Genomic DNA, 121,896 nt, shown 5'->3' on the forward strand with positions numbered 1-121,896 from the left:
GGATGTATGTATTGTAACTGGTGGCTTAACTCAGTGTATTACAAGGCCACCTATGTAAACACACTTTTAAAATATTGAATGATCTGTTCTACTAATGTAAAATATTGCCGTGTGTGTCAATTTGTTAGTTAAAAAAAAAGAAACACAGAGTCTTGGTACGGGAGTTAGTTCTGGAACCTACCTGATAGTGATACTAACATTATATGAGAACTTGAGCAAGTCAGTCTGACCTGAGTCTTATTTTCCTCTCTGTAACAAGAGAATACTACAAGTTCCACAGAGACCTCCTAGGTGTACGGCTCTGTGTCTCCAGCAAGTCACTAGGAGTCAATCTGTTAACAAACTTCACTAAAGAAGTTATCTAGGGGCTGTAGGTACTGGGATTCTCAGTCTTCTAGTTCATTCTGACTTTTTAAAGATGTATTCATTTTTATTGGGAAGGTACGTTTACAGAGAGAAAGAGATACAGAGCGAAAGAAGGAGATACAGAGAGAAAGAAAGAGATAGAGAAAGGAGATACAGAGAGAAAGATTCTTCATCCTTTGGATCACTCCAAAGCGGCCACAAAAGCCAGAGCCAAGCTGATTCAGAGCCTCCTCTTGGTCTCCCATGTGGATGCAGGATTCCAAGGCTTTGGGCCGTTCTGGACTGCTTTCCCAGGCCACAGGGAGGGAGTTGGATGGGAAGTGGGGCCACTGGGACACAAACCAGTGCCTGCATGGGATCCCAGCATATGCAAGGTGAAGATTTTAGCCACTAGGCTACCATGCCGCACCCTCATTCTGATTCTTAAAGTCTGTGTCTATTTCTACTGCTAGACATACATATATATTTTTTAAATGATGTATCCTAGCCTGCAACAGGAAGATTCCGGTCAAGGCTACTTTTCATGTTAATAGTATGACTAATATTAGTAATTGTTTTCTTCCTAAAATTGAGGACTACTGATTAACAATCATTAACTATTTTAGAATAAAAAACATAAAAAGACCTACCCAAGTGGATCACACACAGATACACACGCATGCACACACAGACACAGGCACACACATGCATGCGCACACATACATTCTTCCCACTGATGATGCTTAATGCCTGAGATTCATACTACTCTGCTACATATTTTTTTTCACGGCAGTACATCTTCAGTTCTTTGTTTATTATTTCTCTAACAAAAAGCCTACTGTAGTGATATATTTTGTTATTAGGAGATGGTATATCTGATGGTGTTTCGGAAAACATTTTCCACTCCATTTCAGATGTATCTCATTGTCACATAATTACATTAAAATTTGAATTCTAATGTTGTTCTGCTATATTTTTACATGAAAATTTTCCTGAAAATATTCAAAAAGAAAGACAAACCTACAAAAAGAGTAAAAGGTCAAAGCCCAACTCTGGTTTTACATCTATATAAAAATAATTTTGGGGTGGAGTGTTCCTTGGGGCTTGAGGATGGTATTTTTCCAGATTTTGAAGATGGTGATGGCTTATATTTATGCTTATATGAATATAAAAATCCACATGATAATTCTAGTATTTTTTCCTGATTTTGTATATGGCTTTATTCACTTAAATATCCATTTCTATTAGAATTGATATCTGTTATATATGGCGGGGCTATTCAGAGCAATGTGAGGGAGCGCAGTAAAGGGGTTCACTTACAACTACTGTTTTACTCATACTTTTTGGTGAGATATTCTTTTTTTTCTCTCTCTCAAGATTTTTTTTTTCTAAAAGGCAGGTTTACAGAGGGAGGGAGGGAGGGAGAGAGAGAGAGATCTTCTAACCTCTTGTTCACTCCTCAAATGGCTGCAATACCCAGAGGCTGGTTGATCCACAGCCAGGTGCCTGGAGCTTAATCTGGGTTTCCTATATGGGTGCAGGGGCCCAAGGAACTGGACCATCCTTCACTGCTTTTCCAGTCCAAAGCAGGAAGCTGCATCCAAGGTGGAGCAGCAGGGACATGAACCAGCTCGTATGTGTGATGCTGGCACCAGAAAGTGGAGGATCCGAGGAAGTGGAGGAGTCACAGTGCTAGCCCCATTGATGAGATATTCTTCACATTCACTTTCATTGCATCTTTCTGCTTGTGGAACTCTTTGGTGACACATTTTCTCCACATCTACTAGTTAGTTACAAATTCAATCAACTGGTGGGGAGGGCATTGCAGTAGTGTAGTAGCCTAAGCCTTCACCTGTGGTCCCGGCATCCCATAGGTGCTGGTTCAGCTCCCCTCTAATGCTCCACTTCCAATCCAGGCCTGGGAGGGCAACAGAAGGTGGTGGCTCAAGTCCTTGGGCTGCTGTGCCCAGTGGAAGACCCAGTGAGGCTCCTGGCTTTGGCCTGGCCCAGTTCTGGCACTAGTGGCCATTCGGGCAGTGAAACGGATGGGGGCATCTCTCCATGGCTGTACCTCTCTCTGTAACTCTGATTTTCAAGTAAAATAAATGGATCTTTTAAAAGATTTGTTTGTTTTTATTAGAAAGGCAGATCAGATTTACAGAGGGAAGGAGAGACAGAAAGATCGTCCATCTGCTGGTTCACTCCCAAGATGGCCACAATGGCCAGAACTGAGCTGTTTTGAAGCCAGGAGCCAGGAGCTTCTTCCAGGTCTACCACACTGGTGCAGGGTCCCAAGGCTTTGGGCCATTCTCTACTGCTTTCCCAGGGCACAAGCAGGGAGCTGGATGGAAAGTGGGGCAGCCAATCAGGACACAAACGGGTGCCCAAATGGGATCCCGATGCTTGCAAAGTGAGGATTTAGCCATTGAGCCGTTGTGCCAGGCTTAAATGGATCTTTTTAAAAATATAAATCAAGGGACCAGCACGATAACGTAATGGTTAAGGTCCTTGCCTTGAAGGCACCTGGGATCCCATATGGGCGCCGGTTCTAATCCTGGCAGCTCCACTTCCCATTCAGCTCCCTGCTTGTGGCCTGGGGGAGCAGTTGAGGACAGCCCAAAACCTTGGGACCTTGCATCCACGTGGGAGATCTGGAAAGAAGTTCCTGGCTCCTCGCTTCAGATTGGCGCAGCACTTGGAGAGTGAATCATCAGACGGAAGATCTTCCTCTCTGTACATCTGTCTTTTCAATAAAAATAATAAATAAATCTTTAAGAAAAATAGAAATCAAGCAGCAAGCACCAATAGTGAGTGGTTTCTTGTTTAAAACTATGCACTAATAATAGAGTAGATAATATTCACTAATACAACATTGCAGGAATGGTGACAGAACTTCATACTAAATTTACTACTCTTAGATGTTTGTTTATATGCCTATTTTCATTAATATCTATATGAGGGAAATTTGAAAGTTCATAAATGTGTAATGAAAAGGTAACTTTGTCTTCATGTGATAATTTTAAATCCATTCATGTTTTTTTAAATACCCATTTTCAATGAACTTATGAAGACAACTTTGTGCATTAATTTTCAAAATATTTTGGACCCAGCATGGTAGCCTAGTGACTAAAGTCCTCATATTGCATGTACTGGGATCACATATAGGCACCCATTTGTGTTCCAGCTGCTCCACTTTTCATCCAGCTCCCTGCTTGTGGCCTGGGAAAGCAGTAGAGAATGGCCCAAAGCCCTGGGATCCTGCACCAGTGTTGTAGACCTGGAAGAGACTCCTGGCTTTGGATCAGCTCGGCTCTGGCCATTGTGGCTGCTTGGGAAGTGAACCAACAGATGGGAGATCTTTCTCTCTGTATCTCCTTCTCTGTAAATATGACTTTCTAGTACAAATAAATAATAAATCTTTAAAAACAATTTCAAAATATTTTGCACCAAAGTATTCATATTTTTAAATCAAGTTTTCCATGAATTGTTTGAAGCACCCTTTAATTCTTCTGATTTCTGTGATACTATGTTTTTTCATCATTTTTTTGTCTGACTTTCCAGAACTTAGTATATATTCTCCCATGTAAGCCACATGAAAAAAAGCCACTTTTATTCATATATGAATTGTCACTGTTCAGATATTAACAACTCTTATAAAATATCTTGTCACTTTGGGATCAGAAGCCAGGTTTCAAGAGGATAGAGAACAGCCCTTTGATCACCAGTTGAACTAGGTTATATATAAACTGGGCAGTGGAATATAGCCTTCACCAACAAAATCAGACACGAAAGATGATAATGGTCATTGCTATATTGTCAAAGGTGACACTTTTTAAAGAACAAAAAGTGCCCATATTCACAATTGTACCCTTCTAGTCTCTGGTGTCCTGGGAAGGAGAGTTGCTGCTGTAAACTGGTAGTGATCCTAATGTGATGCAAGAACTTCAGTCATCTTGAGTCTCTTAGCTTCATATTCCTCTTTGTAACTGAGTGTTAGAGCTTATGTAGACACCTCCTAGTTCAACACTGCTTCTCTCTAGAGCCTCGATATGTGTCAATATTGGTACAGTGTTTTGGGAAAATCAAGACAAAGAGAAAGTTGTTTCCAGTCTAGGCAACAAGGTAGGAATTGAAATTCTTGCACATTGATGCAAAAGTCAAGACCAGACAGAGTTCATCCGAAGGACACCACTTTCTAGAGCATTTATAACCAACCACAAACTGTATGGTTCTTGGGGACTGAGAGAGTACTAGTGTTAAACTCTTTCTGATTACAACAATATTAAGATAATGGTAAGAATTCCTCAAGCTCATTGAAATTCGCATCTACCTCTTGTTTCCTACAGAGAATTTCCTAAATCCACCTTTACTTGGGACTGCAAATGCTCTGCAGCTCTCTAATCCTGTGGTGAGCAGTGCAGCTTCCCCAACAGGAAGCATCACCAACTTCTCTGGAGTGTCTGCCCCAACTGTTGGCTCGACATGGCAACTGCCATCAGCTCCCGGTACCTCTTTCCAGCCACTCCTGGGCAGTGCCTACCTTTGCCAACATTCTAGCACAATGATGCTGTCTGGAGTTAGTGACCAGAGCAGATCTCCACATCTGCTCCCTCCTACCCACATGTTCTAGTCTGGGACATCACAGGAAGCACTGAAAAGTCCTCATGCCTTGAGCGCTTCACTCGGGTAACTCTCACCAACCAGCACGCAGGTGTTTCTTCTACACCTATGGCAGCCCAATGTGACCAAACTGCAGATGCCAATGCCATGGTCGCTCTCTTTCCATCACTCACTCAGGGGATGACTTCTCAAATTCCAAATCAGGGATGTGGCCTGTCACTTTCATACCAGCAAGCAAACCAGCTCTATTACTCTAATCCAGGCACAGTAGGGCCTCCAGTGACTGGAGAACTTGGCACTTGCCTGCAGTCCTATGGCTCTGTGACACACACAGGAAGTGTGGCCTCTGTTGCTTACTCAGAAATGGTGATGGTGCTAAGAGAGATTCAGCCCACACAAGTCCTACCACCAGCCTTGACCTCTGAAATCTACATCCCTGTGTATGCACATCCTGTCACAAGAACAAGTTTTCAAGGTAAGTGCAAACAAAGAACTTCAAAGAAATAAGATCAAAAGAAGATCTTCAGTCCCTTGAAAGATCTGGACTAACCTTCCCAAGAGTGACCCCAACAGCTGGAGTTGAGCCAACTCCAAGCCAGGAGCCAGGAGCCCCCTCCAGGTCTCCCACCCGCGTACAGAGTCCCAAAGCTTTGGGCAGTCTTCGATTGCTTTCTCAGGCACAAGCAGGGAGCCAGATTGGAGGCGGGGCCACCAGGATTAGAAACGGTGCCCATATGGGATCCCAGTGTGTGCAAGGTGAGGACTTTAGCCACTAGGCTACTGTACCGGGTCCAAAAATAAATAGAAACCAGTTATAAGACACTTGCTTCTCATATCAGAGCATGCAAGTTCTATGCTTGGCTCCACCTTCTGACTCCATCATCCTGCTGATGCAGACCCTGGGAGGTAGCCAGGCTGATTCAAATAATTAGGTGCTTGCATGTATGGGAGAACTAGATTGAGTTCCCAAATTCTAACTTTGGCCCAGCCCAGACCTGGCCATCTATTGTGGACATTTCAGGAGTGAACAAGTGGGTGGGAGGTCTTCTGCCTGTTCAACTTAACTTCTCTCACTCCCCCCATTCTCTCTATTTGCTTACAAGGACACAAACTATCAAAGTATAAAATCTAGAATCATGGCTTATATAAGGTGTTTGTTGCAGTGTTTGATATGTTTAAATGCCTCCTTTGTTCTCCTTGTTCACAGTTTTGAAGAGTCAGTATTTGAGGTTTGCAGAGCTGAGGTGGTGATGGAGTATGGAATGTTCTTCCTAATCTCTGCCCCATGGAGTGAAGATGCCAGAGTTCTGACATCTTTTCAGAGAACTGCTTGTTTTAAAGGAGCTGGTTCTCCTCCATCTAGACCTGGTTTCTGTTGTGCTTGGGAAAGCCAGACAGGCAAGTAATAGACCTCCCTAGAACAAACTGATTAGATAAGCCCATGAGAACCTCTGAAGGCCACCATTAGATTGAAAAACAAAACAAGTGTTACTTTTACAGTGTCTGTGAATAAACAAGGACTTTTTGGTTTGAAATGGTTGGTGAGGCTGTAGAGGAGGAGTTATGCTAATAGCAGAGGGGGTGGGGGAAAGGACAGGTGGCTGAGTCCCAAACACCAGGCTCACCCGAAAGAGACTGGATTCAAGGGCCTAGGATCCACAGGTCACTGTGCTGGAGGTGAGTACAGCAGGGTTTTCATATATGGAGTTGCAGGTTAGTTGCTACTTCTGGCTTGGGGATGTGTGTGAGAAGGTTGAGTAGGACAGGCAAGAATCTCTAGCCCTAGAGGTTTCGAAAGAGAATGGTATAACTGCTAAAAACTTGTGCAAGACCGAGAAAGCAAAGATGGAGGACAATCTGATGGTGTAAATTAACCTGTAATTGTAAAGGATGGCATCAAAAGGGGTGACAAGGCCACCCTGTTGTAGTGTTGTCGTTTTATGTGCCCTCCCCACCCCTAGTCTAGTGCCCTTATTTTTTGGTGTATGCACATCTGTGCAGTGTCAGGCTTTGGACGTGAGGGGCTGAGACCTTTACTTAGTTCTGCTCTTTGCACAGAGGTTTAACTACCCCCTCTTCAATGCATGATCTTGAGTTAAAGAAGTTACGTCATTTGGTCTTGTGCTTATTTCCTGATTTCTCTAATTCAGGATGGGTTATTAAGACTCTCCTCCAAGTCTCTGGAAGTCCAGAAAAGAGAAGACTCACAAAACAATCCCCATTTCAAGTAAGAGTTCTGACCCAAAGAAGCCATATATTCACCATATATTAGGAATTAGAGGGAGGTAAGAGGTGAGGGGCCAGCAAGCTAACCCCAGCTCTGCACCTGAAAGTAACAGGCTATGAGGGTCTTCTGTGTTGGGAGCCTGTAGCCTACTTGGCTTTCCCGAGAGTCACCAAGCCTTCATAAAAATCTGGTGTAGAAACCCGCTGTCCTTAGCTTTGTGGGTATCTGTCCCTGAGAAAGAGTGTTTTACCCTGACTCCAAGCAGGCATGCTGGGATCTGGAATTCCATTCTGAGCTCGTAAGTTGAGGAACATTCCCTGGGGTACCTGGAAGGTCACCAGTCATACCCTTCCCAGCCCCCACCCCAATTTAGTTTGGAGGAAGGGGCCAGTCTGAGGTGGGACGTCTTTTACTGAGGTGCTCTGTGAGTGGTTATTGCTTGACTCACTGCACCTCCCCTCCCATCAAGTCTGTCTTCCTGGAGAGACAGCAGTGAAGCAGTCAGTAAGAGACACTCACCCGTCTCTCCTGCTTCTGCCGCACTAGGAAAGAGGTGGCGGCCATGCCAGCAAAGCTGATTTGGCAGCACAGACGGGGCTGCTGCAGAGCCTATTCTCCAGTGTTACCAGTCAGTGAACCTGAATTAGCTGGCCGTGTGTTCCCATTTGGCAGCTTTCATTTGTAGGGAAGTGTATTTCTTGAGCTACTTCAGATAATGCTCCCTACCAGGAGCATTAGTCTTTGAGCAGCTTCTGCTAATTTACTCTCAGGAATACACAGCTTGGATGAAGGGAAGAGGCAGGCTCTTTCAGGTGTCTGTCACTGTCAAAGGTATGCAGCCTGGGGTGTGGCCTCATAGGTCTTTGCATTGCTCTTGGTATCATAGGGCACGTTGTGTCATGTCTTAGTCTTCCTCTTCTTGCTCAAGAAGGAGGACAGCTTACCAGAGCAGTGTAAAATGGCCATCGACATCTACTTCATTTCTGCCCCTCTTGCCCTAAGCCTTGGCAATCTTCAACATCATATTTCTGTCAGATTTCCCAAACGCAGGCTCTGCTTTTAGGACAAATCAGTTTATCGTAGCCAGGACTTACTACATGCTTGTGTAGGGCATGGTATGAGCACGGCCACGAAGCCATGTTGCCCACATTGTTGCCCTTGGTCAGTAATTCAGCAGGCAGCCATTTTAGTGTCTGCTCTGCACAGTCATGCACAAATTTCACCAGCCTTGGGCAGCCATGCAGGATCCATGGTCAAAGCTTGCGGGTTGATGTGAGCTCAAAGATATGTGCATGTTAATTAGCAATTGAGCATAATGTTATGTACCTGTTCCATTGAACACACAAGGGTTGGGGCAAAATCAGAGCCACTCAAGATGGTGGGCAGATCTTGCTCTGTCTCTGTGTGAAATTTAAGGCTTATCCTCTGATTGTTGTGGTCACCCTTGGTCTAAGTCTGACTGCAATAATGATGATGTCCAGTGCCAGGTAATCCACCTGACTTCAATTCTGCTTTATAGTTGAGGCTCCTCCCCATCCCCTAGGTTGGTGCCATTGAAGGAAGGAAGCCTATGTCAGACAGTGGACTGGCTGGGAGGGTCATGGGGCAGCTTAAGGGGTCTCCTGATTTCTGCCCACACCCTCTACTTGTTTATTAGCTAATAAGAATTCCAGCCTCTTCAGAGTTTGAGCCTAGGAGGCAGGAGAGGAGAGCTTTTGTACATATTTATGGTCTCCAGTGCCATTAGGATCCTCAGTGGAACATGGTGATTATTTCATAGGACTGCGGTCTGGCCCCTCTGTTATGCCCGACAAAGGCCAACCTGTCTCATCCCCCTAACTCTCCCCTTGTGCGGAAACTAGGTGTTCAGATAGGAATGTTTCTGCTTCTGTCCCTGCCCTCAACCTGTTATCCCTCTCTTCCTTTGACTCCCCAGTTTTGGGAGGAGCTGCCTTCCTCTCCTGCTTTTCACCACCACCCCACTTTGTACCTCAGTGCCTCCCAAAGCCAGCCACTACAGCAGAGCAGATTCCTCAGAAGGAAATTTAACTGTCTTTGAATAGGGAATGCATGCATCATTATGATGGACAATAGCAAAAGTATACAAGAACCTACAGGGAGCCCTGAACTCCTCCCTCCTGTTCTCTCCCCGCACCGCCCTAGCCACACCCGCCCCCCAGCAGATTTTGTGACTTTCTGCTGAGAGAGACCATAAAGTTTTAAGCACGCCCACACACAAGCCATGGCAAGTCTCTACATCCTTTTTTGCTATGGTTTTTTCCCATTCAACCATGCTTTTTTTTTTCTTAAGACATTTATTTTGCTTGAAAGTCAGAATTATAGAGGAAGGAGAGACAGATATAAAGATCTTCCATCTGTTGGTTCACTCCCCAGGTGACCACCATGGTCAGAGCTGGGCCAGTCTGAAGCTGGAAGCCAGGAACTTCCTCTGAGTTTCCCATGTGGGTGCAGGGGCCCAAAGCCTAGCATCATCCTCTACTTCTTTCCCAGGCCATTAGCAGGGAGCTGGATCAGACATGAAATAGCTGGGACACAAACAGACACCCTTACGTAATGCTGGAGCTGCAGGCAGAGGATTAGCTTGCTATGTCACCACACCAGCACTTCAGCCATAATTTTTAAAGTATCCTCATTCTCTTTAAAAGTGTCATGATATTACAGACAAAATTCTTTTTTTGGTATTTAATCAGTTTTGCATTGATGGACATCCACAGGTTGTTTCTCATTATTTTCTTCCATGAACAATGTCATAACAGTGGTATCTGGCATTTACTGTGTGCCAGACTCTCATGAAAATTCTGAGTATTTTATCTTTTAATTCCAATGATGAGTATCTTATATAAGTTCAATAAAATGAGCAACTGGTCCAAACCATACATCTGTTTTTATTCGCAGGTGTTTTCATACAATAACTTTCTTGACAGAGCTGCTGCTGCCAAAAGGTATGTGTATTTTAAAGTTACATAAATGTTGCCAAAATGGCTCATTTCACAATAGTTGTGAAAAATGAAAATGGTTACCTCATTGTGTCTCTGTTATTTTTCCTTAAATGGGTGAGGTTGAGCTTTTATATTCAAATGTTTACAGGCTATTTCATTGTTTAAAAATGCTATTTATTTTTTATATAGGCCACTTCTATTACTAGTGAGGTTTTACAAAAATAATACGATGATGTCTTGGTTGATTTAGGAGAATTTGTACACACAATAGATAGACTGGATTCCTGTACAGTTTAGTTATATATACATACATACATATATATATATATGTTTCAGTCACAAGTTTCCAAAATGCGACAGGAGTAAGTGGCTGGAGACTATCCCCTTCCCATGTCTCCTTACAGCCACCTGTGTGGTCTCCACTCTCAATCCACCTTCATTTCTCCCACCTGTGCTCTAGCCTGGCCTTCGCTGTAATCTGAAGCTGCTGCATCTCTCAAATAGCATTCCACTGTGTCCTCTCAGCTCCACGCAGCGTCTTGATTCTCATCACACAGCGCCTACTCTTTTTCTTTGGCCTTGCCTGTCCACCGGGGGTTCTCTCCCTCTTCTGAGTCTCCACCTGCTCACCCACTGGCCTCCCATCATACCTGCCTGGAAAAAACTGCTGTTTTCAAGGTACCTGGCTCCAAGCTGGTGCATCCATGGGACACTCTCTGCTTTTGTGTCTTCAGCAGGTAAACAATGGGCAAGGAGCCTGGCAAATGGCATGTTGCGTTTGTCCGCTGCCCAGGCTTCACTTCTAAATTGATTATTCAGGTCATGCATTTCCTCAACACTATCTCAAGACACATATTGTTAAGAATATCAGCTTCACCCTCTGTTTATCTCTGAAGATCACCTTTGTTTTCATTTTGAGCCTGTCTTTAAAAAGGTGCTGCTGACGTGATCTATGGCTGGGAACAGGCCCAGTTGGGGAGCTAAGGGGACAACCCTAGCTGGGTTGAGGTTCCCACCAATGGGCACGTGGGCTGAAATGGGGGCTGCGTTCTGATCAGGATACAGTTGTAGTCTCCCTTGGCACAGTTGTGGACTGGGATTGGATGCACCGAGCCGGGTCAGACTCCAACACCTTCTGGTGTCCTGGAGGACCAGGGTAGATGTGGTATGGACTAGGCAAGGTCTCAATCCCTACTGAGCCATGTGTGAGCCATATGTGGGTATGGACGAGCCATGGCTGGGCTGAAACATCCAACAGCAAGAACCAGTTTGGGTTGAAGGCCAGTCAGGAAAAGTCACTGTTCCTGCTAGGACAGGAGGTGAACTGAGTAGGGCTGGCTCATGGACCCCGTGGTATGTGCGAAATCTGGCATTGGGAGAGGTTCTGATGGAGGAGCCTGGGCAGCTCCTCTGGCAGGATACAGACCCGGCAGGTAAGCGGAGGAAACATGGTGGGAAACAGCCCAGAACAGGCCATGGGAAGTTACCCACTAGCATACATTTGGCATGGGTTGGGGGCAGACCAGGCTGCATCAGTTCTCATCATCCACTGGCAAATCCAAGCACTAGAACAGTGTGGGTCGAGCCAGGTTCAGTCGCAACAAAAACCAGTGCACAATACGGAATGCCAAGGTGAGGTTGCCTGTACCAGATATGACCGCAGTGCTCAACCAGCACAAGTGAGAACCAGGAAGGGTGGGAGCAGAGCCGGCAGGGGAATAAGGGGTGGTTCCCTTGCTGGACAGCTACTCCCACTGGAGTGCATGGGCTGGGATGGGGGCAGACCAGACTAAGCAGGGCTGCAACACTTGTATGCAGACCAGATCAGGGAAAGGCTAGGCTGGGTTGATTATTCCTACTGGTGCAAACAAAATTAGAGTGGGTGAGGGTTGTTTGGGCTTAGCTGCAGCATCAGCTGGCAGAAGCTGGCACTGGGGGTCTAATTCTGTCAAGTCAAGCCACAGAACTACCTGGAGAGTGCATAATCCAGGAGTGGGAGAGGCCTGGGAGGGAAATAGTGGGCTCCTCCCTCTTGGGTTATCACTCCCATGGGAGGGCACAAAAACTAATACAGGGGCTGGGGTGGCTAGACAGATACCCAACAGCATCTGTGTGGACTGCATAGTGGAGCTGTTTAGATGGAACTAAGCTTAAATACCCATTGACATGTGCAAGAGCCGAATGGGGTGTGGAACAGACTGGACTACTGCTGCACATACTGGCAAACCAGGGCAGGAGGTAGGCCTGGTGGGGGTTATTATGGGTGGTTCCAACTAGGCTGCAGCTCCCACTGGTTTATGTGAGGGTCGAGTATGTGCTGGGCAGAACCAGGATGAACTGCAACACCTATTGGTTCCAGTGGAAGTTGGGGCTGAAAACAGAACCAACCCAGCAATGACAACCACCAACTGATCAGGGCGATGGACTGTGCCGGGCCCTGTATTTGCTAGTACATACAAGAATCTGGTCTGAGAACACCTCAGACAAAGTTTCTATTGGAGATCTCCCCAATCGAACTGCTGGACTCAGAACCCTAACCAAGAAAAGACAGAAGACAGAACAGGTCAATCAACCATCCCAGCTATATGTTGGCAACGAAATATGGGGCAAACGAAGACTCTATGATGGACTATGTCAATCAGTGGGTTCTTCAAAGACCTCATCGTGCTTGGAGTGGTGAGACTGGCAGCGATTCATAACTGGTGAACTATCAAAACCACTTGAGCAAGAACCTCGGAGCATGCCCTACATCCGGGACCTGGGGAGGGTGGAAAATTGGGTGGGCCTTCTCCCTTAATAGTCCCCTTTAAACATGAAGGAAACAATATGGAAAAAATAGTCTTACCCACTTTCCTATAGCCCTTGAACCTTTTTACCCTAATTAACTATGTAAAGATTGTCAAAAATATAATAAAAAAATTAATTAATTAGAAAAAGGTGCTGCTGACACACAATCCCAGTCAGTTCTGTTCCTCAACACTATCTCAAGACACATATTTAGAATATCAGCGTCACCCTCTGTTTATCTCTGAAGATCACCTTTGTTTTCATTTTGAGCCTCTGTCTTTAAGAAGGTACTGCTGACATACAATCCCAGTCAGTTTTGGGTTTTCTTCACAGTTTCTGGCTCGGAGCTGGGCTGGGGGAAAGTTGCAGGGTTCTAGACTCTTAGGGACCTACAAAGACACCTCTGATGCCATCTAGCCTTGTTCCATCTGGTCTGACATAGTTGATATCTGCAAGTCACCATGGAGATAAGTCTTTTTTCCATCTCTTCATGCTGCCTCAGCATGCTTGTCTAGGACACTCTTGGCCAACCATTCTCTGTTTCTCTGGGAGCAAGTGTGAGGTCCTCTTGGTCTCAGATGCCCATGAGAGGTGCTGCTTTCTCTCTGGTGTTCAGGGAGTAAGGATGACCTGTCTCCAGAAACAGCCTTTATGTATCTTGGCTTCCTTCTCATCCTTGTTCTTACCACAGGGAACACTTCTTGGATGGAGGGTAGGGGACAGCCTTAATCTTTCTCGTGAATCCTTTTTCTAGGTCTAGGTCCAGGAGTCTTTTCTATTCTCATAATGGAACAGGCTCCTAGTTCTCTCACTGTCTTTCATTTTTTTAAAAAAAATATTTATTTTTATAGGAAAGTCAGATTTACAAAGAGAAGCAGAGACAGAGAGAAAGATTTTCCATTCACTGGTTCACTCTCCAAGTAGCCACAATAGCTGGAGATAAGCAAATCAGAAATCAGGAGCCAGGAGCTTCTTCTGGATCTTCCAAGAGGGTGCAGCATTCCAAGGCTTTGAGCCATCCTCGACTGCTTTCCCAGGCCACAGCAGGGAGTTGAATAGAAAGTAGAACATCTGGGATATGAACCAGCACCCATATGGGATTGTGGTGCATGCAAGGCAAGGAGTTTAGCCACTAGGTTATTGCGCCAAGCCCTCTGTCTTTCACTTTTTTTTTAAAGATTTATTCATTTTATTACAGCCAGATATACACAGAGGAGGAGAGACAGAGAGGAAGATCTTCCGTCCGAGGATTCACTCCCCAAGTGAGCCGCAACGGGCCGATGCGCGCCGATCCGAAGCTGGGAACCTGGAACCTCTTCCAGTTCTCCCATGCGGGTGCAGGGTCTCAAGGCTTTGGGCCGTCCTCAACTGCTTTCCCAGGCCACAAGCAGGGAGCTGGATGGGAAGTGGAGCTGCCGGGATTAGAACCGGTGTCCCAGGGCTTTCAAGGCGAGGACTTTAGCCTCATTTTAACAATGTATGTATTTGGGCCTGGCACAATAGTGTAGTGGTTAAAAGTTCTTGCCTTGAACGCACTGGGATCCCATATGGTTACCAGTTCTAATACCAGCGGCCCTGCTTCCCATCCAGCTCCCTACTTGTGGCCTGGGAAAGCAGTGGAGGACGGCCCAAAGCCTTGAGACCCTGCACCCGCATGGGAGACCCAGAAGAGCTCCTGGCTCCTGGCTTTGGCCTCTCACAGCCCCAGCTGCTGCAGTCATTTGAAGAGTGAAATGGTAGGTGAAAGCTTTCTTGTTCTCTCTTTCTCTCTCTCTATTTAAAACACACACATATAAATATATATGATAAAGATTTATTTATTTTTATTGGAAAGGTGGATATACAAAGAAGAGGAGAGACAGAGAGGAAGATCTTCCGTCCGATGGTTCACTCCCCAAGTGACTGCAACAGCTGGAGCTGAGCCAATCCAAAGCCAGAAGCCTGGAACTTCTTCTAGTTCTCTCACTGTTGTTGGCAGAGGCCTAGGCACTTGGGCCATCTTCTGCTGCTTTCCTAAGTGCATTAGCAGGAAGCTGAATCAGTAATAGTGCAATAGGACTCATATGGAATGCTAGCTTTGCAGGTGTTTTAACCTGCTGGGCCCACAACACAGGTCTCATATTCTGCCAGAAGCAATGATCATGGAATAGTCTAGCTGTTTGAATGGACGAGAGAGTAGGTGAAGGAAATACCGGAGGTGTGGGGAGGCGCTGGCTGACATTCCAGATCATCACTGTGTGTGTCATATATAAATGTCTTATAGACCAGGTGCTTTCTGTGTTAACTTCTGTGATCTTACAAGTTTTAGAACTTGTAGGTAAATCTTTCTATTCCTGTTCCCAGGAATAGTTCAGGCATTTCCCATCTGTGTGGACTTGGACAAGTGACTTTATTCTCTTGAAGTTTTGTTTTCCTTATCTGTAAATGAGGATATAGACATTCATGTCCATTTACACTTGTCTGTGACAAGCACTGTTCTAAATGGTATATGCATTAGCTCTTTGAATCCAGACTATGGACCTATGAGGTAGTTCCTATTACTCCCATTTCACAGATGAGCAAACCAAGTCTCACAGTTATAAGTGACATGACCTCCTGCTCTTTACCACTGCCCATCTCTGCCCTTCATGGATATTCATAGTGACCTTAGAGGGCTGCTGGGAGGATTTATTGAGATAAAGTCTATAAAGCTCTTGGTCTAGCACCTAGCACACAAGAAAAGCTTAACATATTTTTTAAAAAGCTTTATTTATTTTCATTGGGAAGGCAGATATACAGAGAGAAGGGGAGACAGAGAAAGATCTTCCATTCACTGGCGCACTTCCCAAATGGCCACAATGGCTGAAGCTGAGATGATCTGAAGCTAGGAGCCAGGAACTTATTCTGTGCTTCCCATGTGAGTGCAGGGTCTCAAGGCTTTGAACCATCCTCCATTGCTTTCCCAAGCCACACCAGGGAGCTGGATGGGAAGGGGAGAAGCTGGAACATGAACTGGTTTTCATATGGGATCCCAGCACTCGGAGGTGAAAGATTAGCCAATTGAATCATTGTACTGGACCCAGCTCAATTCATTCTGAGATAATATTTTAGCCATAATTTTGTCCCGGGTCTTTCTCATCCAAAATGCCATTGGCATTGTATTTTAGACTGACCATGTGAAGATCACTGGGTGATCAAATGGTAACATATAGTGACAGTAAGTGACGTCCTGTGTGAAGCTTTCCAGGTTGGTGATCAGAGCACTGTTGCCTGGCAGAGAAAGTACAGCCTGGGAGAGGGGAAGAAGGGACCTGGACTGTAAGCCTGTTCTGGGTCCATTCTGGGACCTGAGGGATAAGTTCCCAAGTACCAATGGGTCTGATTCCCGATCACGTTTGCCAAACAATGGCTCCCATGGCAGCTTTACTGAGGACCGGCCTCGCCACCTTGCGGGTCTGGCTACCCAGAGGGTCTGTCATAAGGACAGTGTCACTGCCGGCCTCCAGGGGGCAGCAGAGAGCAAGCAAAAGAGGAGAGCAGGACCTGTTTCAGGGCCAGCCCAGGATAAGGGTTCCCAGACAAGCAACAAAGCCAGCTCCACCCCAGCCCTGTGCTGGGAGTGCCTGGCATCGCCCTCCACAGCTCCTCACAGCAGACAGCAGACAGTCTCCTGGGAGCGTAATGACTATAACCATAGTCTTAATTGGTATAAATTATTGCTTATGGGCTATTGACCTATTTCATGTACAATGGTTCACAAGATAATACCCCTGGTCTCTAGTGTCAAAAGACACAATCATCATTCCCATCTTTTCAGTTGAGTCAATAACAACAAAAAATGTAAATTACTTACAGTCTCACTGACAGTGGTGCTGGGATTCGAGCCTAACCATCTGCAAGCCAGGCTCTGTTCTAGATACCAGGGGACAAGACAAAGTCCACTGTCTAATGAAGAACAGAGGAAAAAATAGACAAATCATCACATAGAGTGATTTGGGATAGAAATGCCATATGGGCAAATGAAGCTAAGTTCAGAACTACATAGCAATATGTAAGACAGACTGGCCAGGGAAGGAGATCTCTGATAGAGAGTGTTTGGCCTCAGAGTTGAATACACAAGGGAGCAAGCTATGTTGCAGGTTGGAGAAACAGCAAGCGCAAGGCCCTGAGGTAGGAATGAGCTTTGAGTGTTAAGGAAGAGAGAGACACACTTTGTGTCTGGGGCCTAATGATGAGCCAGGGCCCCAGGCTGTAGCAGTGATCAGGGAGTTGATGGGGATGGGGCAGGAGGGCTCATCTACCATGTGGCCCGGGCTTTGCCTCTTTTTGTTGCTAGTTTTCTTTTTAAGCTCTCTCTCTGTTGTGTCATTTTTTTTTGGCCTTCCCATAGAGTTCTGACACCATCACGGTATGTTCTCTCCTTAGCCCTGGATATGGTTCAAGAGCAGCTAAAGCCCAGAAGAATCTGGAGCAGCCAGTTATTGTATCACCTGCCAAAGCTTGACACAAACAATCTGGGAGCCAGAAATTGCACTTTCTGGAGTGAATCTTGCCCAAGCTCAATGGGGGAACTTCTTGTGAGTGAAGTTTCTAGAAAAGCCTTCTCGGGCCTTCAAACAAATCCTAAGTCCCGCAAACAAGGCCTAAGCCCACAAGCCTATGCAGGATAGTGAGCATCTCTCTTTAGGGGAACTCTGCCCACAACTAGAGTCCAATGTCAAACCTGCCAGATGGCCTTAATGCTGGAGGCGGAAGAGACTCTTCCTGTGGACAGCCACCTGTCCACCAGGTGTCCCAGAAACAGGAAGGCACAGGGCAGATGCAGCTGCCCCTGCTGCTGGCGCCATGGCGAGTGAGGGGGACTTGATTGGAACCTAGGACCAAAGGAGTGTACATAGTCCAATCCAGGGTTCCATTTCTTCAACTCTATTGCAATGTTGGAGTTTGGGTGGAGGGAGCTTTTCTTAAGACTTCAGACAGGATAGAAACTTCCACTTTATAGCACAAGATCAAAGTGCTTGGAGGGGGTGGGGCTGGCATGATGGCTCAATGGCTAATCTTGTAACACCTACAAGTGCTGACTTCCCATACAGGTACCAGTTTGTGTCCTGGCTGCTCCACCTTCCATCCAGCTGCCTGCTTGTGGCCTGGGACCCTGCATCCATGTAGAAGACATGGAAGAAGCTCCTGGCTCCTGATTTCAGATGAACTCAGCTCTGGTTATTGTAGTCATTTGGGGAGTGAACCAGCAGATGGAAGATCTTTCCCTCTATCTCTCTTCTCTGTAAATCTGTCGTTTCAAAAAAATACCTTCAAAAGAATAAAGTGCTTGGAGGGAGAAAGGTTTTCCCCTAACAGCCATTATTTATTTATTTGTTTATTTGTCTATTTGAAAGATTTACTATTTTACTTGCGAAGGCAGAGTTAAACATGGGGGTGGGGAAGGCAGTTGGGAGAGATGGGTGTGTGTGTGTGTGAGAGAGAGAGAGAGAGAGAGAAAGAGAGAGAGAGAGAGAGATCTTCCAAATGGCTGCAACAAGAGCTGTGCTTGTCTGAAGCTGGGAGTCAGGAATTTCTTCCAGGTCTCCTATGTGGATACAGGTTCCTCACAACTTGAGCTGTCCCCTGCTGATTTTCCAGGTTGTAGATCAGCAGAGAGCTGAGTTGACAGTGGACCAACCAGGACTTGAACCGGCATTCATATGTGATGCTGGCACCAGTAGGCAGAGGATTGGCCTATTATGTCACCATAGCAGCCCCACAACCACTGTTTAATAAGTGCAAATTCCACTCAAAGAATACTGAGGTCAGTTGAGGTGAAGTGATTCCTTAAAAGCCACGCAGCTTTGGGAACAGGATAATGTTCAAACTCCTGATGCCAATAGTCACTGCAGATCAGGTCATCCAGGGATAGCAACAAGATAGTTCTAAGAATATCTACATATCTACTCCATCATTTAGGAAGACTTTTTTTTCTTTTTTTAATAACTTACTCATTTTTATTAGAAAGGCAGATTTACAGAGAGAAGGAGAGACAGACAGAAAGGTCCTCTGTCTGCTGGTTCACTTCCCAGGTGACTGCAACAGCCAGAGCTGAGTTGATCCAAAGCCAGGAACCAGGAGCCAAGAACTTCCTCCAGGTCTCCCATGCAGGTGCAGATTCCCAAGGCCTTGACCAGTCCTCTACTGCTTTCTCAGGCCACAAGCAGGGAGCCGGAAGGAGAGTGGAGCAGCAGGTGCCCGTATGGGATCCCAGCACATGCATGGCAAGGACTTTAACCACTAGGCTACTGCACTGGGCCCGAGGAAGATTTTTCTTAAGATTTGCTTTTAGTTATTTGAAAGGCAGAGTCGCAAAGAGAGACACAGAGAAAATTAGTTCACTTCCCAGATGGTTGCAATTTCGAGGGCAGGAACTCCATCCAGGTCCCCCATGTAGGTGAGGATTTGGGCCATCTTCTATTGCTTTCCCAGGCACATTAGCAGGGAGCTGGGTTGGAAGTGAAGCAACCAGGACTTGAATCAGTGCCTATATGGAATGATGTTGCACAGGTAACGGCTTCACCCACTATGCCACAGCCCTCAGGAGGACTTCTAACTCCTGTCCCCAACATTGCCTCTTCTCCCTGTGTCTATACCTCACCACTTCCATCTGCTCCTCACCACCTCCACCTATATTTCATCATCTTCACCCACACTCCACCCCACCCCACTGTTATGCTGCTACTCCTTCAGCCAACACTTCCAGCCCTGTCACCTCCTCCACTATCATCACTTCCTTTCCTGTTGTCAGCAGGAGGCCAGCAGCCACCCTATATGGGTATAGAGATACTTGAAAACTAGCAGATCACCCACATGGCTTTGCTCCAGACAGATCTCTAAGGTCTTGAGTTCAAAGGTGTCTCCAGTTTTTTGCTGTCTCTCAATCTGTCCGTGAAGATCCTCTGGGATCATTGGAGATTGAGATAGAGATCCCTGGACAGAAGGACACATATTTACAAAGACTCATTGACAACAAGTACAGATGGCCCCGTTTCTAAGCCATGCCCTGACTTGACCTGCAGCATGAGGAATTCCATCACCAGCATCCTACAATCTCCACAGCTCCACAGCCTGAAAGTGAAAGGCGTTCAGCCAACCTGTGACTTGGGCTGTAACAGCCAGTCTGGACCTCTGTAGGCTCCTGGAAATGCCATCAGCCCTCACTGGGCCTCAGGTTTTCCCTTGGGGCTAGGTCTGGATCAACTCTAAATGCTCTTCCAGCCCTGAGATCCCATCCAAGACAGCTCCAGGAAGGATCTGCAGTAAAAACCATGTAACAGGGCCCAACGCGGTAGCCTAGCAATTTAAGTCCTCACCTTGCATGCGCTGGAATCCCATATGGGCATCGATTCATGTCCCAGATGTGCTACTTCCCTTCCAGCTCCTTGCTTGTGACTTGGGAAAACAGTAGAGGACGTCGTAAAGCCTTGTGACACTGCACCTGCATGTGGGACCCAGAAGAAGCTCCTGGTTGCTGGTTGGTTCAGCTTTGGCCATTGTGACTACTTGAGGAATAAACCAGCAAACAGAAGATTCTTCTCTCTGTCTCTCGTTCTATCTGTAATTCTGACTTTCCAATAAAAATGAGTAAGTTTTTTTAAAAAAAGATAACACTTCAAAAATGAAAACTGAAACATAGTCCTGTCACTAAAAAAAAATACTGAGTAAAACTCAAGAAGAATTTTCAAGTACAGATACCTGTCTATTATCCTGGCGAGTTCTTGTCAGACCCTGCTCTGCCCCGGTCTGCCGGCCTACCAGGCATCTGTCCCTGACCTAGCAGGGGTGTCCCTTCCCCCACCCTGGTCACATGGCTGGCCACCACTGAGCCCCAGAAGTCAATCTCTCATGCCCCAAATACTGCCCAGCCTGGAAACCACAGCAAGTCTTTCTGACCACCCAACAGGAACAGAGTAAGTGGCTCTCGTCTCCCCTGGTTTTACAGCCAGTGCTAAGAACGCAGAGGTAAGTTTGCAGCCTGGAGCTTCAGGCAGATTAGGCAGAGCTGTGCAGACAAGGAGAGATACATTTCATTGCAGGAACACAGAATATTTTGAAGTGAGCTTCACACACAGCGAGAAGGAGAAAGCCAGGACGGTTAGATAAATCCTCCCAGCAAGGGATATTGGCCTTTCCTTTCAATGGGATAGTGTCTCCGTCACCCTGCTGCCTTGAGGTCTTGAGTTCTGGATACAAAACCTCACTCCAAACGAACAGAAATGACAGAATCCTGGTGAGTTCATTCTGTCTTCTTCTCATCCGATGGAACTGGGATGCTTGCTCATCTAGGCATCTGAATTTCTGTTGTCTTTACTCAACCTGTGAGTCTAACGTGGATGAAGTAAGCGAAATCTTGAGGCTCATCTCTTCCCCAGAGAACTGGGAAAATAGATGGCATGTGCTGGTGGGACACCTGGAAAATGGCTGGCCTTCTCTCATTACCTGCTTTTTCTTTTAGGTTTTAGATTCAGAACCTGCTTTTCTAGGGGGATTCTCTTGGCTTTTGGCCGTTTTCTGGGACAGGCATGAGTGTTCTGTCCGTGGGGCCTCAAGGCAGTGAGCTGATTAAGTCACCAGTTGGGAGGGTTGCATTTAGCTGGCTTCTACTTGAGTTCTCTCTTGCGCGTGCGTTTTCAAGATTGATTGGCTTGATTTGATTTGAAAGGCAGAGTTACAGATAGAGAATTGAGAAAGAGAAACACACAGAGAAACAAGAGATTACATGCGTTTTCATCTGCTGGTTCAATATGCAAATAGCTGCAACAGTCAGAGCTGGGCTGGTTGGAAGCTTGGAGCCAGGAGCTTCTTCCTGGTCTCCCACATGGGTGCAGGGGTCCAAGTCCTTGAGCCACTCCCTGCTGCTTTCCTGGGCACTTTAGCAGTGAGCTGGGATTGGAGCAGCTAGAACTAGAACCAGTGCCCATATGGGATGTCAGTACTCCAGACAGAGGCTTAACCTACTTAGCTACTAGTTGAGTTTTCTAAAAGCCCAGAATGACTCTGTGCTATTCTTGTCATTCAGATCACTACATAATCCCATATGTGACCTTGGGCAAGTTGTTCTATGAAATACTTCTGGCTTTCATGGGAGTTCACCAGACACTATGTGGTCTGATCTAGAGTTCTTTGAAATAAAGATCAAGTGGTTTAAAATATAAGGTAGGAAGAAATGCTCCCCAAGGCCAGTGAATGTGGCACAGTCTTTTTTTTTTCCCCCTGGGGACGTGATGTCAATGTCAATTCTTGAGGTTTTCTCACCATGTTTTACCTTTCTCCTCAAATAAGGGGCTGTTTTGTCCTGTTAGTTTCCAGTGTCTAGTGAAATATCTGCAACAAAGGGAATTCTCAGGAAGGATTTACTGGGTTGGGCTGAGGTACCCTTGCAGGTGGGCAGCGAGTGGGTGCCCATCTGGCAGGTGGCATTGCTGGAGGGTTGGTGGTTGGGCATTTGTAGGCCTGGTGGTGTCACTGCCTCCTTGCTGCTCTGCACAAGAAGGCTGCTTGGGCAGGGAGCTCTGTGTGTCTGCTCGCCGAAATGGCACCCTGGTCCTTAGCCTTTGTGGCTTAAGGTGTGGGTTTTGTCAGTAGGGTTTGGGATTCTCAGGCATTCCAAATGTGATCCCAGGAGAATGACAAGGGCAGTAAAATGGAAAGGGGCCATAGAGTAACACAGAACAGAGAAAAGTTTGGTTTGGTCACTCACCACAGAGCTGTGCTCCATGCCAAGATCATCTAGGGTATAACGATAGATGCAAGGAGCTTTGGAGCTGGTCAGGTGGTAGAGGGACTGCTGATGGGAGAAGCTGCTGTACGGGGTCTTCTGTCCACTGCATACATGCCAAGTGGGTATGTCACTAGCGTAACGGCTTTGGTGACATGTTGTAGTGGATGGTTGTTCTGGATAGTACTGATTGCATGCAAGTAACTCATACCAATTGAAGCCAGCTGAAGAGCAAAGGGGGATTTATTATAAGACCAATGTCAGAAGTCTTCGCAGGAATTCAGCTAGGTCCTAAAGAGCCTGTAGTCTACAAATGGAGGACTACACAAGACCCCCTCACCTCTTCACTTCTTACCTCCTCCCTCTCTTCCTCCCTTCATTCCTCCCTTCCTCCCTCATCTTCCTTCCTTCCTCCCTCCCTCTCTGCCTCCTCCTTCCCTCCCTCCTTCCCTTCCTTCCTTCCTTCCTTCTTTCCTTCTTTCCTTCCTTTCTGTCTTTCTCTTTCCACCCTTCCTTCAGTTTGACAGGAAGAATGCACTCTGAATCCCTACTCTGTTATGTTTGGCTCTGTGATCCAGAACAAATTTTTATTCTTTTAATCTTCAGGGGTGAAAATCATGTACCTCATTGAATGGTAGTGAGAATGAAATGAGATGTTGAAAGCAAAATATCTGACATTCAGTTGTAGGCGTTCTATGAAATGCTGAAAATAGGAATTCTGCTTTCTGGGTTAGGTCAAGGATCCTTGTAGTGGGCAGTGTCTAATGCAAACACTCCCTGTGAGGCCAGCCCTCCGTTTCAGATGCCTGACTTCTTTCGAAGGTGATCTGGGATGGCTTGCTTGCCCTCCCCCACAACTTCTGCATACTCCTGGAGGGCATTGCCTCTGACATTATGAGAAATTTGGATCCAGCACAGAGCAAGCGATGGGGGCTGATCTTAGCTGGTTCAGCAGCAGGGGTGTGTTCTAGCTCCTTGCTTCAGTAGTTTTGTAGAGCTCTCATTTCTATGAATTTCTATAGTACCATTTTGTATTCATTTGTATTTTCCATTCTGAGTGTCCACATTACTCCAAACAGGAAAGGACACATTTTTAAAACACACTGCAAAACTGTTTTATTTGTATCAGTTGGAAATTCTTGATTGTAAACATTAACAATCCAACTCAAACAGGAAAAAAAAAGACTAACAATTCTATCCAACTGATAAGGCCATTTTAGAGTCAGCTGACTTCAGGGTTCACAGATTTTCATTCCTTCCTTTCTTTCTTCCTTCTTTTCTTTTTTTCTCTCTCTCTGTTTCAATATTTGTTTTTGCTGAAGATTCAACAGGCTTACCTTCTGCCTGCAGCACCAGCATCTCATATGAGCATTGATTCTGGTCCTGTTTGCTCCACTTCTCATACAGCTCCCTGCTGGTGGCCTGGGAAAGCAGTGGAAAATAGCCCAAGTCCTTGAAACCCTGCACTCATGTGGTAGACCCTGAGGAAGCTCCTGACTCTTAGCTTTGGATCAGCTCAGCCCCAGCCGCTCTGGCCATTGTAGTGGTTTAGGGACTGAACCAGCAGATGGACGATCTCTCTTTCTCTCTCTGTCTCTCCTCCTCTCTGTATCTCTGTCTTTCAAATTAAAAATAAATCAATCTTGGCCCTGCGTGGTAGCCTAGCAGCTAAAGTCCTCACCTTGAACATGCCAGGATCCCATGTAGGCACCAGTTCTAATCCTGGCAGCCCTGCTTCCCATCCAGCTCCCCGCTTGTGGCCTGGGAAAGCAGTGGAGGATGGCCCAAAGCCTTGGGACCCTGTACCCACATGGCAATCCAGAGGAGGATCCTTTTTCCTGGGTTCTGATTGGCTCAGTTCTGGGCCTTTGCAGCTATTTGTGGAGTGAACCAAGGGATGCAAGATCTTTCTCTGTGTCTCTTGTTTTCTCTGTACATTTGCCTTTCCAATAATAAATTAAAAAAAAAAAAAGACTTATTGGTAAACCGGAATGATGGGAGGTGTGGGGGGGAAATACATATATATATATATATATATATAGAGAGAGAGAGAGAGAGAGAGAGAGAGAGAGAGATTCTATCTGTTGGTTCAGCACCAAATGGTTGTAACATCTAGGGCTGAGCTGGGCCAGACTGAAGCCAGGAGCCAGGAACTCCAGTCTCATCTCCCACATAGGTAACAGGGACCCAAGTACTTGGTTTGAATTCTGCTGCCTTCTCAGACACACTAGCAAGGAACAGGATCAGAGGCATAATGACCAGGATTTGAACCAGCACTCTGATATGGAGAATGGTATGCTGGCTTCACAATCAGAGGTTTAACCTTTTGTGTCACAATGCCGTTCTCTCACCATTGGTTTCTGATCTCTTTGGGAAGTTCTTTTCCCTTGATGTTTGGTCCTCCAGAATTGGTCTCTTTCTGGTTTCTTGGTTCCTTTGTCTTGCCTTAGTGTTTGTTTTTTTTTTAAGATTTATTCATTTTTACTGAAAAGGCAGATATACAGAGAGGAGGAGAGACAGAGAGGAAGATCTTCCATCCGATGGTTCACTCCCCAAGTGACCATGACGGCTGGAGCTGAGGCAATCTGAAGCCAGGAGCCAGGAACCTCCTCCAGGTCTCCCACGCGGGTGCAGGATCCCAAGGCTTTGGGTCATCCTCAACTGCTTTCCCAGGCCACAAGCAGGGAGCTGGATGGGAAGTGCGGACGCCGGGATTAGAACCAGCATCCATATGGGATCCCAGCGGGTTCAAGGTGAGGACTTTAGCCACTAGGCTATTGCGCTGGGCCTTTGCCCTAGTGTTTTTTAAATGTCTCTGTGCTTGTGTTCTATTTCTTAAGTTTTCTTTAAACTCTATATTCCAGCTCATTCATTAAAAATTTTCCTTCTAACATTTTCATTTTTGAAACTTGTATTTTCTCATTTTTATTTAATTTGCAGGTGACAACAGTCATTAACGAACACATTCATTGATTAGTTGTTTTAGTTGCTATCTTTCTAGGTGCCAGGCAGTCTCGTGCTAAGTGAACCACCCCTCATCAACACAAGCCTGTGATGCCCTAGCTCCATGGTCTGTATGGCAACCAGGCCAAGATGCCAGCATCTCAAACATCTATCCTGGCTCAGGGTAGGGGCCTTACCAGGGGGAAGCATGCCTCCACCCTGATCCTGCTCCCAGTGGTAATCTTGAGTTAAGGACCTGGTCTCTTAATAAATTGAGGTCACCTATGGGGTACACCTCAACTCCTCACATTTTAACTTTCCATGAGTTCCTTCCTATTTGAAACTTGCCAAGTTTATAGCGGTCTGATTTATTGTCTTTATTGTCTTGGTCCTATTCCCTGGAAAATATGAGACAGCTGTTCAGTGGCTTTTCTGGCTGCCTTCATTGTTCCAGTGTCTGAGTGGAGCTGTCTCTGTGGACAGCTGGATTCATTGAATGATGTTTGCAATGAACAATTAGATGGGGACATCTCAGACTTCAGCTTAACTTTCCTGTACCACAACACTACACAGTAATTTACTTCCTTAGATTGTTGAGAGGACTCAAATAGGGTCCGGTGCAATGGCTCAGTGGCTAAATCCTTGCCTTGCACATGCCAGAATCCCATATGGGTGCTTGTTTGTGTTCCAGCTGTTCCACTTCCCTTCCAGCTCCCTGCTTGTGGCCTGGGAAAGCAGTAGAGGACAGCCCAAGACCTTGAGACCCTATGCCCATGTGAGAGATGAAGAAGCTCCTGACTCCAGGCTTCAGATAGGCTCAGCTCAGGCCATTGCAGCCACTTGGGGAATGAACCAGTGGATGGAAGATCTTTCTGAATCTCCTTCTCACTGTAGATCTGCCTTTCCAATAAAAACAAATAAATCTAAAAAAAGAAAGAAAGAAAGAAAGAATATTTTTGAAAAAGGAAGAAAAGGCCCGGCGGCGTGGCCTAGCGGCTAAAGTCCTCGCCTTGAACGCGCTGGGATCCCATATGGGTGCCAGTTCTAATTCCGGCAGCTCCACTTCCCATCCAGCTCCCTGCTTGTGGCCTGGGAAAGTGGTCGAGGACGGCCCAAAGCTTTGGGACCCTGCACCAGTGAATCACTGGACGGAGGATCTTCCTCTCTGTCTCTCCTCCTCTGTATATCTGACTTTCAAATAAAAAAAGAAGGAAAATATTCAATTAAGTCAATATGCAAAGCAGTTAAAATTGAGCCTGGATAGAAGTCATGGTAACCATCATTATCTATAGCTTTTAAAAATATTTATTCATTTCTATTGGAAAGTCAGATTTTTCAGAGAAAGATCTTCCATCCACTGGTTCACTCACCATATGGCTTCAGCAGTCAAGGCTGATCCTATCTGAAGCCAGGTGCTTCTTCCAGGTCTCCTACTTGGGTTCAGGATCCCAAAGATCTGGGCCATTCTCCGCTGTTCTCCCAGGCGATAAACAGTATGCTGGATGGGAAGTGGAGCAGTCAGGACTCAAACTGGCACCTGTAGGGATGCTGGTGCTTCCAGGTGGAGGATTAGCCAATTAGCCAATCCCTATTATCTAATTTTAAAAGCTGTTGGGATATAGTTCTCTCGTGGGATTCTCTTACAATCTTTTAATTCTCTGCTATATTTTTAATAATCTCTCCTTTTTTATTATTTAGCTTTAAATACTCTTCTTCTTGATTAGTCTTTTTAAAGATTTATTTATTTTAAATTTTTCGTTGGAAAGTCAGAATTACAGAGAGGACAGACAGACAGAAAGATCTTCCATCCACTGTTTCATTCCTTAAGTCGTCGCCACAACAGCAGAGCTAGGCTGATTTGAAGCTAGGAACCAGGAGCTTCTTCCAGGTCTCCCACATGGGTGCAAGGTCCCAAGGCTTTGGGCCATCCTTTACTGCCCTCCCAGGCCACAAGCAGGGAGCTGGAAAGGAAGTAGAGCAGCTGGGACATGAAACGGTGCCCATATGGGATTCTGGCATGTGCAAGGCAAGGACCTCAGCCACTATGCTATCATGTCAGGCCCATTGATGAGTCTTATATAGCTTGCATAGTAATACTGTTTTCATACAGTTCCTTTGCTTTATTAATGCTCTTTGTGCTGGTGTTTTCTATTTCATCATTTTTTGCTTTTATCTTTTATGCTTTCTTATGTCTTATACTTTCTTTGAATTTCCTCTCCAGTTTTTCTGATGTCTTCAGTTGAGTGTTTCTCACATGTATTTCCATTCGGCTTTTCCATTCCTCCTTTTCTTTTTTCTTTCCTCTGCATGTTGCACCCCCTGTTTCATGTGTAGTAGTTGTAAACATTGAATTCTATGCATTCCATAATTTCTTTTGTGGTTTCTATAAAAGCTGTGATTAGAAAATATGTATCAGAAGTATGATAAATTTATTGGCCTAAATTTATCTGGGTTTTTCTAGGACCTAGCCTGTGTGCTCTTTTGGTAAATGCTGCATTTATCCTGGATAAGGAGGTCTGTTCCTAATTGGAGATATAGGAGATTCTTTTGCTTTAATTTTCTTTTATCTGTACTCAGCCTTCCACTTTGTACATTTGACCATTTCTCTTTCCATTCCTTGTTTGCCACATACATTTTAAGGCCATGCTCATGTTTTGCTTTATAGTCAAGAAGGTAAAGGAGGAGAAGGCTAGGTAAGAAAGCTGGACCCCAAAAGCCACAAGACTAGATGGTGGGAGCATAGTAAGATCACATTGAAAGCTTGCCGCAAGTCCTTGGAGGCACTCAGTATTCCTTAGTGACCTTAGCAACAGCTCTTCCAGCTGGAGCGTCTGGAGGGTCCAAACCCTTTTCCTGACTCACTCACAGTGTCTCCTGGACGCTGGTGTGATCAGCGTTTGTCATGTCCTAAAGAACCCTGTGGACAGGCTGGAGACAAGACACTGCCCTTTTGCCTGTAGGGATTGGGGCATAGCTCCCTTCAACACAAAATTAAATTCATCAAATTTCTTAAGATCTGCAAACCATAATAACTGCCAAATGTGACTATTTTATATATTCTGAATGTGGCCTCTCCATTGATAGCAGTGTAAGGTGGTGTTGAGAAGGGTATGTCTCTTGCTCCTGACTTGCTGACTACAAGGCTCCACGTCCCCTTCACTTGACAGAGAGGCAGCCAGAGTGGCTGCTGCCCCCACCGTAGCTGGGAGACAGACACTAACCTAGCTGTTCAGCTTGATGCTTGGTGAATTGTGGAGTTGGGCAGACCATTGTGGAACTATTCACTGAGAGAAATGCCATGAGGGTTTCCCAGGAGAGCTTGTTACATATCCTGAGCCAATCTTTGCAGATGTTCAAAAGTGAGAGGTGGGGTCTTGTCAACCCAGAAAGGACTGTGGTCTTGGGTGAAGGCAAATCAATACCGCAGGTTCATTAGCTCAATGCAGTGCTTTGATGATCAGCCTCAGAGCCAGCAAGAGGTATACAATTCAGATGCAGAGCGGAAAGCAAATATGTCCCTGACTGATGTCTCCCCAGATAACACATCTGGCTCCTAGCTTTAGCCTGGCCCAGCCCTGTCTATTGTAGCAAGATAGCAGCAGATACAAAATCTCTGGCTCTTTGTCTCTCTTTCTGTAACTTTGCCTTTTAAATAAATAAATAAATAAATAAATCCTTCGTATTAAAAAAAAGTTTTTCTAGTGGCTGCCTTGCAGTTTACAGTATAATTTTTTAAAGATTTTTTTTTAAATTGGACAGTCAGATATACAGAGAGGAGGAGAGGGGAAGATCCATCCGCTGATTCACTCCTCAAGTGGCTGCAGTGGCTGGAGCTGAGCCAATCTGAAGCCAGGAGCCTGGAACCTCTATCACACTGGGCCCAGTTTACAGTATAAATTTATAGCTAATCTAAGTCTACTTTCTGTTTCTCGGGAAGTACAGGTGCCTTGTAGCAGAATGTTCTCAATCTCTCCCTCTCACCTCTTATAAAATGACTTCCACTTATCTCAGTTATCCATATGCATAATCACTCAATACATTGTTTCCTGTGGTGTTAAGGTTAAGATACTGCTGCCCTCATCCCCCAGCCCCAGCCATGGTAGATGCATGCCATTGTGTATTTGTCCAAGCTCATAGAAATGTCTACACAATAACAGAAATGAACTTTCATGTAAATTGTTGATATGGCTAATGTTATATCAGTAATGACTCATTGGTTGTTAATACACGAACCACACTCACACAAGATGTTAATAATAGAGGAAAATCCTAGGGGTGGAGGTGAGGGTAGGTACATGGACTTCTGTGTACTGTCTGCTCAATTTTGTAAATATAAAACTGTACTAAGAATACTCAACTATTTTACAAGTTGTTGGCTGACTCAAGATAACACCGATGTTAACCTGGTGAAAGCAGGTCCTCCTGACAGCCTCTGTATGCACCTACGGGGATCTGCAAATATTACCCAATGTGGCATGGAAAACTGGCTTAATTTTAAAAAAATATGTATTGGTTCTCATTTTATTTGAAAGACAGAATTTTCCACCCACTAGTTCATTCCCCATGTACCCACAACAACTAGGATGTGGTTAGACTGAAGCCAAGAGTTCAGAGATCCAGCTAGGTCTGCCACACAGGTGGCAGAGATCCAAGTACTTGAGCCAACATGTGGTGCTACTCAGGGTGCATATCAGCAGGAAGCTGGGTCAGAAGCCAAGACCTCTATCTTACACTCCATCACGGGCACCCCAAATGGCATCTTTCATTTTTGAAAGATTTATTTATTGCAAAGTCAGATACACAGAGAAGAGCAGAGAAAGAAAGAAAGATCTTCCATCCGATGATTCACTCCCCAAGTGACCACAACAGCTGGAGCTGAGCTAATCCAAAGCCAGGAGCCAGGAGCTCTTCCGGGTCTCCCATGTGGGCGCAGGGTCCCATGGCCTTGGCCGTCCTCGACTGCTTTCCCAGGCCACAAGCAGGGAGCTGGATGGGAAGCAGGACCACCGGGATTAGAACCAGCGTGCATATGGGATCTCGGTGTGTTCAAGGTGAAGACTTTAGCTGCTGGCCACCACGCCGGGCCCAAGTGGCATCTTTTTAATGCAGATGCTTTTCAAAATTTTTACTCCACATCAAAGGTGCTTTATTAGCTTTCTTGGAACTCCCTGTTTACATACAAGACATGAGCTGTTAATTAAACCTGGTAGTTATAACCTAAGTGGTATGAGAATCATCGCTGTAAGAGTGAGCCAAGGTGGGTCTGGTGCAATAGCGTAGTGGTTAAGGTCCTCGCCTTGACCGCGCGGGGATCCCATATGGGTGCAGGTTTTAATCCTGGCGGCTGTTTCCCATCCAGCTCCCTGCCTGTGTGTGGCCTTGAAAAACAGTCGAGGATGGCCCAAAGCTTTGGGACCCTGCACCCGCGTGGGAGACCTGGAAGAGGCTCCTGGCTTCAGATTGGCTCAGCTCCAGCCATTGCAGTCACTTGGGGAGTGAATCATCGGATGGAAGATCTTCCCCTGCGTTTCTCCTCTCTGTATATCCGCCTTTCCAATAAAAATAAATCAATCTTAAGAAAAAAAAAAAGAATGAGCCAAGGTTCAGTACAAGAGGAAGAGCAGTTCAAGGACATATCGCTAGTAGGTGGCAGGGTTAGGAACCTGCCTGACCACTAATCCATTACATAGCACTGTTTAGATCTCTATTTGATTGATTTTAATTTTATTTTTGATGATATTTACATAGTTGATTAGGGTACAAAGGGTCAACGGCTACAGGAAAGTGGGTAAGAACATTATTTCCTCATACACTTTTTTCCTGTATCAGGGGAAAGGAGGGAGATAAGCGGAAAAATTACACCCCGCCCCTCCCAACCATCCCAGGGTCCCTGATGTGGGGCATGCTCCAAGGGCACTGCTCAAGTGGGTTTGAGAGTTCAACTATTCTGAATTGCTGCCAATCTTCCCATTCCAAGCATGATAAAATTTCTCCAGACTCTACTGGCTGACATAGTCCACCTTAGAGTCTTCGATTGCCCAGATTTTCACTGTCAACATTTGGCTGCGGTAGTTGACCAACTTGTTCTGTCCTCCATCCTCAGTTATGGTACCAATTGTCCTCTGCAGGTTCTAGTGTGTTGCCATATCCTCCATGTGCAACTGGCTGTGCTGTCCATTGCTCCATCTAAGCCAAAGAGGAGGCCCAACTCTGATACATGTACTCCACAGTCAGACCATAGAACCTGCAGTTCTCGCCATGGTTGGGGTTCTGAGTCCAGCAGTTCAGTTGGGAGATCCCCAGAGAAACCTCGTATGAGGTGATCCCAGACCTAATTCTTGTGTGTACTTGCCAATACAGGGTCTGGCATAGCCCTTTGCACTAATCAGCCTACCCGTTCACTGGTGGTTGCAATTGCTGGGTAAATTGGTTCTCCAACCCTGTCTTCTACGCAAACCAAAGGATGTTGCAGCCCAGCCCAACCCTACCCACCACATACTCGGCCTTCACATACACTAGTGGGAACTGCAGCATAGTTGAAGTGACTTATAATAACCCCCACCAGGCCTACCTCCTGCCCTGGTTCCCGTGCTTGTCAATATGTACAACAGACTGACCCAGTCTGTCCCACATCCCATTCAGCTCTCATACATGTCAATGGGTATTAAAGCTTAGTTCCATCTAACCAGGTCAACTATCCAGGCCCCATGGATGTTGTTGGATGCCTCTCTGTCTATCCACCCCAGCGCCATGTCCTAGTTTTTGTGCCCTCCCATGGGAGTGGTAACCCAAGAGGGAGGTGCCCACTATTTCCCTCCCAGGCCTCTCCCACTCCTGGATTATGCACTCTCCAGGTAGTTCTGTGGCTTGACTTGACAGAATTTGCCCCCAGTGCCAGCTTCTGCCAGCTGATGCTGCAGCTAAGCCCAAACAATCTTCACCCACTCTAATTTTGTTTGCACCAGTAGGAATAATCAGCCCAGCCAGGCTTTTCCCTGATCTGGTCCACATGCGGCCCACAGATGTTGTAGCCCTGCCTGGTCTGCCCCCATCCCAGCCCATGCTTTCCAGTGGGAGTAGCTGTCCAGCAAGGGAACCACCCCCCATATTCCCCCTGCCAGCTCCGCTCCCTCCCTTCCTGGTTCTCACGCGTGCTGGTTGGGCGCTGCAGTCACATCCGGTACAGGCAACCTCACCTTGGCACTCTGTATCACCCTAGTTCTCATGAGCTCCTCTGGGTGCTTGGGTCCACATCCATGCCGAGGGAGACCAGATCACAGCCCCCACTCTGGCCCTCAAGCTTTTTGATAGAGAACCACAACCTAGCCAGGGCATCCCCTTAGCTCCCTGGCAAGGCCTGTTCTCAGTCACAGATCTCGCATGTGCCAGTGGTGGCTCTGACCTAGTATGGCATATCCCCTTTCCTGTCATGGTCCTGCCTTTGGATGCCTGGCCCCTCCTTCCTGATCTTTGTATGAGCAGGTGAATGTTGCATTCTGGCCCACCACACACCCTGTTTTAGGGTACACATGCAGCTGCTGCAGCTTGGACCTGCCCAGCCCCAAACCAATCCCTATACCTGTGAAAGTTAGATTCCATGGTCATGCCTAGCTCATAGCTTTACCACCCCAACTTTTAAGCTAACCAGTGAGGCTTGTATTTCCACGGGGTTAGGTCCACATACCCCCATAGAATCTACCCCCGAACCTGCTTCTCTTGCATGCTGGTTCTCTTGCATCCCTCGCGTGACCTGTCCACTGTTCTGACACTCACTGTCAGGATCTAACCCTGCAGACAGGCCCCCAGCCCTAGCTTCCTGTGGGCTGGAGTATGGTGATCAGCAGTGTTCCATGTTAACAAGCCCAGCTCAGAACTCCCACGTGGGCTTATGCATTGCACTGACCCGTAAGGTCTTCTGGTCTCTCTCCTCCAAACCACCAAGTCTCAGTCTTCTCACTTACCTGCAAGTACAGTGGCCTTGTTGTTGGGAGTCCTTCTGGAGTCATTCCTCACCTACATGTATGGTGGTCCTATCTAAGGATGTCACTCAGTAATGATTCCTCACTGGGGCATGAATCCACAGGTCATCACTCACCCTCACCTGTGTGATCCCTGCAAATACATCACCCCAACCACCCAGAGTGGGCCACCAGACCCAGGTGGGGGAGGATGCCTCCTGCCCCTACCCTTGATGGTGGCCTGGGGCTGCCCGAGCAGCCACTGGACCCGGGTACTTTATTGCCTTTTATTTAAAAAGATTTATTATTTGTTTTTATTGGAAAGTCAGATATACAGAGAGAAGGAGACACAGAGAGTAAGATCTTCCATCCATTGAGTCACTTCCCAAGTGGCTGCCAACAGCCAGTGCTGGACCTATCTGAAGCAAGGAGCCAGGAGCTTCCTCCAGGTCCCCTATGTGAGTGCAGGGTCCCAAGGCCTTGGGCCATTCTCTGTTGCCTTCCCAGTCCACAAGCAGGGAGCTGAAAGGGAAGTGGAGCAGCCAGGACATGAACCGGCATCTCAATGGGATTGCAAGCATCACTGCTCTGAGAAAGCAGCAGCAGAGATGGTAGTTATGCTCACACCAACAGAATTCTAATCATGGCACTAAGGCTATCCCTGCCAACAAATTTTGAGTTGATCTAGAAATGGAATTCTTGGGACTGGTGCTATGTCACTGGGAGTGAAGTTCCCACCTTCAGTGCTGGCATCTCAAATGGGTGGGGGTTCAAGTGCAAGATGCTCTGCCGGAGACCTGCTACGGCTGACTAGATAGCTTACAAAGGATGAGTGGATCGGCGAGACAATATGAAGAAGAGATAAGATGTGGACCACTATGGCATGATGCTCATAATGGACAACTCAGAAAAGTTGCCTTCTTTATTTATACACAAATTATCACAAGCTTTTGCACAATATCCAATTGTTTCATTTTTACTTCATGGTTAAGAGAATACAAAAACAATCCTAAAAAATATTATTTTACTTCAAAGAAAACATTTTCAACAAACCATTACTCATTCAAACCTGCAGTCACCTAGCTTAAGCCAGGAACTCCACGGTTGGCAGAACATGCAGTTACATAATGACAAGTGGTTTACCTATACTCAAAATCAATTTTTACTAAACACAAACTAACTAATATTGCTTAAAATATTAAGAGTACAGAATTAAAAGTTCATAAATGAAAGGATTTTATAAAAGCATATAACATAGATTCTTTGCTAAATCTTATAATCAAATCAAGCATAAATTACTGTCACCTTCACCTAGTGCTGATTCAATTGTTTTTTGTTTTTAGTGCTGATTTAATTGTTTTTTGTTCTTTTGTTAAAGGGCAGTGAAAGGGATCAAGGCAACTCAGCCAATCTACAGAGGGCCTTGACAAGAAACTTCCTTTTTTCTTTATAAACTGTTTTCTTTCCCTAAGTATGAGTGCCAATATAAGATAGAAGTTTTTATAAACTGTTTTCTTTCCCTAAATATAAGTGCCAATATAAGGTTGAGATTTTAAGCCATTTTTGGGGGGTTCACATTTTTTCCCTTTAGAAGATGCCCCATATACTTTCTGCTTTCCGTGGTGAGAAACCAAAATGCGTCATAATAGTTCGAGGCACATGGTAAACAAACTCTTTGTACCTCCATGATTGCCATCTGTTCCAAGACATTATAAAGCCATTTCTTAAGGAAAACTTTACTTATATTAGGGCAAATTTCAGGACAAAAGTGGGCACATAACAGGATGTTTGGAGACATTGTGGGCTCAATTGTACTATTGTATACTTTTAGCTGTGTGTCATAGCCTTATGTCACCAAAGATGTTTTTATCATAATACGATTGATCAATTTGAGGTGTCATACCAGTTACAGGAATCACTTCACATTAGCAGAAAAACAACAACAACCCCCTCAGGAGAATTCTATGAAACATCAGAGAGGTGACTGACTGAGTGTCCATACAGTGGGGTAAGGCAGCAATGAGGTGACCAGAGACATTCTGCCGGGCCCTGCGACGCAGCCAGAAACTCCTCATAGCCCTGCTAACCAAGGAGCGGTGCTCATCACACACCCATGCCATCTGACCCAACTGCATGGCTTCCCACAATGCTCCTCTTCCAATCCAGCTCCCTGCTAATGCCCTTAGGAAAGCAGCAGAGAACGACCCAAGTGCTTGGGCCCCTACACCCACATGGGAGACCTGGAAGAAGCTCCACACTCCTGGCCGTGACCTAATAGATCTCCCCATCTTTGCCTCTCTCTCTCTCTCTCTCTCTCTCTAACTCTGCTTTACAAGTAAATGAATGAATGAATGAATGAATAAATAAATCTAGAAAGAAATGAAGGAAGGAAGAAACAAAGAAAGTGGAATTCTGTCAAACCCACGCATTGGGGCAGTGACCCACCCAGTCCCTCCAGGCCTTCCGTTTCTGCCACTGATGGATGTTTTAGAGAAATGCTAGTTTTTACTGATTCTGCCTCCCATCCCTTTTGTGCTGTGCCAACAGGCTGCCCTTCCATCTGCCTTGGGCTTCCATTCCCCAGTTACTCCAGAAGAAAAAGCAACAAGAAGGGGCATCTTTCAGGCCTGCAGCCAGACAAGCCGCCGCAGCAACTGATCAGCCCTGGGAGTGAGGTGGGCACCAGGACAGCAGCGTGGATCTTACCAGCAGGACCCGTAAGTTCCTTGAAGCACGTTTGGGGGAGCCATGCCTTAGCTGGGGCGTGGGGGGGTGGTCCTGCCAGCACAGTAAGGCAGAGAAGATTCCCTGGAGAATGTGTTCAATGCACCACATGTCTCTGACCTACCTCACTTCTCTGCTCTACTCACGCTGTTCATGGACAGTTTCTGTCAGCTTGATTCCCTGTCTGGTGAGTTTGAAATCCCCACTCAGACCCATTCCACATTGACTTCATGGTCTAATCCTCAGAATTGTTTCCCTCATTCCCAAACTCCTAGGAGCCCCACGACCCATTGTCCTAAGACACAGTTAACAAGCATGACTATTGAGCACCTGGTGTGCTTGGCGTATTGAACTCCTTGTTTCAGTCCTGCTTTCTCCTGATCTGAGCCTAAAGCAATGGGGTGGCTGTTTGTAGTCACTTTTTGAGACTATTTGGAAGCTTCCCGCAGGACAACGGAGACCCCCAGGCCACCTTCTTCTCCTGCAGAAATTAGTTTGGAGCTTATTAAAAGACAACCTTTTGCTCTTCTCTGTGGAAAGAAAATGATCCATCTTCAGAGAACTAAAAAAGGACTGGACTCCCTAGAGCAGAACTGTGGCGTTATATTCGTTCTAAACTTTCCTGGTGTTTTTGAGGACATGATTTCACTTATGCCTATCCAAAATCTCCCCAGTAAATGATATCCATCAGGGCCCCATGCGATGGTCTAACCATAAATAAAAAGAGGGGCAATAAAAGAGTCACTTGTGTCATCTGCATAATTGCCCGAATCTCCCACTTTCCTTTTCCTTGTGGCACCAGACCACATGTGTCTCTCCTCTCCTGTGTCTTCTTTATTCACTTAATCCTTCTGTGTGGCCTAAGCAGAAATCTAGCCAATCTGGCCACATAGCACAAGTGGGAATTCCCATGTCAAAGAAAGGGGAAATAGGGAAATCCCACAGAACATGAGGTCTAGATGAGGCAAGGGCGCTGGGCATGCCTGGCCCTGAGCATCAGACAGGCCACATAGATGAAAAATGGAGAGGAGGCCATTCCAACCTCACAGAACCGTAGCTAGGATCCAGCAAGGTAATGTGTGTGTGATGGGCTTGGCTGCTGTGAAAGCCCTCCACCTATGCTAGTCCATGAGAGCAAACTAACCATGTGCTATTAGTGCTCATGACTCTGAAGCTGCAACAGATGCCAGGTGCCTTGCTGTTGTTTCTTTTAGAGAGATCTGTGAGAGTGCCTTTAATAAATACCCCCACAGTTCCTAGCAACTGCTCAACAGGTTAGGGACAGAAAAGAGGCCAGCCCAGGCCTCTGGATCCTTCTCCTGGCTCCCTGCTGTGCACATGGAGCCCTTTCTCACAGTTGCTCTCTGAGTCATCTCACAACCTCCCTAGAGAATACAGGTCCACACAGAGAAAAACTGTGGTGTGTGGTGCAGGGATGGGGGTCTCACAGTGAACCAGGGAAGCAACAACAGGAGGTACTTGGAGGCCATAGCTGAGTGCAGTGAGTGGAGGCAACACAGGTTTTCCAGAGCAGGTGACACCTAAGTGAAGTCTTAACTGTAAAAATTATCTAGAGAGGGCAACTGGAGGAATTAGATAAAGGAAAATTTACTTTTTTTTCGATCTTTATTGAGGTATAATTGACAAACAAAAGGATAAATTATGGGGCCTGGCACTGATGGCTGTTTGGCTCATCCTCCCCCTGCAAGTGCTGACATCCAATGTGGGTGCTGGTTCATGTCCTGGCTGCTCTACTTCCCATCCAGCTCCCTGCTTGTGGCCTGAGAGGGCAGTAGAGGATGGTCCAAAGCCTTGGGACTCTGCACCCATGTGGGTGGCCGAAGAAGAGGCTCCTGGCTCCTGGTTTTGTTTTGTTTTAAGGTTTATTTATTTATTTTTTTACAAAGTCAGATATACAGAGAGGAAGAGAGACAGAGAGGAAGATCTCCCGTCCAATGATTCACTCCCCATGTGACCTCAATGGCCGGTGCTACACTGATCCAAAGCCAGGAGCCAGGAACTTCCTTCAGGTCTCTCATGTGGGTGCAGGATCCCAAGACCTTGGGCCATCCTTGACTGCTTTCCCAAGTCACAGGCAGGGAGCTGGATGGGAAGTGGAGTTGCCGGGATTAGAACCGGTGCCCATATAGGATCCTGGCGCTTTGAAGGCAAGGACTTTAGCCACTAGGCCACGCCGCCAGGCCCCTGGCTCCTGGTTTTGGATTGGCTCAGCTCTGGCTGTTGCGGCCACTTGGGGAGTGAACCAGCAGATGGAAGATCTTCTCTCTGTGTCTTCCTCTCTCTGTAAATCTGCCTTTCCAATAAAAATAAATAATAAATCTGAAAAAAATTATATATTACTTGTCCTTTCCTTATCTGTGAAGGATACATCCCCAAATCCCCAGTGGATAGCTGAAACTGCAGAGAGCACAGGAAACTGTGTATGCTGTGTTGTTTCTATAATAAGACCTATGATAAAGTTTAATTTATAAATTGCCTTGTAAGGGGCCCGGTATTGTAGCCTAGTGGCAGGGGTCCTTGCCTTGTGCGCAACAGGATCCCTTGTAGACAGCAGTTCGTGTCCCGGCAGTGCCACTTCCCATCCAGCTCCCTGCTTGTGACATGTGAAAACAGTCGAGGATGGCCCAAGGCTTTGGGACCTTGCACCCGCATGGGAGACCCAAGGGAGGCTCCTGGCTCTGGGCTTTGGATCGGCTCAGCTCTAGCCATCACCGTCACTTGGGGAGTGAATCACTGGATGGACAATCTTCCTCTCTATCTCTTCTCTCTGTAAATCTGACTTTCCAATGAAAATGAATAAATCTTTAAATTGCCTTGTAAGAGGTAAGTAATAACATAATAAAATGGAACAATTATAATAATATATTCATATAAAAGTTGGGTGTACATGGTCTGTCTTTCGAAATATATTATGGTACCTTTATCACTCTTCTTGCCATAATGTGAGACAGTATAATGTTCTGGTATTGATTGGAAGTGAGGTGACTGACACAGGTGTACAGTGGTATTAGGCTATGTCTAAGAGTTGCCTGAACACAAAACTTCATGCTGAGGCAATCCATCTGGTAACCCAGATATATTGATTTCATTCTTTTGTAAATACCCAGACACGGGATTTATGAATCATATGGCAGTTCTATTTTTAATTTTTTTGAGAAATCATCCTTTTGTTTTACATAATGACAGTGCCAATTTTCATTCTTACTGGCACCACTGCAGGATTTTCTTTTGTCCTCATCAACACTTGTTACCTTTTGGATTTTTGGTAGCAACCTTCCTAAGAGAAAGGTTTGATTAGTGATGTTCAGCACTTTTTCACATCTTGTTGGCCATTTATATATTTTATCTGGAATATGTATTTAGATCCTCTGTGCATTTTTATGTTAGATTCTTTGTGTTGGTTGTTGAGTTGTAGTTAAGTTCCTCAGACATTTCAAATTTCTACCACTTATTGGATGTAAGATCTGCAAATATTTTATCCATTCTCAAGATTGGTTTTTCATTTTGTTGATCAGGTTCTTTGTTATGCAGAGCTATTCCATTTGCTGTAGTCCCACTTGCTTATTTTTGCATTTTGTTATCTATGCTTTTTGGCCTCATGCTCAAAAAGTTTGCCATGAATAATGTCAAGAAGATGTTACTTATATTAGTTTGGGACTTTTACAGTTTTCAAGTTTTTACTTTAGATCTTTTTAGAAAGACTTATTTATTTGAATGGAAGAGTCTCAAAGAAGGTGAGCCAGAGACAGAGCTGTCTTCCACCCACTGGTCTACTCCACAAATGGCTGCAGCCCTGGGGCTAGTCCAGCTAAGAGCCCAGAACTCCATCGTGGTCTGTCACGTGCATGGCAGGGATTCAGATTCATGGTCCATCTTGCTCTGCTTTCCCAGGTGCGTTAGCAGGGAGTTGGATCAGAAGTGAAACATTTGAGTTCAAACTAGTGCTCCAGTGTGGGATGCCAGCATCATAAGTGGCAGTTAAACCTGTTGAACTGCAACACTGGCCTCTATGTTTAAGTTTTAATCTATTTTCAGTTAATTTTTATAAGTAGTGTAAGATGGGTGTCCAATTTCATTCCTTTGCATGTGGGCATTCTGTTTTCCCCCTACACTAGTTATTAAAGAACCTATCCTTTTTTATTAAATATTCTTGTCACTTATGCCAAATATTAGGTGGCCATATGTACATGGGTCTATCTGGGGCTCTTTTCTGTTCCATTTGTCTATGTGTCTGTTTTTATGACAGTACCTCACTGTTTTGATTACCAGAGTTACAGAGAGAAGGTAGAGAAAGAGTTCATTCCCCATATGGCTGCCTCTTCTCCTGAGGCAGGCTGTTTCAGACATTGGAACTAAGATAAATGGATTTCTCTTTAGAGTTTGGAGCTTTAAAGTGGGGTGACTTCATCGTTTTTGTCTGTCTAAAAATTTGGATCCTAGAGGAAGGAGGAAAAGGGAGAAATGAGAAAAGGAGGAAGGAGAGGGAGGAAGTAAGAGGACCATTCTATGCTTTCTAGCCCCACCCCTGGGAAGAGAGACCAAGAAGGCAAATAGAAATCTTCCTAAATAAGCCTGTATTTACAATTTACTCTTCTTGTCCTTTGATGACTTAAAATCTAGATCTGGAATTACCGACATTTACAGTGTTCCCTCCCTAGACATGAAGGCAGTTCTCTTAAGCACACAAATAAAAACATGCAAGGAAGCCCTGGTGACTGCAAGGGGAAACTGAGGAGAGGGACCCGGTCCGCAAGTGCTTAGAGTCCCGATAGATACTAAATTTTAGAACTTTGTTCTAACATTGCCTGGCACAATGGTTCAGTGGTTAAATCCTAACATTGCAAGTACCAATGTCCCATATGGGCCCTGGTTTCTGTCCTGGTTGCTCCACTTCCCATCCAGCTCCCTGCTTGTGGCCTGGGAAAGTAGTCAAGGATGACTGAAAGGGTTGGGACCCTGCATGCATGTGGGAGATCCAGAAGAAGCTTCTGGCTTTGGATTGGCTCAGCTCTGGCTATTGCAGCTGTTTGGCGAGTGAATCAGTGTATTTTTTTTTCCTGTAAATCGGACCTGCGTTTCCAGTAAAACAAATCTTTATATAAAAACAAATAAACAAAAGCTTTGTTCCCAGAGAGTCAGCTAATACAGGTTTGAGTCCTCATTGCATTTTGGGGCAGACCCCAGCTTTGACTTCCTGAGGCTGCCAGTCTGTGTCGTGTTGTCCTGCCAGGCTGCTGGTGTCACCTCTCTGGCCTCCAGGTGGAGTTCTGTCCTTCCAGACAGTTCAGGGCTGCATGTCAGCACACCTGGTCTGGAATGGTGGAGGCATTTTCCATTGTAGACACAGCATGTGAAGTAGCAGACAGCCCTCCCTTCAACGTCTGCTGGAAGCTTACCTTCAGCCACCTTGGTCTCCAGTCTCAGGCTCCTGAGCTCCCTTTTAACCCTCAGTTTACTTCTGAGTCTCCCAGCGTTTCCTTGTTTCTTCTGTTTCTGAACTCCTTGTCCTCAGCTGCTCTCCTACCAACACCGGCACAAAGATATGTCCCCTAATTTTATCTGTCACGTCTATCCCTGCCAGGATCCACTTTTGAACTAGACACGTGATGTGTTGAGTCAAGTCAAGGACCAGCTTCTCCAGGTCTGGCCCTAAAGCAACCAAGAACTGACAGAGGTGTTGAAATCTCCTACAGATCTTACTGAAGGAGGTGGGATTAAGAGTCTGCTTGCTCCCCACAGGTGTGAATTGGGCTGCCCTCTTGGCTTGCAAGGGAGAAGCAGCAACTATTTGAGTTTAAGTGCCAGTTTCTTCACTCACTGCATTTCTATTGCCTGAAACAAAGCAATAAGGACAACATGAACGTGAAAGCCTTGCTGGTGTTTTGTACCTCTTAAACTGTGAGCAACCCACATGTTACAGCAGATAACCTTCAGCTCTTCTGGCAAGATTTACTTATTTTGGGGCCTGGCGGCGTGGCCTAGTGGCTAAAGTCCTCACCTTGAACATGCTAGGATCCCATGTGGGCGCCGGTTCTGGTCCCGGAAGCTCCACTTCCCATCCAGCTTCCTGCTTGTGGCCTGGGAAAGTGGTCGAGGACGGCCCAATGCATTGGGACCCTGCACCCGCGTGGGAGTCCTGGAAGAGGTTCCAGGTTCCCGGCTTTGGATCGGCACAGCACTGGCCGTTGCGGTCACTTGGGGAGTGAATGATTGGACGGAAGATCTTCCTCTCTGTCTCTCCTCCTCTCTGTATATCTGACTTTGTAATAAAAAATGAATAAATCTTTAAAAAAAAAAGATTTACTTGATTTTATTGGAAAATCAGATTTACAGAGAGGAGAGACAGAAAGAACTTCCATATGCTGTTTTGCTCCCCAAATGGGCACAGCAGCCAAAACTGAGCTGATCTGAAGCCAGGAGCCAGGAGCTTTTTCCAGGTCTCTCACATTAGTGCAGCGTCCCAAGGCTTTGGATCATCCCCTACTGCTTTCCAGGCTGTAAGCAGGAAGCTAGATGGGAAATGGAGCATCTAGGACACAAACTGCTGCCCATATGGGAAGCTGGTACTTGGAAGTGAAGGATTAGCCAGTTGAGCCATTGCATTGTTCCCTGTACTCAGAGTTTTCACATGCATGATCTTGCTCTGTGGTGTTGACCATCCCAGGCCCAGAGGAAGTGAGTGCCTTGAGGACCCCAAGAACAAAGAGGCTTGTCCCATTTGAATTTCTCATGGACTTTTTTTTAAATTTTAAATAATACATATTTATTAAAAATTCAAATACAGAAATAAAAGCACAATATCCCACCCAGTATACAGACAGCCACATAAATCCCCTTCCCTCTAATCCCATTCCCCAGAGGTTATCACTGTGAACAAGTTAAAGTATATCCTTTGAAACATTTTCCTTTGTATATACAAGTATATATAAACACACATAAATGCACTTTTGCCTTTTACAAAAATGAAATCATGTAAATGTACATATTAATCTTCAATTTCTATATTCATTCATTCAATATACAGAAAATTCACAACAAATCTGATTATCAGTCCTCTTGGGTTCGTTTTCCATTATATAAAATTCATATTCAAGCATCAATTACAAAATTCTTGATAATATACTTCCTGCCATCTTTGAGTCTCGTCTCTAACCACTCCAGTATGAAAAGACTGGAACATAAATTACCTTAAATTCTTCCTGAAACAAAGGCAGTACAATCAAACAAACAAACAAACTAGGAACACACTCTGTCATTCCTAGATTTTGGCCTTTTCACTTTGTGTTACATTCTGCCTGGACTTTTCCATCTGGCAAGTCCCTAATTCTTCCAACAATCAGCTTAAAAATGATCTCTAGAAGACAAGACTTCCCAACTTTTTTCAAGACATAATCACTTCTCTATTTACCCCTATACTTTATAGCTAGCTTCTTAATTGTACTTATCTCACAGTACTGCAGTAATTCATTTACATGTTTTGAGTTACCTTTCCATCCAAAGGATCTGATGGAGTGTTTATCTTGGAGCAGGTACTCAGTAATTTAACTGTTGAGGAACCAATGCTTTAGGAACATTTGCTGAGTACCTACTATGCACAGAACCATATCCCAAGCATGAAAAAAAAACTTACCATTTTGTCCTAAGGAACTTACCATTTTCCTATTATTTCCCCTGGGTGGATGGGGGAGGGACAGAACACATTTATTATAAGACCACATATTGCTTCTGACATATAGTTGGTTTCAAAAATCTATAGTCATTTGCCTCAAATTCATTTAGGAACAAGGCATTGCATAATCAAATAAATCACAAAATAACGGGTAGTTTGTCCAGCAGGTCTGTTAAATGTGGCACAGAGCCTCCCAGATCCCAATTCTCTGTCCCAAACCATGGGAAGCCTCCCCACCGTCTCCCTCATAGGACATCATGCTTTCTTCATTTTCTTCAGTTTCTCATGGACTCTTAGCCAAGTTTCCCCTAATCTCCCAACATCTTCTCCAGCTTCAATGAGCACTTCTTGGGAGCCAGCAACACACCCACAAGGCTCTGCCCATGACCCAGGGAAACTTCCTCTCTTCTCCTCCTTTTCCCTCTTTAGCCTGCTTTGCCTTAGTTCTGTGCCCCCCCCAACTTTTTAAGATATATTTATTTTTATTGGAAAGGCAGATCTACAGTGAGAAAGAGATGCAGAGAGAAAGACCTTCCATATACTGGTTCACTCCCAAAATGGCCACAATGGCCTGAGATGAACTGATCTGAACCCAGGAGCAAGGAGCTTCCTCCACATCTCCCACAAAGGTGCAGGATCCCAAGGCTTTGGACCATCCTCTGCTGCTTTCCCAGGCCACAGCAGAGAGCTGGATAGGAAGTGAAACAGTGAGGATATGAACTGGCGCCCATATAGAATGTCAGTGCTTGCAAAGTGAGGATTTAGCCACCAAGCTATCATGCCAGGTCCTGTGTCCCTGTCTTAACCATCACTGGTCCCTTCTGATTCTGTTCTCATTATAGGGACTTAACATTCTTTTATAACTCTTTATGTTTTCAACAAGATTCTGTTTATTTTAGAATTTCATCTAAGGGGGAACTCATGATTAAAAAGGCAATTTATCACAGTGTCAGAAACTTGGCTTGGGCAAGAGGGAGGGGGAGGGCAAGGGAAAGAAAGAGGACTAAGAGAAGGCAGAGAGGGGAGACTTCGTGTTGGCTCCTTTCTTGCTGAGTCTAATCCCAGCTGATGTGCTCAGGAGTGTTAAGCAGTCACATTCACTCACCCAGCAAATATTTATTGAGTGCTCATGCTGTGTGAGACCAGAGTCAGAGGCCAGCAGCTTCTGCACAGGACAGAGCCTGACCTTGCAAAGCTGACCACTGGCAATTACTGTGACGCTTAAGAGAGAGGGAGTCTCTCAATGGACTCAACCAGAGCTGAGTGGCACAGGCCTATGTCCTGCTGCTGACTTGCTGGCCATCAATGCTTTGGTGCCTCTGGACCTTTATTAGGAGTTAAGGCTACTCTGCTTACCCAGCTGCAGTGCCTTAGAGCAATCTGAGCTTGGCTCATCTGGTGACGGCTCAGTGTCTCCCAATGAAAGCATGATTCTTGCAGTATATTCCTGAAGCTTCTGCCTGTTCGAGTCGTGTTTCTCCCATCAGCCACCGGTGGGATGCATACCTCCATTTGGGCCACATGATGGAACTCTCACTGTTAGCTACAGTACAGAGAGGTTATTGCCTCATTACAAGGATTAACTTGTAACTGCATGCATGTGGGACCACATTAGAAAGACCCAGATCCATCACCCAGAGTATGGTGCGCTAAACCTGTGGGCAGAAGGGAGAGGCAGGAAGAAGCAGGAAGCCTGGGGATAGAGAGGCTGGGGCCAGCCTGGGAGTTTAAAAACTGAAAAGGATCAAATCTTGCTATGCTTAGTGGATGCACTAGTGGCTGGTGATACGGGGGAAGGATTTTTGTGCTGGCAAGGATGAGATGAGAATAGCAGTCTCATTACTGAGTGACTGATGCAAGCAAAACGCTGTGCCACCCACATCAGATCAATTGTCTAATTCCCTCCACAGTTCAGGGAGCTTCATGTGATTATCCCCATTTTGTGGGGATGGGAGGTAAGACTAGAGGCGTACTGCCTTGCCAAGACCCTACTGCTATGACCAAGGAGAATCAAGAGATGAACTGGCAGCAGGGCTCTTAGGGCGTCATGTAGAACCGTTCTGGCATCCTTGGCTGGCTATCGGTGTTCAGCTCATCTACAGCTTAGTGTAGCCTGAAGTGTCTGCTCAGTAGCACCAGGAGGCTAGGCCAACCTCAGCCACAGTGCAAGGTCATCCCTAGAGTCTCAGACAGGGTCACCCTACCCTTGACTGCTCAACAAGGCAGGAACTCCTGAGGTGCCCACTCCAGGGATCCACATGCTGGCTGCTTTGCTTGGAGTCAGCACGTGACTCTAACCCTCTGCTTCTCTCTTCTCAGCTTTAAAATGGATATGTTTGGTCCATAAGCCTTCAGGATGAAAATGTGATCATTGTAGCCATCAAGTGGGACAGTGTGGGTGGTGTGGGTGGAGGATGTCGGGGTCATCAGCCTTCCACAAGGCTCCGCCCACCAGGATGTGTCCTCCATGTGTAAACTGGGTCTTGCTTTTCTCATCAGTGAAACAAAGGGTTTCACTAACCTCCCTTGCAGCTCCGAAACTTGCTGTGGATTCAGAGTTCAGAACTCCCTGGAGTGGCCACTGTTCAGTGACCTCTAATCAACCTTGGCACATTCTAAGTACTCAGCAAGCACTTGCTGGACCAGACCCAGGAGATTAGACGTTTCCCTGAAGGGCAGAGTAAGTCCCGTGGGATTTGCCACATGCTCTGCAGTGACCAGTTCCCCCTGTCCCTGTGCCACCACCTGCCAGGTGATGACATTCAGTACTTTCTCATAGAGGTGCCCAAACAGAAGAGGATCAGAAGCTTGAGGTTAAAGTCGGGAAGGCTGTGAGGAGCATGAGGACCAAGCCTTGCTTACTGTGATCTTTGAGGCCCCACAGCAAACACTCACCTCCCCCCTGTGGCTGGATGGCATTGCCAAGCTGCTCTCCAGCCGGCTCACCTGCATCAAGGCTCTCAAGCTGGCCCCAGGGAGCCTCAAGGCAAATCCTGCCTGCACCTTTATAAAGAGGACTGAAGAGAGAGGCAGCTGGGTACTACCTGAGCTCCCAGCATGGTGGGAAGGGTTCCTGGGGGAGAGTCAAGAGGCAGTTCTGCCAGTCTGATCACACAGGTTCTAGCTGGCACCTCCTCTGCTGTGTGGACACCCAGTCTCTTGCCTGAGCAGTCACTGTGGCTACAAAGTCTTTCTCCCTCCAGTGCACCTGCTATCTCCCTCACTCTCCTCTCTCGCTCTTTATTTCACTCTTAGTATAGTTTTCCTCTTGCATATACACAATTTCACATCCTCTCTCCACTATCCCATCTTTGTTGTCCTCCCACATAGCCCCCTCTCTGTACCTCCCAGGCCTTTCACATTCCTTCTTCTCTCTCAATCTCCTCTCCTCCTCCTCCACCCCCCCGCCCCACCCCTCCTCTCTCCTGGTGCTTAACTGGAAACAAGAGTGAGTCTGTTGTGTGAGGAAGAGGACTCCGTGGAGGCAGCCACCAGGGTGGCAGGAGCAGAAACAGGCTGGGGCCGGAGGCAGTGCTGACCACCAGAGACCCCAGCGCTCATCTGTTGCAGGGAGCAGGTAATGACCTGGAGACGGGCCCCCAGAGCTAAGTGCATGCCCTCCTCTTCCAAGAACTCCATGTGTGAGCTGGGGTGGCTTGGGTTGGGGTGCTAGGTAAGGGATGCTGAGAACCTAGGAAGGCAAGCTGAGCCAGATTGCGGGAGACATGAGTCTGCTCTCTGAGGCCAGGTGTAAGAGACAGAACTGGCAGCTTTTCACTTGGAGAGCACAGTGAGCAAGTCTACATTGTAAGTAGTGATTCTTGAAACTTGAGCCGGGGGTTTAAGCTCCTCAAAATCTGCTCAATTCTGTCAAAGTGTTCTCCCTATTTGAAGCAGAATAGGGTTATTCTCGGTTTTCTTCTAAAAAACTGTCTTAAACCTTTGGTGTCTGCTAGCAAGTGTTGGCTCGATAAGCCAACAGAAAGAATGTTTTCTGTAATAGAAAAGTTTAGAGACAGGAGGGTACTGCAAAAATCTCATGGAAAAAGAAATTAAAAAATAGCTTTATTTTGGTGTGTATTTTTCTTGAAATCCATGCACCATTTTTTAAATTTTTGTTTGTTTGTTTTTTGCAACACACATTCTCCATGAATTGTTTGAATTGTTTGAAGACTCCTGGTGAAATTCATTGATCTACAGAGAGATAACCTAATAGTGCTTTCTGCTAAAAAAATTACTTCTAATTCATGTGCACACCAAGAATTCCAGGAGCCCACTACATGAATGTGTCTGAAATGTTTTACAAACAGTTGGGAATGTGAAAGGAGGAAAGACTCAGAGGCAGTGAGACTATGGCAACTAGTGCAGTGCCAGGAACAGAAGGGGAGAGCCCACACCAAGATTGCCATGGTGGGCTGGGGCAAAGAGAGGGCTAAAAACATATCAGAGGCAAACAAAAGAAGTTAGTGTTGAGTGGCACGGGGATGGTGTGGGAGAAGGCGTCTTCAGCAGTGAGCCCAGTGTTTCTTGTCTGGAGGGCTGGGAAGCTAATGGGGCTATTAGGCTATCAGAAAAGTAGGGTGTTGGGGTGTTGGAAGAAGGGGTGTACAGCTGTGTTGATTAGGTTGGGACCAGCTTCCAGATGGGACAAAGCAGGTAGCAATTGGAATGCTTAACATGGATGGGGCCTGGAGACATGGGTAACCCAGTTTATAAATGATTCCATAAGGAGCCAGGAATTTCCCCCATGGGTGCGGGGTCCCAAAGCTTTGGGCCGTCCTCAGCTGCTTTCCCAGGCCACAAGCAAGGAGCTGGATGGGAAGTGGAGCTGCTGGGATTAGAACCGGTGCCCATATGGGATCCAGGTGTGTTCAAGGCGAGGACTTTAGCCGCTAGGCCACCACGCCAGGGCCCAGCAAAAGAGGTTTAAAGGAAGGCAGCAGGAAGGGAGAGCTTGGAAGAGAAGCAGAGTCGGGGAGGAGGTTTGGGCTTGGAGGAGCTGCTTACAGGAAGGGAGATAAAGAGGCTGGAGAGGGCATAATTGAGAGTTTGGGTAGGGAAAGGCTTGGTGATGAGTGAAGGATCTGAAAGAGGGGAGGAGGTAGATGTAAACTGGAATTAGGCTAGAGGAAGGACCTTTACAAAGGTGGATGGGAATGGGGATGAAGGCACAAAGGATCACAAGAGGGCAATTTAGTGGATTTCATATCCGGGGGTCTTTGTTTTGCCTTGATGAAATGATGCAGGAGATGAGCTAAGAAGCCTAAAGAGTAGAGAAGGTTAGAAGTGACAGCTGGAAGACCAGGAGGGGTCTGACACAGCTGAGAGGAAGCTGCTGCCACTGAGATATGCGGAGGCTAGCAACTCTCGGCTTATGTGGTTGGATGTTTTCTACTGTGGGACTCTTGAGCCTGGGTGCTGGCGTTGATGGTGAGAGCAGTTAAGTACCTGTTAACATTCCAAACCTTGTGTCTTGTGTTTGATTCTCCTTCCTTGGTTTCTTTTACCCAGTAATTCTGTTTACTCAGGAGTAAGTGTTGACCTTGAGATTGACACACATATCTAGCTGGATGATAAGCCCATTGTGCTCTCTGACTCCACCAGGTAGCACTGCCTCACCTTGGAACCATTGGAATCACCTGTAGAACGAAGCCTAGACCTATGGCTTCTTGTTTAGCCATTGACTTCTAATTTTATTGGGAAGTCAGTGGAAAGAAAGTGGAGGGGGTGGCAAAAGAGTAGTTGCAATTAGAAACCATTGGAGGTACCAGGGAGCAATGCAGTGGGGACAGAGAGAATGATAAACTGAGGAAACATGTGGGTAGAAAGAAGGGGAAGGATTAATGGGACCCAGAGACAGTCAGTGATGGACAGATTGAACCAGGCAGGGCAGTGGGGTTGGTGAGGAGTGAGTGTATTCCTGAAAATTTTAATATGGAATTGGAGGTGAAAGAGGAAAAGAACAGTGAGGTGATGATGACCCCAGGGTGTCCAGGCTGTGCAGTGGGGCAGATAGGGATGCCTTTAGCAAAAGCATTGGTCATCCCTTCAACATCTTATCAGCCCTCTCTCCACCTGCTCAAGCTGTACTAACCTGCACAATCCCACCTCAGGCTGACTAGAGCCTTCAGTATCCCCCTGTTTGTGATGTACAGAGGCTGGCTCTTCTCATTCAACCCATGGTTCCAGTGTCCTCTCCTCTGAGAGGCCTTTTCTGATCACACTGTCTCCTGTGGGCTCTCTGCTTGGCTCTGCTTGGCTCAGCACACTTTTCCTCGCCTGAAACAGTCATTTATAGATTTGTTTGCTTGATTATCTGGGTGTGACAATGCTCAGGAGAGTAAAGACACATGGGTCTGCATCACAGTTTTATTTTCCAATGGCTAAAAGCCTGTTTGTCTCATAGCAGGTGTTGATGAAACATGGAGTAAAAGAACAGGGGTTAAGTGAATGAACATTGGAGAAGTGTGTTTGGGAAAGTGGGCATGCTCACTATTGGAATGCTGAGTTTTCAGTTGCTCCCAGGATATAATATCTGGTGGGCAACTACAAAAAGGCTGGACACCCAAGAATAAGGGAGACACACACGCACGGTGTCCTTTTCCATGGCTGACTTCCTATGAGAGGCCAACATTGAGAGTTGACTGGTTTGGGCACCAATGAGAACAAAGGATTTCTCCTGGTTTATTTGTGCTGAACTTGGACCAGAGTGTTTCTCCTCTGACTTTGCTGTTTTGCTCCTGGTTTGTTCATTCATTCATTCTCTCTCTCACACTCTCTAAGATTTATTTATCTGGCCAACATTGCAGTGTATCAGGTGAAGCCACCACCTGCAACACTGGCATCCCATATGGGTGCGGGTTCGAGACCTGACTGCTCCACTTCTAACTATAGCATATGTGCTGCCGAAGTGAGCACTGCTCCACTTCCAGTCCAGCTCCTGCTAATAACCTGGAAAAGCAGCAGAGGATGTCCCAAGTACTTGAGCTCCTACACTTATGTGGGAGCCCTGGATGAAGCTCCAGGATTCCTGGCCTAGGCCTGGCCTAGCACTGCCTGGTGCCCCCATCTGGGGAGTGATGCAACAGATGGGAGATTTTCTCTTATATCTTTGTCTCTTCTCTATGTGTCTCTGTGAAACTCTAACTTTCAAATATATAACTACATTAAAGATCTGTAAGCAAAACAAACAAACAAGCAAAAAACAAGCATTCAGGCCATCTTGTGCTGTTTTCCAAGGCAAATTAGCAGGCAACTGAATCAAAAGTGGAGCAACCAGGGTCTGGCACAGTAGCCTTATGCACATGCCGGGATCCCATGTGGGCACCGGTTCATGTCCTGGCTGCTCCACACTTCCAAACCAGTTCCTTGCTTGTGGCCTGGGAAAGCAGCTGAGGACCACCCAAAGCTTTGGGACCCTGCACTCATGTGAGAGACCTAGAAACAAGCTCCTGACTCCTGGCTTCACGTTGGCTTAGCTTTAGCTGTTGTATCCACTTGGGGAGTGAATCCAGCAGATAGAAGATCTTTCTCTCTGTATCTCCTTTTCTCCAAAAAAAAAATTTATATATATGTTATATATAATTATATGTTATATTTTATATATATAATTATATATTATATATGTGTGTATATATATATATGGAGCAACCAGTACTTGAACTGCCACTCATGGGGTGCCTGCATCACACAGGCAGTGGCTTAACTCACTGTGCCACAATGTCCTCTCCTGTTCCTTGTTCTTGCTGCTACCCTGGCTTTGGTCCTTTTTTTTTTTTCAACCAGTCTTCACTGTCAATTGAAAGACTGAATACAGACGAAATCCTCTCATCTCTTCCATCTCAAAGGATATCTTGTCCACTTCCAACCCGTTGCGACATGTGTATAATTTCACCCAGGGGCTTGATATGATTTTACTGGATTAGGAAATATTTTCCCTTGCACTTGACTCCCGCTGCATTTTTGTTGGCCTTGTGGCCCTCCTGTCTTCCACAGTATCCAGAAGACTGTCTTCCTTGTACAGGGTCTCCAGCTGCTGAGCAGCTCCAGGACATCCTGGGGGAGGAAGATGAGACTCCCAACCCCACCCTCTTCACAGAGATGGACACTCTGCAGCACGATGGAGACCAGATGGAATGGAAGGAGTCAGCCAGGTGAGCCGGGGGCCTTGGGGGGGGAGGTGGAGGGGCCTCCCACTGCACTCTCTCCCAGTGGGAGCCTGAGCCCTTATCTTATGCCGGGAAGCCCCTGGTCCACAAAGACCCACATGCTGCCTTGGAGTCCAGTGATTGAGCACTCAAGAACAAACAGAAATGCATGGCTTAGTCTTTATCCTCCAAGAAATTAAAATTCAAGTGGGAACGCAAAATAGTCCAGCTTGACACCCTTAGAAAATAATGCAAGGGCACATACTCTTCAATGTCACATGGTTCTAATTCAACGCTAAAGAAGAAGGCATATCAGGAGATTGGGAGTAGGCAGGGAGGCTTCCTGCTGGAGGAGGGATGTTTGCCAAGCACCCTGAGTCTGGTGCAGATGGAGAGGTCTAGTGGGCCGTGGAGGGCTTGGCAGAGTACAGGGCTGGATAAGCAGAGTCCATCCTGGAAGAAAGTGCAGTTAGCAGGAAGTGCTATACGTAGGGAGAGTAGAAGAATCGCCTGGAGCAGAGCCAGGAGAGTCGGGCTAAGGAGTGGTTGGTGCTGCCCAGAGCCCCAGGGCCCAGGGCAGAGTGGCCTCAGAACTGACCTAGGCGGGGCAGCAGTGCCACAAGGAACAGGACAGCAATGGTGAGAGCAACGGGAGGTTCCCCAGGAAGGACACCAGGTCTGGGAGCCAGATACCCCTTTTTGCATTTTCTTCTACTCTACCCTTGCCCCCAAGAAGAAAAATGAATTTGACTTAAATTAACTTATTAAATTAAGATTTAATATGTTTCTAATTAGAGAAATTAAATACTAAAGAATATGATTTGTCAGGTGGGATTGGGCTATGTATGTAGTGCCTCAAGCCATTGTGGTGGCTAAAACTGTTGTACTCCCCCAAGAATCAGTTTGGGCCCCCTTGGGGGCATTAGTGCCATGGAAGAAAATGCATGGACTAACTCCCAGCTGCTGGGCCCTGTCCCTGTGTGGAAGCTGAAGAGCCCCTTCCTGTCAGCCTGTTAGTTAAACCTTCCCATGTCAGCCGTTCACAGGCTCATCTTGTTCTAGCTGCATAGTAACCCAGAGCCGATGGAAGCTACTGTTTCCATTTCACAAACAGGATACTGAGGTGTAGACACCCATGGCCAAAGCGTGTAACCATCTAAGTCTGGGTTCCAGCCCAGGCCTGTCTACTTCTCTAGCCCAAGGGCTTACATGCTTTGTCATGCTCCTGTTCACTTTTCTCAACCACTTCCCTTAGCTTTCCAATTTATAGGGACTCATTTTAAACTTCTAGAAGGAGACAGATCTGGAGGCGATTTTGTTGGATTTCAAGATCAATAGGGGTAGCTTTGGAAACATCTATCTAGGGTTGAGGAGATATAGCAGGATGTTTTAAATAACCAGGGCCAGCCTGGGCTAACTGTGACTTAAAGTACTGAGAGGCTGGGGTCTGAAGCCACTGCCTGCCCAAGGGGTGAATAGAATGCTGGGAAAGGACTCTCAGAGGCCCAGAAGGAGGAGAAAGTGCCTCCCCATCCCAAACCCCATCAGGCAGGATGGGCACCAGAACCCTTGGCAAGAATTGCCAGGGCAGACCTGCAGAAAGAGCCTGTCGCAGGGCCTTGGGACCCTCCCTCACCACAGGCAAGTCACACCTGCTTCTTTCCTCTCACTGAATATACACAGGGGTCTCTGTAATACAGACTCAGAAATGAAACTGCTGAAGTGTAAATGAAGTTCTAGAAGGAAGTGCCAATTGAAAATAGGAAGTGGTCTGGCAGTTGCTAGGTACAAGGAATGGCATGTTTCCCTACAAGGCAGGCTTTCTGAGATCAGCATAGGAGACCTGGAAGGGCCTTGACATAACCTGGCTCGGATGGACCTTGAAAGGACAGTGGTGGCTGATTCCAGGCAGCCCGGAGAGGAGAAGCTGTGGGCCAGCTTGGGCACTGGAGGCAGTAGAGGAGGGAACTGAGGGCCTTTTGCTATGAGTTCCCTTACTCTGCTTCTGCCCTGTGTCCAGTAGGCTTTTCTCCAGCCAGCCCCACCTGGTTTCCTGCTAATTGTTCCAGGCATTACCAGCAGGCCTCCAGGGCAATCAGCAGAAGGGCTTGGCCAGGACCACCGTGGCCTTGAGAGTTCTGTCCGGCTCTCTCCCAGGGAGCTACAGGAGTACAGTTGCAAGGTCAGACTTGTTGGGGACCCATATCACTCCTCAAAGCAAGTGGGCAACCTTTCCTTCTGCCCAATCTGTGGCATCTACCCAAAGGTCTCAGAAGTTTCTAGTATCTGAGAATTAGTAAATCCTTGTGGGTTCTGAGTCTCCTTGGAGTGCCAGCAGAGAATGACAAGGAATGGGAGCAACCCCCTCACAGATACTCAGCCCCATGTGAGCTGCAGGTCCAGTGAGAGTCACATCAAAAGGAATGGGGCAGAGGACCCTTTAATAAAAGCATGTAATTGGCCACAGTGAGTGTTTGCTTTATTGAGTTAGGAGATTAACAGAGTGAAAATCTCAAATCCGCAAGGAATTTTCCCTGGCGGTGCTTTGTCGGGGGTTATTAGTTTGGGGGATGTTTCAGGCCCTTGGAGGAGTCACTCCTGGACGGATTTAAATGGCTTTTTGAGCTCTGCTGAGCCTTTACCCATGCACATAATGGGGACTGTGTGTACAGCACCATTTCTAATGTGATCAATGCTTGTAGGTCAGTCTGTTAGCAAGATAGATTTTTATTAACTCTGTCTCTGTAGCATTCCCATGAGGGAAGTGCAGCTGACTGGTTCCTCTTACTGACCTTGCCTGAAGGGAGGGCTAGGTCCAGTGGGATTCTGGGAGCCGTCCACCCAGAAGTCTGCCCTCCCTCAAACCCACTATTTCCTCAATCCAAAAGGGTGATGAAAAGAGTGAGCCAGGTTGGAACCCGCCCACATGTGGAGGGCCCTTTAGGGTTACTCAAAAATAACCAGAGCTTAGCGCCTTCCAAGAGCTCTGAAAGCAAAATCCAAATTCAAGCCACCTTTGGTCTCAGCTCAGAGTAGCTACAGGAAAGCATACACTTGCCAGAAGGTTCTTAGGAGATATGTATACTATGAGAACATTCCTGCAGTGACCAGGACAGGATAGAAAGAGGGCATGAGAAGTGGGTCAGCTTAGTTGGCTCAAGCCAGATCAATGTGTTTTCCCCACATGCAAGCAGCTATGCTTTCTCATTCTGAGAAGGGTAGAGGAGAAAGCATGAATCTTCTGGCTTAGCTTTGAAAAGGCTCCCAATTTAGATCCTGTACACACCCTCCCAGAGTTATTACCTCTCTTGGCAGAATGTACCCTGAGCCCGAAGGCTGGATCAGAGGCAACCAGGAGAGTGGAGGAAGAATCCCTTGGAACAGGCTGGACACAACGAAAAATCTGCAGAATTTCCCAAAGGCCTGGCTGTAGAGTGAGGAGGAGTGTCTAGGCCTGCCTTGCAGATCCTGGGCAGGCCATGTTGTAGAGATTGGTTGTGATGCTCAGAGCTTCAGAGAGCCACAGCAGGATTTGCTGTGGTAAAGGGATAGGGAAACTATTTGAGAGAGGTGATCTGATTTTAGTGTACAGAGTGGGCAAAGTTAGATCAGTTAGGCCAGCCTCGGTCCAGGTGGAGATTGGAAACCTGGATAAAGATGTTAGCCCTGGGGCTAGAAGGAAGCAGGGAATGGGTTTGAGAAGTATTTAACTGGTGATATTGACAGGACTTGATGACAGACAACATGTGGGGGAAACAGCTAACTGAGGGGATGCTCAGCTTTCCAGCCTGAGAAGTGGGTACCTCATGGGAGCAATTTGGGAAACAGAAGGGGTAGCATGGCTTTGTCGTAGCAGGCATATTTCATTTTATTTTGAGGGTAGTTGATGAAGAGTTCCATTTGAACACACTGTATTTGAGGTTTATAACTAGTGGACAAAGGGGTGTGGAGTTTAATAGGGAAGAATAAATCTGTGAGGCATCAACATTCAGACATAAATCACTCATGGCAAAGGACAAGTTTTCTCTTGAGAACTGTGAATTGAGAAGAGGGACCTCTAAAAACTGCAGCCCTTAAGAACCCAGACTGCCACTTCTTAGACATGGGAGTGGAAGGACATTCAAGCTGGAGGGAGGCACTCATGTCTTCCTAGGAGATGGAGCTCCCAGAGCAGTCTCAGGAGGAGTGAGTGGAGAAAAAAGTCAGAGAGAAGGTGGCTTTGGGTAGGACTCTTGCAAAATAATTTTCTACAAAGGACAGGACTTCAGGCTCTCAGGGGGTCTTGGGTTCAGGGAGGTATTTGGCCTTTGTTTCTGATTATGAGAAATCTGAGCATACTGAATGCTGGAGGGAAGGGACCAGAAGAGAGTGGGTCACAGAGTTAAGAAACAGAGGCACTGCTGGGTGGAGTGGAGCCCCCGAGCAGGTGGAGGGGCTCCTAGCAGGAAGCTGAGAGAGTTCCAGGCTAGTCTGCCATGTGGAGAGAGATGGAATGGGAGAGCAGCCTGGAGGAGCTGTAGGTTGCTGGTGTTCCCATGCCAGGTGCACAGCTCCAGGCCCCATGGCCATCCTGTTGTACTGCAGTAGGGCTATGCGTGGGTATTTATAGTCAGGTGAAGGTTTTTAGGGTTATTTGACTCTCTATGCCTGTGGATCTACCAGTCCTGGGCAATCTCACTATTTCTCATTATCAATCTGTTTTTACGTTCAGTATCTAACTTGGTCCTTCCTTCTCTCATCAAACACTGATACTTATGCTTGGAAAGCTTATGCTTGGAAAGCGGGAAAAGGGGATTTTTTTTAAAAAAAACACCTTTATTTGCTTTAAAAACATAAGACTTCTTGTACAATAAAGCATAAGCATGTTTCATCTACAAAGTCAGAATATCTTCCTCATGGAACACACAGGAAGAAAGGAAAAACACACACATGGCAAAGTAGTCACAGATTACCTCTAAAATAATCAAGACTTTCGGCCAGAAAAACTAATCTTTTGAAAACAAAAGTATAACAATAACAAAAAGCCATATTTCACACCTGGTACTAACAGTAAACATTCATAGTACAAATTTATCTGTTAAAATCAAATTCCTTATTGAAAGTATTAATATCATCAAAATACCCATCGTACTTAAAGCAATTTACAAGCTTATTGCAATCTCAAAATACCAAAGACATTTTTTTCTCATATCTAGAACATTTTTTTAACTATTTTTCGGATTGACATCATTTCATAACAGCCACATTAATCACAGCATGAATAACAACAGCAACAACGTCAACAACAAATTGTAGCACCTTGATTAAGTAATGTGCCACTGAGTAGGCAGCACATACTTAACTAAAAGGAAACACAGAAGTCTCTTAGGAACTATGTTGCCATTGCATACTCCATGGGCACTTGATGAACTCCACTAGAGAAAAGAAATTATTTGGAAGCAAACAAACCGACATAAAAACATCAGAACATCTGAGACACAGCCAAAACAGCCAACAGACTCTCAATGGACTATTGGAGTTACCCTTTCCATGTTGGCTTCCGAAAAGGGGATTTTTAAAAAATATTAATCAGAACCTGAATCAACTCTCAAGTAAGAGGACAAGGTTCTCCTGAGGTTGCAGGGGCTCTGGGCTTCACCCAGGCCTCTCATCTGGTAGCTGTTAAAACACAAAATGGGGGATGTGCTAGACACTTCCAGCTTCCAGTCACTGCTGGAATGTCACTGCTGCACGGCCTAAGACCTGTGCGTGTTGGGGAAGCAGCCGTCCCACTCATGGGGTCAGTCAGGCAGAAGCACAAATCTGCTACGTGACTGACCTAGGCTGATAAGAGTGGACGAGCTGGCAGTGAGTGCAGCAGCAAGGCCAATGAAGTGAGGAGAAATGACAGGGCCTTGTGCCTTCTGGCTCTTCTCCAAAGGCTGGAGTGAGGACAGCTGGAAGCTCCTGAGAAGCCTGGGAGGGTGGTCAGCAGGAGGTACCATCTCCCCAGTCAAAGGCCTTTTTGGAGAGTCCTCAGTCACATTTGCCAGGAGGGGAGTAACCCACCATTAGGCTGCCTTCATGCCAAGAGCCTTGCTTGATTTATCTATGAAGAAACTCAATACCGAAAAGTAGAGAAAAGTGTTGTGAACTCTCATATGCACATTGCTTGCTTCATCAATTATTAAGATTTTATCCTCTACATCTTTTCTTTTTTTTGGGGGGGGCTTACTTTCAGATATTTTCTTTTGTTGCTCACTTTTTCTGGATTATTTATTTATTTATTTATTTGAGAAGCAGAGAGGCAGAGACAAAGTTCCCATCAACCAGTTCGATGCCCTCAATAGCTGGGAATAAGCTAGGCCAAAGCCAGGAGCAAAGAACTCCATCTGACTCTACCATGTAGGTGACAGGGACCCAGCTGCTTGGCTGTCCCCTGCTGCCTCCCAGGGTAAATGTTAGCAGGTAGCTGGAATGTGGAGCGGAGAGCTAGGACCATACCCAGGCACTCCAGTATGGCACACAGGTGTCCCAAGCAGCATACCAAATACCAACCCCTAGAGTGTTTTAAAGACACTCCCAGATGCTACAAACATTTTAGTGCTCACCTCTATGAAATTAGATCTCACAACCACAGTATCTTTCTTTCTCCTAACAAAATTGAAAATAATTCCTTCATATGACTAGAAATTGAATATGGATTCACATTTCTCAAATGGCCTTTACAACATCATTTTGATATTACTTTGTGCAACCAAGAATTTGAAAAAAAAAAAAAAGTCTACACGTTGATTTTGATGACTTTTCTCCCAGCCTGTTAGGATCAGAGCCATCAGACTCTCACAATACCAAAGGAACAATCTCCCCTTTGAGAATCACTTGACACCAGTCACTTTGCACTAAAGTTAAGTCTCCCCATCTGCTTCATCCAGCTCCACCTCCCACACCCTGATCTCAAGTGAGCTGTAGGGGACTGTGCTTGAGGCCCAACGGAGAGGGAAACACTGCTGTCATTGTCAAAACATTTTAAGCTGCAAATAACAGAAGCCCATTGAAGCTACCTTATGCAAAAGGACTGTCAGCAGAATACCCGCAGGGGGCAGTGGGGACTTCATGAGGCACAGAGGCAGTCAGATCTCCAGGGCTGGTCCTGGGACACAGGCTTGTCCTCTCTCTGCTTTCTGTTCCCTGTTTCTCTCAAGGTGTGTTCTTCACTCTGCTGCAGTTGACTTCCTCTGTTTCTTCATAGGTTAAGTAATTTTGGTCATGGGGTTTAATAGATTAGCCTTTGTGAACTCAGCATTAGTCAGCATCCCCAGACCTAATCATCCCTAGGTCACTAAGAAGGCAAATTTCTGTGTCTGGGCTGGGGTGCTACCTCAAAGGGCCTCTGATGTTCATCCCACCCTCCCAGGAGCTTCTGAACTTACATGTAAATTGACCCTCAATCCATGCCTAACTATTCAGCTTTTTATGATTTACAAGCTTTTTAAAGAATTTATTTGGAAGGCAGGGATATGGAGAAACAGGGGATGAGACAAAGATCTTTCACTCCCCAAATGGCCAGAGTTGGGCCAGTGAGAAGCAAGGAACCAGCAGAGTTTTTCCAGTTCGGCCACATGGATGTAGGGGCCCGAGCGCTCAGGTCATCATCTGCTGCTTTCCCAGGTGCATTAGCAAGGAACTGGATTGGAAGTGGACCAGCAGAGCCTTGAATTGGCATCCATATAAGATGCTAGTGTCGCAGGTGGTGGTCCTACTAGCTATACCACCACACTGATCCCAGGTAATTTCTTGCTGCTTTTGTCATCTAAAGATTATCTGGGGATTTCTCAGATACTGTTAGGGAAGTTTTTCATTGGCCTATATGTAAGTTAACCCTGCTCATCTGTTTCTGATGGGAAATTCAGGGTCCTGATAGGACTTTAAACTACCTTTGCTTGCTAATGGAGAAAAATTCACTTTAAGAAATGAATCTGGGCCTGGCGCAATAGCGTAGTGGTTGAAGTCCTCTCCTTGCACTCACTGGGATCCCATATGAGCACTGGTTCTAATCCTGGCAGCCCTGCTTCCCATCCAGATCCCTACTTGTGGCCTGGAAAAGCAGTCGAGCTTGGCCTAAAGCCTTGGGACCCTGCACCCGCATGGGAGACCTGGAAAAACTCCTGGCTCCTGGCTTCAGATTGGCTCAGCTCCAGCCGTTGCAGCCGCTTGGGGAGTGAACCATCAGACGGAAGAGCTTCCTCTGTCTCTGCTCCTCTCTGAATATCTGCCTTTCCAATAAAAATAAATAAATCTTTTAAAAAAAGAAATGTATCTGTGGGACACAGGTTAAGCCAGCTCCTGCATCCCTGGCATCCCATATGGATGCTGGTTCCATCTTGAAACTGGCTACTCCATTTCTGATCCATCTCCCTGTTAATGCACCTGGGAAAACAGCAAAAGATACCCAAGTCCTTAGGCCCCTGAACCCGCATGGGAGAGCCAGAAGCTCCTGACTCCCAGTTTTAGCCTGGTTTTGTCCTGGATGTTGTGGTTGTTTGGAGAGTAAGCCAACAGATGGAAGATTTCTCCCTCTGTCTATAACTCCGCCTTTCAAATGAATAAAAGAGAGGAGGGCGGGGGGAGATTTTATTCTACAGAGGTTACATTTTAAATTTTTTTAAAATTAGAATGCCCTAAGGGAGATTTTTCAAAACAGTTATATGGGACAGGTGTTGTGGTATAGCAAGTAAAACTGCTGTCCATGACACCAGCATCTTATATGAATGCTAGCTCATGTCCTGACTGCTTCAGTTCAAATCCAGTCTCCTGCTAGAGGCCTGGGAAAAGCAGTAGAACATGACCCAAGTGTTTGGGACCCTGAAACCCACATGGAAGACATGGCAGAAGCTCCTGACTCCAGTGTGACCCAGCTCTGGCTGTTGTGTTGCCATCTGTGAATCAAACCAGTAGATTGATGATCTGTCTCTCCCTCTCTATGCAATTTCATTCTCAAATAAATAAATTTTGTTTTCTATTATAAATTTATTTTATTTTTGATAATGTTTATATAGTTGGGAAGGATGTATGGCCATATGGACCAGTGATTAGGGTGGGGAGGGTCAAGGTATGGGGGAAAGCAGATGAGACGATGTTATTTTTTTCTTCCTGTTTCAGGGTGAAGGGAAGAGAGGAGAGGGCTGCTCCCAGCAGCCCAACCACACCAGTACTTGGGGGTGGGGGATAGCCACTTGATGTCACCCTAAGATTCCCAATGTGGAGCATTTTATGAGGGTAGTGCTTAAGTAGCTTTGATAGTTGATTTTGTTGCTCCAAGGTCCATTGGCTGACATAGTCAACCTGAGAGTCTCCGATGCTTGGCTGGGAGAGTTGTCCAATTTGTTCTACCCTCCGTCCTCTGCCTTGGTACTAGACATCCTCTGCAGATGTCAATGAGCTGTCATGTCCCCCATGTGCATCTGGTCATGCCATCCACTATACAGGCTTCAGCAACCAAGGAGGCACAGTTCTGACACATGCATTCCACAGTCAGAACACAGATCTGTGATTTTCTCTGTGGTAGAAGTTTTGAGTCTAGTGGTTTAATTTTGGGAGGTCCCCAAAGAAGCCTTGCCTGAGGTGACCCCAGGCCTGACTTCTGTGTTTGCCAGTCAGTGCGGGGTCGGGCTCAGTCTATCACTGCCATCAGCCTACACACACACTGGTAGTTGCAGTCACCCAGTCAATTCTGTCCCATCCCCCCATCTCATACACCAGCCAATGGATGCTGCATAAATAAGTACAGAAAGAAAGGACATCCCCTGTGGTCAAAACGTCTGTATTCTCAAGATTTTGCTCTTATCTATTCTCACTCAGCAGCTGCCTCCTTGTTTCCTCTTCTCACATATCTGGGTCTTCCTTTTTTAATAATGCGGGTGTCTGATTCTCAGACCCCCTGAGGCTCTAATGTAATCATCTTGGGGTTCAGCCTGAGTTTGGGAATTTGTCAACAGCTCTCAGATGCTTCAAATGAGAACTGCTAATACTAAACCCTGGGTGGTGCATCATCCACAGAGGGTTAACACTGAAGCTCCTTGGGGAGGGCTTTAGCCCTGGTCAGATGCTTTCTGAAGAAGGAGTTGGAGTGTTAGACACCTGGGCTCTGTAACACTGTCTCCCTGTCGTGTCATTAATGGAATAGCAGTGACCTCTAATCATCTCTGTGACCAAGTTCCCCGGGCACAGAGGAGGCTTCAGTTCTGGGCTCCACTTTGCGTGACTGGGAGCTGCTTTCTGTGCCGTGTGACTTTGTAGAGGCCCCATTCCATCCCTCCTAGGAGAGAGGCAGCTGGCGCCCTTCCTTGGCACATACAATGTAGAAGCCTCTGCCACTACCCAGGCCTGAGCAAAATCCCTAAAAGTCTGTTTCTACAACCCAGAGATTTTCTTTCCACTTGACCTGCCTCTCCAACTCTAATTCCTTACTTTTTGAAACCAACTGTGATATAAAGGTCACTTTGCAATGAGTTGATTGGGATTATGTGTTAATCATTTCATCGGGCTTCCCAGCAGTTTCTAAGCCTGGCTTTGGTCTGAGTGTTGTTGTTATTGTTGTTTTAATATTTGTGTATGTATTTGAAAGAGAGTTGCAAAGAGAAACATAGAGGGAGATGCAAAGAAAGAGATGTCCTATTCATTCATTCGCTCTTCAACCCACAACATCCTGGGCTAGGCCAGGATGAAGCTAGGAGCCAGGAACTTCTTCCAGGTCTCCCACATAGGCAACAGGGGCCCAGGCACTTAGGCCATCATCTGCTGCTTTCCGAGGCACATTAGCAGGAAGCTGGATTGGAAGTGGAACAGCCAAGACTTGAAACAGTGCCCTTATGAGATGCCAGTGCTGTAGGCTGTGTCTTAACTTGCTTTTCCACAACCATAGGCCCCAGATGAGCTGTTTAGAAGAGCCAGTTTCTTTATCTAATCTGGAAAATTCAAATTGATAATAAAATGGTATGTGGTGGAATGAAGACCTAGCTTTAGCAAGTACTTAAGGAGAACTGATCTGGGCAAGAGACCATGAAAGAGCATCAAAGAAGAAATGGTGGCCTTGGCCTCGTGAATTGGAATGTCCATGTGAATGTGACATGTGTTATATACTACAACAACAAGAGAATAAGATTGATTATAGTTCATTGGTATTTTAGGCTCTGAGCCTGAAGTTAGGAACTTGACCAAGAACTGGCTATATGACAGAGTTACCTGGGTCCCAACCCAAATGTTGTTATGTGAATTGATCTAGGGCATGACCTATTCACTAAATTTTAAAGCATGTATGATGTTCTAACATGAAACTCAATGTAGGGGGCGTGGCGTGATGATTCAGTGGCTAAATCCTTACCTTGCAAGTGCCAGGATCCCATATGGTCACCAGTTTGTGTCCCAGATGCTCCACTTCCCATCCAGGTCCCAGCTTGTGGCCTGGGAAAGGAGTAGAGGATGGCCCAATGTTTTGGGACCCTGCACCCACATAGGAGATGTGGAAGAACCTCCTGGATCCTGACTCTTGGCTCATGGCTCTGACTGTTGTGATCATTTGGGGAGTGAACCAGTAGGAAGAGCCTCCCTCTGTCTATACTTCTCTCTATAAATCTTCCTTTTTAAAAAAAAGAAAGATGGGCCTGGCGCGGTGGCCTAGTGGCTCAAGTCCTCGCCTTGAACACGCCAGGATCCCATATGGGTACCGGTTCTAATCTCAGCAGCTCCACTTCCCATCCAGCTCCCTGCTTGTGGCCTGGGAAAGCAATGGAGGATGGCCCAAGGCCTTGGGACCCTACACCCGCGTGGGAGACCTGGAGGAAGTTCCTGACTCCTGGCTTCTGACCAGCGTAGCACCGGCTGTTGCGGTCACTTGGGGAGTGAATCATTGGATGGAAGATCTTCCTCTCTGTCTCTCCTCTGTGTATATCTGACTTTGAAATAAATAAATCTTTCAAAAAAAAGAAGAAGGAAAGAAATTAAGTGTAAGGATCATCATCCTAATATGGGATCTTTGTTTTTTAAGATTTATTTCATTAATTTGAAAGGCAGAGCTTCAGAGAGAGAGAGAGAGAGAAGATATTCCATTTTCTGATTCATTCCTCCAAATGGCTGCTGTAGCCAGGGCTAGGTCAGGCTGAAACCAGGAGCCAGGAACTCCTTCTAAATTTTCCACATTGGTGACAGGGATACAAGTCCTTGGACCATCTTCTTCTACTTTCCCAGGTGCATTAGCAGATTGCTGCCTTGGAAATGGAGCAGCCAGGAGTCCCAGCTAGCACTCAGAGGGATGCCTACATTGCAGGTGGCAGCTTAACTCATTGCACTAGAATGCTGCACTACCAGGGCAGTATCTTAAAGTGTGGTCCCTGGATCAACAGCCTCTGGGACTTGGTAGATATATTCAGTGTTGACAACCCTTCCCCTACCCCTGGACCTTCTGAGTCAGAGACTCCAGGGATGAGGACTGCACAGTTTGTATTAGCCAAGTCCTTCAGAGGAGTCTGATGTTTGACAATTGAGGTTCTAGCAGAAATAAGCAGAATACCTGGGAGGGACTTCATGCGGAAGTAGCTCCCTCACTGAACAATGGGAAACAGAGAAATCCCGGAGGTAGTCTGCTGACCAGCAGCGCTCACATCCCTGGGAGCATGTAAGTGTTGAAACTTGGAGCCTTGCAGAACCTGCTGCCACAGAATCTGCCTTTTGGCAGGATTCCCGTGTACTTTAAAGCTTGAGAAACTCTGTTATAGAGTGTGTACTGTGTCTGACTTGCAGCTACAAAATCAGGGAATGATCAGGCTAGGAAGGAGGCCCAGAGAGTCATCTTCCATCTTCAGCTGGTGTTTCCAGAGCCATTCTAAGGGAGAGACCCTGGCCCTTCTGTAATAAGGTCATGCCCCTTGTTATATAAGGACCCTGGGACACTGCTGCACAAAGTTGCACTTTCCCACACTGGGAGCCAGACATATCACATGGTTTTTTGGGGGAATCCATGGCCAGGCTGCCCTAGTGGGGTAACCATTCAGTCTCCATTGTTTTAAAAGATCTCTGCAGGTCATTCTAATGAAGTTTGAAAGTCACTATTGTCCATCTTTGGTTCCCCACGTTTCTTTGTTCATTCAGTGTGGAAGAAGCTACATTTCTAGCAGTAGCCATTAAAAACACATATGTTTAACAGTTCAACATTTAAGTTCCCCAAATAGTTGCAAAGAGGACAAGAGACTTGTCCCTTAATGAACCTGTCTAGTGCCTGGAAACTTTACTGAATTAAGTTCTCAGAGATCTGGTAGCAAATCTAGTCCTAGTATGGCCTTGAAACCAAAGGTACCTTTGGCTTTTCTGCACACTTCGCACAGGCAGGTTGGTGTCTCTGGCTGTGTGTGTATGCAGCTGACAGTGGGCATGAGTTTAAACACAGTACAAATAGTAGAAACCCTGAGAGGTGGAGAAAGCAGTTGTATTTGCTCTGTGGAGTTACTAAGCGGTGTTTAAAAAAGGAGGCACTGACCCCAGCGTGGTGGCCTAGTAGCTCAAGTCCTCACCTCGAACACACCAGAATCCCATATAGGCGCTGGTTCTAATCCCATATAGGCGCTGGTTCTAATCCCAGTGGCAGCACTTCTCATCTACCTCCCTGCTTGTGGCTTGGGAAAGCAGTCAAGGACGGCCCAAAACCTTGGGACCCTGCACCCGTGTGGGAGACCTGGAGAAAGTTCCTGACTCCTGCTTCTGATCGGCACAGCAGCAGCTGTTACGCTCACTTGGGGATGGAAGATCTTCCTCTCTGTCTCTCCTCTCTGTATATCTGACTTTCCAATAAAAATAAATAAATCTTTTTAAAAAATCAAAAATAAAGAGGAGGCACACACTCACTGACTTCTCCTGGAGAGAGCAGCATGTGTACAGAGAGCTGACAAATAGGATTTCAGGGCAGGGAGCCTCCTGGGAGTGTTCAACCCAGGACCTTGCCAAAGGGCCAACCCATATGGCCCCATGCACTAGGCTACCTTACACTTTCAGGTGAGTGAGGAAAGCTCATGGAGTACTAAGGAGTTTTAAGTAACAGAGTAAAAGTATAATTTATCCTGTCTGTTTTTCAGCAAAGAAAAGAACAATATGAAAATGAAAGAGACCCCCAGGGGAAAAGGTTATGCATTCTCTCACCTAAATCATTTGAATTTGTCCTTCAGTCTCTTCTTGGTAAAGCTTTTTGCTAATACAACCTTAATTATTTTAGAATTATTTATTTATTTGAAAAGCAGTGTTGCACAGAGAAAGAAAGAGGGAAAGAAAGAGCACTTCCATCTATTGGTTCATTCCCCAGTGACCGCAATGGTGAGAGCTGGGTCAGTCCAGAGTCAGGAGCTTCTTTTGGGTCTTCAGTATGGGTGGCAGGAGCCCAAGGACTTGAGCCATCTCCTGCTATTTTTCACAGGCCATCAGCAGGGAGCTGGATCAGAAGTGGAAAAGCCAGGATTTGAATTTGCACCTGTATGAGATGCTATCACTTTAGGCAGCAGCTATATGGCTTAGACCACAATATTCACCCCAGTAATGCTTTTAGAAAAACCTTACTCTTAATATCACACAGGCTTGGCTCTACCATAATTTAAATAATGCTCCCCTAAACAGATTTCCCCACAAAACTAGCCAACAGCAACTTAATGATTTTTCAAGGCCATCAAAAGGCAAAGTATACAATAATGTGAATGGGGAACTTGAAGGAAAAGATGTTCAACCTCACTAATGACCAAAAAAATGCAAATGTGATCTGACTTTCTAGTTACCAATTGCTGTTACTAAAGATGAAGAATAAACATACTAGCATTTGAGAGACTTTAGGGAAACATGAGGTTTCACGCGTACTGGTGGGGTGTGCCTTGCCATGGACTTTCTGGAGAAGAGCCTGGCAGCATGAGTGTGGCCACCCCCTCAGGTCTGCCCTGACACAGGAAGCTGTCTGTGCTTTGAATTTCTGCCAGTATGAGAACAGGAGAATATCATTTTACCTGTGGGTGCTGCTAGTACCACAGAGCCTTCTTTCCTATGTTGATTGCTGCCTTTTTTTTTCAGAAGTGTTGACTTTCTTTCTTGTTTGTTTTGTTTTTTGTTTGTTTGTTTTGAGAGAGAGAGAATCTTTTACCTGGTCTATTCTCGGAATGGCCACAACAGCCAGAATTAGGCCAGGTCGAAGCCAGGGACTTTTTTCGGGTCTTCCTTACAAGTGATAGCAGCCCAAGCACTTGCACTATCTCCTGCTGCTGTCTTGGCTCATTAGCAAGAAGCTGGGCCAGAACCAGAGTGGCCAGACTCCCAAGTAGTGGCTTAACCCACTGTGCCATCATGTCCATCCCAGAATTGTTTACTTACGATTGGTATAAATAGCCTTCTGGATTCTTCCAGATATTTTCCCAGGTATTTACTTTTGTTTGAACTTGACTTATGTCATATTTTATTACATAAAAAATTTAGGTACCAAGTGTTGTGGCATAGCGAGCTAAGCTTCCCCATGAGGCTGGCATCCCATGTGGATACCCGTCCAAGTCCTAGCTGTTCTACTTCTTATCCAACTCCGTGTTAGTATGCCTGGAAAAACAGTAAAGGATGGTCCAAGTGCTTGGGCCCTGCAACCATGTAGGAAACCCAAAGGAGGCTCTGGGCTTGTGCTTTTGGTCTTGCTGAACGAGGCCATTTGTGGCCATTTGGGGAGTAAACCAATGGATGGAAGATTTTCTCTCTCTGTGCCTTTCAAACAAATTTTTAAATTTTAATATTTTTAAAAGTTTGTATTTATTCTATTTTTGTATCATCTGTCCATTTTTTGCTTTTGTAGTTTTACATCTTGTCTAAGATGTATTTCTACACAATATTCTCATTTTTTTAATCTCATATATTTTTTTAAAGATTTATTTTTATTACAAAGTCAGATATACAGAGAGGAGGAGAGACAGAGAGGAAGATCTTCCGTCCAATGATTCACTCCCCAAGTGAGCCGCAACGGGGCCGGTGCGCGCCGATCCAATGCCAGGAACCAGGAACCTCTTCCAGGTCTCCCACGCGGGTGCAGGGTCCCAAATCTTTGGGCCGTCCTCAACTGCTTTCCCAGGCGACAAGCAGGGAGCTGGATGGGAAGTGGAGCTTCCGGGATTAGAACCGGCGCCCATATGGGATCCCGGGGCTTTCAAGGCGAGGACTTAAGCCACTAGGCCACGCCGCCAGGCCCTAATCTCATATTTTTTAAATATTTATTTATTTTATTGGAAAGGCAGATTTACAGAGGAGGAGAGAGAGAGAGAAATATTTTCCATCCACTGATTTATTCCTCAAGTGGCCACAACAGCCAAAGCTCAGCCAATCCGAAGACAGGATCGTGGAGCTCTTTCAGGTCTCCCACGTGGGTGCAGGGTCCCAAAGCTTTGGGCCGTCCTTGACTGCTTTCCCAGGCCACAAGCAGAAGGTAGATGGGAAGTGGAGCAGCCAGGACATGAATCGGGCCCATATGCGATGCTGGTGCTTGCAAACATCCTGGCCACTCCACTTTTGAATGAACTCTCTGCTAATGTGCCTGGAAAAGCAGCAAAAAATGACCCAAGTCCTTGTGCCCCTGCACCCATGTGGGAGACCCAGACTCTCCTGGCTTCAGCCCATCTATGGCCTCGACAGCCATTTGGGTAGTGAACCAGCAGATGGAAGATCTCACTCTGTCTCTCCTCTGTAATTTTATATCTGTTAGTGCAGGCCCTCTTCCCATTCTTCTTTTTAAGTTTCCCCTAATATTTGTCAGGTATTTTGCTTTCTTAGAGTACTATAGAATTAGTCACGATCCAAAAATAATCCCTTGGGGTTTTTACTGGAGTGGATGGAAGTCATCCTACTGATTTGAGGCTAATATTTTTGTTTGTTTGTTTCTTAAGCACTTACTTATTTGAAAGATAGACTTACAGAAAGAGAGAGAGACTTTCTCTCTTAGTTCACTTTCCAGATGGCTCTAATGGGCAGGGCTGAGCCAGGCAAACAACACAGGAACTTCTTCCAAGTCTACCACATGAGTGCAGGGGCTCAAGCCCTTGGGCCATCTTCTGTTGCTTTCTGAGGCATGTTAGGAAGAAGCTGGTTTGGAAGTGGACCAACCAGAACTCAAACCAGTGCCCACATAGGATGCCAGGCTTGTAGGCCTCAGCTTAACTTGCTGTTCCACAATGCCAGCCCCAAGGCTGCCATCTTGAGAAGGTGGTTTAGGGGTGTCCAGGCAGGATTCGTTGCTTCTCTGATCCTCAGTCCCTCAAGAGATCCTCTGCTTGTGAGTCTGGGACCAACATCTCAACTGCATCCCTGACAGGAGCCCAAAGCCATGCGCTTTCCCCAGATAAGGTGGGGTCTCCTCCCAAGGACACTGGCCATGCTAAGCCCCCATATCTGCCCCGCCCCCTTCCAGGTGGATAAAGTTTGAAGAAAAGGTAGAGGAAGGAGGTGAACGCTGGAGCAAGCCCCATGTGTCCACACTGTCCCTTCACAGCCTCTTCGAGCTTCGCACCTGCCTGCAGACAGGGACGGTGCTGTTGGATTTGGAGAGTGGCTCCCTGCCACAGATCATAGGTAAGATGGGGGCGCCTTTGGGCAGCATTCTTGCTGTTCTCTCAAAACCAGGCACAAGTCTTGCCCTCCAATTCCTGCCAATTTATGTGCCTTGTACTAACCCATTCAACTTTGCTTGAAGTATGTTGCCCAAGAATTCATTTTAGGATCAAAGGAAGTTGAAAAGCAGTGTTATTCATAGTACCCTGGGAATTTTCTTACTATTTTATTTGCTCTTCATGGTAATACTGGGTGATAGAGCAGAGAACTGCCTATGCACATGCACATCCTTCCTCGTACATGAAGAGACCAAGAGTTCATGATGTGCCCAGGTTTGCCATTAGTGACAAAGTCCTGGTGTTTCTACTTCACCTGCCACCTTTCGCTCAGTAACAGGATCCCACACCCTGGGTGCATTAAGGGCCATGTGGACCAGGTGTGTTTGTTTCTCACTCAGATGACGTCATTGAGAAGCAGATCGAGGATGGGCTGCTGCGGCCAGAGCTCCGAGACAGGGTGAGCTACGTGCTGCTGAGGAAGCACCGGCACCAGACCAAGAAGCCTATGCATCGCTCCCTGGTGGACATTGGGAAGTCTGTCTCCTCTACCACCAGTGAGTCTGCCTGTCTGCTGCTAGGCACCAGGCCAGCTCCCTGCGGTGACTGGGATGATCTGGCTTCATGACGCGGGAGAAGTTCTGGGGCTCCCCCAGGCCCCTTTGCAGTCAGGGATGTAGGACCCCAGCCATACTCCAACACTCTCCCCATCCCCAGAGCAGAATGATTGTTTGGAAGAGAGCTGTTTCTCAGGCAGGAATGCACACAGGCATCCCTCAGAGGACCTGGAACATGTCTTCCTTGTGGGCCCCTCCTGGACCAGTCAGAGGCGGCCAGCCTGGGAACAGAAGCAGGGTGGGACATGGCGGGTCTAGGGAGCTCTACATGAGAGCCTCAGGTGTCCACAGCAGGAAACTGCTGCCAGAGGAGACTTGGTTAGGAAAAAGCCTGAAAGATGCTCACCAACCTCCCCTCCCCACCAACAAAGCAAGAGCTTTGGCAGAAGCCACGTGGAGGTGGTAGAAGGGGATGAGTTTATGACAAGGGTGCCAAGGCTTGCAAGACTGATTGGCAGAGTCGGGGCCACTCAAGGGAACTATATGGTCCTGAGTATATATCTCAAGCCTTCCACCCTCTGTGCTCAGTATGTGAGTCAAGAAGCCTCATGATACGAGCCCTGCTAACCTTGGCAGACAAATGCTGTCACCAGAGCACAGTTAACAGTCACTAAGAAAACACTCTCCAGGGAGCTTTTCTTTTTTGCTGTATGTGCATCTATTGTGGTTACTAAAAAAACAGAGTGAGGGACCCGGCATGGTAGCCTAGTGACTAAAGTCCTTGCCTTGTACACACTGGGATCCCATATGGGCACCAGTTCTAATCCCAGCAGCCCCGTTTCTCATCCAGCTCCCTGCTTGTGGCCTGCGAAAGCAGTCGAGCTTGGCCCAAAGCCTTGTATCCTACACTTGTGTGGGAGACCCGGAAGAGGGTCTGGGCTCCTGGCTTTGGAACAGGGTAGTTCCAGCTGTTGCAGTCATTTAAAGAATAAATCTTCCACTGGCTGAAAGATCTTCCTCTCTGTCTCTTCTCCTCTCTGTATATCTGACTTTGCAATAAAAATAAAATAAATCTTTAAAAAAAAAGAGTGAACACCAATCCTACATTCTGTAGTTACATTTCTGCGTATCATGGGTCACTTAAAAAAAAAGATTTATTTAACTTTATTGGAAAGGCAGATTTACAGAGGATAGAGAAATATCTTTTATCTGCTGGTTCAATCCCCAAATGGCTGCAATAGCTGAAACTGAGCTGATTCGAAGTCAGAAGCCAGGAGCTTCTTTTGGGTCTCCCATGTGCGTGCAAGGTCCAAGGCTTTGGGCCGTCCTCTACTATTTTCCCAGGCTACAAGCAGGAAGCTGGATGGGAAGTAGGGCAGCCCGGACACAAACCGGTGCCCTTAGGGGATGATGGTGGAGGATTATTAGCCAGTTGAGCCAAAGCGCCAGCCCGCATGGGTCACTTTTATTAAAAGCATCATGACTACAGATGGCAGCAATTCACAGTTTCTCTTACACAATAGCAATTTTCAAAGAAAGAAGCAAAAGGACATCACAACCAAAAACAACATGCATACAAAGTCATGTCTGTCAACCTCAAGGCTAGTTCAGAGCTGAAGTAAATTTTTTTAAAGATTTATGTATTTTTGTTGGAAAAGCAGATATACAGCAAGAAGGAGAGACAGATGAACCCAGGTAGTATGCTGTATCTAGTGCCTATTTAATAAGTTGTGTATCTATCTCATTTTCAGCAGTTCAAATATTTCTGTAATCTTGTTGAGGTCTCTTTCTCTCTCTTCCTCTCTCTATCACACACACACACACACACACACACACACACACACACACACACACACACACTCCACATTTTTCCTGTAAAGGGAAGAGGCATGTCTTGCTGACCAGCTTTATTTAGCTGAATGACTGTGCTGTGCCATTGGGCTGGTTGCCAAGTCAGGTGCCCTGCTCCTGTTTCCAGGTCGCAGCCCCGCCCGGAGCCCTGCAGGTGGCTCGAGTCTGCACCGCTCCACCGAGGACCTGCGCATTCGGCAAAGTGCAAATTACGGACGTCTGCGTGAGTGCTGCTGGCCGCCCTGTGTCTGCTTCATCCTGGCTGTTTCCCTGGGAGAATGTCCACCTTTTCCTAGGCAGGGGATAAAGTCAAGGACTCGCTGAGAGTCATGCATGGGAGAAATCTAACTGCAGCTCAAAGCCTGGGCTGTTCTCAGGGCCCAACACACTGCCACAATATTCCAAGGACTCTCCTAAAGATGAAGCTTTAATTCAAATCCTGGCATGATCAGTACTCAAGCCTGTGTTGTCAGCATTTAAACTGGGGGAGGGGGGAGACCTCTGGTTCAGGAACCGTATTAGCCCTGTGGAATCATTTGGTTTGACCCTGCCAGAGCAACTGTTTATGTAGGACTCAAATTTCAAGCAATAGCATGATTTTTTTTTTTAATTCTTAATATGGGGATCAGATATTTAAAAGAAAGATTCTGGCTTACTTTTTAAGAAGATTTATTTATTTTTATTTGAAAGGCAGAGCTGCAGAGAGAGACAGAAAGAGGGGGTGGGCAGAGAAAGAGAATGAGAAAAAGAAAGAGATCCTCCATCTGCTGATTCACTCCCCACTGGTTGCAATAACTGGAGCTGGGCTTCCCAAAGCCAGAAGCCAAGAGCTTCTACTGGGTCTCCCATATGGGTGCGGGGGCCCAAGGCTTTGGACCATCTTCCCCTGATTTCCCAAACCATTAATGGGGAGCTGGATTGAAAGTGGAGCATTAGGATTTGAACTGGACCCTATATGGAATGCTGGCATTTCAGATAGCAGCTTTACATGCTGTGCCACAGTGTGAGTTTCAGCAGGCTAATTTTTAAGCTGAAAATTTTGTGTGACTCACCAATTATGTTATAAATATCCTAATGGTCTTAGGTTTCAGTAAACCAATTAGCCTCCCTTCATCTTTTTTTTTTTTTAATGTAATTTAAAGCAGGTGAGCCCCTTTCCCCAAGGAGGCACAGACAATGTCCCCATCTGTGGGTGACAGTCTCACACTACCATAAAGGAGGAATGTGGGCAGAGTCACAGCCACATTTGCTAGGCCTGGGTTGAGGGGCTTAAGTGAAAGGTTGTAAACATTTCAGGCAGGTCACCAGCGGTTGCCTGACAGATGAGCTGTGAGGAAAGAAGACAGACCTGGAAATGAAGAGAGAAACGGGAGTGTGAAGGAATAAATGCGGGGATGTGAACAAGGGCAGCCCAGACTGGGTTCCTGACCATGCTCAGGGAAGGACTTGGGGAGGTAGCAGCCACAGCCTCAGCCACAGTACGCATTTGCCCCAGGGTGTTCTCTTGGCCCTAATGACCCCAGTGACGTGTTCACCCCATGAAGAGCCCAGCTTCCTTAGAATCCCAGAGGAGAATAATAGAGGAGAGAGATACGATTCTGGCTCTCCCTCCACCTCTCCAACAAATCCCAAGCTGATGGACACATGGTCTCACATCGGATAAGGCGCTTCTCTGGGCCTGACACACCTGAAGGTGGAGCTGAAGGGTAGAGGCTAGAGCGCAGTAGATTGAGAGGTGAGAAGAAAGAAGTGGAGGTGAGAAGAAAGAAGTGGAGCATAGGGTCTAGTAGCTCTTTCAAGAAAGCAAAGTGAGAGGACCCCGATTTGATGGGGCCCCAGGATTAAGGGCAGGGAATCTTGCTTTGGTCACGGACACGGAGAGGCACATATGGGAGGTCCAAGAGAAAGAGAGCTGCAAGGGTCTGCCTTCCCCTGCTGACCTGCTGTTTCTTCTCTCCTAGGCCATGCCCAGAGCAGGAGCATGAATGACATCTCTCACACCCCAAACACAGACCAGGTAGGGAAGCCCCTGCCCCTGGCTATGGCGGGGGACCCGGGCAGAAAGAAACTTGGTTTCTGCAGGCAGAGCAACAAGGATTTCCTGTGTGTCGTGAAGGTCCTTTTTGTCATCCGCATTTCAGTGGAAAGAGGACATTGAGGCTTGAAGCAGCTACATACCACAGAAGACCACACTGCTGAAGGGTGGCAGAGCCATAATCCAACCCAGGCAGTCTGACTCTAGAAACATTAACTTGGAAAGAATTTAGGAACCAGTATTTTCTGGAATATTATTATTATGTTCATGTTTGCATGACAGTGGTGCCTTGATAAGAAGGCAGTGGCTGGTGAAGAAGGTCTTTTATAACCTGCTCTAACAAGCATGCAAGTGGTAATAATGCTGGCTGTCACCCTCACCAGGCAATGCGGCCTTGTTATGTCTGGGTCTCCTGACCAAAGCCCAAAGCTGCTCCTTAGTGTTGGCAGTTTCCATAGCTGATGGGCCAGCGGGTACTCCTTGGGTGCCAGCCTAGAGGGGTTTGCTTTGCAGGCCTCCTGGTTGGTGCATGCCAGGCTAAACTCCTGCCCACGCCCAGACTGCAAATGGGCTCAGCAGTGGGCTGCTTCATTCCCCAAATGACTGCAACAGCCAAATCTGGGCCAGGGCAATCCTAGAACAAACACCAGCCAAGTCTCCATGGATGGCAGGGACCCAAGTACTTGAGCCATCTTCTGTTGCTTTCCCAGTACATTGGCAGGGAGCTGGGTTAGAAGTAGAGCAGCCAGGGCTTGAACTGGCACTCTGACAACCTAAATTGCTGGCATGGCAAGCAGCAGCTTAATCTTATGTGCTGCAACCAGTAGCTTGGCTCTACGTCTTTGGCCTTCCTGTCCTAGGCAGACAGCAATCAAAGGGACCAGAGGGAGGCCACATTGAGTTGAGTCTTCTAGGTGGTCTCTTGAGGGGGCAACTTGGGGGCACGGAAGTTTCTTACAGGCTTGGAAAGGAATCTGTGGTTTGCTGTGAGTCAGGAAGCTGGTGGCTGAGAGCAAATAAAGCCCCCCAACCCCCACCAGGCCTCTTCCTCCCCTTAGCCACCACAGGGGCAGGCTGAGTGGGAGGGCTGGGCAGCTGGAGTGCGGATGCTGAGATGCTGGCATTCCAGGTGGCAGGAGCCCACAGATGTGGCTGAGCATCAAATCAGCCCACTGTGTGGTTGGGTGATCTTCAGGAATACCTTGGGGTCATCTACAAAGGATAACCAGCGTCTATGACTAGCCACTCCCAAGTCTCCTCATTTGTACATTCAGAAGTAGTTATTTCTTTCAGTCTCCTAAAAAACTGTGGCAGCATTTTTTAAAGTTAGACCCGCAGAACAATCAGAAGGAGAGGAAGGAAATGAGGGCATTGCAGGGTGCTCATGGGCATCTTTTTTTTTTTTGCCTTCCCTGATCAGCGGAAAAACAAATTCATGAAGAAGATCCCCAAGGACTCGGAAGCCTCTAATGTGTTGGTGGGTGAGGTGGACTTCCTGGACCAGCCGTTCATCGCGTTCGTGCGGCTGATCCAGTCTGCCATGTTGGGAGGAGTGACCGAGGTGCCCGTCCCCACCAGGTGAGAGCAGTGGTGGAAGCCCACCTGCACACCTGTGCTCCCGGAGCCGGCTGTCTGGCTAGGTGGACAGGCAGTGCTATGACAGGAGCCTCCTGAGCATGGAGATTTGCTGGGGAGAAGGAAGCCTCTGACAAAGGGAAAGTTGGTTAAGTTATTTAAGGTCATCCCAAAGGAGAAGGAAGTCAAGCTGAGAGAGAAGCTACTGGGCCTGCCTGGGAGCAAGACAAAGGCCAGGAAGCTGGGGGAGGAGGAGTTTTGGGGGAGTAAGAAGAAGGGAGAAGGCTGCCTCAGACAAGTCCCGGTTACAAAGGAGGGAAGTTAGAAAGCCAAGGCTGAATGCTACTTAGGGCCAAAGCGTTGCCCTCAGCTGCTTCTCCTTTTCCTTCTCATCGTAGCCCTCCTCCTTCTCTCCACTTGTTTGTAGATTTCTGTTCATACTGCTGGGACCTTTGGGGAGAGCAAAGTCCTACAATGAAATCGGCCGCGCCATTGCCACCCTCATGGTGGATGATGTAAGTGGTAACCGGAAGCTTGTCCTCCTGCCTGTGCCTTCATCTATTTATCTAATGGGCATATCCATGGACCTGCTGTATACCAGGCCCTGTGCAGGATGCTGAAAGTGTTGAGCTTAGGGAGTTGGTTACTGTCCTTCAGGAGCACCCATCAAGGCTGGTGGGGCTGGGAGGGAGGCAGTGCAGGTCTAGAGTCATAACACTCACCCGGTGCCAGCTGCCCAGGGCATCAGGCAGGACTCTCGGGGCCTACATGTGTGTGTGGAAAGGCATGGAGCTGAGGGAGTGCAGGATGGAGGCAGACCCAGCATGAGCCTGGGACCCAGCATTCCACACAAAGGGAGTGGGAGTCAGGGCTTGGGGAAGCTGGACGCAAGCGGGTTCATGCAGGGTCTGTTGAAGAGCTCTGAGGCAGGAGACAATGCCAGGGAGGTGAGCCCAAGACTGTACAGGCTGTAAGCAAAGCTGAGGTTTCTCATTCTATCCCTGTTGCGATGAGAAGCCCACCCCAGAAGCTTGAAATGCAGAAAGAGTCCAGTCAGCTCTGTAACTCTGAGAGCAAGCACTAAAGACAACAGCAGCCTGGTCTCCAGCAGTGAGGGGCTGGGCAGCAGTAGATGGACCAGACCTACCTGAGTTTCTCTAGCTGGACTGAACAGAAGTTTTCTAATATGCTTCCCCTGTGGAAAACTGAATCCAGGGAGGCTAAGTCACTCTGCTGAAGCCCCACAGAATATGGCAACCCGGCCTTTAAGTCCAACACAGGCTAGAGTGTTTGGCGCCCATGACACATTGTATCCTGCTTCATCTGCCCTGCTGTGCTCTCAAAGGGCACTGGCCGTGGGAGCAGTGGTTCAAAGTGTGACTAGACATGATATGCCCCTGAGAGTCGGGTGAGTAAGAGAGGGCAGGAAGCTGAGCCTCTACCCCCTGTCTGCTCATCAGCTTTTCAGCGATGTGGCCTACAAAGCCCGCAACCGGGAGGACCTGATCGCAGGAATCGACGAGTTCCTGGACGAGGTCATTGTCCTTCCCCCTGGAGAATGGGACCCAAATATCCGCATTGAGCCTCCCAAAAAAGTGCCCTCTGCTGACAAAAGGTGTGTTGTGCGTGTGTGGGTGTGTGCACGCATGCACGCGCGTGTATGTGTGTATATGTGTATGTTTGTACAGGATCAGGGAGGTGGGAGGGGAGTAGCTGGGACAGTCAGTATCTTTTGGTATCTTTTTCTCTATTGGTATCTTTTTCTCTCTTAAAGATGTATTTTATTTATTTGAAAGAATGATAGAGTGAGAAAGAGAAACAGAAAAATCTTTCATCTGCTGGAACATTCCCCAAGGCCAGGTAGAAACCAAGCCTCTGTAACTACATGTGGGTCTCCCAATGGGTGACAGTGCCACAAACACCTGGGCCACCTGCCTTCCCAAGGTGCACTAGCTGGCAGTGGGATCGGAAGTGGAGCAGCCAGGACTCAGACTGGCTCTCAGGTGTCACAGGAAGTGGCTTAACTTGCTGTGCCACAATGCCTCTCATTTTCTTTTTTTTGAAACGCTGGAAATCAATACAGCCCCATGTTAGCATTTGTAAACTCTGGGAGACCTGCCTTTTTCTCTGCCCTTGAAGATACTGTGTAACTTTTGTTGGAAAGGGGAGGTGCTCTCCAACAGTCCTGGAGGGACTGAGCCCTGACCAGTAGGACTGTCAGCCTCACTCTCACCACATCTCTTGTGTCACAGGAAATCCGTGTTCTCCCTGATGGAGCTGGGCCACATGAATGGCTCTGTGGGAGGAGGCGGTGGTGCAGCCGGAGGAGGAGGCGGTGGCGGTGGATCTGGTAGTGGAGGGGCAGCCGGACCGAGCAGTGGGGACGATGGAGAGATGCCAGCTGTGCATGAGATCGGGGAGGAGCTTATCTGGACTGGAAGGTGCCCACCCCCACTTTACAGTGATCTTGCTGCCATTTCCACTTGTCCTCACCTCACCCACTCTCTGGAAATCTTTGCCATCACTCTCTGTGGTGCCCACTCCATGCCACTAGGTCTAGCCTGCTTTCTTTCCTTCTCTGTGTCCTGAATGCCCCTTCTGAATTTTGTAATGCAGTTGTCTCAGGAGGCCCCACATGAGAGTAGAGGAACCCAGACTTTTCTCTGGACAGCCATTGGTGCCTTATTTGTTTCCTAGGAGTGCCAGAACAATGCACACAAACCAGGTAGCTTCTTCCACAGGTCTGGGAACCCTGAGTTATAAATTGAGGTTTCTGCAGAGCTGTGGTGCATCCCCTGCCCCAGCCCCTGGGCAGACTCCTCCCCTTCCTCCTTATAGCTTCTGGTGGTAGCACACTACCCTGGTGTTCCTTGGCTTGTAACTGCATCTCCAGGCTCTGCTGCCACAACCTCTCTCTGTGTGTCTCTCATATCATGTTGGGGTAGGCCCCTTGCTGATGACTTCATCTGGATTATCTCTGCAAAGACCCTATTTCCAATAGGCATACATTCACAGGGGTGGAGGTCAGGCCTTTAATATGGCTTTTGTGGGAAATATGGTTCAACAGTACCTTCTTCCCACTCAGCTCTACCTATTCAAAAAGTTTCCTCTTAGGAAAAGGCCAGAGCTCCTTTGCCAGCTCTTACAGCAGCTCGGGTTGCTGCAGCTATAGGAAGGGAGATGACGCTGCAAAGCCAAGTGTGAGCATAACTTTGAGGGTGTACTTGTGTTTCTTATGTGCTTGGTTCTAACCCTTATATTCTCAGCAAGAAGCAGCTTTACTCCCTGACTTCCTCACTGCCTCCTACCCTTCCCTCCTTGCCCAAGCACTTTGACAGTGTCAAGGAACTTATTCCTTTGTCACAACTGGGAAAGAAGTGGAGACCAAGGATGCTTTTACAGTGCCTAGGGCACTCTCCCCCAACAAAGGATGATCTGATCTGAAATACCAATAACACTAAGGTTGAGGAACCCTCCATGCCAGATACTTATACAATGTCAGGAGCTATACATACTAGCATCCCCACTGTCCCCAGACTTAAGCTTCCCCACCTGGGTGTTTCAGAGAGCAAAGTAACCATTACCATTCCAAACCTGCCCTTGATGAATCTGTGTTACAATCTGGAGTGTCTCTAGGTTCAGACACAGCCTGTTTGTAAGTACAGGCCCTGTGGATTGTTTTGGGATGTAAACAGGACAACTTCCCCTGAACCCAGGACTTCTCTCCCCTGTGGGCTGTGAGGTCCACCTCAGGCCCCGCTCCTGTCAGACCTTCTCTTCTGCAAACTCTTCCTGCTGTGGATGGTACCAATGAGGCACTTTGAGTCTCTGATCCTAAATGTTCTGATAGGGTCATCCTTGTCTCTGACTGCCCCTGGCTGAATTCCTTCCCTCTCCTCCATGGTGCCTGTAAATAGCCTTGCCTTTCCCTGGTGTTTGTGGGGCAGAAAGTAGCCCCCAGGGGCATGTCTTAAACAGGTTCTTTGGTGGTCTCTGTCTCGATGTCAAGAGGAAGCTGCCCTGGTTCCTAAGCGACTTCTATGATGGCTTCCACATCCAGTCTATCTCTGCCATCCTGTTCATCTACCTCGGCTGTATCACCAATGCCATCACCTTCGGTGGGCTTCTGGGGGATGCCACCGACAATTACCAGGTATGTGGGGGAAGTGAGCAGGAACTTCAGCAAAGTCTGCCTCCATCTAGTGGCAGTGAGGCGCTTCACCCCTCACCCCATCACCAAGGTTTCAGCCATCATCCACTTGATAATCCTTCGTCCTTAATAACTTTTTAAAAATGAAAACAGAAGAGGAGGAGAAAAAAGAGATAATCTGATAGTATTAAAAGATGTCTAACTGGGGTGGGCATGCAGCCTAGTAGTCAAGACATCAGCATCCAACATCGGCTTCTGTCTCCAGCTTGGCAACGATGCAAACCTGGAGGCAGAGCTGATGACTCCAAGTAACTGGGTTCCTGTGACCCATGTGGGAAACATGGATCTCAATCCTAGCTCCCTGACATTACAGGTATTCAAGGGAGTAAACCAACAATAAGCTCACTCTCTGCCTCTCAGATAAAAGACACCAAAAGCTAGATCACAGTACTACAGACAAACTGTAAGGATGCTATCAGGGTATGTCAGACTTTTAAGAGGAATCTTCTACTTTGTCATTTGGCACTTTTCCCATCGCCTCTCAGGGAGCTTAGAGTTCCAAGGAAAAGACCCAACTTTGTAGAGAGAGATGGCTGCCTACCACAGCCTCCACCTCTCTCCTGGCCTTCAAAGCGAACATCCCGCTGCCTCAGGGGTGGGGGGTGCCAGGCGTCCACATGGCTGCTCCTCAGGATCTCCCAGCTCATACAGTTGAGTCTGCATCTGTGACCTTCCCTCCCGACTTGCTGTTCCTGGGCCTTGCCTGGCACAGCACACAGCACCACCATTCCCCCAGTTCTCCACACCAGATACAAGCATCATTCTGCCCCACATGGCCCTCGTGGCATGACCCCACTAGCACACAGGCCTCATTTCCTGACATCCTCCCTCTGGGCATTTCTGCCCCACTCACCCGTTCTCCTTTCTGCTTCCTGCCAATCCTGATCCTCTTTTTGGTTCTCAACTTGAGCCTGTGTGGATTCACTGTTCCTTATTCTGAGATCATCCTACTTTTTCTCATCATGCCTATTTACCCTATCCTCCTGGCCTAGTCCCTGTTTGCATGTTGGGTCTCAGCATCCACGTGACACCTTCACTCCTGCTGTGTGTTCCTATGGCTCTTGGATCTTCCTAGATCATCATTTTCAGGCCGTGGCTCTGAGCCAAGAGCAATCTTGACCTCGGGAAACATTTGAGAATATCTAGAAACAATTTTAGATGCTATTAACTTGGGTGGGGGTACTACTGGCATCTCCCAGACAGCAGCCAGAACTGCTGCCCACCATCCGCCAAGGCACAGGACAGACTCACACAACAAAGAATTACATAGCCAGAAATATCAGCCGTGCCCAAGTGGGAAACCCTGCTTACTTACTTGTGTCTCCCACTAGAGGGTGCCCAATACCCTGCACAATTCCTGCTACAGAGCAGGCAACTAATGGATTTGAATGCATGAATCATAGATGGTTGTATAGTATGTTATGTGGGAGTAGAATGAACACAGAGGCAAAATGCTACTTTTTTCCAAGGTTCCAAAAGAAAATCACACAGGAATTAGAAACAGTGACATTGGCCATGGTTGCAAGTTGTGAAATAGGACATGACTAGCAGGATTTGGGGAGGGGAGGGCCCGGAACAAAGGATGGAACTAGCCAGGACCCTGGAAAGAGTTGGGTTGCAGCCCTGTGGAAAGGTGCCTGCTCCAGCCTCTACTAAGCGTCCTCCTCTTGTGCCCCCCAGGGAGTGATGGAGAGCTTCCTGGGCACTGCCATGGCTGGCGCATTGTTCTGCCTCTTCTCGGGACAGCCTCTAATCATCCTCAGCAGCACAGGGCCCATCCTCATCTTTGAGAAGCTCCTCTTCGATTTCAGCAAGTAGGTGCCATTTGGTGGCCCTCAAGACCTGCCCTTGTATGCAGGGAAAGGCAGGGAAATGGGCACACGTGGAAGGCAGGCAGGCAGTGCCCAAAACCTCAACTACAGGAAGGCAGCCAGGTGGTCCCCTGACTCCTGCCAGCTGCCAACCTTCAAGCTATTTTAGTGCATATCAGCACAGCCTACAGGAGGCACACAGTCAGAACAAGAGCACAAAATGTACTCCCCTGTGCTTCTGCACAGCTGTGACCTGAAGGTTAGTGTGATGCATGCAGTGACTTGATCCGGACACCAGGCTGCTCAGTACCCTGGAAGCTCCTGTTGCCATTCCAGGCTCAGTTGCCTCCTCTATCATATGACAGTTTAGACTGGACCATTTCTAAGACCTGTTCCAGTCCTATATTCCAGAATTCCCCTGTTGTCCACTCTCTATAGGTGTCTGTTTCCTATGTGGGAGCTCTGACATCTTTTCTAGAGTTCTTAGAGACCAGACATCCCAGCAATCATTCCCTTGCCCAGCACTCTCATTGTCCCTGGGAGGGCACCTGTGCCACAAGAGGCTGATGAGCTGCTTTAGGTGAGTCTGGGAGCTGAGCAACTGCCAAAGCTCTGGGCTGGAGGCCCCTGCCTTTGCTCTGCCTTCCAGAGGCAACGGCCTGGATTACATGGAGTTCCGCCTCTGGATTGGCCTGCACTCAGCCATCCAGTGCCTTATCCTGGTGGCCACGGATGCCAGCTTCATCATCAAGTATATCACCCGCTTTACTGAGGAGGGCTTCTCCACCCTCATCAGCTTCATTTTCATCTACGATGCCATCAAGAAGATGATTGGTGCCTTCAAGTATTACCCTATCAACATGGACTTCAAGCCTGACTCCATCACTACCTACAAATGCGAGTGTGTCGCCCCAGACACAGGTGACCGGTAACTCCAATAGTCCCTCGGGCCCCTATCCACCCACCACCAGAGATCTGTTCTCTAATGTGGGAGGGTAAGCCTGCTTGGAGGGACTTTTTATTCTAGGATTTACTGTTCGCGGGAGCAAATGCAGGATCTCGAACCATGTTTTAGAAGGAAACCAAGGGAATAGTAGCTGTAATTTGAGTCAAATATCAATGACCAGGGTGACAATCGGAAGGGCAGAGGGGTCCCTCAGGAGGAGTAAGATGGTGAGGTACAGGCCATATGTGAGAGGAGTGCTGCAGAGGTATTCCTGCTCCAGGCCTGAGGGAGACCTGAAAGTCCCCCAGTCCCTCCCAGCCCCATCAGTACATGGTACAGTAAACTTCCCCAACATTGTTGCCTTTGTGGCCACAAGCCTTGAGATCACAGCAGAAAGTGAGCCTTCCTACAAGAACATATCCGGGGCTATTTGAGGAGTGGTTGGAGAACCTACCGTTACTTACCCCTTGGGAACTCACACACTCTCTCACAGAGAGGTCCAGGGAAGCATCATCATGCTCACATGGGACCCACTTCATTCTCTCTAATCACTAGATGCAGAGTAGAGAATGAAGAGCAAAAACCCTAAGGAGGTTAGGGAAGCACTAAAAGTGATGAGGGTTCACCACAGGGGAGGCACTAGCCCCCTCTGGTCAGGAGTGAGCTCCTTGGCCACTTTCCAAATGTGCCTGCACTGTGGTTACCATAACAAGGATTCTTGCACTGGTGTGGGAGGCTCCTTCAGTCAGCTGGTCAACCTGCTGATAGGGGCATTCCTGTGAGGTCATGTCAGGAAGTGAGCACATCAACCTGGCACTGGTGACATTATCGAACCCTACAGAGTTTGGACATGTAATTTCCTTCACAGTCATAATCACATACCTAAGAGCCATCAGTGAGATGTACCTGGGGGTGCCTGGGAGATGTGTGATCTACCCACATTCCTCCAAGCACCATCACACTGGGTTCAGAGATAGCAAACTGAGGCCCAGAGACCACTCAAGACCACCCAAACCTCAGTTTCCCCCAACTGTAAGGAATGGCTGTCAGTACCAGCCCTGTGGATCTCATGGGACTTTTGTGAGATTTACAGATCTATAATCAGATTGAGGTGGAGGAAAGAAGTACATGCTGGGCTTAATACATTACTATGTATAAAAAGTAATCGCAAGTCCATCAAAAAGATTTGCTGCACAACAGTGTAAATTCTACTTTAGGCTTTATTCTAGGGAAGATGAAGATACTCTGCCTTCCAGCAGTTTGGTTTTAATTACTACCCCCTTCCCCCGTCACTGCACTGATTTTGTAAGAAAGTATTTTTTATTATTTTTTATTGGAAAGTCAGATTTACAGAGAGAAGGAAATACAGAGAGAAAGATCTTCCATCTGCTGGTTCACTCCCCAAGTGGTCACAACGGCTGGAGCTGAGCCGATCAGAAGCCAGGATCCAGGAACCTCCTCTAGATCCTCCACGAAGGTGCAGCATCCCAAGGCCTTGGGCTGTTCTCTACTGCTTTCCTAGGCCACAATCAGGGGAGCTGGAATGGAAGTGGAACAGCCAGAACACAAACCAGCACCCATATGGGATCCTGGTGCATGCAAGGCGAGGACTTTAACCACTAGGCTACCACATTGAGCCCTGTAAGAAAGCTTAGGTTTAATTCCTATTCTTTCATTTTTCTTCTCCTTTGATGTTAAGTTACCCCTTTAGAATCAGTGATAGGGAAAGCTTGCCAGAGCACCAAGGGATCCTTCCTGCAAGGCTTTTCATTTGCCCTAGAGTGAATCCCTCATCTGCAGGCCAGCCTCTCTAGGGCTCTCTGTACTCTGCTTGCACGTTCTGAACACTCTGGAGTTATTGCACTAAGCATAAACTTCCCATCAATGTGACTGTTAGAAGTCTGTGGCTCTGATCTCTTTTGGAAACAGTCCAGATTCTGTGGACTTGAGGGGCTTCACTAAGCCCCCATGCCTCAAAATCTCCCCACTGGCTCCCCTAGGTGTCCTAGTTCCAGCTCCTTTACTCACAAGGAAGAAACTGGGAATCTGACTAGCTCCTGGTGCGTAATGTCCCAGGATCACTAACACTCCAACAGAGCAGTAACTCTCAGACATGAAAGCATACCCTTGCCTGGTGTTACCATGTACTTTTGGGTCATGCTGTTGTCATGGTCCCTGGACCAGCAGCACCAGCAGGGCAGTTGTTAGAGATTCACATTCCCAGGCCCACTCTCTGTACCCTCCAGCCCGCTCATCAGACCCTCAGGGGCAGAGGTCAACTTTCTCTGGATCAGCAAGCCTTTCAGGTCACTCTGATGTAATTGACAACCACTGCCCTGTCAAAGTATTGAGTAGAATCCTAAGCCATTGTTATCTGCTGAACCTGGGAAGAGAAGTTTCTTCACAGAAAGTAAGAGCTGAAGTCTGGACAAGTCACTCTTGATTAGGAGAGCCTGGAAAGGAAAGTTCTAGGGAGGGAGAACTAACTGTTCCGTGTCCTTGGGTCACCTGCCCACCCCGCATTCTGTAGTCCTAGTTTCACTACAAATGCAGTCTGACACTGTCATGCTCATTCTATCCTCAAGATACAAGCTCATCTGGGGGAACTCTTTTTCTCTTTAATTTTGTTTCCATTGTAACTGATTTGTATTCTGTTTATGGCTGCTGCACATACTGATTTGGCTGCTTTCAATCCCAAGTGAGTACCACTTTGTAAACAGTAGTTTTAAATATTTTTACTATTTGGAGCTTTTCTGGAATTTGCTATGTTATGGTTCTTCCATCTTTATCTTAAGAGGCTTTCTTTGCAACATTGTTAGTATAAAAGTGTTGAGAGTTCTAAGCAGAAGCCAGTGTCTGGTTTGAAAACAGACCAGAAAAATCCCCACGTTCCCTAGGCTGGAGCGTTAGCAGGAACTCCCCTCTGAGTCAGCCAAGCTGCCAACTTCCCTCTGTTCTTGCAAATGTGTCACCTTGTCTTGGTCAGTGTCGTGAGAAAAGGCAGTGGGTGTCCCAGAGTTCTAGTAAGCAAAGCTTCCTTCGGACAATTCCAACAAGCTTGTGGGTCTGGAGATTGAGGGGAGGGAGGATATTCTGTCCAAGTCCTCAGCCACCAGCCTAGCTGCCCTGGAAGTGAGCCCCACCAAAGAGTCCCATAAACACACCTAGGCCTTTGGCAGCTTGTGGGAGACTGGGAGCAGCCTGGTGACGGACGTCTACCCTCGGGTGTCCAGGAGCCAAGAGGGTGTGCTCCCTGCCAACAGGCTGACAGATGGGCCTTGGCCCTCTGTCCCAGGCCTGCTGCAAAGGAGCTGCTTGGTGTGCCTACACTGCCTGGCCTTCACCTCAGCCCGTGCAGTTCAGGAAGAGGACAGCGCAAACCTCATCCTTCAAAGCCCACCCTCTGCATAATGAATGAGCGGCTGTGCCCACCATGCAGCCCGACCTGTGGAGCAAGGGAAGCAGGACACCATGGAACTGAGAGGAGGGGGTGACAGTACCTTTCCACAGTCCTGACCCCTGAAGGGATCCCCAATATATCCTCCTTCCAACTGGAGACATGGAGACTGGAAGAGAGGAGTGCCCAGCAAGAGAGCAGGACCTGTGTGTTCCTGATTCTCTAGATCTTTTTCCCTGGTTTGTATGCCAGGGGTAGATCTGAGAACATAGTATCGAACGCCATACATCCTTACAGGCCTGGGAAAGTGCTGCCTGAGAGGACAGGAGGGAAGGGGCATGTCTGCAGAGGGCCACAGAGCTGGGAGGCTTACCAGCTCTGGGCCAGCCTGTCTGGGATGGGATCATGGCTGCAAGTGAGGGCTGTGTGATGTTGGATGCTGGGCAAATTACTTAATCTCTCTGGGCCGCAGTTACCTCGTCTACAAATGGGAGTGTTTCATGGAGATATAGCAACTTAAATGAATAGGAGTGAAGGTTTGGAAGTGTGCTTAGCATAGAGGAAGTTCTTGGAAACTTTTTTTTTTTTTAAGTCTACCAGCACAGAAATGGGCCTGGCTGCCACTAGGCACATTATCTACCAACTTGTCTTAACACCAGACTTCTTATTTCCATTATTAAAACCAGCTGCTCATCATCAGGCGGGAGCTGCCCTGTCCTGGTCCAGCCAGTCAGACTGGGCTGTGGCCCAGGCTATGTCCCCCCAGCACTTCCCTCCCCAGAGCAAAATGAGGAAGGTGATGGGGTCGGGGTGTGGGGAGCAGCCCTCAGCATGGAAGCTGGTTCTCAGGGACCAGAGGGAGATGGGGGAGGGCTGGGGCTGTGTAGGGCTGCACGCTGCGGCCCAGCAGCTGCTGACCTTGCCCATGTCATGTGCTCCTCTGCAGTGAACACAACCACGTTCAATGCCTCAGCCCCACTGGCACCAAACACCAACACTTCTCTGGTAAGTCCTGTCCTCGCGGATCAGACATTCAAACCCTTTTGTCTTTGGAAGGGATTGGGAAAGAGAGTGGGGAGACTGACATTAGCTGTGGTGACTCCAGCCTCATCTCATGGTCCCCTGCAGAGTTTTAAATGCACATTTCAATGTTAAGTATGTATTGTAACCAGCCCATTAAAACCAGATTTCACTACAAACCGTGTGAGTAGATATGATACGCACACTTGTGAATGAAGGGGAGGCAGGAGTGAGGAGTGGTGAATAGGGTTGCACAAAGCGGTAAACAGGTTCCCACTCAGTGTCCAACTTCCTTTCCTTCCCTTTCTACCAGAAACCCCCAGTCCCCACCCAACAATGCCACTCTCAAGCCCTGGAGCATCTGTTAGTCACCCCCACTCAAGGAATCTGCCCTCCTTATCCCGGGAGACCCTTTAATAAAGATGAGCAGGGGCCTTCAGGAGCTGGCATACCAACTTAAGTGTTTGTGACAGGGAGAAGTTCAAATCCAGGTCAAGGGCAGAGCCTGGAATGCCTGGCTGGGCTTATGTGGTTTTCACTGTCCCTGAGGTGGCTGCTTAAGTTCAACCTACCCAGGCAGTGGGTCCAACTACACACACCCCAGCCAAGATCCAAGACCCAAAGGGGAATAACTAAATCAGTTTCTGAATATGTTAGGGGCAAAGTGCTGGGTGCACTGAAAACTAAAAGGTGTTGACAGAACCAAGGTGATCCCACCCCTGAAACTTGACCTTCTTGTGCTTGTAGAGAATGGATCTTACTTTGGATGCCCTGGATTTTAAGATCTGGGAGACCAAGGGTGAAAGTAGATGAATAACCCAATAGGAGATTGACAAGAGTGTGGCAGAGAGGAAGGAAGGAGGGAAATCCAGGAGACTTCAGGAAGGATATGATCACAGGACCTCTTTTTTTATGTGCTAAGAGCTTGCCACACTTGCCCTCATTGCTAGCAAAGCCATGTGTCGTGTGCAAGCTTCTAGCCTTCCCAGGAAGCCACCTGCCAGCCATTCTTTGAGCTGACTAAGGGACCACACAGAGTGTGCCACACACCAAGTACAGGCCAAATGTGTACTTTCTACCTTGAGTTAGCAAGGGAGGTGAGCCAGGGAGTGCCTCCTGAAGAAAGTGGGATGCCAGCTAGTCTCCATGGTGGGGAGACAGATGTGGTTTGGTGGGAAGAAACACACTCTAGGATGAGGGAACAGAGGGCATAAGAAGAAAAGGACAAAATCAGTGGCGAGGGCAGTAGGTGGAGAAGTCTACCAAGACAGATGAGAATGGAGGGCTGAACAGGGAGAGATGTGGGTCAGACCAGTGTGAGCAGTACAGGAATGTTACTCTGCCAGGGTGATTGTCCATTGCTTCAGGGATGAGGAATGCAACTGATACCCAGGACACAGGGGCCAGGAATGCAAGACAGTCTCGTGAGGGATGGCTGCACATTTGAAGAAAGCTCTCTGGTCTCCTTGCTTGTTGTATCTGTTATCTACTGCTGCATGACAAGCTGCCATCACAAAGGGGAGGTGAAAGTCTCGTATATCTAAAGCTTGGCTGTCAGGCTGTTCTCCCCTGGACATGGTTGTGGGACCAATCAGCTGCCGGGCCTGCTGGGTTTGGGCTCAGGTAGGACAGTGGGAACAGTATAGCATCTCTTCACATGAGTTTCCATCTTGAACGTTTTGCAGCTCGTGGTCTCAGGTGCCTGAGAACATGAGGGCAGGAGCTGTGAGGCCTCTTGAGGCCTGTGCTCAAGGACCTTTTCACAGTCCCTTGCCTCCCACTCTAGTGGTCCCTGATTTCACAGTGGTGGGGAAATGGTCTTCACCTTTGGTGTGTCAAAATCACAAAGGAGTGCCGACATGGGAATGCAGGACTCACTGGGTGTATACAGTCATTCCTTGGTATCCAAGAACCCCTGCAGACACCACAATCCACAGGTCCATTATCCACAATGGATAATTGTGGATATCCTCGAGTCCCTTCTATACATGTCGTAGTGTTTGCATATAACATACACATGTCCTTCAATATACTTTAAATCATCCCAGATTATTTATCATACCTAACACAATGCACATCATTGTATCATTTAGGGAATGGTGACAAGAGAAGTCTGTACATATTCAGTATAGATGCAGTGTTTTTCCTTTTTTTACATTTTTGTTGCTTGGTTGACTCTGCACATATAAAACCATAGATATGTAGGGATGACTCTACACACACAGGACTTCAAAAAGCTTGTGGAGAATACATTTTCTTTTTATTCCATTTTTCACAAACTTTTGGAAGCCATATGTGTTGTGTTCACATGTTATCTAACATTTTGTTTTGGGGGGAGGGTTTTGTTTGCTTTTTGGATGCCCTGGCTTTCAGGATTTGGGACACAAGGCAAGAAAGTGTGGCTAAATAATCCAATAGGAGGTTGATAAGAGTGTGGCAGAGAGGAAAGAGAGAGAGAGAACAAGGGGGAACCTTCAGGAAGGAGGTGATCACAAGGCCTGTGCTTGGTTGTGTAACAGGAGCCTACTGCACGCTCCTTCCTTGCTAACCAAATGGTTTATCCTGGAGCACCTTGAGGAACCCTCACGGGTGCCACCTGCCTGTCATCCCTTGAACCAGCTGGTCTGTGTCTTGCTGAAGGCACCATGGGGTACAGGAGGGCTGGGGCCCCTCTGAGGCTGACAGTGTATAATGGGTCACCAGAGGACTGCAGAGGGATGGATGCAACTGACCCAACAGAAAAGCCCTGATCCTTTATCTCCTGTGCTTTGTCTCCAAGTACAACCCCCTTAACCTCACAGCATTGGACTGGTCTCTGCTGAGCAAGAAGGAGTGTCTGAGCTATGGTGGGCGCCTGCTTGGGAATTCCTGTCAGTTTGTCCCAGACCTGGCACTCATGTCCTTCATCCTATTCTTTGGGACATATTCCATGACGCTAACCCTGAAGAAGTTCAAATTCAGCCGCTATTTCCCTACCAAGGTAAGTGTCCCCTGCAGAGAGGAGGCCCCACTAAGTGTCCCCAGGCACTTCCCTAGGACTGATGCCACAAGAACACTAGCCCATTTTTTCAAGCATAGTCAGAACTAGATCACCTTGTCAAATACCCCTGACAACATTTGGTATTGTCTGTAGTATTTATTGTTTTTGTTTTCCTAATGACTACTGCAGTTAAGAACTTGATCTTGTGTTTATTGGCTGTGTAGCCATTTCACTTCTTGTTGGAAGTATCTGTTTAAATATCACGCACATTTTCTATCAGGTTGTCTTTCTGGTCTGTAACAGTTCATCATATATTCCAGGTAGAAATTCTTGAACAATCATATGTGTTGCAGCTGTCTTCTCCCACTCTGGGCTAGCCCTTCTGTTTTCTTAATGGTATCTTTTATTTAACAGAAATTCCTAGCTTTTATTTATAATTGAGAATATCAAAATTCTCCTTACTTAAAATGTTAGACCGGGTAAGGGAGCAACAGCCTGACACACATTCTTAAGAGGTAGAGTTTCCCACTTCAATAACAGCATGATGGACTTACAACTGTCCATGCAGGACACTCATTGTAAAACTAGAGGGGAAATCAACGGTGGTAGGGGGAACTTGGGGAGGGGGACAGGTAATCCCAGAGCCTGTGGAACTATATCATTAAAAAAAAGAGGTAGGGTTTCCTTTAGAGTGCCACCCTGGCCCTCACCACACCTGCTGAGTGGCCTGGTTCAGTCTCTCACCCCTGAGCATGTCTTCAGCAAGGGCTGCTGTGGCTACAGGGGTCAGAACAGCTCTCACTCTCACTGCCACATGCCAAGCCCTCTGAATGGGTGGTAGCTCCCCTACTCCCCTAAGGTAGGTGCCATGCTATTTCCACCTTTCAGAGGAAGAAACAGGCTGGCAGAGAGGACGTGCTTCCCCAGGGTCACACAGCCAGCGGAGGACAGAGGCAGGTCTTAAGTCTGGGCCTGCTGACTTCAGAGCCCCAGCTTCAACCACACACCTTTTTGCAGCCCGGAAACAGGGACTGTGATTGCTTGGACTTGGCTGGGATCTTGGCTCACTTGCCACTCTCATTTCTGTAGGTCCGGGCCCTGGTGGCGGACTTCTCCATCATTTTCTCCATCCTGCTGTTCTGTGGAATTGATGCATGTTTTGGCCTGGCAACTCCCAAGCTGAATGTGCCCAGTGTCATCAAGGTTTGCTGTCCCCCTGCTCTAGGCGCTTGCTGTGCTGGACAGCAACTGCAGAGCCTTTCCTCTCTGTACAGAGATAACTTTTGCTCATCCAGGGGGCTGTGTTGGTTCTCTGAGTGTGTTCCACCCCTTTCCTCTTGCACACAGTCACAGAGCTGGTCCTTTGAGATAGCAGGTACGGACATAGTCACCCTCAAACCACTTGTGTGGCCTGCAGACTTCTACTTGAGGGCTTCCAGTTCCCTAGCCATCTACAAGCTAGGCCAACTGGGAAGGATCCCTTAGGACAGTATTTCCTAAAGTACAGTCCATGGAGCTGTGCCACATTGTCACCTGGGAGTGCATTGGAAATGTACATTCTCAGACCTGTGTAATCAGAAGCACAGGGCGGAGCCCAGATTTCCCATTCCAACAAGGCCTCAGGCTGATTCAGGACGTATTCAAGGTTGAGTATCACTGCTCAGAAAGTCTCAGACTAGGGTTGGCACCATTGCAGGTAGCTCTGAGCTCAAACCATGCTCCCTACTGTGGTAGAGAGTTCAGGCCCAAAAACTTACCCACTCTGCCTTGCAGCTCTTGATCTTCAAAATATTATCTAGGGTTCTCTTAGGAGGCTTGAATGCATACAGTACAATTCATGCTGTAATTAAAATTGTGCCTTCTCTTCAATAGAAGGTAAACTTCAGAACATCCCTTATTCCCGACACACAGGTCTGAAGTGACATTTTGGTTTTAGAGACAGGTCCATAAGCTCCCCAGACAGGAGCTTCGGGAGAAGAGGAGGTGGCAGACACTGGATCCATAAGTCCTCTGTGCTTACTGTTGGGCCTCATTGCTGCTTTCTGCTAGTTTGCACTGAGTAACCGCGCATGTCCCAATGCCCCCTCTGTTCCACTCCTCCCTGTCCCACTGGCAGTCCCTGGGCACTGGCAGCACATCCTGTCTTTGGTCTGCACCCCTCCCACCTCTGTCTGCCTCTGCAGCCTCTAATGCCTCAGGTGCCTAATGTTTAAAGTGAAAGATGGCTCAAAAAGCACTCTGAGCATGGAGGATGAGGAAGTGGGAGAATGGGCTGCCAATGGGTACCCTGAGCCAAGGGAGAGAGGAAAGGGCTGTCTCCCTTTGCTCCCGCTCAGCCCACACGGCCTGACCGAGGCTGGTTCGTGGTTCCCTTTGGGAAGAATCCGTGGTGGGTGTACCCGGCGAGCATCCTGCCCGCCCTGCTGGTGACCATCCTGATCTTCATGGATCAGCAGATCACAGCCGTCATTGTCAACCGGAAGGAGAACAAGCTGAGGGTAAGGCTGCTGCTGGGAGCAGAGTTGGGGGGATGTGCCTAAAGAGGGGGTGCTGTTGCCTGAGGCATTTTGGAGGAAGTCTGGAGGTCCCCTCGCCTGTTTCATTTTGGATTGGAAAGGAAATTTGTTACTTCCAGGTGGGGGAAGGTTTACAGGGCTGGGGTGACTTGCTGTGAGGAATAGGAACACTGGACATAGCATCTTGCCTGAGTCCCTCCTGATGGTGAACTTGAGGTTCTGAGCAGACTGTGCTGAGGGTTCAGCTTGGAACTCTGAGGCCAAGACATCCTTTGCCTCCCTCTTCCTGTCTCTGGGTCCAAGACGCTGCCCCCATCGCCATTCCCAACCCCAAGCCTAAGGCTGCCCCTACTGGGGCCCCCCCTTCAGAAACTACAGAAGTGCTGGGCTGCAAGGTGGGTGTCCTTCTCCCCTGGGACATTAGCCCATGCCCCTCTAAGCCTGGGCATTCCTCTCGTCACGTGTGACCTTTGCCTGGCTCACCTTTCTCCATAATGAGAGGACTTGGGCATACACCTCCGGGGCAGGGTGGTGGCCCCCTTGGGAGTCCCCAGGTCCATGAAATGAGATGGCCTCCTGGACAGCTCTCCCTCTGCCCCCTGCAGAAGGCTGCTGGCTACCACCTGGACCTGTTCTGGGTGGGCATCCTCATGGCCCTTTGCTCCTTCACGGGGCTGCCCTGGTATGTGGCTGCCACTGTCATCTCCATCGCCCACATCGACAGCCTCAAGATGGAGACAGAGACCAGCGCCCCCGGGGAGCAGCCGCAGTTCTTGGGGGTCAGGTAGGAGGGGCAGCACCCACATTGCCTGAGTGGAAGAGGCTGGTGTCTGGGGCAGGGGAAGCCCGCTTTGCATCAAGGAATGTTAGCCAGTGCTTGGCCATCATATGTGTAAGAAGGAAGAGAAGGAGAGATGGAAATTCAGCATCAAGATGTACTTTCTTCTTGATGGTATCCAAACAGTCCACATCCCCACCTGCAGCCAGGCACACCTAGGCTCTGCTCCTGCTGTGCCCCCTAGCCCCCCTTGCGTTCAGGTCCTATTTAATCTCCAGAAAGCTTTCCTGGGCCCTCTCCTTCCCCGGGCTGTGGTCCTGCACTGTTACTTTTATCCCTTCTCTTACTCTTCCTCTCATGTCTCATGGAAGGTTCCAGACTATTTGGAGTAAGAAGTACATCTTCTACCCTTTAGGGCCCATGAGAGCCTGTGTCAGATCCCTGGCAGGAGTTCTCTGCCTGACTGCAGGGCTTACAGCTGGTCAGGGCAACATCCCCTCCCAGGTCCCTGAGTCCTCTGCCTCCAAGCCCCTGACACCTGATGTGCCTTGCCACGGCCATACTACCTTCTCTGGCCCTGCACCATTGAAGATATATGACTCAGGGCCAGGGGAGTGGGCACTTCTCATCCTAAGTCCATGTAACTGAAGCATCCTAGCAATTAACCACTGCACAGACACCTCCTTAAAGCCGCTACCAGACACCCTCACTTCAGTCAGGGGCTCCCCATCTTCCCATGGCAGTTCCACTGGACCACAAGCAACAAGTCCTGGCCTTGGATAAACACAAGCCAGGCCACAGAGGCAGGAGGGCCTGGGGTGGTCCCTGAGTGTAGCCTGCTGTCCCTGACTGTTGCTCTTCTCCAGGGAACAGAGAGTGACTGGCATCATTGTCTTCATCCTGACGGGCATCTCTGTCTTCCTGGCTCCCATCCTGAAGGTGAGGCTCTGCACCCCACCCAGGCTCACCTCTGCCCCACCCCAAGACAGCTCAGAGCTCAGGCCTGAGAGGCAAGGAGGAGATGGGGCCCCACCAGTCCTTGGAATCTCTGGCCTATGTCCCCCACCCCCAAACACAGGATCCCATTAGGTCAAAGTAAAATTTCAGCATTATCATTTTCTGTAAGCCTGCATCATTTGTCACTGCCTCCAGTCCTCCCTGGTCCCTGCCACCCCTCCCAGAGCCTGGCTCACCTTTCTGGAGGACAGAGCTAGGTGTGTCCACACTGTTGGGTTTGGGTCTTGTTCAAGGCCTCCATGCTCTCCCGTCTCCTGCAGGGGAGGCTTCCCCCACCACCCTCCAAGCCTGTTCTCTGCTCCTCTGTTCTGCACATCTTGGACACAGAGGGACTCCTCCCACACAGGCGGAAGAAGCTCCACTTACTCATAACCCACCAGGCCAGCTGGCCAAGGAAACTCAGGGTGCTATCAAGACGGGTGTCCCCAGAGCAGTCTCTGACCAAGAACAGGTGTTCCCACCAGCTTTCTCCACTACTGCTGAAATCCTGATCTGCACCCATGAAACTTTACTTCTTGAACTGAGCTTGCCCAAAATTGCCCTAAATGTCTTCCAGTATTTCCCTCTTTGAACAGGTCATTCAGAGTGGCCTTGTATGAAACAAAGGCTAAAGAGCCATGACACTGATGTATTTACAGTGGTGACTATTTCTGGCTTGGAACTCGAGGCTGGGCAAACCTGGGCAGCAGGTCTGAGCTTGACCATTCTTTAAAGGCTGTTTCTATTGTACAGGAAACAGATTACACATAGGTAGGCAGTCACCTTGTTTATTTAAAATTGTATTTTAAATGCCCAAGGAATCTTCATTTCTGTGGAAAGAGGATTCTGAAGAACCAGTGTGTAGTCAGTCCTAATGACTATTTACTAGACAAGGATTTGCTTTGGAAGGCTCAAGTTTGGGCCCAGCATTGTGGCACAACTACTCAAGCCTCTACTTGTAACACCAGCATCCCATATCAGAGCACTGACTCCAGTCCTGGCTGCTCCACTTCCAATCCAGCATTCCTACTAGTATACCAGGGAAGCCAATGGAAGATGACCCAAGTGCCTGGGCCCCTGCTACCTGTGTGGGAGACCCGGATAGAGCTCCTGGCTCTGGGCTGCACCCTGGTCTACACCTCATTGCTGTGGTCATTTGGGGAGTGAACCTGCAGGTGGAGGCTCACTCTCTCTGTGTCACTTTGTCTTCCCAATAAAGAAAGAAAGAAGTCTTTTAAGACAGAAAAATAAAAGCTTTAGTCTAAGGACAACATCCTTGGGGGGCCAAAAGTTCCTGGAATCACTTTGCTGGCAGCCACGTCTGTGTCCTCACGATGAAGAAGCTGACCTCAGGTGAGGCAGGGCTGCCCTGGGAGCATGTTCTATGGCACAGTCACGTCACACCAGCTCTTATCTGTGTTTGACTAGAGCACAAACCAGTTAGAAAATTCCACGATGGTGTCATCAGTGTGTGATCAGTGTGATCAGCTGTCTTATGAATACACTGGTTATATTATGCATCACATCTTCTAGATTTTTACTCATGTTGTTTACACATCTGATCTTAATAAATTCGTAATTTTTCACTAATATTGTACACTGAATGTAGGTAGTAACTTCATGATACTTTAATTAAAATAATTGAGATGTACAGTTCTGCGCATCCTATGTGACCCAGGCAAAGCCTTAGGCTAGTGGTTCTTGAAGTGCAGCCCAACTCTGTTGCTTGTTCTCGGGTGAGATGGGCAACCTGCAGACTTTGAGCAGCCAGGGAACTCCTTCTGCAGGTTGCCCTGATGCTATGAATTTTAGACTGTAAATCAAAAGCTACTTGCTATTGTTCTTTGTTTAGTAGTGTTCTTGTATTATGTATTAACTGCCCCTGTTTTTAACGATGTTCTCTACTAGGATTTGTCCCAGAGTGTCTCCAATATTAATGTGTATAAAAATCACCCAGGAATCTTGTTTAAAAACAAGCACTGTGCCTGGTGCTGTAGCCTAGTGGCTGAGGTCCTTGCCTTGAACGCGCCGGGATCCCACATAGGTGCTGGATAGTGTCCTGGTGGCCCCAGGGTGAACTATGGCATAAACCCCAACAGTCTGCATTTTTAACAAGCTCACAGGTAATGCCAATGATGCTGGTGCAAGGACTATACTTTGAGTAGTGAGGAAATAAATATTCTCTCTTCATCCCCTCGTTTCTCTTCTCCTGGTGTTCCCTTCTTCTCGCCTCACCCCTACCTCCTAACCCCTACCATAGGCAACACTATTTGTGGTTAGAGAATCCGTTATCACCTTCAGTCCTTCCATCACCAATTTGCACACATTTGTTCATCTTGTCAAGCAAAGGTACTGGGGCTGGAAGGCGCATGTTTGATGGCCAGCATAAATGACTTGCACATTTGGCCCTGCTCAGTCAGGCTCTGAAGCTTGGTTTTGACTCATGTTTATTTTTTGCTCTTGTTTTTTAAGGTATAGAGACATTCAGAGATCTTCCATTTGCTAGTTTACTCCCCAAATCCATACAACAGCCAGAGCTCGGTCAGACCAAAGCCAGGAGTCAGGAACTCAATCCAGGTCTCTCGTGTGGATGGTAGGGGCTGAACATTGGAGCCATGGTTAGCTGTTGCCTCCAAGAGCACATATTAGCAGGAATCTGGAAGCTATGGAAGCTATGCCCCCATTTGAATGGAGACACTCAGATGTGGGATGTGGGTCTTCAGCCACTGCACCAAACACCTGTCCACAGTATGGTTTGGCCTTGTCTCTTGCTCACCCTTGGCCATGGCTCTTTGGATCGGTCAGAAGCCCCTCTCTGGGGCCCATGCTGCTGTCATGCTCCCGGTCTCCTGCAGGAAGGCCTTGACCTCCTACTGCTGGTGCTGTGGAGCTGCGGAGACTGCTGGGTCCTTCCACCCGTATGCTGAAGCTGGTGCAAAGGGGCACTTTTGTGCCCTTGTTTATTTCACTGCTATTTGGGAAGGGTCTTTCCCTGGGGACCCAAGGAAGATTGGTGCTGATGAGCAGAATGCTAGATCACAGCCCTGCTGCTGGTAGGAGGTGATGTCATGGCCTTTGTGATTGGCTGGGGGAGCTGCTTGAGCCTGCAAGTGGACAGTGTCATCCGTTGGATAAAGCAATGACTACATGATCAGTCACTGGTAATTAGATATCATGTAACCTGCCACCTACCTCTCTCCTTTGGTGTAGTTTTCACATCCATTGGGGCAAAAGAGAAGTTTTAAGCCATGTTAAATCATGTTACAGCTATGCTTTATCATTTTTGTTGTTTCCTCAATTGCTGCTACAATTGAGAGTTATTAGGACAGAATTATTGTTCCACAACCAGGCAAAAAGTCTCCTAAATCATTGACGGAAGGAAGCAATGAAACCTCTAATTCCTACTTTTTTTAAGATGTATTTATTTTTATTGCAAAGTCAGATATACAGAGAGGAGGAGAAACCGAGAGAAACATCTTCCATCTGATGATTCACTCCCCAAGAGACCCCAGTGGTCGGTGCTGCACCAATCTGAAGCCAGGAGCCCTGATCCTCTTCCGCGTCTCCCACACGGGTGCAGGGTTCCAAGGCTTTGGGCCGTCCTCAACTGCTTTCATAGGACACAAGCAGGGAGCTGGATGGAAAGTGGGGCTGCCGGGATTAGAACCGGCGCCCATATGGGATCCCAGCGTGTTAAAAGCAAGGATTTTAGCCACTAGGCCACGGTGCTGGGCTCCCCTACTTTACTTTAAGTTCAAGTGTCTTGAAGTCACAGCATATGGGTCCAAATCATGCTTTGTGTTCTGAAACGAACATAATTTATAAGAGAGGTTAGAATTTATCAATGTTCTCAGGTGGGATCTCTGACTCGGACAGCCTGTGTCTGCACAATGTTGTGTGCTTGCCAGAGCACTCCAACACAGCCACCCTGAGACCAAGGCAGGGCACCCTGGGGACTGTGGAGAACCACGGGAGCAGAAAAGGGGGAGAATAAAAGGGGCAGAAATTTAACTTAAACAGAGGGTGGAGAAATGCCCAGAACAGCTTTCAGAGATCTGCACTGATAATGGCAGAACAGTATGAATTCTAGGATTAGTTGATTGATTATTTAAAAGGCAGAGCTACATACAGAGAGGAGAGACAGAAAAATCTTCCATCTGCTGACCCACTCCCTCAAATGGCTGTAACGGCCAGAGCCAGGCTGCTCTGGAACCAGGAGCTTCCTCCTAGTCTTCCACATGGGAACACAGGTCCAAGGACCCAGGCCATCCTCTGCTGCTCTCAGGTACATTAGCAGGGAGCTGGATTGGAAGTGGTGCACCAGGGCTGTAAACAGTGCCCATATGGGATGCCAGGGCTGGAACCAGCAGGTGGAGGTTTAGCCTACTATACAACAGCTCTAACCCCTGATCCCATATTTTAAAGAGCAGCAAACCACCTGTGTGCGTGTTTGGACGGCAGGGTACCCACCAATCTACTCATGGTTCTTTGGTTACTGGAGGTTATTTCACACCATTCTGTATTTTCGTCTCTGATAGTAGATGATGCATGAGTTTTATTAAGTGGTCTGGTCCTGCCGATGTAGGTCAGCTCACCCAAGTCCACAGCCTCCAGCAGGTGAAGCAGCTTTGGGGGACCCTCCACTGAGGCTGGCCGTGAGAAAGCACTGTCAGGAGAGGGCAGAAGGCAGCCTATGGAGGCACTCGCACTTGCCACAAATCCACTCCCATCAGATCACATACATGGCTTCTGCAGGGCGAGCAGAGGAGCCACATGCTGGGCTCCTTGTCCTCTCTGACTCCAGATTTGCTGAACCCTCAGTACCGCCAAATCACACGGCTCCCCAGCTGCTGCAATCCTGTCCCCCAGTACTGGGTGACCAAGGCCCCCCACCCCACCTCAGGCAGAGCCCTGTCCAGAACTGTGCTCTCGTTTCAGTTCATCCCCCTGCCGGTGCTGTATGGCGTCTTCCTCTACATGGGCGTGGCCTCCCTCAACGGCATCCAGGTAAGGCTGTCCCAGCCCAGACTGGTACCACTTGCAGCCAATGTTGCCCATCTGGTCCTGTGTCACTGAACTCCCAAAATCCTGCTGTCCCAGTTCACTGAAAGAGTATAAGTAATGATACTGCCATTTATTTGCACCACGCACCAGGGCACATAGCTGTAGTGGGCATTTTACAGGTGCCATTCATTTACTCCCTATAATTAGGGGGTAAATGAGCTCCTCTGATCCCCATTTCACAAATGGGCAAACTGAGTCTCTGAAATCAAACCTAGGTCTTACTAACTCCAATGAGCATTTTACTGTTCCTCCTTTCTCTTCCCCAAGGCAACTCCACAGAGGGAAACATTTTCTTCTACTGTATTTATATGAAACCCCATCGCCCATCTTGGATAGTTTGTGTTGCGTTGAAGTTGCACTTTCCTTGGATAGGGGCGATGTTCGTCTTGTGACCAGCTACAGGGATCTCCCCCCTCTCTCCAGCCTCCCCCCCATGTGTCCCTAAGTTCCAGATAGGGTGTTCCTGCTCTAAGACCCACCCAGGCACCCCTGCACCTAGTCCAAGCCCTTCCAGGCTGAGCCTCACACTGTCTTCACCAGTTCTGGGACCGCTGCAAGCTCTTCCTGATGCCAGCCAAGCACCAGCCAGACCATGCCTTCCTGCGGCACGTGCCCCTGCGCCGGATCCACCTCTTCACCCTCGTGCAGGTCGTCTGCCTGGCCGTGCTTTGGATCCTGAAGTCCACAGTGGCTGCCATCATCTTCCCGGTCATGGTAAGGCGGCCACAGACTCCCCACCCTGGCCTGCTCTGTCGGGAGCACCCCCCTCCCACCTGTTCTTGGCCTTCTCATGGGGAGCCTGACCCAGAACAAGCTGAGAGCTGTGAGGTCCAGGAGGGTGGTGAGCGGGGGTCCTGTGGCACAGAGGAAGCCCCATCCCCCTGGGGGTGGGAGAAGCCATTCTCCACTGCTACCTGTCAGCACTTCCAATTCAGAAGTAGATCTGTTTGCAGGACAAGTCTTCCCACCATCCCAAAATAATGGAATTGAAAAACATAACTGGTGAGGGAAAAGAACCAGGACCAGAGATCAATCAAAAACCTCAGAAACCAGTGTCAGCATCAAGTTTGGGACTGCAGGAAGGCACACACGAGTTCTTTGACTATTCTGGCCAATTTCACCTAGATGTGAAACCATGTCAAAAAAATGAGTTACAGGAGCATAGGCCCCTAGCACAGGCCACTGGACACCTGGCCTCAAGGTTGAGGACAGCTGGAGGCCCAAGTGGACACAGGTGAGACTTGAGGTGTGCGCTTCAGGGAGGGCTCTGGTCAGGGCCTCCTGACCTTGGCTACTGATTAAGCTTAATCCAGATGAAGTCAATCTGAATCTCTGCAGTGGGGAGCTGGGCCTGCAGGTGCACCTGGGTGTGCAGCCAGGCTCACCAACAGCCTCTCTGAGCAAGAGAAGCAGGTCTGCCATGGCAGCATCCTTCAGGCCTCGGCGATGGCCAAGGACACTGCACAGCTTGTGGTTCCTGCGCTGTCCTGTCTGGCAGCACCATTGGTGACCCTGCCTTATGGCTGAGCCAGCTGAACCTCAGGGAGCACGAGGGAGCAGGGTGCAAGGAGCAAGATCAGAACCCCTGCTGATTGTCACAGACACACAGGTAGGTCCCTCTCTGGTCCCAAGCTTTGACAGATACATGGAATGGTGATTCCATCACCAGAGCCAGGACACAGAATGGCTCTGTTACCCCAAAATACCCACCCCTCCCCACTGTCTGGCATCCACTGGTTTGTTTCTGCAGCCTGGTTTGTCTTCTCCATCTCTGCTCTATCCCAACAAGCAGCAAGTGATGAATCTGTGCTTGACTCAGCTGAGAGCCAGTTCCAGTCTGATCCTTATTAGCTGGTTCTTGGGGATGAAGGGGTAATATGTGTGACTAGCCATCTGGGCTTGCTGAACTTGTAAGAGCTCTTTGCTCTCTCCCAAAGAGCACTTGTTTCTTAGGGTAATTTGTTGGTCCTGAACAGAGCAAAATGTTGAAACTGACCATTGGAAACTCTGGATGTCCTGCCATACTTTACTCAGCTCTTTGAAAGTGGAGATTATAAACTCCCAGAAGTAGGGCAGACAACAATGGATCTCTAAGTGTGGTCCCTGGACTGGCAGTATCGACATCACTTGAGGGACTCATTGGGGATGTTAGTTCCTGGGCATCACTTCAGACCTGCTGAATGCAGATACCCCAGGAGGAGCATCCCCTAGTTGTGAGCATGCTCAGCTTTGAGAACTGCTGATGTACAGAATTACTGTGTTCCCCTCTTGCCAGTTCCTCTTGGTCACTCACAAACTTGGTCACCTACCTGAGGAAAGGCCAGCTGAAGGAAAACAAAGGTGGGGGATGGTGGCTAATGGGAACTTGGGGGTGGCTGTAGAAGGTCGGCCCTAGAGAGCCCACATCCTGCTGATGGAGGGACCCTGAGCCCCCAGTTCTCTGCAACCCCCACAGGCTCAGATTCCCTACACCCTCCACAGATCCTGGGCCTCATCATTGTCCGGAGGCTGCTAGACTTCGTCTTCTCCCAGCACGACCTGGCCTGGATTGACAACATCCTTCCGGAGAAGGAGAAGAAGGAGACAGACAAGAAGAAGAAGAGAGGGAAAGGGGCCCGCGAGGACAGTGACAATCAGGTGGGAAAGTTGTGAGACCTGGGCAGCCAGGAAGCGTTGAGAGATCTTGCAGTCACTTCCACCGGGACAGGGAGGGGGCTCCTCAGGTGGCATGAAGCTGCGCCAGGGGTGAATCCAGCAGAGGGTTCAGTTATAGGTGTATGTGGCCTCCAGGCAGGTCAGAATGAAGCCTGCTATTTGGACGCCTCTAGTCCTTGACTGGGCAGTCAGTGAAAGAGTGGGGTGGGCACCAACATGCAAGGAGACCCTGAGGGACCTCCCAAGGATGGGAGCAGGCCTGGGGAGAGCTCCTGGCATGCAGGAGGAGCTGGGCACATGCCTTCCTTGGACCTGCCTGGGAGATATTAGAGACGCAGGGGATGGGAGGGAGAGAGTACTCCTGGCAGTGGCTGCATCACCCAGGTGCCTGGGACTACCTGCTGCCCCATTTGCCTTTTTCCTCCCTGCTTCCTTCTCGTCCCACCCTCAAAACTCTCAGAGGTCCACAAAGAGCTAGGCCAGAAATCATATTAGCAAAATGTTAAAAGGCAAGATTGACTAGTCCAAGTGCTTGTTATAAAGAATGAAACTGTCCCTAGAAGGGACCTGATGTGCCCAAGATGGGCACAGAGCTGAACAGCTAAGAGGGGAGTAAGGAAACTCCTCCTGACTAGGACATTGTTGCTATCCAGTATGCTGAGCTGTCCAGGCCGTTCCCTAACACCACACCTAGCCTGGAGCTCACCTCCCTGCTCCCTCCTTTCCCTTTTGCGATCTTGCCTTTGTCAGACGTGAGCTGCCCATGGGCAAGTGGTAAGTGGCAATTATATCATCTTCTGATGGCAGCAAGCAACCCAGACTTCCCTGGTCCTTAATTACTTTCTGCTCCCATTCATATGCTTGTTGTAGATGCTTTATTTAGGTGGGTTCTGAAAACAGAGTCTGAGAGATTTTTTTAAAGGACATTTCTTTGGTGGATTCAGCCCCTGAATATTTGAGGAACTTCCGTGTGCCAGGAACTATTCCCAGGCTGAGAAAACACATCTCTGGATGATGGTGTATTCGATGGGAATCAGGACTGGGTTTGCACTAGATCACCTGACACGGCTTTACAGCAACTCGGCTAGTGTGTGGGATTCAGTCCTCAGAGACGGGTTCTGTGACAGGTGAAACTGTTTCAAGGGAAACATGCTCAGAAGAGTTCCACGCTATGGGCTCGCATGTCTAGTATAGCGGCTAACTCTTATAGCGGCTAACTCTGTCCGTGTCCCTGGGGGTCCCGGAGCACATGGCATGCCCCTCATTGTCTAGTCTGTATGGAGGATGGTAGTTTGCATGCTACAAAGCATGTGGCTTTCCAAGAAGGCCAGAGTTGTCATACTGGTGGTGTTTATCAGCTTTTCCTACTGTTTCTCTCTAGCCCCAGTTCCCTCCTCCCTCAGTTACAAAGATCCCTATGGAAAGTGTCCCATCAGATCCCCAAAACAGTATCCAGTGTGTTGCCAGTAAGTAAAAGACATAGTATCTCTCTCCTGCTACTCTCTACTGCTCTCAGCTCTTCCTTCAAGTGACTTCTGTCTGTATCGCAGGAGATTCAACACTGTGCATGGGAGAGAACCCAAGTGCTGGGCAGAGAGTGCAGGACACTAGGACTCCCCACCCACTCCAATGGCCTGACTTCACTTCACTCAGGCCCTCCCCTGGGTTGCTTCAGAACATGTCCATCCTAACATGGCCTCTGAGCCTTTCATGTTTTCCAGTTGTGGGTGAAATGGTTGAGAATGCAAATCAGAGGCAAGCTTTCCATCTGAAGGATAGTTATGGCAGAACTGCTGACCCCTTGGTTGTGCTGTGATTGGCCCCGCAGGTGTCTGCCTGGGAGGGTTCAGACTTTGTTGACCATCCCGGAAGCCCCTCTTTCTGCTTGTCCCTAATGCTTTGAGCCTTGCATTCTTCTTGAAGAGGCAGATCTGGGTGGGTAGCAGGGTATCCTTCCAGGACTTCCTGTAACCTCCAGTCCCATCGTGGACTCTTCCTGTTCTCAAACCCGCTTTGCATCTCCATCCTACCATCCCCTGTCTTCCTTCCTTGGCCCTCCCTGCTGCCTCACACCATTCTGGCCTGGCTGAGGCCCTGTGTGTGAAGGAGGAATTGGACCAGAAGCTACCGTCTTGGCAAAGCCCTAGCCTTCCTCTTGGGGGTATTGGGCACAAGGTCAAAGAGTAGAGAAGTGGAGAGAAGGAGGGATGGGGGAGTCCTAGAGAAGTAGGCTCTTCTGCACAGAGCTCAGGCCCACTGCACAGCTCACACTTTGATTCTCATGCCAGGGAAAAGATCTTCCAGTTGGAGTTACTCACTCTGATGCTTCCTTCACTGGCTCAGAACTCGATCGCAGGTAAAGGCCACTGGGTAGATTCCTTGGGGATTAGACTCAGCCACAGCCAGGAAGGTGAGGGACTAGGATGTCTCAGCCTGGACCATGACACAGTAAAAGGCCTTAGCTAGGAGACAGAAGAGACAAAGGTGGAGGGATCTGATGACAGTGGGGGCCAAGTAACCAGTGTGTCTTCTTGCCATGTACCATGGGGTTACAGCCCACAAAGTTACCCAGTTCTAGAAAAGGAAGACACTGAAGGCCAGTGTTGGGGGAGGGGGGAAGTAGAATGGTGGGAAACCTGACCTGATTTTAATACACACATTGAAACCAGAATGAATGGACACTAGAGTTGAAATACTTGAGGATGTGTGGACTAAAATACCAGTTTTACTGGTTAGAGCAGTCGCCAGGAGAACTAACTAAATAGCAAAGATTTAGTAGAGGTAGGAACAGGAGTCAAAGGGCTAAGGCCCTGATGTCAGGGACCCCCAAGCAACCGTGGTTCCAGAGCTCTTAACAGAATTCCATGTATATGCACAGAGGAAACGGCTTGATGATGCAGCACAGGGGGGCTCAGAATGGGAAAGGGAAACTTGGAGACCAGAAAGCTTTTATCTCAGTTCTTTCTGTAGACTCCAGGGCCTGGCCGTCCTTCTCCTACCTGGGCCTGGAGTGGACAGGAATGGCTCTGAACAAGAACGAGCCCAGGCAAGGGCTCAGACTAGCCCAGGTCTAGAGGCACATGAATCTCCACCTAGACAGCACTCACTGTGTTTGTAAGAAAACACTTATGGGATCTTCTAATGATGAGGCAAAGCTGTCACTACAATGCCAGGACACAGCACTGGGGCAGCCCTCCTCCAGGAGGCTGCTGGCCAGGAGTTCCATGGCCAGTGTACGTCTCTGCCTTCCTTCCCATCTCAAACCTGCAACCAGGGCTTCATGCCCTAATCCACTGGTCTTCATGTACATACACATTAGGAGAAAAGCAGTTTAGCTCTCCTGAACCATTTTCATTTAAAAATAACTTATACCAAGTCAGATTTATAATTCCCCAGTTTCAGGCAGTGGAAGAGGATTTGGACCAGGACATAGCACTTCCAAAACTCTGTTAAAATCACAGCCATATGGAGATGGCACTGTTCAGCCACACTGGTGTTTTGCCAAATCTATGAAACTAGAAGGATGGAAAGATCACGAAGTAGCAAGATTGCCTTTCAGGGAAGAGAAAGCTCAGCAACATGGTCTAGTTTGATAAGGATTAAGCGTCAGTGATCTGAGAGCATGATGCTTACTCCTGGGGGGTTAAAGATGTGTAAACTGAGACAGCACTGTGCGTGAAAACAGAGTGGAACACAAAGCAGAGAAGGGCCAGGGGCATCCACAAGGACTCAGCCTTCTGGAGAATCTAGGAGAGACCCCATGGGAACCAGCCCAAAGGAGGGCAGAGGTGTAGCACAAGCCTGAAGCACCATGTGAACATACAGGGCATAGAACAAGTAGAGGCCACCAGTGAAGCTCCTGCCTGGCCACCCAAAAGAACTTGGATTCTATCCTCTAAACAGAGAACTAGGCAGAACCATGACTTAGAACAGCGTGACAGTGATGTGGGACAGGGAGAGACCAGTTAACATTCTGTGGCTGAAAGGGAAGCAGATCATGATGTGTTCAGGGTTCCTAAGGCAAGAGCACTTTGATCAGAGCCCTGCTCTGAGGAAGAACCAAAAGCCAGCTGAATCATTCTTCCTTCCTGCCTCTTGTCCAGCATCACCTTGCACTTCAAAATTTCCTGTCCATCTTCACCTGCTTTCAACTACTCCAGGAGCCCAGTGTTCATGGTGCCACAAGTGAAGATAGAGATGGAGTCAGACTATGACTTCACAGACAAGGACAAGTACGGAAGAGAGGTGGACGGCGAGACCACTCTCTAGAGTGGCACAGCTTCTCCCAGATCTGGGGCAGCGAGGGCCTGGCTTAGTCCTAAGCACATGAGAACATGCCCAAACTCTTCGCTTCTCTGTGCCTATTTCCTGTTTCCCCATCAGGGAGATTCCTGATAGAAAACAGACATCTGTGACAAGTCCTGTTTAGATACAGCACTCTCACCTTCCCTTTGCAGTTGAGAGCCTAAACATTAGACCAGATTTTAAAATGAAGTCCAGCATAGAAATACATTCTTTCGACATGAAAAAGGCCTGTCTCTCCAAACTGTAGCTAAGATGAAGGGGCAACAGCTCATTTATATCTAAAATATCACTGTTTTAAAGGTTAGATTTAGGTCTAGATGGTTTGGAAGAATTCTTAAAATACTCTTATGTCGATAGGTCACAGTTAGAATATTTGAAAAGTTCTGTCTTTTCTGTCTTGCTCCTTCTTCAAAGTTTGGACGACCTGCATTAAGGGTCTTATTCCAGAAATGTGATGGGTGGGCGGGGCCTTCCCCAAATGGATAAAACAGTTCCAAAGTCTGCTGGAGGGAGAGCCAACACTTGGGTTTCTACAATAAAACAATTCCTGTGAACTCTTAAGTCACTGGTTGGACCAGCCAAATGAACCTTCAACTGCTTCACTGGTTTCTCACATTAAGAGTCAAGTTTCTTTCTCCATTTGGATGGGTTTTCCAAAATCAAACCTCCATTCATGTGAACATCCCATATTAAGCAAAGCTAATTTAGAAATTATAACTTTGTAACATTAACTGAGCTAGGACTTGAACAGAATTAGATGCAATTTGGGTAGACTAAAACCTGTCACTGGAGAAGCAAATTGTTTTTCCATGAAACTTTGACACTCATTTTACCTTGAATCCACACCTAATGAACAGCCAAGCATTTTACATTCACCATCTCCAAAACAAGCATCGATTTTGAGTATATCATTCTGGTTACTGCATTTACTCATGACAAATGCAGGTGCTTTTTGTCTCCAAAGACAAATGACAGTTGACTATTAATCTGAGTAGCAGAACTCATTGTCCTTGCAACCCTCAGGCCTGGTATAATGCAGGTTATACAAAGTCCTTGGTTAGTGGTCTCTCTTCACTTACCTCAGAGCACCCTTCCAAGATACTGCTGAGGTAAAGCTCTGTAGCCTACCCATCCTGGCAGCACATTTACTTAGCTATTCAGCAATGCAGTGATATCACTTGGGCTTACATCTCATTTTAAATCTTCCTCTGTATCCACCCTGGGAGAACTAACATTCTACCCCTAATGTGTGTTTCAAAGCCTGGATGATTTGGAATAGCATTTTGTCCAGATTAAATTGTAGAACTGTTATGGATTCAGGAGTAACTGTGCTTGATGAATCAAACAAACTGTAAAACTACAATGTTAATTTTTTGTTGTAAATTAATCAGTCATTTTTACCTAAAATGGCATTTCTATTTTGTATATACACATTTTTATCTTGATAGCTTTTAACAGATCGACGTATTGCAAGTCAGTAATTTCATTCCACCTGTAATGTAACTGTCATTCAATAAAACTTAATACTGTCTGCCCACTGTGTTCCACATTCAGTAATGCAGGTGAGCAGTTATAACATGGGCTATAGCTCACTGATCAAAAATACTCCCAACAAACTGTCATCTTTCTTCCCCAGAAAACTACCCAGCTGGAAGAACAAGGAGTAGGTCAACTCCCTGATAATTCTCTCTCCCGTCTCAACATGCCCAGAGCAGGCACCATCTCAGCCTACACTATACCCCTGACACACGGCTCTAGTTGAGAACACAGGGAGGACCTAGCTGGCTGGCAAGCACCTTCCTAGCAGCAGATCTGTGCCAGAAACACATATCAGAAAAATGGGGACTTGCACCAGGCAAGCACATCAAGAAGTGCTTTGTAGCAACATGTAACTTCAACCATGGTTTAGCAAGCACTCAGAATAAGAGTCATCACTTAAATGCCTCTTACTAATTGAATCCCTAGTTCCACACTAACCTGTTGGAATATAAGACTTAAAAGGAGAAGGCTGGTGTCTCCAGGGGTCCTCAAACTATTCTGTTATAGGAACAGGTATCACCAAATATAAAGATTATACTCAATGAGGAAAACTGTATCTGGTTAGGTAATAGTGGCAGGAACACACAGGCTTTCAGAAACTCATTCCACACCAGACAGATGTATTTTATTTTATACGCACTCATACATACAACCTCTCACAGAAAATCTGATTAAATTTAGAATTAAGCTCTTCAAACCTGGGAAAGCCACCACAGCCCATGGTGGAGAGCGGACAGCTACCAGCAAGTCTTTGGTGGAAAAGGAAGCTGGAGACTTGTACAAGCTGCTCTTGTGATTATCAAGCCCACGTGGTGGTTTCCAAAAATAGGTTTTAAGAAGTATCAAAGATATCATAGCATTCCCACCTCCCAACACCCGCAAATAAAAACTTAACAATGAAGTCTAAGGAATAGCAAAAGCCAGACATCACAATAAATGTGAATAATTTACAAAACAAATCTTCCAACTCTAGAAAACTAAAATGGGGAGGCCTCTTGGAAGGGTAACAAACCTACAAGGAGAGCTAATAGCAGCCACAGAACTCCAGACACTGTCCCAGAGACAGGGACACCTCAGGAACATGACTATGTGGACTCTTCTTTCCCATCCAGTTCTGTTCTCCTTACACAAATCTGGCTATCCATCAGCAGGTACAGGCATTTGCAGTTTTTACTACTCAGTTACCATGATTTCCTCGTCACCTTTTCCCTAATTCTCCCTAGCAACATTTTTTTTTCCTTTGGTTTGACTGGTTGAACTCAGAAGGTTTGGAACCTGAGATCAACTCTTATTGGAATAGCACTTAGGAAAGGTAATCCTGGAAAAGGCAAACTTTCAACTGACGTGACCTCACAGAGTTATCATCCATTCCCGACAGGACAGTGGCTCCCACACTAACCATTAGGCTACTTGCTTGTCTTGGCTAGAACACACGCCCCAGTGTGCCACTGGCCTGCCTCCCTGTGGCACGACTGTAGAGCCATGTGTGCCAACTGCCACCCATTTGAACTTTCAATAAATACACAGCAATCATTTTAAACCATCACAAGAGAATAAATTAAAATATATTGCATTTTCTGCCAGCCCGCTTGCTTCTTGAGTTGGTTTGGAGGGCTACCCCTGGCTCGTGGGCACCAGTTAGCTAGTGGCTACTCCACGCTCTGTAGACTTGAGCACTTCCCGTTCTTCAGCTCTCAGCACTTTCTTGGCAGCAATAATGGTGTTCTTCATCAACATTGCCACAGTCATGGGACCCACACCCCCAGGGACCGGAGTGATGTAGCCGGCTTTCTTCCTGACACCTACGTGGGAACAGAGATAGGCATGACAGATGCATGTAAATAAAGAAAAAGCAAGAGTGCACATGGCACCTTCATAACCATCAAAGTCACCCAGAAATCATATTCTCAAGAGTAAGGATTTTTTACTTTTAAATTTTTATCGGGCCTGGTGTCGTGGCCTAGCAGCTAAAGTCCTCGCCTTGAACGCGCCGGGATCCCATATGGGCGCCAGTTCTAATCCCAGCAGCTCCACTTCCCGTCCAGCTCCCTGCTTGTGGCCACAATGGCCAGAGCTGAGCCAATTCGAAGCCAGGATCCTGGAGCCTCTTCCAGGTCTTCCATGTGGTGTAGGGTCCCAAGGCTTTGAGCTGTCCTCCACTGCTTTCCCAGGCCACAAGCAGGGAGCTGAAAGGGAAACGGGGCCACTAGGACACGCACCAGCACTTATATGGGATCCTGGAGTATGCAAGGTGAGGACTTGAGCCAGTATGCTACTGCTCTGTTATGATCCAGCTTCCTGTTTATGGGCTGGGAAGACAGCAGAGGGTGGCTCAAGTCCTTAGGACCCTGCAACCACATGAGACTTTGGATCAGGTCAGCTCCAGCCATTTCAGCCACTTGGGTAGTGAACCAGCAGATGGAAGATCTATTCTCTGTGCCTGTGCCTCTTTCTGTAAATGTGCCTTTAAATAAAGTCACAAATCTGTTTTACTTGTGATGTAAGTCTAAAGAAAAAATCAACTCCCTAAAAAGTTTCTCTCTGCTCTCCACATTTTATTATATACCTAAATGATCCTAAAATGGCTAAAATAATAAAAAAAAAAACTGTTTCTTATGAAAACCATTTCAATGTTATTATCAGGATAACGTAAGTTTAAAAGCTAAATTCAAAATATGTTCTAAGTGTCCATTAAAGACAGTACTGATTGGCTTTCTATTTTTTTATAAAAACTAAGCCATTTACCTTCAAAATCCACATCGCCAACCAGCTTGGGCTTCGCAGTTACGGGGTCTTGAACTCTGTTTATGCCCACATCGATCACTGCTGCTCCCTCCTTAATCATATCTGCAGTGATGAGGTTTGGGATGCCTAGAGACAGAGATGGGTGAACAACTCAGGACTGAAAAGGAGACTCTACCTGTCACATTCTCATGAAAACTGTTCAGTAGGAAACCACTGCAGAGATTTTGAGGCTTTAGGAAAAACATTCAGTCTGTAGTAGCACTACAGTGGAATGCCAGAAACCAGTGTCCCTTCCCCTGATGTAGCTGTGTGTGAGTACAGGAAGTCTGGTCATCAGGGAGTGAGACGAGGTGTGACCTCACTCCTTCCCTCCCCAGCTTCCTTACCTGCAGCGGATACCACAATATCTGCAAGAATGGTGTGTTTCTTCAGCTGCTCTTTGGGAGTGTAGCGATGGGATATTGTCACTGTGGCATCACCTACACAGGGAAAAGCAGATGGCTTGACTGCCAAGCCAAGGGTAGGCCAGGATTGAGTCCCAACCTGTCACATCACTGTACAAATTCAGAATCTTGCAAAACTAATGCTTCTGCCACAGTTTCTGGACAGCTAAATAACCTCTATTTTTTAAAGTTAAACCCAGTTTCTTATAGCTCGCTCTTATGGTCCCAGCTCTGTCTTTAAGAGTCATCACAATGAAATTTACTCCTGCTAAGCAGATTCTCAATTTTAACTATTTTAATATCCTTTGTTTTATTAATTATGGCAAAAGATCTCTGGAAAATAGTTGTTCTGTTATTTCTGATATAATCAGGGAAGGCCATAGTTGCAATAATGAGCAGTAACCAATTTGTCTTTCAGTTAAATTTAATAAAATTTGGCATGACATAATCCAGTCATCAGTTCAGTCATTTGCCACAGCCCAAAATATTTCTTCTGCTAAATTCTAACTTTAAATGAAGAACCGCTTCTCAGCTCCCACTACCAAACCTGTAACTACACGATTGTAAAACCTACTTACACTGAACACTTGAATTTATTTCTGAGGCTAGTTGCACAATAAATGAGTAATAAAGATAAACTCTCAGGACACAAGCCGAGCTTCTCTTCCAGGGTCACCATCTACATAGCTGTGAATTCATCACGACACATACACACAGTAGAGTGAAGGGAATACACCATCCAACTGTCCACTAGAAAGCTGTTGAAGCTTCTCATGGCAGGGATGAGAAGGGGCATGGCTGGGAGGGCAGGTTCCTTACCTCCGGGCCGCTCATGTGCCCCATCCGTGTGCAATAACATTGCAATGGGCATGCCAACATTTTTGGACCTTCCAGCCACAACCACATTCTTCCCCAGGGTTGGGATGCCTAGGAGAACATTTCAAATACATACATTTACATGCAGCACAGAGTCAGTCTATGCTGAGAATGAACATCAAAGGAAAAAGAAGTCAGATGGCCCAGCCACTTTTATGTATATGGGCATTTCCATCAGGTTGGGAAGAGACAGGGAAAGAGAACTTAACTTTCCTCTTCAATAAAGGGAGCAGGCTTTTTGATTATTTAGTATATTTGAAAGACAGATAGACGGAGACTTTCCAGCTACAGGTTCCCTCCTCAGATGCTTCCAACAGCCAGGCCTGGGACAGACTGAAAGCCAGGAACCAAGGGCTCAATTTGGGTCTCGCATATGGGTTACAGGGACCCAACCACCTAACACCATCACCTGCTGCCTTCCCAGGGTGTGCACCAGCAGGAAGCTGGAATGGATAGCAGGGCCAGGACTATAACCAGGCACTCTGATATGGCTTACAGAACCCTAAGAGGCATCTTAACAACTGCGCCAACTCCCATCTCCATCTCCCCAGTGAACCCCATTCTGACTGTGGAGGATTTCCTGACCTTATTGCCTCACCCATCAGCTGGAACTACCACATCCAGCGAGGGCTAACAGACAAGAGTAAGTACTGTGTGTCCACAGAACGATTTGACTGTGCACTAATATTGAATCTCAAGTCTCCTGTGCTGAGGCTCTTGATTAAAGGGCAAAACCCATCCAGGTATCTGAGAGAGAGAGGTCAGCTATGGTGTGTGGTATGCACCCTGGGTCTGCAGGAATTCTTAACACTTGCAAGGTCTTCTTTTCTAACACTGACCAAAACATCCAACTCTGGGCAATACCTACCTGTTCGCTTAATTATCTCCCACACTCCCCACGGGGTGGCCGGGAGCATGGAATCCTGGTCCAAACACATGCGCCCAACATTGATCACATGAAAGCCGTCAACGTCCTTGTAGGGGGACACAGCATTACAAATCTTCCTCTCATCGATATGTTCTGAGGGGAAAAAAAAAAAGCCCTGTCATGCCAATCCAGTCCTGTGCCTCAATTTACCTCCCCAATAGACCTCATCATCTGCAGAGAAGGGATGCACGTCCAGCAGGGCCCAGCTACCAGGGTCAATCAAGGCCAATATCCTCTTTTTGAGGTTTATTTATTTTTATTGGAAAGTCAGATATACAGAAAGGAGGAGAGACAGAGGAAGATCTTTCATCCGATGATTCACTCCCCAAGTGAGCCGCAACGGGCCGGAGCTGAGCCGATCTGAAGCCAGGAGCCAGGAGCTCTTCTGGGTCTCCCACATGAGTGCAGGGTCCCAAGGCTTTGGGCTGTGCTCAACTGCTTTCCCAGGCCACAAGCAGGGAGCTGGATGGGAAGTAGGGCTGCTGGGATTAGAACCTGCGCCCATATGGAATCCCGGCACATTCAAGGCGAGGACTCTATCTGCTAGGCCACTGTGCTGGGCCCAAGATCCTCTTTTACGACAGACTGCTTCCACTATCCTTTGTATCACGGCCTCAGTGTTGAGAGGAGGCATTGGTTTTCTGAGCAAGTCGGCCCCGTGTCTTAGGAAATCCTCATCCAGTTTACCTTGGCTTTGGGTGAACCCCACATTAAGGGCTGAGCATATGAATTTAAACCTCTCTACTGCCCGGCAAACATTTGAACCCCAAACCCCAAACCCACCTGGAAGAGGCAGCTGAACGAGGAGGCCATCTACATTGTCATCATTATTGAGTTTGTTAATTAAATTCAACAATTCTTCCTCTGAGATAGACGCTGGCTTCACAATTGTCTCGCTGTTGATTCCTGAGGGGAAAAAATATGGTTTAAAACACATTGGCACATTCCATGGGCATGGCTAAGCCGCTAGCCACGCTTGGTATCAAGCAGGCTTCTTGTCATCACCCCGCCCTGGTGGCTAAGGAGCTGACTCGGCTCCCAAGAAACATAAACAAAGAAACTTCTCAAGTGTACAGGCAGGAAAGTACAGGCCTCACAGCCCCACACTTCACATAATCAGTCTTTGCAATCTTTCTTAACCTTATTTTACAGGCCAGAACAACTAAAAGCATTCATCTTGCTAGTTCTACCATGCTAGCTCCCAATGTCCTCACAAGAGGCAGTGTGAAGGTTTTTAATTTTGTCAGTGAAAAAGGCAGGTATGCAGCAGCCCTGCCCTGCCCTACAGAACAGAAGGGCACCTGGTGCTCAGGCCACTGGCGCAGAAGCACCAGATGAGTGGGCAGAAGCAATCCCGAACCTCCCCATCTCCTGCCTGTAGTCCCAGCATTCTATAGTACCGCACAAAGCATGACAGGTTTTGGACTCAATCAGTGAAGAAAGAGAAAGCTGAATTGTCAGAAGTCCTCAGCATTTCCTGCACCTCCAGGACTGCGGTCTCAGCCATGGACTCCCTGATGCTTCCAAAGAGCCTGTTGCTCAAACTTCCCCGACCCCAGCCCCTTGGCCTGCACGGTACAGGTGCCCCAACATAAAGCCACTCAGTGTCACTCAAGGAGACAAGCGTAAAACACCTGCAAGGTCACCTGCACCATGCTCATACCCAGAACTGAACTTACACCTCTGGACACCCCAAGAATCTCAAACAAATGCCTCTCCACCCTAGTCCCTCCAGCCTCCCACACAGATACAGCCCAGTTTCCTCAGGACAAATTCTAGCACACTGGCCTCCTGCGCTTGGGTTTTCCCTTCAGAAAATGCAAGCGCACTAACAATGGCATGCACTTCAGATAAACCCTGATGGAACAGTGATACCTACCCACGTCAGCAGCTGCCCTGGTTTTGTTGAGAACGTAGGAGTGACTGGCAGGATTCTCGCCCACCAGGATGACGCTCAGATGTGGTCGCTTGTGGCCAGAGGCCACCCACTCTTCCACCTCCTGCCGTACTTCCTGCTTGATCTGCTGGGCTAGCTTCTTTCCGGAAATGACCACAGCCTCGTTTCTGCAGAAGGCAACAGAGTCATACAACCAAACATTACCCTGACATTGTACAAAAGGTAAAGCCATGGCTATGCAAAGTTATTTTTTTTTCAAAGATTTTATTTTATTGTTATTGGAGAGACAGACAGGAAGATCTTCCCTCCGATCATTCACTCCCCAAGTGAGCCGCAATTGCCGCTGCTGCGCCGATCCTATGCCAGGAACCTGGAACCTCCTCCAGGTCTCCCACATAGGTGCAGGAATCCAAGGCTTTGGGCCGTCCTCAACTGCTTTCCCAGGTCACAAGCAGGGTGGATGGGAAGTGGAGCTGCCAGGATTAGAACCGGCGCCCATATGGGATCCCGGCACGTTCAGGGCGAGGACTTTAGCTGCTAGGCCACGGTGCTGGGCCCGCAAAGTTGTTATGAATACCCGAAGCTTGGGTTCAAAGACCCTGGTGCCCAACCCGAGTACAAATGAAAGCTCAAGGGCAGATTCCAAGGGGCAAGTGTGGGTTCAGGTACATATCGAAGGGGACAAGGCTGATGGAGTTGAAGCAACTGACACCTAGTTCTCAGCCCCGACCAGCTGAGTGCCCTACCTCCTACACTGCTGTCTCCTCGTTGAGGGGTTCCACTGTGTTTCTCTGACCTCTCTCCACCATGACCTTCCAATTTCTCCTAGATCTACCCAGAGTTCATCGAGTCGTATGTTTCAGATGATTTCTGTTAGTGGACTGGCTCTTAGTGTTTAATAGTGCTTTTATTTTTTTATTGCCTATTTTTGTTAGTTTTTAACTTTAGTTTTATGTTTGCATTTTACTTCAAAGGCAGAGAGACAGAAACACAGAGTTTATCACAACCGAGCTTGCTCCCCAAGTCCCTGCAGTGGCAGGGTTAAGCCAGGAAGGAGTCAGGTGGCTGGGACCCCATCTAGGTCTCCCGTGCAGGTGTCAGCAACCCCAGCAGAGAAGCACTATTTGTTGCCTTCCATTGTGCACATTAGCAGGTTTCCCACTAGGCACTCTGATGTTGGATGTGTGGGGGCTGGCAGTGTGGCATAGCGCATAAATCTGTTTCCTGCAGCACCAGCCTCCCATGAGGGCACTGGTTCAAGTTCCAACTATCCCACTCTAACCTAGCTCTCTGCTAATGTGCCTAGGTGGGCAGCAGATGTGGGAGAGCCCGATGGAGTCCTGAATGCCTAGCTTTGACCTAATCTACCCTTAGCCATTGTGGCCACTGGTGGAATGAACCAGAACTTAGAAAATCTCTCTCTTTCTCTAATTCTGCCTTCTTCTTCTTCTTTTTTTTAAGATTTATTTTTATTGGAAAGTAGATATACAGAGAGGAGGAGAGACAGAGAGGAAGATCTTTCATCCAATGGTTCACTCCCCAAGCGGCCGCAATGGCTGGAGCTGAGCCAATCCGAAGCCAGGAGCCTGGAGCCTCCTCTGGGTATCCCACATGGGTGCAGGATCCCAAAGCTTTGGGCCATCCTCGACTGCTTTCCCAGGCCACAGCAGGGCTTCTAGGATTAGAACCGGCACCCATATGGGATCCTGGCACGTTCAAGGCGAGGACTTTAACTGCTACGCGCTGGGCCTAATTCTGCCTTCTAAGTAAGTGAAAACATCTTGAAAATCCCATGAGATCAAGGCATTCCCTTTAGTTTCTGTCCTCAATATCATGAATTCAGTATCATGCTCCAACCTGGAGACCAGTGAACATCAGCTTCCTTGGAACAACACAATTTAAATTCTCAGAAATGACATCACACTGGACATCTCATATGGTCAGACAGAATTAATTCTCACGGCCACTTTTAGAGCTTTAGTAAACTGTAAACCCCCAGGTCCACTCTTTATTTGCATGATAAAATAGCATAAATTTTAAGCTAAACTGTAGTATCTTAGACTTTTTAAAAAAGATTTATTTATCCTTATTGGAAAGGTAAATCAGATTTACAGAGAAAAAGAGATACAAAGATCTTTCATATGCAGGTTCACTCCCCAAGTGGCCACAATAGCCGGAGTTGAACCTATCCTAAGCCAGGAGCTTCTTTCAGGTCTCCCACATGGGTGCAGGGTCCCAAGGCTTTGGGCCGTCCTTCACTGCTTTCCCAGGCCACATGCAGGGAGCTGGATGGGAAGTGGAGCAGCCAGGGCATGAACTGGTGCCCATATGGGATTCCGGAGCTTATAAGGCAAGGACTTTGGCCACAGAGACATGGCGCCGGGTCCAGTTTCTTAGATTTAATGCAGTATTTTATAATCATCTGTTTTGCAACCTGTAAGGTATTTAGATTTCATAATTTGCTGGCTCAAATTTTATGGAATGATGTAGCATCGCAGACAATGTTCTTAGCATTTAATTTTTATGTATAGTATGGTCAATTGAAATAGTATTAAGTCTACATAACTACTCAACAGACCTTTTTTCTAATCATTATTTCTTAATAATATAGCTAGACAACTATTTACATGGCATTTACATTGTATTAGGTATCATCAGTAATCTGCAGATGATTTAAAGTCGTGAAAAGATGTGCACACATTATAGGCAAATATTTGTCATTTTATATAAGGGACTTCCATACCTGAGGATAAGATACAAAGGGATTACTGTGTGTATCCACAAGTATGCATACACACACACACAGACATACACATGCCTAAGACGCACAGGCATCTTATACGACTGGTAAGGAGATAAACTGCATTCAAAATAATATTCACTGAGAAGGATTTAGCTTGCACTTCATACAAAGTTGCTTTGGAAATGATGCACTTTGCATTTGGACCAAAAGCAACAATCTACACTTAAGGACACAGGGTTCTGGAAGAAGTCAGCGTTCCAAGTCCCAAGCTTTGCTTTCAAGGGCAGGTTCTGGATGTTATGCCAGTTTACTTTTAAAACACAGCATTGTCAAAGTGACACAGGCCAAAAACAAAGCCACAATGCATGACCAGATTTCACAATTCAAATGTGCTCCAGCCGACCCCTGCTCCCCACATCCTATGAAACACGACATAGCCCTGTGAGTCACTGGCACACTCATGGATTTCCCATCATCTCTTGTGCCCAGAGAGGAAGTCGGTAAAGTAACAGTTACCTCCCCCCAAAGGAAATAGGCAACTGAGACTCAACCATCTCGGGAAATCAAAATGGTTTAGCCATCATTTATTTAGGAATTCAACACTCGCATAAATGTCATTAGAAAAAAAATAATTAGGGCCCGGCACGGTAGCCTAGTGGCTAAAATCCTCGCCTTGCACGCAGGGATCCCATATGGGCACCAGTTCTAATCCCAGCAGCCCCACTTTCCATCCAGCTCCCTGCTTGTGGCCTGGGAAAGCAGTCGAGGATGGCCCAAAATCTTGGGACCCTGCACCCATGTGGGATACCTGGAAGAGGCTCCAGGCTCCTGGCTTCAGATCGGCTCAGCTCTGGCCATTGAGGTCACGTGGGGAGAGAATCATCGGACAGATCTTCCTCTGTCTCTCCTCCTCTCTGTATATCTGACATTCCAATAAAAATAAATAAATCTTTTTTTAAAAAATTAAAATCAATGAATCAACAGACTAGGCAGATGATTTGTTCAATGCAAAATGAAAACCTGCTAGGAGCATCTTCATCTCCCTGACAGCTTTCAGGACTGCCATTGGTCGTTTTGGCAAGAGTTCTGTTATATATTAATAGGGAAAGACACAAAGGGAAATAGCACTGAAGTGCTTATTGCTAAGTATTATAGTCAGATTTTTCTCGTGGCCACCTGTGAGCTCTAATAACCCTGTTCTACGGAAGACAAACTCGAGGCTAGCAGAGACAAGCAAAGCTCTGCAAAGCCCAGCCCGCCTGTGACTTCAGCACCCCCTTCCCTGCGTGATGAGCTTCACAGCCCTGGATGCTCCAGAAGGAATACATAGAATGGGATTTCTCACACTACAACTGGCAGTAGGCAAAGCAGCAGGTGGGAGCAGCATAGGCAGGTGCATGTTAGGATAACACAGACTGCCCACAGAGGCATGGCCTCCCTAGGACCCTCCAGCAGGCAGGGGAACATTTGTAAACAGCAGTGTAAGCATCACGTCCTTGTTCTTTTACATTTACCTGTTTGTTTGACTTTTATCTGGAAGGTCATGACAGAGGCAGAGACCTTCCCTTCACGGTTCACTCCCCAGATGCCTGCAATAGCTCAGGCTGGACCAGGCTGAAGCCAGGAACTTGGAACACATTCCAGGTGTCCCAAGTGGGTGGCAGGAAGCCAAGTGCTTGAGCAGCCTGCCCGCCAGAGTGCACATGAGCAGGAAGCTGGATCAGAAGCAGGGGTAGAACTTAACCCCAGGTACTGTGAAATGGGAAGGGGGCGTCCCAAATGGTGTCCTAGCCAGCCCTGAAGTGGTCTGGTTCTTTAAGTAATGCAGCATCTTTATACAGAGAGGTGTGATCACAGGCATACGTGGCCAGTGCCCAGAGGCTTGGCAGAGGATGGAGAGTTACGGGAAACGGGACTGGAGAGGTGGGCCAGGATCAGTCCACAGCAGGACTCTGAACATGCCCTGCAGATGTGGCTCCAGGGCTCCCAAGGGGCCAGTCTCTGCTGCTGGCACCTGGGAGGCGTCCCCGACAGCGCTTCTACAGCAAGTGAAAATCATCAGGTGTTCGCTCCCTGACAGGAATGTTTACTCCCCCACGGAGATATTTTTCATCACCTCTGAATTTACACACCTGGCACAGCGTCTGCTACACGGTCCACATCGGCTAGAGGGAAAAAACGAGCTGCACAAGGCATGGGTTCCAGCCATGCCAATGTCCTAAGAATGTGCCAGGCGAGCCCAGAGCTGGGGAGAGAAACCACAGCCCCTTCACAACTCTTGAAACCCAGGCTTGAGATTGAGTGGGTATTTGTGATGCCTGGTTTCCACCTCACTCAGCCCTGGCTGTTGCTGGCACTTGGGAAGTGAACCAACAGATGGAAACTCTCTTTCTTCCTCTCAGTGTCTGTCTCTCAAACAAATCTGAGGTCTAGAAAGTTCAGGAAAACCTAATGAAAACAAAGAAAGCTTTTCCTTTTCTCCAGAACATTTTATGTTTCTATCTCTCTGTCATTATAATAAAACACAAATAACACCCAAACTGGCCATCCTAAACCTCCCCCCCCCCCCCCCCGTTAGCTGCACATCTTCATAAAGTTATGCAACCAGTACCGCCATCCATCTCCAGTACCCTTCCTCTCGTCAAACGCAAACTCGCTCTGCACGGCACAATCTCTCTCCATTCTCTCTCCCCTCCCCCAGCCCCTGGCAACCTCGGCCTCCTCAGCCTGGCACTGGCCCGCTCGGGGTGGGCTGCAGTCAGAGCCAGGGTGACCACAGGACACCCATCCTGCCGGCGGCGGGCAGAGGCGCGCGGGCCACGCCTCCGGGGCGGGCAAGCGCGCCGGGCGATTTCATCAGACTGCACCGACCGCGGCCGCCGCTAGGGCCCCGGCAGGGCCGGCTCGCCCAGGGCTGCTCCGCACGAGCCCTGGCCGCCGCTCTCCCAGGAAGTCCTCCCTGCTTCCTCCGAGACAGCTCTCTGCATCCCAGCCCGGCTCGCCCGGCGGGCTTCCGCTCGGTTCCCTTTCGTCAAATTCCCACACACATCCCGGGCGGTCCCACAGCCCCTCGGTGCCCGTCGGCGGACTGGCCCCGTGCGTCACGGGGAGACCGGCTCCCTCTGCGGTCCCAGCCCACCTGGGAGCGAGCACCTGGGTGGCGGACTGCGGCCACGGCTCGGGGCCACGGCGCCTCCCGCCACACCCCCTCGGGCGCCGGGATGCTCGAGATGGACATCCCTCGGTGCGCCCTCGGGAGCCCCTGCAGTCCTCACCTCCACAGGCCTCCAGACCCCACTCACCGGACTGCAGCGAGGTGGAAGGCACGATGCCGCAGGCGGCAGCTCTGCGCGGGCCGGAGCAGCCTGGCAGCCAACACCGAGCAGAAAGTAGCCGCAGCCATAACCCGCACCGCTGCCCGCGCCGGGAGGGAAGCGCGCGCGCTGCCTGCTCGGTTATACCGGCGCCGCGTGGCAGACCCCGCCCTCCGCCGGCGCCCATTGGTCCGCGCCCCGTTCCTCCGGCTGTCGTCCGGGTGGATGGCGCCGAGGAAACCAATCGGTGGACTTCATCAAACGTAAGCCAAGTCCCTGGAGCGAAGCCCCGGGGGGCGCAAGGCGGGGGCGCGAAGGACTCTATAGCTGACCGCGATTGGCCGAGAAAGTCAAGCCCCTGCCGGACGCGGCTGATGTTACCAAAGCCGGGACCCCGAGCGACAGCAGGTTCATTCATTCCTTGAACAAATGCCTACTGTGAACCAGGTCCGTACGGAGGGGATTACAAACACAGGAAGGTAGAATACCAACGAATAGAGAAATGTAGCCTAGAAGGAAAGACGGAGTAGGAAAATTACTATTTGGGGTGCTGGTGCGAAGGCATGACTGGCTAATCCTCCGCCTGCAAATGCCAGCATCCCATATGGATGCCAGTTCCTGAGCTCCAGCTGCTCCTCTTCCCATCCAGCTCCCTGCTTGTGGCCTGGAAATGCAGTGGAGGACGGCCCAAAATCTTGGGACCCTGCACTCACATGGGAGACCAGGAGGAAGCTCCTGGATCCTGGCTTCAGACTGGCTCAACTCTTAGCCACCTGGGGAGTATACCAGCAGATGGGAACGCTGGCGCTATCTCTCTTTCTCTCTCTCTCTCTCTCTCTCTTTCTCTCTTTCTCTCTTTCAAATACAGAAATGACTTTTTAAAAAAGAATTTGGGAGCCTATAGAATTGTAGCATAAAATGAAACAATAAAGAATATGG

At 47.6% G+C, this 121,896-nt stretch overlaps 2 protein-coding genes across 4 annotated transcripts; one reads left to right on the forward strand and one right to left on the reverse strand.

Moving 5' to 3' along the window:
• Positions 1 to 36,129: 36,129 nt before the first annotated feature.
• SLC4A5 (solute carrier family 4 member 5) lies at positions 36,130 to 106,513 on the forward strand. Of its 3 annotated transcripts, XM_004590681.2 has the most exons (25): positions 36,130 to 36,299; positions 52,020 to 52,149; positions 69,581 to 69,741; positions 70,178 to 70,333; positions 72,312 to 72,407; positions 74,146 to 74,201; positions 75,640 to 75,797; positions 76,222 to 76,309; positions 77,255 to 77,409; positions 78,047 to 78,235; positions 79,773 to 79,947; positions 81,685 to 81,818; positions 82,465 to 82,736; positions 87,105 to 87,163; positions 89,958 to 90,158; positions 91,248 to 91,361; positions 92,495 to 92,656; positions 93,280 to 93,458; positions 94,319 to 94,391; positions 99,387 to 99,455; positions 100,053 to 100,226; positions 101,994 to 102,149; positions 103,549 to 103,633; positions 104,456 to 104,523; positions 106,271 to 106,409. In XM_004590681.2, the coding sequence occupies exons 2-24, from the start codon at positions 52,097 to 52,099 to the stop codon at positions 104,488 to 104,490; spliced, it is 3,000 nt and encodes a 999-aa protein (XP_004590738.2). In that variant the 5' UTR covers positions 36,130 to 36,299; positions 52,020 to 52,096; the 3' UTR covers positions 104,491 to 104,523; positions 106,271 to 106,409. The 3 variants fall into 3 exon arrangements, with proteins under 3 accessions (XP_004590738.2, XP_058523714.1, XP_058523715.1); XM_058667731.1 differs by lacking the exon at positions 103,549 to 103,633 and having other exon boundaries at positions 106,271 to 106,513; XM_058667732.1 differs by lacking the exons at positions 72,312 to 72,407; positions 103,549 to 103,633 and having other exon boundaries at positions 106,271 to 106,513.
• A 2,088-nt stretch (positions 106,514 to 108,601) lies between these two features.
• On the reverse strand, positions 108,602 to 121,105 carry MTHFD2 (methylenetetrahydrofolate dehydrogenase (NADP+ dependent) 2, methenyltetrahydrofolate cyclohydrolase). Its single transcript, XM_004590679.4, has 8 exons — positions 120,946 to 121,105; positions 114,883 to 115,067; positions 113,787 to 113,909; positions 112,944 to 113,096; positions 112,019 to 112,126; positions 111,143 to 111,235; positions 110,757 to 110,882; positions 108,602 to 109,813 (listed from the first exon to the last, which is right to left on the reverse strand). Exons 1-8 carry the CDS (start codon positions 121,044 to 121,046, stop codon positions 109,650 to 109,652), a joined length of 1,053 nt encoding a protein of 350 aa, XP_004590736.1. The 5' UTR covers positions 121,047 to 121,105; the 3' UTR covers positions 108,602 to 109,649.
• Between the last annotated feature and the right edge of the window lie 791 nt (positions 121,106 to 121,896).

The sequence above is a fragment of the Ochotona princeps genome, chromosome 8 (assembly GCF_030435755.1).
Source record: "Ochotona princeps isolate mOchPri1 chromosome 8, mOchPri1.hap1, whole genome shotgun sequence".
NCBI lineage: Eukaryota > Metazoa > Chordata > Mammalia > Lagomorpha > Ochotonidae > Ochotona > Ochotona princeps.

Bases quoted from the DNA above. Each gene is read 5' to 3' on its own strand.
- MTHFD2 (XM_004590679.4), bottom strand. From the start codon at position 121,046: ATGGCTGCGGCTACTTTCTGCTCGGTGTTGGCTGCCAGGCTGCTCCGG. The intron at 113,097-113,786 runs GTGGGTTTGGGG...TTTTCCCCTCAG, and splicing joins CGTTCAGCTGCCTCTTCCAG to AACATATCGATGAGAGGAAG. The intron at 111,236-112,018 runs GTAAGGAACCTG...TTCCCTGTGTAG, and splicing joins GGCACATGAGCGGCCCGGAG to GTGATGCCACAGTGACAATA.
- SLC4A5 (XM_058667731.1), top strand. From the start codon at position 52,097: ATGGACACTCTGCAGCACGATGGAGACCAGATGGAATGGAAGGAGTCA. The intron at 81,819-82,464 runs GTAGGTGCCATT...TCTGCCTTCCAG, and splicing joins CTCCTCTTCGATTTCAGCAA to AGGCAACGGCCTGGATTACA. The intron at 91,362-92,494 runs GTTTGCTGTCCC...GCTCCCGCTCAG, and splicing joins ATGTGCCCAGTGTCATCAAG to CCCACACGGCCTGACCGAGG.